The sequence below is a fragment of the Nothoprocta perdicaria genome, unplaced genomic scaffold (genome assembly GCF_003342845.1).
Source record: "Nothoprocta perdicaria isolate Ctin4 unplaced genomic scaffold, notPer1 scaffold_1, whole genome shotgun sequence".
Lineage (NCBI taxonomy): Eukaryota > Metazoa > Chordata > Aves > Tinamiformes > Tinamidae > Nothoprocta > Nothoprocta perdicaria.
The window spans coordinates 7607889-7749760 of record NW_020454093.1 but is presented as its reverse complement, the minus strand read 5'-3'; the positions used below and the strand labels follow the sequence as shown (position 1 = coordinate 7749760).

At 44.3% G+C, this 141872-nt stretch overlaps 1 protein-coding gene across 1 annotated transcript; it reads left to right on the top strand.

Moving 5' to 3' along the window:
* Window positions 1-20777: 20777 nt before the first annotated feature.
* On the top strand, window positions 20778-101051 carry ZSWIM6 (zinc finger SWIM-type containing 6). The gene is made up of 14 exons (XM_026037103.1): window positions 20778-20972; window positions 53237-53593; window positions 61759-61907; window positions 62398-62548; window positions 76054-76233; window positions 77826-78002; window positions 78293-78439; window positions 81405-81551; window positions 83168-83428; window positions 86558-86693; window positions 91896-92053; window positions 92583-92746; window positions 97058-97139; window positions 99558-101051. The coding sequence occupies exons 2-14, from the start codon at window positions 53272-53274 to the stop codon at window positions 100418-100420; spliced, it is 2937 nt and encodes a 978-aa protein (XP_025892888.1). The 5' UTR covers window positions 20778-20972; window positions 53237-53271; the 3' UTR covers window positions 100421-101051.
* Window positions 101052-141872: the final 40821 nt, after the last annotated feature.

The window sequence follows — 141872 nt, the reverse complement described above, 5'->3', positions numbered from 1 at the left end:
CGCCCCGGTTCGGCCCGGCCCGGCCCGGCCCGGCCCGCGGCTCCGGCCGTGCCCGCAACTTTGCCGCGAGTTCCCTCGCCGGGAAGGGGCGCGGGGCCGCGGCGCCCGCCCGGCCAGCGCTGCGGGCTGCTCTAGTAGTAGTAGTATTATTATTTTATTTTCCTTCCTCCCCCTCGCTCGCGCTGGAGCCTGTTCGCAAGCGATGAGGAATGACAGGAGCGCGCGCAGGGAGGGTTTCTTGGCCGATTGCGTCTGAGGCAGGAATTCGCTGTGAAAATACTGCCAAGGGGCGATAAATAAAAGATGCCGCCTCCTCCGGGAGGCAGGCGCCCGGCGCTGGGATCGGCCTCCCGGGGCGCCTCCGGGAGCACGAGGAACTTCCCGCAGCCCTCGGAGCAGGGGCGCCCAGTAACGTTGGTGGGGATCAATGTGAAGAATGATCGTAGGTGCTGATCCACGCGGAGCGCCCACGGCTGCTCCCGGAGCCTCGAGCGTGACCCGGGCGAGCGCTCCGTGCGCTGCCGAAAACACCCCAAGAGCCTCTCCTGGGAAGCTCTGCGGAAAGACGGAACCTGGGGACCCCCACGATGCCCGTGTCCGGACAGAGGCTCCCGGCGTGGCCGGAGGGAGCGATAGGATGAGTGCTCTGGGCGGGCCGGCTTCCCATAGGGAACTCGGGGGTCCCTGGGGCTTGGCTCCCAGTGGCTGTGTCCTGGCGGCTGTCGAGGGCTCTTGGCACCAAGCTGGATGTTCCGTGGGAAGCGGGAAGGTGCAAGAGTGGGAGCAGCCTTGGCTGCAGTGACCTGTGCAGGGTGGGGAGCGGAACTGGTGCCATATAATGCGGCTCCGTGCGGAGCGCGGCGGGAGCTGAGCGCCGAGTTCATGGAAGCGCGTGTTTAGCCATCATATAAATGTGAACTTATGTTATTTGCAGTGTGAGTAATGGAAACTCTGTCAATGTTTACTGTTGTGCTATGGAAAAGTGCAGTTATTGGACAAAGTACATTTCATTACATATCAATCCTAACAGCCTTACTTGTTACGCTGAGTATCACTATGAGCCAGGGATGGAGAGTTCGGTATCTGAGGGGGATGCATAAATTTCATTTTTAGAGCTGGTTAGTGGAACCATTTGCTTCTGGGTTTTATGTTTTGCAATCTAGCTGTGCAAAACTTCCCGTCGCATTTATCGCAGCAGCTCTTCTCAGGCAGCAGAGTTCCTAACACCCGGATTTCACACTCCTTTTCTAGAACTCTTGGTCTCGTGCTACTTCATGGCCCCTTTAACTTTGGTCTCCCATCTGAAATTAATAGGAAATCCTAAATACAAGGAAGATAGCGCATTAGTCATACACGCAAGCGTTAATGATGAGGCAGAGAAGCTGTCCGCTAGTGCATTTTGAAGTTAAATGATACCGCGCCAGCGTAATAATTAGTGTCACTTCATTTTGAAAGATTTTTCTCAAAAGATGTTGGTTTTAAAAACTCTATTCCCCTCAGATTTATTGATGGCCTTTTTTGCTTCTCTTCTTAAGTGGTATGTTTGAACCAGACAAAGGATGTTGTTTCTTGTAGCCTATTTAGAAAGCTTCAGAATTCGGGCTTCTTTAGCAACCCCTTTCCGATGCAGAGGCCAAGGCTTTTCCCCTCTGCCTGTTTTCCGCTCATTTCGCGCTCAGTGCTTCACGCTCAGGGAATTGCGGTGTAAAACAGGAGAGCACCTGGAGCGGGTGCACGAGGCCTGGCCTGTCTTATCCCATCCTGCCCGGCACAGGGCGGATTTGCTTGATCCCGAGCGAGGATGTGGAGCCACCGCCGTGCTGGGAAGAGGGGCCATGGATACTCCTCGGCCTATTTATAGGGGAGGATGGAGCAAGCCCTGCGCGCTGCCACGGCCCTGCACGAGGGACGGTGTCGGGCCCCAGCTCCGCCGCGCTCGCCGCGTCGTGTGGCCCTGCTTGAGGACGTGGGTGCCTCTCGTAAGGGCCGGCGGGGCCTCCTCTGCCGGGGGAGTCCCTGCCGCGTGGGCCTCGCTGGTGCCGCCCGCACGGAGCCCCGCGGGAGCTGCGTGGGGCCTGCAGCGCCGGTGCCGTGCCCCGCGGCTACGGAGGGCCAGGAGGTGCTCGGGAAGGAAAATAACGCGGAGAACCAGCAACGCCAGTGCTGGCCACAGCCGTAGGGCTTCATGGTGACTTTGGGAGCCGGGAGAAACCATGCCCTGCCTCTGAAGGGGGTTCAGCCGAGCAGGTCGGTCCCTGTGCAGCTGCGGGCCCGTTTTGCTCAGCCGGTAGGTGAGATGTGATCGGGGATGTAGCTAAAAGGAGAGATTCCTCGAGTGTTAAGTAATGGTTGGAACTCCCTGGATGTTTCCTTAGTTGATTCTTCAATGAAGCTAAAGGACTCATGACGTCTTAAAAATTTTCTCTTCATGAAAACTATTTATCTTCCCACTCAGATCTTTTTATCTTCTAGTGTTACAGCTAATTATTCCTTTTTTTTTTTCCTTCAAAAATGATCTAAAACTTGGTAACATCTTTCAGAATCAGGCTAGGCCCTTTGCTGCCTCCTCCTTTTTTCCTCTCTTTCCTCTCCCTCGTACCAGGAACAGGAACCTTTACAAGGCTGTGCTGGTCACTGCTCTCTCTTCTGTCTATTGTGATCAGCAACTTTCAGATCCTTTTCCAAGGCCATGGTTCTAGTAAATCTTTTTCTGTTCTTTATAGCCGTCCTTGCTCGCCTGAAACTGTAGAGCAGGCAGAGCAAATGGAATTTGTTTCACACATGTAACACTTAGTTGTTGCAGTGCCACCAGTATTGCATGAAACTCCTTTCTGTTGATGAATGACACTGTGTGTTAGCAGGGCTGGCCTGAACACCCGTGAGCTCCATGGGATGGAGATGCTCCTTTTGGTAGACATGACGTTCTGCAGTCAAGCATGCACCTGACTGCTAATGAAACATTATGCAGATTTAGTAAAGCAGATTTTTAAATATAAGTAGTGCTAAATGGCATGACTCAACTAAGGCTGCCATCGCTGGAGCTCCTCTGCGTTGGCTTCTTGGTGTCCTGTGGGTCTGAACTGTGGTGGAAAGGGGAGAGACTTTTGCAGGGGGAGGAGGTTGCGCTGACCTCCTTGTGCTCCTCACATAGGCCGGGCTGGCCGCGTCTGCTGCCTGGCTGGAGAAACAGCCAGGGTTTCTTGGGCAGTTGGCCTGATGTTGGGGTTTGGTTAGGAATGTATGACTAAAACAAGTAATCCAGAATTTGTTAATACAATATTGTGGTAGGGGAGTAAACAAACGATGTCTGACTTCTTGCTGGGTTTTTTTTGAGCAGCTTCCAGGACTATTACAGTCTTGTAAAAATGTCTGCAGTGATTCCAGTTTCAGTTCACTTTAAGAAATATCTCCCAGTATTTCTCAGTTCCGGAACAAACTGGTGAACTCGTTTTAAAATAAATCTCTTCCTGAAGGAGAGACATCTGAATGCATTCCAGTTTCCTTGTTAGATTTGGAATGCAATGCATTAATTACGGGACATGCAAGCTATTTTCAGTGTGTATGCATGTGTGCTCTGATGTACTATCCTTGACCTTGAATAATTTCTTTGGAAACCTTAAAAGTTTTCTTTCAAGACCAGGCTTCTTTACTTGGAGAACTTTAAAAAGCATGAACTGATTTATTAAGTCTTTCCTAAAGTATCAAACCTGAATTTCAAGAGTATTTTAGAGAGACTCCAAAAGGTAAAAATAAGGCCTTCTATTCTCTTTCTTTGTGATTATTAATGTGGACTGTTTCTTTAAAGGGACAGTGTTGTTTTTCCTTAGAAGTACCTCTAGGACAGAAGTAACAATGATCTGCAAATCATTTCCCATTAAAATATTTAAAACAGGCACCTTTCATAGAAACATTTTTATTGACATAAAAAAATTGTGTTTGTTCTTGTGTTTCTTACATTTTATATTCTCCTTCATTTCTTTTCTTCCAAGGCTTTCTTTTCTTCCAAGGAAACGTTTTTCCCTTTCAGAGCTCACTTTCTGTTCAGGGGAGTGATGCCTTCTCCGCACAGGCTCCCGTGTCCGGGTGTGCAGCGGCCTCAACGGGAGCCACTTGTCAGGCCGGCAGCTGAGGCTCTTCCTCCCTTCTCTCCTTCCTTCCTTCCTTGCTTCCCCCACCCCCTGGCTGGCTCCAATTAATTAAAGGCAAATCCCTATGTCAGGATAGCCTGAAAGCTCTTTGAAAGTCAACGCTGGACCAATTGGCTCCTTTAGAAATCCCTGCTTATTCCTGGGTGCCGTGGTTTGTCACAGTGCTTGCTATTTTTCTTATAAACCTGTTAAAATGAGTCTTTCTATTGGACTGGGTGACAGCTCTTAATGTAAAATTAATCTGTGGATTATGGGAGGAAGAGTGTGTTTACTGGGGAAAGGAGTAGAATGCGGAATTGCACAAAGCATCGCACATCTCTGTGGATTCAGCTTGAGTGTCATCTCCTATCTAGGTAATAGTTATGTCAAAAAAACAACCAAACAAAAAAAATACCCCATGTTCTTGGTAGCAAAATACTGCTGCTTATTCAGGAATGCAGTTGACACCCTTTAACTTTTCCTCTTTAGCAGATTTTTCACTGGGGACTAGGTGGGAGAATTCGATGCGGTTTAAAAACAAAAAATAAAAGCTATTTAACCTGACAAAAGCTATCCTGGTTTTTGAGCATGCTGTCAGTGACAGGAACTAATTTGAAATTTTGAAGAGCTTTCATCTGTAACAAGGGCACAGATTTAATGTGAATTCTGATTGCCTGGAATGCAGTCAGCCCGAGAGCATGTGAATACTTGAGCACTGTCCAACAGCTACACCGCTTGTCCTGGGGGATGCGTCTCCTCGAACCACCAGCTTGTCCTCTGGCTTTGCCACCTGAAGGACCTGTGGAGAGGCTGTTGTGTGCTGGAGGTGCAGGTGGCTCTGGAGGTGCTTTTGTCACCCCCAGTGCTGCTCTGCGCCCTTCTCTGCACCCCGTACAGTGACATCCGTGACGGCCTCAGAGGAGGCACCGAGCGGCTTTGACCGTGCACCGGGTCCCTCTGCCCTTGGCCCCACCACGAGGGGCCGGGACGCCTGGGGAAAGCGTCCTCCAAGTCGCTGTCTGGAAATAGCTTTTTCCTGAGTTAATTCTGCAGATGTGTAAGCAGAGTGGGGCCTGCTCCTAGGAACTGAGGAGCGGAGGATTCCTGTGCGCTGAAGTCAGGACTGATAAAAGGAGGAACTCGGTGCTTGCACTAAAGGCTTCTCTGATTCGACACAACTGCAGAGATTGAAGTGTCTCTTGCTGTAGACTTTTTACCTACATTTGATTAAACTCTTCTGAAAACTGGAAAAAACGCAAGGTGTGGAGGAGGAGGCTCTTCATCTGTGTTTCAGGTCCATTCAAAATAATCCCTGTGCTCTATCACCCATTCCAAAAAGGCAGGCTTTTTTCTTTTTTCCCTCTATTCCTTGTTGCAAGTGAGTGCGTATGACAATTTTTGAAGTATCTGGGAGACTTTTGCTTTGCAAACGCACGGGCAATGGCTGCGAAGGTCTGACGTTAATTGGAAGGATGCAGTAAGAGCTGTCAGGGAGCTTAAGTGCACTCTAGTAGAGCTAGCTGATCAGATGCATCGGAAGCTCATTTACTGAATTAACGCGCTCAAAATTCAGGTGACTTACCTTTTGTCCTGCTTTATTTAACAATCTCCCTGTTTACATAAGTCATCTTTCATTATTAATTGGTGTCAGACCTCTAATACGATATGGAAGCGTCTGAAAAATAAGGGGGGGAGAGCACATAATAGGAAAATGCACAGAAGTAGGCGCTAACATATCTTTATTGTGACTTTCTCTTTTTTTTGGGCCAAAAGTTAATTACATTCAAGCGATCATTTTCAAGGCTGAGCGAGTGAAATGCTGCGGCGCGGGGCGGCTCCTGGGAGAGGAGCCGCTGAGCTGTCCTCCGCGGCTGCGGAGAGGGCAGGAGCTGCGCGGGGACGGGGCCGCTGGCTGCAGCGCCTCGTTCAGACCCGCCAAGCACAGAGCGAGCACTTGGCCGTCGAGGCACTTAAAATCGGATAAGCACTTACAGCGTGAGGTGAATTTACACTTTTTAATATCCTAGATAGAGCAAGTTCGTGTGTATTCCAATAATGTTCTTATTTTTAATATTAAATGTGTATTAAAAGCGAGATGTTTGGTAAAGATTTTCATTGGCATTGGCTCTTTTGGATTTGCTTCCCTTCGCTTGAGCTTAGCTCTCCCTGTTTTATGCTGTTGGCTTGTCTTTCTGCATGCCGAGCATAGAGGCAGCACTAGCTCTCCTCAGATCAGCTTCTGCTTTGCCCTTGGGAGTCTTTTTGGTTTTTAATTTCTAGATTCAGGTTTTGACCAGTTTAAAGTTCATGGAGCATCAATCCATGCTTGGGGATTAGTGATGAGCTCGAGAGCATTTGTGGAGAGTGTGAGTGCAGGTAGCGTTGTTACCAGGATTTCATGTGCCTGGTCGTCTTTGCCAGCGTGGTTTTGGGCACAGCACAGTGGTGGATAAAACGCTTGTGTTGAGAAGTTAGGGCCGGTGTTGACAGGTTGGTGTTCCTGGTGTGCTCTGGAAAGCAGGAGGTGCAGGGGTGCTGCATGGGGGATCTCACGTGGAGCTGTTGGTGGCTTGTGCTGCAGTGGCCTCCGTGACGTGCTGCTTCTCCCCCTCTCTTTGCGGAATGCATGGAGCTGCTCTGGGTGCCGGAGAAGTCGCCCTGCAAAAAGTCTCCCTTGAGTCCGTGCCAAGTTGGCCTTGGTGGCCACGGTAAGTGTGACACGTGATGCTTCATGGCACTTCTGCTGCCCTCCAGCTTTACCAGTCAAAGAACAGGGCGGAATTGATGGTCAGGACATTAAACAATTCATTTCGACTAAGGAAGGAATCTTGGAATGCTTTTATTATGAGAGGCTCTGGTCTGACCAGTGACAACTGGGACAGCTGGCTGAGCTGCTGCTGCTGTGGATGCAAAATGAGACTCAGTCCCTCCATTGATTTAGGTTGTAAACTGAGACCTTGCAGACTACAATTAGTGTCTTGGGGATAAAATATCAAGTCCATTATATTCTGTATCTGTGTCTGGATTTACTGTAGCCGTATTACATAGAAGCTTGATGCTTCAATTTCGCTTCCTCTCGTGCAGAGGGATGAGGACAATATAAAATGTGTGAATATAAAATGTTTAACTGTGTTTTTAAGCTCTTTGTTCTTGTAAGATATGAGAGCGCCATTGTGCAGTTTTCCTGGTTGACTCGAAATGCAGGGATGAGCAGAGGGGACTTCACTTGATGGTGCTACTTGGGAACGGAGGACAGGGGCTGGAAATGGCACTAGATGCGGCAGATGCCTTGGTGGCCTCATGGGATAAGGAAGCCACAATAAGTTCATTAGTATTTTTGTCATAAGATTTACAACAATAAATTGATTAGTGCTAGATAGAGGTTTCAGAAGCAATGTAGTGCTTAGCTTTACGGGCACTTTTTTCATTGAGCCAACTTGACATTATTTGTCCTGTACCCTGGCAATAACTCACAGACATTAATTTCTAGTTATGTGGATGGTAAGTGTAAGTGACCGTTTGGCAGGAACGAGGAAGCATTGAGGAATAACAGAGTTTGCTCCATGTTTTTGGAGAGAAGAAAGCAACATTTCAGGCTGACCTTCATGGATGGAGGGCTGGGGGAAGTAGGGAAGTTAGGCTGCCTGCAGTAAGGGAGAGCTCCGTAGATCCTGGAAGAGGTGTGTTTAGTGAGGATGCTGGCCAGCGGCTGCTCTGTCTGGTCTCCTTGCGGGAGGTATTGGCAAAGGCTCGGGCGCTGATGGATTCTTTCCTGCAAAATGAAACAGAGCCTTCAAAATGGACAGCAAACAGGCGAGCTTGACTCGTGTAGCATTTGAAGCCATAAAAGATGCTTTGGGTTATGGATTGAGTTTTTTGGATGTTTTCTGCTTCCATTTTATTAATAAAGTGGGTTGGGATGTAGGGTGCCTGGCACTGAGGAAATACCCTTTCTTGGGAAGTGGCAGCTCTCGGTTCAGTCTGCAGGGCGCTGGTCAGGCACTGCTTCCAGTTCAGCAAGAGTGGAAGCTGCTTCTCCTGGGTCACAGAGGTCTCTCTGCAGTCACAACAGTAACACAGGGCTGTCGGCTCAGTTTTGTGAACTGCTTGAAACAGATTTATTTATAGGGTTACATATATATTGATAGGATCCCATATAGAATAAAACTAGTTTTGTTTTAGTTGAAAAATGTAGCTAAACTGTTCCTTAGTTCCACCTAAGCAATAAGTGCCTTAGGTTTAAGGCTTTCTTTGTTGGCAGTTCTTATTCTCTTTGCTTTAGGATTATATAGATTCCAAAAGTTTTAAAAGAAAGGCTTATATTTGCCCAGGAAAAAGGGGTCCGGGCAGGGTGCTGATGGCCAGAAAACTGAGCACTGCCAATATGGAGCAACCTCACAGAGAGCAAGAGGGAGGTCACATCCACGCTGCTATTTCCTGGTTACTCACATGAAACGATAGTGAAATGTTAGCCTGGATAAATGGAGAGACATGTGAATCATGGGCGAGCGCCTTAGTGAATCCCTGCTTGTAATGAGCCCTGGCTTCCTCCCCTTTCTTGAATAACAAGCGGAAGTTAAGAGGTAGGGACAAGTGTTGAGAAACTCTACTGAAAGGAGGAAGCTGAGGAGGGTGACTGTGCGGTGAGACATTAAGCTGTGATTTTTAGGAAGTACGAGGAGAACCACAAAAGCCAGTAAAAGTCAGACGTTCTCAGAACCTGTCTCATCAGTCTCTAGAAGCACTGAAAGGTGGAAGGGTCCAAATCCAGAGGGCGGTTCCCTTGCGCGGGACCGGGAGATGGTCCGTGGTGGAAGCTCGTCGCAGGCTCTCGGTGTCCTTGGCTGTCGGCTGTGCAGGGTGTTGTGAGGGGGCCGCTGCTGACGGGGTTACCTGGAGCACGGCGGGGTGGGCAGCAGCAGGGCGCAGAAAGGCTCTGCTGACAACAAATATGTGGCTTAATGGCAGGCAGCAGGACGTGCCTGTGTAAGTACAGGGAGATATCTGCAGTGTGGCCGGGAGGTGACAAGCCCGGAGCTGGGCTTGAGTGACTTAATCCTCAAGGAGTGGCGTGGGCGGCAGGAGCGCCGGTCCCCAGGAGGCTGCTGAGCAGGGGCTGGTGTCTCCAGCCCTGGGTGGTGACGGCCGCCCTGGCCCCGTGCAGGCCCGGGGGGCAGCAGCGGTGCACGCCTGGGCAGGGGTCCCTGGGGAAGGGGCCTCTGCAGCCCGGGGGCAGCGCCCGAGCTGCCGGCACCCCGCTGCTGTGGCCCGTGGGCATGGTGGTCTGATCAAAGGCCGAGAGCAGCGCCCTAAGCTTGCCAAAAGTACAGCTTTAAAGCTAAAATATAAGCCTGGTGTCTCTTTCCTTTCCAAGTGGGGTAGCCCTAGGTTGCCTTAGGAAGATTGTAAATGACAAAGGCTGTAAACCTTGCCTGTGAGCCGAGCTGCAAGCATATTTCCAGTCGCAGCTTAGCAGGGTTACCGGCCCCTGCTCCGTTTTGGGGGGATTGGGCGCATTGCTCCCGCGGGGGCTGCTCCTATGGGGGGGCCACGCAGCCGCAGCGCTTCCCCGGGAGCCGCCTCCGGCTGAACCCTTCCGAGGACGGGCTCCCAAACAGGCCCGTCCGAATCGACGCGTCCCATTGTGAAATACTCCAGTCATGAATATGGTAAATGAAATAACTGACTCATGTGCTGTGCTCTGACTCACCGCTCTGGGCCCCATTGTGTAACACTTGGAACAGCAGGGACATTGCTGTGTTTGTAAGCGTGTATTCCGAACAGGCTGCGTGATCCTCGCTTCACGCTCGGATTCCATGGCTTCTGTAGGCTGGCTCCGAGGCAGCTCCCATCAAAGGGACCTTGCCCGTGTCCAGCTCCGGCCGTGTTGCACGGTTCATGGAGCTGCATGGAGAGCCAGGGAGAACTGGCTGGTTGAGGGTTCGGGCTTCACCAGGTGAGTGGTACCCTGTAGATGGGCCATGGAAGCGCTGCTGTCGGCTCAGGGAGAGGAAATGGGAAGAGGGGGTGGGCAGGAAAGCCTGAGAGGATCCTGAAGCCCTGCCTGCTGCCTGGGAAGGAGCTGGCTGTCATGCTTGGGAATTTGCTCCTGGCAAAAGGTGACCTGATTGTTCCAGGGACTGGAATGGATGTGATGTGTGCTGGGCTTGTGAGAGTGGGGGTAATGGAGAACCATCCTCCACGCCTATTCTTTCACAGTGTTTTTTCCCTGTTAAACTTGAGAGCTGAACGTGTAGGTGTTTTTCCCCCTCTTCTCCCCTGCTTTTTTCCCCTTGCTTACCATAGTGGGTAAAAAAGCTAGACCAATGTTTACCTGAAGAGTGCAAGAAAAGGGAAATAAAATACCATTTTGCTCACTTGTTTCTGCATCTGCTTTTGTAACAGCTGCTGCCTTTTCCCCCCGTCCCTGCCTCCAAGTTCAAACGTTGCCTGCGCTGGTGAGGGAGAACTGAGCTTCAGCATAGCTGTCTTTGAGAGACTTTGAAAGCTATTTTACCCCCTCTGTTATTCCCCTGTTGTTTGAATGATGACCAGCTTGCATGGTTCTTATTTTTCATTGATAGCTGTTGACTCAAGTTGCTAAAATAGATGTTAACAGCTTTTTGTTCTGTTAGCCCTGCCAAGCCCACACAGCCCAGAGGGAGCTGGATCCTCCTCTTAGCTCCTTAGGGCACCTCTGCTGCCTCACCAAGACCTATAGGGGTAGCAGAGACGTTATCTGCTGTGCAGATTCCTCATTCCAGGTAGGAATGCCAGTAATGGAAGGAAATTATATGACTTGGGAATGACTTGGATCTCAAGCAGAGCTTGTAGGGCAGGTATTGGGGGTGATACTGCTTGTAAACTGAGATGCCTTGATATGGACCTTCTGGAGGATTATTTTTTGGGAGGGAGTTACTTTCCTTGTGACTTGCCATGTAAGCCAGCAGTTGATCAGAATCCTAGTTGAGCTCCATGCTAGGACAGAAAGCTGCTCCTAGGAGGGAGTCCTGTTCACAGACATTACCTGTTTTCAGGACGAAGGCAGATGTGGGATCTGTTCCAGATGGATCTAACGCAGGACTGAGCATCCCTGTGGCTGATGGAGGGAAGAAGGGCCCTGGAAGCCCTGGTGTACGTGGAGAGGAAGAGTGGAGCAGGAATGGCTTCCCTTGCCTGTGAAGGGGAGAGGTGAGGTGGAGCTGTGTGTGCCTGTGTGGGTGGCATGGGATGGGATGGGATGCTCTGGCTTTCCCAACTGCCTGGGCTGGGGGAGATGCAAGGAAATTACTGGCTCTGCCAGGGGAACAGACTGATCCAGGTCTTGGTTCCTAGAGCCCTCCTATATCCCTGCCTAGGGAATGGGGGCTCTGCCCAGGGTCAAAAGGCTGCTTGGATGAGAACCTGGTCCCTAAGCTGTGCAGCCTTGGAGTGCTCTGCCTTTCCCGGTTGCTGCTGCTGGAAAGCAGCCTGCGTGGCCTCCAATCCCGACTGAAGTGTCTAGTTCCCTTCCTAGCCTCTGCAGATGGTGTTTATTGTCATTAATGTATGTGTTTATCTAAGCTTCTAAACCCAATATATTCTCATTGGGGAATGGAGTTTATTCAGTCTTATCTTCCCTGCTCCATCACAGCACTGCTGACTTGCGTACTGAATCGGATGGTGATTCTCTAGCAAATCACTTTAGGCTGGTCACAGGTGTTTAATGTCTCACTGGTGAGACCACCAGGGTTTCTGCAAGGCAGCTTCCCTAAAGGAATGTTAGCTTGAACCTTCCTCCCCTCGGAGTGAAGAGCAGAGCCGTGTCCACCGAATGGGTGTCCCAGCTAGGCTGGTTTCACAACTGTCTCCTTCTGACCCCTCTTCTTCTACCCCCACTTCCCCTTTCTTGTTTTGAAGACTAACACAATGGGGGAAAACTGTTCACAGGAGAGCCCTGAACTGTGTCCGGAGCATCGCTGCTCGCATAACGCTGGCACAGGAGAAGGAGCAATCCTGTGGTAACGCAAGAAGTTCCAACACGATCAAGTGCAACAAAAATGTTCCATCTTAAAGCTTGGTTAAGGTGTAACCGATGTAAGAAATGCTATCCCGGGAGGGTAGATGGCTCTCGGGCTTGGTTGGAGGAGGAGAAGGATGTTTGTAGGATCCATTTCTTTTGGTGAAACTCTTAAATTTTCATTTGCTATGGATGAATTTGAATTTTTACTATATTTACCCAAATAAAAGATCTTTACAAAAGTCAGGGTGGTTTAAGGAAAGTATTTTAAGTCATTTTTTATACATAACTAAGAATATTTCATTCTTCATTTTGGGTACGTTTTTCCCAGTGAAAAACCATTATTTTGTTGGAAAAACATTTAAAAGAGTTGACCTGGAATTCTGGGTGCTAAAAATGACCAAGCCTCCCCACGTCTCCAAAGCTTAAAACTCAGTGGGTTTGACTTGGTGCAACAGACGTTGCTCCCAATGGATGTTCTCGTCAAAGCTTTGGACTGAGTGAAAAACTGTGGATCACTAAAAGAAAACCCAACATGAAAATGTATTTCTTTGTGCACAGATTTTCTCGGTGTTGAGGATTCTGCACAGCTGGCCCAGGAAGGGGGACGTGCCCGCAGTGCGGGTCCCGAAGGCGGTGGGAGCGCCGCATGGGCAGCCGTGTGCCGGCCGGAGCTGGGAGCGCTGCCTGTGGTGCAGGCTCCGGAGCCGCTCCAGGTCAGCTGCTCCCTGCAGTTTCCTGCCCTTGGAGCCTGAGCTCAGCTTCCCGGATAGGGGCTGACCCCTTGCAGCGAGGGCCCAGAGCCCTGCCCTAGTCTGCAGTCCGTGCTGGGACCGGTGTGCAGGGCAGTGATCCTGGAGCAGCCGCACCACTGCACTTTGTCCCTGTGGCCAGCGGGGAGTTGGGCAATATCCTAAAATCTCTCTGGTTTTAGAATCTGAAGATACAAGGAAGAGGTTCTCTTGGCTTTGGGTGACAAATGCTGCTGACTTTTTTCCTGTAGTTCTCTCCACTTTGGTGCTATTTGAATTCAGACCAGATGGTTGCTGTCACTTATGCTGTGCAGGTGGCAGGTCTGGTCTATCCAGCAGCCTCTTGAAATGTATCCATCTTTAAAGATAGTCATGCACAGACTAGGATCTGGGACTCATGAAATTGCTTTCACCACAGATTTTCTGTTAAATACATCCCAGAAGACTGTAAGAGCGTGTAAAATGGTTTGAAAGGCTTCCATCATGTTGAATTTGTTATGGATTCAGGATATGAATCCTGTTTCTGTTTAGCTTAATGCTTAAAATGAACTTAAAACTGACTAGCCTGGAACACTGAGATGTTCTTTGAGAGGTAGGGTCTTCCCAAGCACAAACTGAACCAGGTAATAAAGCAAATGATGTATTTTCTGTAAACTCATGGAAGTCTTGACTACTGGGGTGCTTCAGAACATCCTTCACTCAAATGAAGTATATGAAACTGACATTTAGATAGCAATGACTAGTCTTGATTTAAAACAGCTGAAGATGATTAGTAAATCAAGATTAAATCAAGACAATAAAAGCAGTGTGTCAGTTCTGGAAACAATAGATTTCTCCAAAGAAAGAAGATCAGTTTTAAATGATGACTTATGGTGAGTCTACAAGTCCACGCTGTACTTATCACGAGCTTCTGATAATCGGGCATCATGAGCTTCATGGTGCTTTCAGTTTAATTTCTTCTCTCTTTTCCCTCACCATATAGAAATGACAAGAGGAAGAGGCAAAGCTGAACAGCCCCATGCTGTTTTTATCATGATGACGCCACTGAGCACAGATGGTTCAGATCTAGACCTCCTGATTTGTGAGCAGAATGTGACATTGACCTCATTAGATGCAATAAAGTTGTGAATGTTGTGAGGTCCTTTAACTCTTAATTACTAAAGCCTGAAATACATTCCTGATGATTGCGAACTTTATATGTTGTGCTGTGGTTATTTTGAACGCAGTTTGGCACCTCTCGACAAGAGCTGCTGCAGGCTGATGCATGCAGATAGAATGAGCGGAACTCCAGGGACAAATCCGAGCTCTCCCAACTGGCAGTTGGAATAGCTGGGCTTCCCGCGGCCTGGTCACTCAGGAAAGAATGTTTCCTCAGAAAATGGAATAAAGTGTGCGTGTGCTGTGCCTTGGTCATCATTTGAAGCTTGGTGTTACGCCTAAAATAAATGGCAAAGCGGAAACTGTAGCATAATTGGCAGGTTCTTTTAGAGGGAAAATATAGCAAGCGAAAGGAGTCTGTGGCTTTGCTGAAAGTTGTGTATTTCTTGAGTGTGCCTGTAAAAGCAGGAAGGACTTTTTCTGCTGTTACAGGCTTGAGAGCTGATGTGCGTCTGCCCGGTGTTTAGGTTTGTATCAGCCCACCTAGCATTTTACATAAAACAGGAATGCGGCTGTAGGAAGGGCTTCATTAGCCCTATGGGCTGTTGACAACTCCCGTGCTTCCCTTGTTAATGTTTTTGCATTTCATGTTAGCACTTGGCAGGGGGACATCCTCCTCTTGGCGCTCTGAGGTTAATTAAGTTTATCATGCTGTTTGCATAGAGCTCCCACCAACAGATGTGGGAATGAAGGGGGCTGGGGAAAACACTTCAGAATGTATTGAAATGCTCATGTGTTTGGGAGACTTTTCTTCTGTTGTAAGAGTGGTAGCTGCTGGCAGCTTTTATTTTTCAGCCGGTAGTAATAGGTTTTCCATGCACCCGCAGCTGTTTGTTGGGTGAACAGCTGAGAAAAGCCCTGAGGGCTTTCAGGGGTAAGGTGAGCTGGCCTCCGGGCCCAACAGAGACCTTTGGGGAAGGGGGAAGGCCTTTCCCCTCAGGAAGCACAAGTGCAGAGGCAGCTGGCAGCGCGAGGGCGAGTCAGAAACATGGCTGGAAAATTAAGTCCCCCGAATAGAGTGTTGCTGCAATGCAAGGATTTATTTTTACGTTTTCCTTTGAAGGATGTTAATATTTAGCAAATAAAGTTGCCAGGCGCTGCTTTTTGGCTTCCCAAAAAATGTTGTAATGTGCAGAATGATTCTGTTGAAATAAAGGGAAGGAACAGGCGGCACGAACGGTGCCATTTGTGTTGTGGTGGGGAGCAGGGCAGGGAGGGGGTCACCAGGGTTGAAGGAGATTAAATAAATAAACCGTGTAGGTCTTGGAGCTGTTGGGTTTTCCTGAGTTTGGCATTACGTGGGAGTGTTTTGGAAATACTCATGCAAAAAAAAGCAACCCCTGATGTTTGTAAACCACAATCTTGATGTGCTTGCTTTTGTAATGCTCCTTCCCGCAGCCACGGTACCTCTTATTTTGCATAGATATCATTACTGAGATAACCTTAGAGGAATGCTGCTCCGCTCCCCCTATTTTTCCTACATATCTCAATCCTTCCCACCACCCCTTGATGTGCAGCGTGGCTGGTTTAACTCTCGGGCTGTTTGTTTTCCCTGCCTCGCCGCAGCAGGGCAGCCCTGCGCAGGGCAGCTACCTGGGGAGAAATGCAGGGGCCGCCTTGCAGGAAGGCGAGTGTGGGGCAGGAGAGGCCACACGGGAAAGAATTCCCATAGGGAGGAATCCCCACGGCCCCGCCGCGCTCTGTAACGCAGCCTGCCCCCTTCCTCAGCACAAATTGCTGGGTGGCCACGTTAAAAAATATATATAAAACCCTCACGATTATCAAACAGATATTTTTGTGTTATTTTTTATAAATTACGTCACCAACTCTGCCACTTTAAAACCAAAAGTACGGGCTACCTGTGTGATTTAAAGAGCAATTCTAACATGTCTTAGGACTTGCTTTTAAAATGTGAGCTGTTGAAGGGCTAGAGTTTGACTAGCAGAGTTGTAGGGTAAAATCTGAGTTTAATGTTTTGTTGGGAACTTAACAGATACTGAATATGGAATGTGAAAATATTTAACCAGCTAGAATCAGTCATTATAGTGTTACTTGTTGAAGTCAGTTTTTTTTCTAGTTGTATTCTGTCCCATATCCCTCTATTTTCCGGAGTACAGCACAGGTCTAAACTGCGTGTTCTGTAGGCTCTGAGCTCGAGCGCTCAGGCTGCTTTTACAGGGGATAAGCAGCACTGTGTTCATCGAACAACAGAAAGCAATTTAAAATGGGTTGCAGCCACCTTTTTTCCTCAGCTCTTTATGCTGCTTTTAGATTACTCCGCTTTGCAATTATTCAGCTATATTGTCCACGAACAGCGAGAGATCGTCACATTTTAGGATCCTTTTCTTAAAGGGCATAGTGCCGATTTGAAAAGCTGTCGAGTTAGACGAGTTCACTGACTTATTGGCTAGGGCTGTCGAAACGCAGCGTGCTCGGCAGCGAGGGGTACAGCGAGTTACCCGCTCAGAGTGCCCTGCCGCCCGTGTGGGGACGAGGCTGCGCCGACTGACACGGCAGGCACCACCGGCCCGCGTCACCCGCTCCTCACGGGGAGGCCACGCGCTCGGCCCGTCTTGCTGTGGCAAACTCTTTGGTGACTGAAGGCACCTTCTAGATCAGCGGGCAACGTTACCTGAGCTGAGAGAGCCGTTTGGGGATCCCCTTAGCTAGGTGGTGGTATCGGCGTGGGGCTGCCTCTCGAGTTCTCCTCTTAATTTTTCACTGCTGTGTTCATCAGTTTCAAAGGGACAGTGAGGTAAAGTCTGTTGCCGGTGACCCTCGCTAGTTTTCCCTCATGTCACCCACAAGCTTTTGTAGTTCATATCATGTGAGCAGAACAAATGATTGTTGACTGGAAAGAACCGACCCTGTACGTTGTGTCTCTGAAGTTCTGCCTTCTTCAAGTGCTACTTTCAGTTCTCGAAATGAGACATCCTGTGAAGAAATGCAAAGCTTAAGGTTAATTAAACGGGGCTTTTGCATTGCCAGTTTAGAATGTGGTTGCCTTTATTGAAAGATGGGGCTGTGCAGCACCAAGAAGCTGTCGGTCTTTGTGCACTGTGTCGCTGTCAGAAATGGCAGGAACGTGGGTTTAAGGTAGTCCTGGCTTTATCTGCGTCGGAAGAACATGGACTCTGGTGGTGTTGATGGGCCTTAGTTTGAATTTACATAGTTTACACGTGCTTTGAGGCCTATACTGCCTAGTAAACTTACTGAAATTTGATAAGTTATTGAAGAACTTGATACTACATTTCACTGAAAATGGAAACCCTTGTAGTCCTATGCTAAGAGTATTTTATGCCTAGATGTGTGGACAAGCTTGTAATTCGACAGTAGTTATGTAGCTAATCACTTGGTTCGTGTTTGTATTTGTTGGCACTAAAACCTCTTTAAAAAAGAACAGGCCCTCGCTGGTTTCTTTCATGAAATAACCGCTCCATGAAGAATGAGCTTTAACGAGAGATTTTTTAAATAAAAACAACTCTGCCCCGTTTCCTTTTGAACCTTTCAGATCTTTCAGCAGGCATTAACCACATTTGATGGCGTCTTTGCTGGCAGCTGAATTTAAGCTTTAGAAATTTTTTGGACAGTTATCAATATAGTTCAGGCCTATTGTCTCCTTAAAATAAAAAAAAAAAAAAAAAAAGAGCTTCCCTGAGAGTTGAAACTCTTGAGTCTGTTTTTTGGGCAGAGTTCATCCCGGGAGAGTCCTGGGAGAATCCGGGGCTGCCGGTTTGGTCCCAGAGATTTCGAACTCTCCGTGAAGACTGAAGAATATTGGCAGGAATGCGTGTCGAACTGATCAGACAATCCAGGCAAACTACTCAGGAATCAACTGTTTTATCAGACTCCTTCCTGAGACTTCCACTTAGTTTAAAGCCAGGGCCTGGAATGAATATATATATGTATGTGTGTATATTATATGTATGCATATATATATGTATATATGTATTTTTTTTTCTCTATGTTACTTACCTGTGTGTGGCAAGTAAGCAGGGTGTTGATCAGATAATGTTGTTCTTGCCCTTGAAAGCCCAAAGGAAAAGGAAAACAGAAGGAAAAACTGGGTCTAATGAAATGCTCAGCCTGTGTGAGGCCTGTACTGGAAGGGTTAGGTCATCTGAAGGACAGTCCTGGCTGCCACTGGCTCCAAATTTGGCTACAAATAAAGGAAGCACGAGTCAGGAATTTGACAAAAAAAAAAAAAAAAAAAGGAAAAGACAAAAGTTTTATGAGTAGTTATTAAAATAACACTTAAAAATACCTTGAAATACATTCCCCCATAAGCACAAAGCTGCTTTTAGTATAGGTGACCATGGAAAAGAGCATTGTTTTCTTTGCAGTGGCAAAAAGAGGGCTTTCCTTACAGCCCCGCTTAATGTCCCTGCCAGGAGGCCTGCAGAGCAGGCAGCACCCGGGAACCTGCGTTGGTTTATTCTTAGGCACAAGAGCTTTCTCCCGAGGAGGCCAACAGAGCAGATTCCTTAGGCCTGGCCCTAAGGTGACTGCCCGTCTGCTGCCTGTGAGCTCAGTATCGAGTTTATGGTCTTGGATCTCTTCAACACCCCCAGTGATCTGGCACAGTTTAGAGCAGACCTGGCTGCAGGGGCTGACAAATTGCCTTGCCCTGGGTACGGGCATCTGGTGAGCTGACCAAATCCCACGGTGGCTTTAAGAAACATTCTTGATATCTCAAGTATGTTTAGTTAGCAGAGCGCCTTATAAAACATCCTATATCCCTTTATTCCTCAAATGTATTTGGATTTTGCTTGAAAAGGAGGATAACTGTTAGAGCAGGAAGAAAAATCGTGTTTTTAAGCTGGGATGCAGATACCATGGAGATAGCTGTAAATAGAGACCATGTTTATTTTTTTTTTTTTGTGCTCTATTCTGGAGTGGGAGTCCTGCTCGCTGTGGATCTTGGTGGAGTACTGGCCTGTGCACGTAATCTGCCTTCTTCAGTCTGGAAGTCCAGAGTAGTTAATGGTGGCTCTGGCTGCAAATAGAATACAAATTATTTCCTTATAAGTACCTTGGGTGTCTTTTCAAAGTTATTCTAAGCTTGTTAATGAATGAGATTTTGGACTGGCGAGATTAGAGTTCCTCTTATTTTATTGGTTTTTTTGTGTGTGTGTGTTTTTTTTTTCCTAATACAAATGAAGCTTCTTTATAAGCTTCTGACTATTTTTCAACTATCAATCAAGAAACAAGCCTCAAAAGAGAGTTATTTAACCTTTTATTTTGCTTCACAGTTTCAAACTCCCTTTAACCCCAAAGAACACGGAAATAAAAACACTTGTGTTAATTACAAAAACAATAATAAGTCCTCGTTTACTCTGTGTAATTGGAACAATTTCATCCATAATTCTAAGAGAGGGACTAGTTTTAAAGCTTGAACTTACAATACCAGTATTAATACATATACAATATGTATATGTATACAATATACAATACCCGCCCAGCTCCTTTCTGACCCCCCAAAATTATCTCAAGGAGATCAAAACAGGAGTAAGGAGCAAGTAAGGACAGTCCCTTGGAGAAGTTTTCATTTGATGACATCTTTTCTTCTGCTTACAACAGTTAGCTACTACATTAAGTGGTCTAAAAGCACTCAGTTTTCAGTGTAAACATGCGACTTTTCTGTGTATAGTAAAGCTTATAGAAGAAGCATTTTCCATACAGGTATATGCACGACTATATATGACTGCTAAGCTGTATATACATATACACACACATATATACATTATACAATCTTGAGATGGATAATGTAGGAAGGACTTTCTTAATATAATAAGAAAAGACTAGCACATTTTAAAATGGGTTCTATTTTCCAAAACTTCCGCTAGAGCCCATTATTGTTTTTGTTGTCATTGTAACAAGCAACTTTAAATTACCCATGCTCGCTTTATTTTTGTATTACAGTTGAGAAGGACTCGTAGCTGTGGTTTAAAGAAAAGGCTGGCATATGAATGGATGACTTGAATGTAGATTGCGTGTGTGTATATATATTTATATATGTAATATATAGCCTTGCAATTGAAGTTTCAGCCTTCGTTTCTGCTCAGTGAAGTGTTTTTCCCCCCCATTTATGAATTTATTTCTTGTCATGTGGTTGAAGCAACTGTAGTATCATGGGCTCAGTCTTGTCTTGTGACCTTTAGTGTAATCAGTAGTTCAGACTGGGTGTAATGAAAAACTCTATCATCTTTGTTCACGCTGGCATGTTTCTTGAGTATGGTGTAGTTTAGCAAAACTGGAACCCAGTTAACTTTGCTGTGACTGCTTTAATGTCAAAGTATTTGCCAGGTAACAGCAGTTTCTTGGATGCTGGTGTCACCTGTCAGTTTTCAGCTGGGCACTGTTCAAAAACCAAAATAAAATTTTGCCAAAGTGTCTTTGACTTTTAACATTAGTTTAGTTTGTGCCTGGGCTTCTGTGCACACACAATTGTCACAGTGTTTTCTTGGCAAAAATCTCATGTTTCGGAATTTCCATCCTTTGGAGCAGTTTAAACAATTTCTGAAACCTCATTTTCACCTGTGAAAACGAGCCCATGTTTTTGAGCACTTAGTGGAAAACCAGCAATTTCAACCATTACCTCCAGCTGTGCCAGGAGGATGTTGTAGCTACAGCCCAACCACCAACACCTGCTGCTCGTTGGCCCTGTTGCTGTGGGTGGAGCTCAGCTGACCTGGGACCTTTTATACCTGTTCCTCAGTGCTCTTGAGGACGTGTAAGAGCACCAGCAGGGTATGAACATGCAGAATGAGTTCTTGGTAGAGATAATTTGGCCTTTTCAAAGCATTTTGTTTAGGATTCATCGCAGGAGTGTTACTGTTGTTGTTAAGTGGATGTTTGAAAAAAATTAAGCTGTGGACAGTTACATCTTCAAGTTGCATCTTGAGTGGAAGACAGAAGAGCTTACAGTAATTTAAGGTCAGTTCATATATTCTGTAATGGATTGTTGAACATGTAAGGCCTAGTAAAACCTCAGGTGTTAGAGGTCTTGCCAGGTACGGGAAACTCTCCCCGATGCAGCTAGAGATTTTGTAATTATTACATTAATGACAATGACTTACTAGGTGCTTGCTTGTTTGTATTCTGTCCGTGCCATGAACATATTTAGCACCTTGGTTAAACCTGTATTTTTTCCAGTGTCAAAAAAGTTACAGGAATGTTTTAGTTTGGCTGCAAGGGTGCTGTGTAAATTGGTCTTCTAAAAACACAAGGGAAGTAGGGAGGATTCTGGCACATTAGCTGCCCGTAGGGACTGAACAGCACGGTGACAGCTGGATCCGAGTAACTCGCTGAAGGAGGCAGATGGTTACTTTTATTCCAAAAAAAAAGAAAAGGCAAGGATATTTGGGTTTGAGCCGCCTGGTTTTGCAAGGCTGTTGGCATAAACCTGTGGATAATTTTTGTTGCCCTGATGGGGAAACCCGCGGTTAATCACGTTTGGCTCTTTCTGTTCGTTCCGTCCATGTCCTCTGTGCCCGTTCCCGGTCTCCCTCGTGGCAGGCAGCGTGTCCGAGGCGCTGGGGCCTCAGCAGAGTTTCCACACGGGACTTTCATTTCTCCGGCCTCTTCTGCCCAGGCAGCAGCGACTCGAGATTCCCCATCCACAGAGGATGTGGCACTCTGGAGCTCTGGATCCTTTGGCACAAATCAGTGTCCTGCCTAAAACATTTGCAGCACAAAGTGGAGCTTCGTGGGGTTTCGTGGTTTTAGATTAAGGAGTTACCACTTGCTCAGTGATGAGGCTGTTGATAGGCGTTGTGAGGGAACTGGGATGGAGCCGTGTTTCCTTCCCGGTTCTCTCATTCCTCACAGGGCCAGTGAGGCAAGAGCAGAAAATAACCTGCGGGTACCTCAGTAGAGCCTACGTAGGACTTGCTTTCTGCAAAGCAGGGACTTGCTCCAGTCCGTTTTATCAATTCACATCTCCTTTCCTTCCACCCGTTTCAGTCGGCAGCAAGAAAGTGTCACTCTATTTGCCAGTGCCATCCCAGAGGGAAAAAGTAACGTAACTTTGTGTTTCGGTTGGAGAAATATCTTCTCCCTCAGAAGCAGATGTTGCTGCAACCAGGACTGTGGCAGCAGTTAACCAAAGGTTTTCCTCTGTGGAGCATTAAGGTCTTCACCTTCTGCAGTGACTTCTGAGCTCCTCTGGCCTATCCAAAGGCAGCGACGCTTCCTCAGAGCTGGAGACCCACACGATTTCTCAGCGGGGTTTTGGCTCAGCTCTGCCTTGGGCATTGCCATGTGTGCCCTGCGCTGCGACCAAGTCGGGCACCAGCTTTTCAGATGAAATCTCCGGTAACCTCCACCAGTCAGCTGCCTAACTGGGGGACTTGCAAGGCTGTGTTTGAAAAGATAATTTGTAAAAGTTGAATTCCTCGAAATAACATCAATGAAGTAAAAGGGTTTGAATTGAAGGATTTTATTGATGATTTGGGCCTTGGGAAATAGGGTGGTACAGGAGCAACAAGGGAAAAAACCCCACATTTAGCTGTTTGTAGTTAGTTGTTGGTAAGCCCTTTGTATTCAGTCTTTGGGAGAGTTTAAATGGACCCTTCTGAGGAAACAGATGGCCTCGGGGACCATTTTTTCCTAAAGATCTTAGTAGGAATTCGCTACTGGAGCTAGGCTGGCTCCTGCGTCCCCGTGTTGCAAGGCCGGTTGCTGTAGTTGTGTCCGCTGGGAAGCGCCAGGAGCCTCCCAGGGGGCTGCTCCTCTGCCCTTCACCGTTGGCTTCCCGGAGACGCTGTCCCCTTCTCGAGGACACTGAACCCCGTCGTGAGTCTGCGTCGAGCAGGCCGGGACCGGCGCCGTTACCTGAGCGCCGACAGGCCTTTGGGCTCTGCATCCTGGCCCTGCTTGGGGCTGAAACCCCACGGAGCGACGGGAGACAAAAGCAGCCGTCTGTGCTTGGAGCGGGAGCCCGGGGCTCGCTGACTACCTGTTGGTACCGGCCCCATAGGCGGTGGGGTTCCCGGGGTCCTTAAACATCCTGCAAGGAGCGTGCCTGGCATTTTACTGCGCTCTCAACTTACTCTTTTTTTTTTTTTCTGTAAGAGTAGCTTTTCTTGGATGATAAATGTGATATTACCCATTTTTTGGCATTTCTTGGGGTAGCTTTGAGTCATTAATGCCTCTTAAATTTGCCCTTTAGCAGTCGCACTGTGATGTTTTAATGCACTTGGTAATCCTGTTTGTTCATTTAATTTTATATCTTGCCTCCGCAATATCACAGTTTTAGCAACTGGCTTTTTTGGTGCAAGACAGGATTTTTTTTTTCTGACCCATTAAGACGTCAGTAACAAGGGTGATTCCTCAGAAGAATCGTCCTTGAGCAGGTAACTGGCCAGGAGCTACGAACTTGCACCAGCTCTGCAGCTTGCATCCCTGCGTGGTGTTTTCTCTTGCCTGGGGTGCTGCTCTGTGCTGGAGCGCTCTGGGTGGCTGCCCTGGCTTCCTTACCTTGCTTTGTGCTCTGTGCTGACACTTTGAACCCACAGACGTGCAGTTCTGCCTCGGTGACGCTTTGCTGCTGCTGACACCACTTTATGATGTTTATGACAGTTAATACTGTAGGCAGGAAACACACCACAGCACCTAATTTGAACTAGAGCAGCGCTCTCCAAAGATTGGAAAATACCAGGGTAAACTCCAGGATGTTATGTAAGCAGGCTTAGCACTTGTTAAAAGTTTGCAGAACTGTTCTGAAGGAGAGAAGTGAGCAATATATTCCCGGAACGAAGCGGTGATGAAACACAGAAGTTGTGACTCCTGCGTCTTGGGCTCAGCCAGTTTTGTTTGGCCATGCACGTGTTAAACTGGTGAAAACCTATTCCAGTAATTCCTAAGGTAGGTTAAAGATTTGCAAGGCTGTTTTACCGTGTGCCGGGTGGGGAACTGGCTGTGTATTTCAGCAGGATTTGGGCCCTAGTTCCACACACGTTTCCTGCAGCATCAGTACGAGCTCAAGTTGCTCTAGAAGTGTGTGTGGCCTCGTGGAGATCTGTGTCGGGGAACTTGCACGCTGACAGATCACTTAGGTCCTGTTCTGTTTCTTTATTTTTCTCTCCTGGCTGGGTCCTCTATTTGATTTAGGTCAGAGCTTAGAACTGTAGCGGGGATCAGTGACCATCCCGTGTAACGCAAAACTAACACGAGGAGGAAAAATCCCTGACAACAAAGCATCCCTTTCCCCAAAGAGGTTCTTGCAGGGTTTGACTAATCCCATGTAGCTGTTCGGGTAGAACAGTCCATACAGTTTGGCCTTGATGGGCTGGTTGCTTCCTATTTCTCTCTCTGTTGGTTGGAAAAAGGGGATGTATGTAGCCCTGCTCTCTGCCATGTGCCCAGGTTGGCTGGGCAAATCCGAGGAGTGTTTTTCCGTGACTGTCAGCGTGGACTGTTTGCTCTGCACCGTCCAGACCTTCGTGGGTCTTTGCTGTAGGGCTCTCGGAACAGCCCGGCCCACGGCGCTCCGTTTCTAGCCCTATGGAAGCTGAAAGCTTCCGTCTGCCACGGCGCATCCTGGCGAAAACCGTTCGGGATGCGCAGGATCCGTATCCCTTGCAGTACAAAGTGTAGTGGTGCAGGCAAGAGGGGACAAATGAGGTCCCTGAAACTTCCTTTTTGTGTCCTCCTGCGAACGAAATATGGGATTGCAGAGATGAGCATTGACCAGGAACTGTGTGTAGAGAGTGCAGCCCTCGCATGAGAAATCCCTGCCTCGGTCTGCAAAAATGAAATGCAAGAGGTCGGTTTGTTCCTAAATAGAGCCTGTGAAGGGTTGCCAGCGTTGAAAGGTGCAGTTTAGCATTGAAGTTTGTCTTTAAATATAACTGCAAGACTAGTAATTTATATGCAGCTGCAATAAAAATGAAGGTGCATATTGGTTATAGGAACGACCTTAGCTTTTCTCTTGAAATGGAAATTTCAGCTGTATGATCTTCTTGCTGAACTGTCCTTTTGCTTCCCTCGCTTGCTTGTGCGTTTGTGAAGTTTTCCTCTCTGGGTTTTCTGGTTTGAAGTGTTGATGTTGCAGAGCTGATTTATTGCCCATTCATCCACTTTACCAGGTGTGATGCTTTGTTTAGCGTTTGTAGGGCTGTCCTTGGTTGATTTGGTGGAGGAGTTGGCCCTGCACGACTGCAGGAAGGATGGGAGCAGGGTCTGTTGATGCAGTTTCCCCAGAGCCTGCCCCTTGCCTCTGCCCGTTCCCCTGTATGCTCCTGCACACCAGGCATTATTTTATCCTGTTGGCTGTGCTAGATCCTGTACAAACTCCTCTTACTGGTCACTCTTAAAATAAAATGCAAGAAAGTATCGATCAGAAAAAGGGTATGAAAACAAACATATGAATGTGAGGTTTCGCAGCCTGAATAGGTACGTAATTACACAGTATTGCAGGATTGGCAACTGCGGGGTTCAGAAATCATGATTGATTTCCTCTGAAATCAAAGGATTTAGAAAAAACCTAGAAAAACCCCAGGAGATATTTTGGAAATTCCGTGGTTATTTGCCTTTTGTAATGCTTTATGGTTTGCAGCTTTCAAATTGTTCTTTGCTGCTAAAAAAAAGAATTAAAAAAAAAAGCCAAAGGCCGAAGAAAGGGGACACAAATAAAACTTAAATGAGAGAAGCTCAAAGGCAAATAGAAAACCCCGAGTAATTTAACACTGGCATTATTGTAGGAAAACTGTTGGGCAACAGTGGGAATTGCCTGTGCTGTTCCTGAGATGAGCAGCGTTTTCAAGTGGGAAGCCGGCAGTGAAGCATGAATTTGGTGGCACTAAATGCTGCTGGAACTGGGTGGTCTGCAGAGCATCAGTCGCTTCCCTGGTTTCACGTGGCCAAGGAAAGCCAGAACAGCACTTACTGCACTCGGCCTCTCTGCTGATGATCATTTTTCCCCACGTTTTCTCAGTAGTCGGGTAACTCCTGAGATAATTGTGATGGTGATACAGCAAAACCATCAAAATAATATTGTCTTCCATTGGATGGTGCCTGGGTTAGTTAGTCTTGAGGAAATATTATAATTAAGACATAAAGCTAAAGGCAAAATTAAAAATACCTTTCTGCTTCTACATCTGCTTCTACATCCTTGATTTGAGTTTTATAACTCTCTGAAGTGTCTAGAAATGAGATGTGCTAAATATCTCTAGTGTTGTATCCAAAAAAAAAGTGATTTAAGAGCATAGCTGGAACAAAAGGAAGAGGGAAGATGATGCAAGGGGAGTTACTTTTGATAGTTCATGCAAGTGCCACAAAAGAAAAACTGAAACTAGGAAAATGGAAACTCAGTAACTGAGATCCCCTTATACCACGGTCAGGTGCCCAGCAGAACCTGTAAGTTTGTCTGTGGAACTGGCATCTCTAGGGAATTGCAGGGAAGTTTTATTAGATCTGTGAATCCTGCTCTGTAATGGTAGGATAGATCAGATAAAGCAGCAGATCCCTTCCAACCCAATTATCTAGTAAATGCAAGATAAATACAGAGCTGGCATGTTTAAAGCGAAGACCAAATTTGTAAATGTCAAGAAAACTAAAAGTTATGGCCCTCACAGCAAATATTAAGTCATTCCCTAGTGTGCTCAAGGTTTTTTGTGTTGCTATATACACAGATAAAATCTTACTTTAAAATATGTATGTTATGGCAGTTACGGTAGCTATGGGGAACTTTTATTCAAGTAAGTGCCCCGGTGCTTGGAGAACCTTGCACTGATTCCTGCCAGGCGTTTGGATACTGGTGTCAGGTAGGCACTCCGGTAAAATGCTTTTGCTTGTAGTAGTTGACTCTTCAATTTGTCCCGTTTGCCAACAAATGCAATCAGTGCAAGATTTATGGAACTTCAGAGGGAAGGAGAAGTCGAAACGCTTGGTGTTTGTGAGTATCTGGAATCCTTTGTGCTGTCAGTGGCAGTAATACGTGGTGTGTGTGTGTGTGGTAGTCTTCTAATGTTGTAACCATCAACTCGGCGGAGTCGGGAGAGCCGGAGCTGCTGTGCTTGCTCAGCTGGGGTTGGAGGAGGATGAAGGGGGAATTCCTCTCAAAGCGCCTTGCGGGTTGCACATGCAGCGTGGAGGGAGCGTGACGAGCAGGGGGCCTTGTCCTGCCTCCCGCTGGCCGCTCCAGCGGCGGGAATGAGCCTGGAGCACCGGTGTGGGGAAGCTGTATTGGTGTCCTGTAACGTCCCTTCCAAATTTCAGTGTGGCTTGGAAATTGTGATTTGGAGGACACCGCTTTCATTGCGCTTTGACTGTCCCTGAGCACTGTCCAGTTCTGAGGGGTGCTGGATATTTTTTTTAGTGGGAAACTTACTTTCCGATTAAACCATGCACACCCATTTTAAAACAGCTAGCCTGTAACGTTAGGAGGCTTTGCCGGCGCTGCACTTGCACCTCTCCAGGAAGCACGCGGATGTTTTTTCCTTTGCGCCTGCGTCATCTGTTGTGGTTGCAGCAAGGTGTCTGGGGCTGTGCGCGAGCATTGCCACCAGCCCGCGTTCTAGCTGGGGTGAAGCTGCACCGCCGCGCTTCCGCTCGCGTTGCTCAGGGAGCATCTGCTCGAGGTCGCGGCGCCTGCCTGCTGCTAGGGATCAGCAGGGAAGCCTTTGATGGGAATTCTTGCTAGGGTGGCCGTTAGGGATACCAGCGCGTTGTCCCTGGTGCTGCCTGCAGAGCCGCGGGTGGGGGTTTGTCCATGTGGGTGTCCGGGAGCTCCTGGGCCGCAGCTCGGAGCAATCACTGGAGCGCAGCCCTGGGGGCTGCTCCGGCGGCTGTGCCATGCGAGCCGGGATCCTGGCACTGCCCTGTGCCGTCCTGGCAGCTTGGGAACGGGGAATGTGTGGTTCCGAGGACACACGGAACGTGGAAGTCCAGGTTACGTGGCCTTCGGAACGCTTCCTTTGGCTTCTCCGATTCCCAGAGCTTGTTGGGAGTCATCTGCGTGGTGTGAGTGTGTAGCAGACGGTCACGGCAGCTGCCCTCAGCATTGCCCTGGGTTTCAGATCTGCTTGTCAGGGCAGTGGCATCGCCTTCGTGATTCGGGAGGGTAAGCGTCATATTGTGTGTGCGTGTGTATATACACATGCATGCATATATATATATATGTCTGTGATTAAAACCGAAGGCACAGAACCGTGGTGTTTGCACCTGGCTGGATGTCCCTGTCCCGTGGTAGTTCCCTGTGCCTGGCACCCCTTCATCCGTGTGCGCTCCGGATTACTTCCCCTTTTCCCCTTCTGAGGCGTTTCCTTTGAGGAGCAAACGTGCGGCTCGCCCCCTGCTCCGGCTCCCGAGCCTCTCCATCCGTTTGTGTTCACTGTTCCTCTGGAAGCGGCCGGGCGCTCCGCGCGCAGCGGGAGCGAAAGCGGCGCCTTGTAAAGCGCCGCTCCGAGGTGGCAGGGCGCGAGGAAAGGGTTAAAGGTGGAACCGCGTGGCATTATGCAAGCTGTTAAGTAAAAAGGAAGTGCATGACAAAATGCTGAGCTCAGTAGGCTGGCTCGCGGCCAAGCCTGTGCTTTCTTCGCTACAGCTGAGGGCTTTCTAAGCTTCCCACCAGTGGGTTCGCCGGCTCTGTTCAGGAATGCGGCGGCCGCCGCCAGCTGACGTCAGCGCGGCGGTTCAGCCGCGGGCCAGCGGGATGACAGCGCCGCGGGGCCGCCGCCGCCGTGGGTGGCTGCGGGGCGCGCGCCCGGCCCCTCCGCGCTGCGGGCATCCCGGGGGGCTCCAGGGAATAGCAGCGCCCGCCGCCGCCCCCCGTGCCGCTGGAGGCAGCTGGTGACGGCGCCCGCCGCGCGGCTGCGCTTCCATCTTGCTGCCTCCGGCGCGTGGCGCTCCAAGGAGCCCGCGGATCGCTCCGGCCCGTGGGGCTCCGCGAGGCTCCGGGAGCGGGAGGCGGCGGCCGGTGCCCCGTGCGAGGAAGTGACGTGTCCGGTGCGGACGCAGCGGAGCCGCCGGCGCATCGCGGGGCCCGCGGCTGCGCCCGGCGGAAGCTGCCCTGGGCAGCGCTGCTCGCGGGGAATGGCACGAGGGTGTCTGTTCACGGAATAAACACGGCCGCTTTGGGTTTGGCTGTCTCCTGGCCTGTGTCCTCTTCACCTCCCTAGCGCAGATCCGTAGTTACGGATATTAGGAGGAGAAGAATATAAAGTATGTTTGTATTGGAATGGATCTGAGGTACTGAGAGTTTTAGGATGGAGAAGGGGAGACGGGAGAAACCAGGAGAAGCCCTGGGCTTCCTGCCCTTCCGCTTCCCATCCTGTGACTGACAAGGCAGATGTGGGCGGCATCGGTGCCAGTTACCTGTCCATAATAATAGAGAAGACAAATGAGAGAGCAGTCAGCAGAACAGAGATAACAACAAATTTTGAAACTAATAAAAGGAAGAACTTGTTTGTGCAGGGCAGGACTAGTCCATGAAATCCATTGTCAGATGGTATTGGGGCCAAGTTCCAAGCAGAGCCAAAAAAGACCAGATAGACTAGTATGGAAAACACCCTTTAAAACTTGTGTTTCAGACACAGCCGAGTTGGTGGCGGGGCTTTAAGAATCAGGAGAGATGAATTATTTTCTATACTAGTGTGAGTGAGTCACGCTGCTCATGTGTGTTGCTTTCTCCTCTGCCCTTTTCCCACCTGGTGTGTTGGGGAGCATCCCTAAGCTCTGTGCCTGCGCTGGGCAGCGGGGCCGCAAGGCCTCTCCAGGGCGGCGGGCAGGAGCGAGCCGGGAGCCTGGCTGCATGGCAGCCCCCGGGGTGCCCCGTGAGCCGGGACATCTCTGCACCTCTCCTTCCAGCGAGGGCACCCAGCCATTCCCTCTTCAGCTGGGAGGTGACTCAGGCCGGTTGAATGCAGTGCAGCACATGCGGAACAGAACTTGGGAGCTTTCAAGCAGCCTAGATGCTGCTGTGAAATTGTGTAGGAATTGGGTTTGAAGGGATGTGTTTCTGCAAAGAGCCACCTAAAGCTTAACATCTCATAACTACTGCTGAAATTTGCCTTTAGAAGTCTATTATGTGCAAATGGGCTAAATTTCATCGTTTTGGCTTTTACTAAGATGTCAACCCAAGTATGCGTTTTTCTTTCATTTGTTGTGTTTGCTAAATCTGTGAATTAAGGTGGCAGAAGCAATCTCTGTTGCGTTGTTGGGTTTCCTTGGTGTTACGGTGTACAGTGTTCCCCACAGTTGCTGTTTCACTTCTCTGTTTTGCAGCCGGGTTTGAAAGGTGCCACGGCCCTTGTGCTTGCGCCTTAAGTCCCACATCTTGGGACCTCGCAACAAAAGAAACCCAGAAGCAATGCAGGAGAGAAATACCCTTCCCCTGTGAACCAAAGGGAAGTGCATCCAGAAATGCATCCACTAAGAAATCCTGTGTGACATATTATTTATTGGGATTTTGGAAGGACTGCAAGTACGGATGGGTACTGCAGTGCTGGTACCAAGTGACACCCTGCTTTCCCTTGTGCGCTACCAGCCCGTGGTGCTGTCTCCGCAGGTCCTGCCTGTCCTGCTGCGGTGGTAGCGATTCAGTCGCGTGTCAGTACCTGGGAACAGCCCCCCTGAACGTAACTGCCCCTTGTAGTTTCAGGTGCTGTTTCCCTGTTAGCAGGCCGAGGGTAGCAGTCAGAAATGGCACCCAAGTTGTAGTAACCAAAGGAGTTTGGAGCAGAGCGTGTCATCATCTCGGTGGCTTTCTAGAGGCAGCAGCTAGAAGACAACCTCACGCACAGCTCTGCAGGAACCACCTGGCCCCGTAACCGCCTTCCCTTCTCCTGCTAGGACCCTCTTTGGGGCCTGCCTGTGAGGTGAGCTGCCTGCAGAGCTGAGGGCAGAGCTCTCCCTCTGAGCTGCCACCTAATCTAGGAAGAATAAATTAGGCAGCTCCTTGCAATGGTAAGAAGCTAATACTCAACAGAATGAGTTTTCTGAGTGTTGTGCGCAGCTCAGTGCAGCAAAAGGCATTTCTGGTCATTCTGAGCAGAACTGCTTTGCACAAAGACTTATGCAGTGCCACCCTCCCCTTTCCTTCCTAATGTGCTGTAGCAAGTAAAGGGCTCTGTGCTGCAGCCCTTAATTTTCATGGGATGTGGGGATGGAGCTGCCCCTCTGGCTACAGAGCACCATGTGGAGTCTATGTCCCTGCCTTGGGCTTCCTGAATGAGGAGGAAGAAAATCTCTCCTGCTGATGATCACTTGCCTCGCTGGGTTTCGGACACGGTGGTGGCTGTGACAAAAACAGCCAGACAACCTTTCTGTCCTGTCCCATTTACTGCACATCGCTTCCTTTTGCACCTCTCCCTCCCCAGACGCTTGGCAGCTCCTGCTCCGTGCCTGTCTGCCCCGCATCCCGTGTTCTTGGTGCGGCAGGAGGTCCCTGGGAGAGCAGGGCCGTGGGGGAGCAGCGGGGCTGGAGGAGGGAACGCGCTGTCCCTACGGAGCAGGGAGCTCAGGAGGGTGTTACGGCCGACGCAGACTCGACCATCATAATAGTAATTTAAACCTGCCCTTAATGCTTTTGATAATAAAATAACTGTATCCACAGGGGACTGTAGCTAAACAAGTGCGTGGAGCCTTTCCTAGAAACTATTAAGACATCTTTTTCAGTCCCTGAGAAAGTATTTTGTTAACTTTGAACTCAGTTGTCACCTTCTGCTTTGACCTCTTTGATGCCAACCGTATTCCATTTTCAACACCAAAAAAAAAAAAAAATATATATATGTAAACTCTATTTCACAGACTCTAGAATATAAATGGCATAGTTCATTGTGCTGACTCCATCTCTTGTTTGCCTCCTGAAGGAAAAACACTGGCTGGCTGGCATGCTCTGCCCCTGTTTATGTTTTTGCCTGTCTTAGTAGGAGGCCCAGAAATAGGCAAAACTGGTTCTCGCTCAGTTAAAATTTGCTGAGGAGATTTTTTTGAGTAGTCATCGCACTGGCTGCTTCTCATGGCTCAAATGTGTGTGAATAAGATGTGCAAAACGTGGAGTCCCCTGGCTCTGCTCTGGGAATGTGTCACAGACCCCTTGTGTGCTGGCTGCCGGGTTCTTGTAGCACAGGGTGGCACTTATGTCACCGCGGAGCCGGAGCAGCGCGCCGAGCCCGGCGCCGTGCACATCCCCAGTGCTCCGGGAGCCTCCGTGTCCGCGGGAGCACACACCAGCAATACAGCCTCATTTTTGGCCAAACTCATCATTTTGGTTTTTTTTCTTCTGAAATATTACTTCAAAATATGCTCCCTAAAGTCAGAGTTGCTGCCTGTCTCCTTTATGTTTCCATCTGTTGCTCCGTCCTGGCTGGAGTTACTTTGCTGTTTTAATAAGAGCTCACTGCAATTTATTGGTTGCAGGATGGATAATGTGCAAGTAGCTGGCTCTTCATGCTGATAACTGCACCCAACAAAAGAAGGGAAGGATAATTTTGCCCCGTTCGGAAGTAACGTCCGTGGGTAACTCTGTACTAATATTTTTTTCCTTTCCGTGCATTGAAGTTTCAACAAATAACACAAATAACAATTGCAGGAAAGTGACAAAGCAGCATTTTATAAGCAGATTTATGCAGCATTTATTTTTTTCCTCACTGCTTTTTTCCTCCTCATTTTGGCATGAAACAGTGAGATAATTTTCCCGTATCAACAGGTGGAAACATGAAGACGATTTTGACTTTGCTTGCCTCGTGTTAGAATCTGTTGTCTGACATTTTCTCTGTCTTCAAAATAACAGCTGTTTTTGTACCAGCAATTCACAATTGTATTTACTACAAACTAGCGCCTAGCAACATCTAGGCAGTGTTTTTGTTGGGGCAGACTGCTCTGTCACAGGGCTTAGGCTCAGTAGCTGATTTTTAGGTGAGCACTATCTGCTTAAAACATGGTGGAGCCCCAAGTTGGAGCACCTTGTCCTGACTAGAGCAGAGCCGTGAGCTTCCCTGGTGCTGCGCTGGGAGCATTTGTGCTTGCTAAGGCACATGGAGGATCTTGGGGAAAAAATCAAGGTAATTCTTAAACAGAAATTCCTTTTTTGACTGTGTAGGTGGCAAAGTCACGTGCCCTGAGAAACCCTTTAGCCAGCAGGACCTGTGCGTCGAAGGGAACTCGGATTGTACCATTTTGGAATAATTCATGTGGTCATCAATATGATTACTTTTGAAAATTACTTGGAAATGTTTTCTTAAGCTTGTGAGGCTTTCACTGGGATGCACTTTCTCATTGAGGTGATGCTGGCTGTGAAGCATAGCTGGAAACCTCAGGTGATTTTAGAGATGGGGAGCGCAGGCTCTGATATTTGGAGCACTGGCTCCCAAATATTTATGGTTATCTAGTTGAAAAGCGCATAGGCTTGTTTGCTTCTGAAAAAAAATAGCACTTATAAATAATTGTGTTTGTGTTATGAGTAGAGACTTGGTTTACTAACAGCAGGGCCAGCACGAGCAGCGTTGTGTCAAACTCTGCAAGTCGGTGCAAGGGAGCTGCGGCTCTGGGGGATCCCACGTCCGAGGCTTGGAGCTCATGCATGGGCAGGGAGCGGGGCATGGTATGCCAAAAAAGTACTTCTTTGGTAATTAAACACTATTTTTCTTTTTTTGGACACCATTTCAGCTACCTGTTTAATTTGTGAGGTTTAATTAAGATATAGTCAGCTTGTGCTGACAGGGATGTAAAATCAATGCCTAGTTTGCCTGAAGAAAAGGCTGTCTTTCCTTCTGGGGTCTGACCAAGTCTCTTTTCTTTTTCTTTCTTTTTTTTTTTTCCTTTTTTTTTTAAGCATTAGCAATTCAGAGAGCTGAAGCAAATAGCCGTTTTTAAAATTCATGTCCTCAAATGTTAATTTGATGCTTTGAGGCATAAATGACCTTTCTAACCAGCCCAAACTTGTCAAACAAAGGAACGATAGAAACAAGCTGCTTTGTTCTAATACAACAGGCTGCTTTTCAGGGAGAATTTCCAAACAATTCTGCCTCCCTCTTCTCAACAACATTAAATTAAACTTTGGCCTGCGCCGCTTTTGAATGTAGATGCGTGTGCATCATCGGAGAGATGGTGATGGAATCTAGACAACCTGTCCAGATGGAGCCCTAGACTTGGGCTGCTTCTGCAGCCCAGGGCAAGTGCCTGATGGTTCCAGCCAGGGCAGAACAGAGGACGGAATTAAAAGAGGATTTCTCCTCATCTCAGACCTTGGTGGAGGCGGAAAGGGTGTATAAGCTCCATGCTATGCAAGCAGGGAAGGTGCTCTGCACAGCGGTGCCCACTCCGTGGCATTGTAAGATTTGCCAGATAAAAACACGTAGCAAGTTGGGGTGGAAGATACAAGCCTACAGGAAAAATGAATATATGCTTTTTTTTTCTATCTCTTTTCAAAAAAAGAAGTTAAAATGAATTTACTTGAATATTCTTCTTTTGTGCCAGCTTTGCTCATAGAAATCTGAAAGTGTGATGTGTTTTTGAAGCATGCAATGCAGTAAACACCTCTGGAATATACTTTTATCTTCCAGAGGTAAGGAGTGGTAACCTGACACTGTAGCTTTTGTGCCTGGTAATGTTTTTTTGACTTGATGAGCCTTCACTCATTGATCCAAAGAAAAGGAATATCTAATTTTAGTTATTTTTTTTTAAATGAAAGTCTTCCAATTGTTCGTGTCTTTTTTCCCCCATTTACTCATCCGTTTAAAGATGTTCATGGCATTTTCTGCTGTGTGATGTGTTACTTTGTTTACTGAAAGTGCTGACCTTCCATAAGCTTCCTAACTGGATGGGAGGAGACACTCCTGTCATTCTTAAAAATCCAAAAATCCTCATTAGTGTATGATGAACTGAATTTTTAATATTATATTTTATTTGAAAGATGCAATGGGGTATGCCCTGAACATACTTGCAGCAAGCTAATGTGGTCTCACCAGCTTTTTTTTTCTAACAGATGTTTCACATGGTAAAACATCCAGTGCTTATTTTTCTGGTAATTCAGACTTTGTCTTTCATGAGATATTTTACACTAATAGACCTTTTGGTTCCCAAATTTATTGCATGATTTTCTTACATAATAGTGATTTTTTTTAGTTGTTCATGAATCAGATGTGTTCAGTTTTGTTTTAAAGCTTTCTTTTGATCACTTTTATTTGATCAAAACTCTTATAATTTCCTAGCAAAGAGCAACTGTCCTTAAACCTTAGATAAAGCCCTCCTGACCGCACAGACCTGGACTTGGCCAAATGCTCTACCGGTGTCGGTTGCGGTGCCCAGGACATGTGACTGGCTCCAAGGACAGGAGAAACAAAAGTAGAAACTGAATTCCTGCTGCCAAGAATGCTGAACCCTCTCTGAAACATCAACATGTGAACAAACTGTAGCCTACCAAATTCTGCTTTCTGCATGAGAACAAAGAGACTCTTCTTGTCTCCAACAGTGTCTGCAAAATCTGTCTGCAGAGCTGTTCTGGTCTGCAAGGTGCCTGATCAGTCTGGAGCCTTCCTTCGGATCCAGGAGCTGGCTGTGCCTGCTGCAAGGAATCCATATGCACGCACCAAACTTGTACCAAGTTGCTGATGTAGAACCCGGGCCAACAGCACATAGCTCAACATATTCACATAAGCATGAACTACACTTGTTAATTATCTCATAGCTTATTAAGTTTGCAGTTGATTCTGGTAGTTGATCCAAATTACTGTCAGACTGTATTTCATTACACACAAACACATGTGCTTTTGCCTTAAATTGCTACAACTAGTTTCAAACGTAGTTGTGCATATTTTAAGCAACTGTTTGATTCCTTTATATTTGGTTATTGGAGTACTGAAATGAATAGGGAGCTGAATGGAGCTTCAGATAAAGTTTAAACACCACAAAACTGTGTGTGTGTGTATACATATATATACGCATGCACACACATATATACACATACATATAGTCGATTGTAATTACATTGGTATTGGCCTTTATCCAGTAAAGAATGTCTGTCCTCTGAGACAGTGAACTTTAATCATCAGAATTTTTTTCTGTGCTGGATACCTGTAGGATATCCAAGGAATGAGCAGCTGAAAATGCTTCTTCACCTGTTTGGCCTTGAGAGTGCTTTGTGCTGCCATGACAACTTGGTCACAAAGAGCCTTGGGCTTGTGGTTTCCAGCCCTGATTAATACAATGAGCTGTAATTAGGAATAGGAAAAACCCCCACAGGCTTTTTTCCAATTTAAATATTCCCACTGCTCCCAAGACTTCCCCAGTTTTCATTGTGCATTGTTTCAGATTAGTCATAATTGAAATATTTATTTTGTTTCGTGTGGCCTGGACGTTGGGAAGAATCCCTGGAAATTATCAGGGCTTTCAGCATCAGAACAGCTCAGTGCTGAGGTCTCTGGGAGAGATTTGTATAATTTGTTAGGAACCCAAGTACAACTTGAGGCGCTCGTACTACAACATTTCTACCTTCCTAGCACCACCATTCATCCAGCAGGGAATTATGTGTAATATAAGCAAGACTGCCAGTTTAGCCCTTGACAAATCCTCCAGTTGCTGGTGCTTTGTTCCCGTGTCAGTATAGATGGGAAGTAAGTTGGCAAAGTCCATTAAAATGAACATTAAAGCACTGAAGTGGGAAAGAAAACAAAGCTGCAAAGCTATCTCTCATTTTCCTAGGTACAACGGTGACTGATTTGATAAAACATTTTTAGAGGAGTTTTTTTTTTTAATGTGAATTGTAACTTAACCAAATGGTATCACTTAAAATTTTTGACTGCAGCTGCTGCAGAAATGTGTGCACAGCTACTGTTTTGGTAAACAAAGCCTAGTTACCAGATGGCAGTAATATTTAAAAAGTTGAGCGATATGGTTTGGGAAGCATCCAACTGGAATACGCTGCGCTTTGCCTAGGTACCTTAGATTTAGTACACACTGGAAGACTTTAAATGTGTTATCACTGCAGTGACTTGAAAGAACAAATAGACTATTATGTAGAATACAAATAATGCTTATTAAGCTTGCAGTTGATTCTTTCTGATAGATGATCCAAATTGCTGTCAGCCTGTGTTTACTTACACTAAACAGATGTGCTCCTGCTCTAAATCAGGGTAACTCTTCCAAACCTAGTTATGCATATTTTAAACAACTGTTAAATACTGTGTTTCACATAATTCCTGGCTTCATGAAAACTTAATTTTTATAATAGGCCCTTTCCTCACCCCGGCTCCATCCCGTCCTCCTTCAGATGGTGAATCCTGGTGTGTCTGCTTGGCTGTTGGATGGTGGATCTTCACGGAGGGAGGAGGAGGGCGGTTGTTTTGTAGACAGTTTTGCGGCTCTCTGGAGCACACTGCTTGTTTGGCGCTGTTTTTACTCTGTCAGGTAATTGTTTCTCATGGCACTGGGAATAGTCAGCTCAGTTTTGATGCATGGAGGGCCTGTGGAGCAGATGTGTGGCCGTCTCAGCTGCCCCTTCCCCCTGCAGAGGCCTGGCTTGGCCCGGGTGCTGCTCTGCTCCACTTTGCGCTCTCCTCTCCCTCCTCCTCCGCTTCACCGCCTCCTGCGGGAGCACCCGTGTTCCCCTGGATGCCTTTAGGGATGCTCGTGCTTCCTGCAGTGGCTGCAACGGGAGGCAGCGCTGGGCGGAGAGCGCGTCCCTCATGGCTGCCCTGCCAGAGCTGCTGCGGCGCAGGCCGCGCCGCCTCGTACCCTCAGCGCAGACCCAGCAACGGGCTGGGGGAAACGCGTCCCCCCAGCACGCCCGGCACGGCCAGGGGCCTGGACACGTTAGCGGCGTAAATGGGCAGCTGCCCCCCGTGTTTCTGAGGGGGTTCCCGGCCGTGGGAAGTGGTTGTGGAGCGGAGCTCCAGGGGCTGCAGTGAGCGGCTTCCCCACAGCAAGTTCTGGGTCCTGCGTGGGGGAACTTCATTAGGGGATGGAGACAGGCACGTGGGAAGGTTGTTGTCATTTTCTCTCTGTTCACCACCCTTAAAGAGCACTGAGAAGGGAGGTCTACCACTTGGAAGAAAGGAGATTTCTTTCTGGAGACTACTATTCTCTGAATCCAAGCAAATTCTCCCATCCTTTTATTGCAACTTTTTTTTTTCCTTTCGTTTAGAAGTATCATTAAGAAAAAGTAGTTTCTGTAAGTTTTACTTCTGAATGAAGAATTAATTCTGCAAAGAATAAATACAAGTGGTAGTTGTTTTGATCTGGTCAGAATCCAGAAACATTAAGGTAGTTGCTCCTTCTCCCACCATGCCCTTGCTGCCGTGCTACCAGTGTCCTCAGAAAAACTTGCTGACTTTGACTATAAAAACTCAATCCTGTAAAAATTTCTCTTCGGAGTGTGGTAAATGCTAGGTTTTTAGGGGACAAGTAGGCTAAAAACAAGATGCTTGAAACTCACTAAAAATAGAAATAATTCTTGTGGCTTTTGGAGAAAATATCAGGGCGACTTCTCTCATTATCTAGGATGACTCTCTTGCTTTTTTCAGAGAAAAGAATTATCATGCTTTTAATGAACAGTTTCTTCAGCTATCTTTTGTCCTTTATAGTCTAGAAGGTTTGGGATTTGCATTGCCCCCTCATGCAAAAAGCAAACATCATTTTTCAAAACAAAATGTTTGAACCGTGACATCCCTACCCTTAAAAAGAAAATAAATGCTTTTTTTCTGGAGCTTTTTTTTATCTTTGGCAGGAATATATTACAAGCCTACTAAATTTGCAAAACCTGAAGGTAGTAGTCCCATTTTCTGCTTCATGAATTTTATATACAGATCATGAATTAAAAAAAAAGTAACCTTTTTTACAAGAGAGTTGATTCAGCTCCATGATTCGGGTGTTGGGGTGGTTTCTGCGCAGGAACTGATGCTGATTTTTCTTGTTAAATGTGCCCGTGGTGGAAGGAAGAATTGAATTCTGTTCTGATCCTGGCGGGGTTCACAGGAGCCAGTGGCTCCAGCTGAACCTTCTCTGCGTCACAGATTTCAGTAGCTGTGTCCATCTTTGCTCATAGCTTGGATCACCATTGCTCTGATGTGTTCTCTAGGCAGTGTTCTCATCAGGAGAGAGATTTTGTTGATTGACCAGCTTGCTGCTTTAAAAAGAAAGCCCTTGCATAGCCCAGTAGCAGCACAAAAGAGGATTAAGATATCCTTGTTGTTCCTTAATAGATTGCCTTAACCAGGCCCAGGGTGGAAGAGTAACTGATAATTTCATGTTGTTCTTGCTGCGCGCAGATTGTGCCAGTGTGTGTGCATGGGGTGGTGGTGGCACCGAGTGTTTCCTTTAGGAGTGCTCCATGGCGCAGGCATCTCCGTGTGCGCAATCCCTGCTGCGGCTGGTGCTTCCCGGCAGGCAGCAGCCTCTTCCCGCCCACTCCTGGCGCTCGGTTCTGCCTCACCTCGACCTCCGGGCAGCCTTGGGGTCGTGCGTCTGTGCTTCGGAAAGGGAAAGGCCTCATCCACTGGAATCTTCAGGAATGAGGCCTATCTGCTGCATGGATAAAAGAAGGGAGGGATAGTATAGCCTTGGGCATCCTTTCATATCAAACAAAGGGCTGTTTCACGGTCACATGCTAATGCCAGATAAGAGGAGCCTGGGTGGAAGATCTGTCTGTCCAACAAGTGGTGACTCTGTTTCGGGTCTTTCCTGTTGGTTTGCAGTTTGGGACAAGAGGAATGCAGCTGTTGGAATTTTATTTGCAGTATCTTAAAGTAGCCTGTGGGGGTACTTCAATTTTGCAGTAGTTTCCAAGTCTTTATTTCAAAATGATCCAAAAACTAATGAGGAAGCAAATGTAGATAAAGCTTTTCTAAGCGAAGTAGAGTTGGAATCTGTTGCCTTACATCACACTGACCCTCCAACAGGGAGCAGATTAGCAGATTATGGCTTGCTCCAAAGCGAGTTGAAATGAGGGCATCGCTTTAGTAATGCAGAGTAGATTCATCACGCTGCCTTGGGCTGCTCTGGAGGCGTGTGATTAAGGGCCAAAGCTGCAGTGGGAACCATGCATACCAGTGCCTAGACCAAATGGCCAGTCATTGTCCCCTGGATTAAACATACTCATAATTTGATTTCCTTGATTTAAAAAAAATAGTTGGCTTTCTGGCATGAGATTGATTAGTGACACTGCCTTAAAAGGAGGACATTTGTTTTGGGGGCATGTTGAGGTCTTCCTTGAAAGATATAAAACATTTTATGTGCAGCGGCTCAAGACTAGTCTCCAAAACCGCGTTCCTCTAGTTTAAAACTCCCCTTTCCTTCTCCTTGTTGTTTACTATTGTGAATAAAATGATAAATAAATGAATATAATAGACTTTAATATTTTGAGTTGAGTAGAGAAAATCTCTTGCAAAGATTGCTGCTGTTAGCATTGATATTTGCAGAGCAAGAATGACTTGGAGCACGTTTGCCGCCCGTTGTGGAGATACGATTCCCTTCCTGCTTCCCCCAGCAATACACTGGGGAGAGAGACTCACAATATAAATGGAATTACATCAGTAGTTGCTGTCCAGAAGCTTGTCACGTTCAGTTATCTCACCTGGAGTCACATTTTTTCTGGGTGTCGAACGGGCCCCAAGCCCCTCATTTGGGAATCCCTTGCGCAGAACACTGGGGAGAAGGCCTAATAAAAAGTACAGTGTTTCTCAAAAGGAATAATGCTCCTTAAGAGTACATAATATCTGAACAAACAGGCAATGAACAGCATATAATTCTGCACATTATGGAACAGCATTAAATATACATATTAGTAAGGTAGCAGATGCTGTAGCGCTGAAATTGCCATGTAAAGTAGCAGCCTTTCGCAGCGGGGGGCTGCTCCATGCGAGGCTCCTTCACATGTAATGAATAGCTAATTTGGGCTCTATAGGCCATGAGAGAGCGGAGGGGAGCGGGGAGGGGGAGAGCATTCCAGCAGCCGGGCCCAGCAGGATGTGCCGAGATGTGCTTTTAATGGAGCGACGTTTCCGAGCTCTTGGGGGTGGATTCATGAAGAGGGCTGCTCATCTGGTCCTTTGCCTTCGAGCCGAGGAGTGGTTATTGCAGAGGGACGAGCAGGCCTGTGGGGTGCCCGCGCACAGGGAGCCTGAGGTGATGGGCTTCTGTGCCCGCTCTCGCCTGATGGGGCCCTCGCTGTTGTTTTGTTTCCTTTTTTAAGCAACCGAAAGGTGAAATAAAAGCCAACAAAAAGCATCCGCCAGAGCTGGCACTGAAAAGGTGAGCCATGCTTTCCCTCATCCCTCTTTCAGAGCCTGTGAGGGCGCTTGTTGATCCAGTTAATTTATAGCGGAAGACCCAGCTAGTGATCAAATCTGGCACCCACGCATCTCATGGGCACCCTCTTGCTCAAGGTGAGAAATAGAGTTTCCTTGCTGAGTAAGCTAGAGGTCAACAAGCTTTGGGTGTTCCAGACTTACTACTGGTGCTTTCTAGGAGTTTGGAAAACAGCTGGTCTAATGTTCAAATATTTGTGTAGGAAAGTGACTGCATTTTACTTTTAAAAGAGCGTTTTTGCTGGTTAGGAGTAGGCTAGGTCCGTGAATCTGAACTTCTGAGACTTACGTGGAGAGGGAAAGAAGGGTGACAGCTGTCAGATGGACATCTGTCGCAGCTCTGACCCAGCAACTCAGACAGGAGAGAAGCAGATTTTTAAGGAAATGGCTGATGGTGTTTGCTGATCCTTATATCTGTCTCCTTATCAGAGGAGGAAGCCTCCTGTTTGGTTAAGTAAACAGGAAAAAACGAATGTAGGGAGTAGTAATCTTTACTTGCATAGTCTAATCTACCTTGCTAGAGTGAATGGTCTGTTTAATCCCTCTATCAATAGATTAAAAAAAAAAAAAACACTAATCATAGAGTAATCAACCTTTTGGAAGCCTAATGCTATTTAAGCAGCTCCTTTCCTTCCCAGTTGACTGAGGAAGATAGGAGGTTGATTTATGGGCAGGGAGTTCCTTTGATGTAGAAAGTGGGCAACTGTGGTGTAGTCCCCAACTGCTTCCTTTGAGTTGCTGTGCCCAAGTGTGAGACGGCAGGGGACACGTGAAGAGTATTGGTAGGGATGTTGTAGGGTGCAAGGCTGGTGGTGCCTTTTCTAGATATTTCAAATTTCTTGTGAACTATTTAAAATATGAAGCCAATCAAGAAGATTCTCCTTATTCAGGGACCTCACTTTGAAATTTTTCCACTTATTTTGATGAGAGACGAGATATTGGCAGTGCTAAAAGTGAAATGCCTGGTTTTTACTGATCTTCAGCCTCAGAATAGAGGCTGTAGATACAGAATTGAACTCTCTCTGTGTCTGCCTTTCTCACTGCAATGTAGAGAAATACTTGAAATACTAGCAAATCTTGAACAACACTTAAAACTAATTAATGTGCAATCTTCTCTCAATCTGGTAAGCGCACTGTGAGAAAATGTTAGGCAAGTGATGGTTTAATGTAATTCCAGTGTGATAATTCCAGTATCTTAAGGAGTTCTGTTCTAATTTAATCTGACCCAGGCAACAAGTTTTAACCAACAGTAATAATATCAACAACGGAGATGATAGGGAATGGTTCCCATTTAGTTTTCCTGCAAGAGGAGCGATTTCCGTTTTCCCTTTCCCTGCAAATGTTTCAAAGGTCATATAAATATCTGCATGGGTATTTTTCCTTTAAGAACTTATATCTGTTCCTCCCCTCCTCTAGTTCTTATTAAGGCAGGCTATGATGGAAGGTAAGAGAATATGAAAGAGAACCTCTTCCTCTAACAACAGATGGACCTGTAGACCCAAGACTTGCATTGTTTTGATACAGGAGGTTAGTACAAGAAGTGTGTGTAGCGTGAGATAAGTCAAACAGACCAACAGTGTTGACTCACAAAATTAGTCAGCTTGGTCTTGTGGGTTGGGTTTCGTGTTCATCAAGCCTAACCCTCAACTGTTTCAGTACGTAACCAAAGCTAACAAAATGAAATCTTAACCGCATTCCCACCAGAACAACGTGTAACAACTTACCATGAAGGCTAATAGTCATAAAAAAAGACAGATTATCAAAAGCCAAAACCCCAAAACTAAATGGCAAGGGAATAGAAGAATCTAAAAAGGAGAGAACATGTTTCTGGTGTGGAGATGAGTTATTCACTGCTGCTCAGACAAAGCCCTGTGGCCGGCGGCTGCCAGCTGGAGAGAACTGCTGGCCTTGGTTTCTGTCTTCTGCCTCCCTGCTTCGGGTCTCCCTGCAGTGGGTAAAGTGGGATCTTGGACTAGACCTTCTCCAGGGGTCCCCTCCAACCTCAGTTGTTCTGGGGTTCTATAAGATAAGGGATGGTGTCTTTCCAGTTCATATGATGTAAAACCTGGTCTGGAGACATAACCACAATGTGCTGTTCTCCAGTAACTGGAAAAACTGATAAAAATATAAATGAAAAAATAGATCATGTTTAGTTGCAGTGCATGTGCACTTGATAGTAAAGTTCTTTATTTTGTGTTTTTTTTTTCCTATTTCCCCCCACCTTCCCAAACTATTTTACTGTCCTTCACCACATTGTTGTCTGAGAAATTTTGATTTTTTTGGATAAGGCACTGCTTTAAAAAAGTATTTTAGAAAGAATACCCGTAGCACATTTTATTTTTCAATGCCAATAGCGAGATAGCATTTTAAGATCCTAAAATGTTGTCTAGAATCTGATTAGCTGTGAGAGCGCCTACAGTTTGTTAAACTTTAGGGCGCTGCAGGATAGAAGTAAATATTCCAAAGAATTCCCTGGCTCTGGCGCCTGGGAGTGGATTTGCTCTCGTCCTTGAATGAGTGATTTGCTCATTGCAGGGCAGCGAGTGTGTGACTGCAGAGGAGGGAGGGCCACTCGGCCACCTCCGTAAGTTAAGCGCGTGTGGACGGTAGGCAGTGCAGGGGCTCCGGGCGGCCACGAGGCAGAGAGGCCGAGGAATGAGGGCTGGACAGGCACACGTGCTGTGGAATTGCACCGACAGGTACTCTTCTGTTGTAGACACAAGAAGGTAAGCAAATGACGCTCCGAATTTCCAGCCGCTTTGGAGCAGACGTTTGCTCTGTGCAGCCTCTTCCCGTGTTGGTGTTTGTATCTGCCTGGAGGAGCAAGCGTGTGCAGGTCACACCAGCCTGTTGGGACCAAGGGGTGCACTAGCCAGGACCTCTAACTTGATTTGGTGGAAAAATAACCCGAGTGCTGTGCAGTGACTTGGTCTCCAGCCTAGCAACAGTGTGGAAAAGCTGTGAGCAGCAAGAACCTGTTCCATACAATGCGTCCGCTTGTTGCCATTGTGTGGGTTCAGGCTGCGTGCCAGTGTCATCAAGGATATTCTGAGTTATGATACAGGCGACCTTTGCGTGCACCCTTCTTTTCCCCTTTCTTTCCTTCTTTCCCCGTGCTTCTATTTTCATTGCAGTAGTGCTCCAATATTCCAGTGGGAATTTGGGGCCGCGTGGAGAAGGAAGGATGCTTTGCCCCACGGCTGGCGTGGGGCTGACTCATCTGCCATGCCGGTGTTTTTATAGACTTTCGTCCTGGAACTCTTTCAGCACGAGGGTTTCTGTGGCCTTTTCCGTGCTGCTTTGTCAGGAAATCCGACGTCGTACTTCATTATTTTTGCTGGAGTCCCTTGTAATGCTCTGGTGATCAGAGGAAGTTACTGAAAACATTCATGCCGTGAAATCTGCAGCCCAGCCTGAGCCTCTCCTGCAGCCCTACATGATGACTGTGCTTTTTCACTTAACAGCCTCTTTTCCTTCTTCTTTGTCCCTGTCGATTGTGAATAAACAGGAATTAGTCCAGTTGCAGTAATATGTTACACACAAGTACTTGTTTAAATAGAATAATTTTGTAAATATGCAAGTTAGAGTGAGAATGTAGCCAGAAGGAAAAATCCCTGACTTTCTGCCAATCTGAATGCTATTTTTCATTTGCTATGAATGCACCATTGGTCTCTCTTTTTTTTTTTTCCTCCTTATTTTTAAACAAAAGAGAATGATTTACTCCACTACTAGCAATGGGAATGGGAGGGGCAGTTTCCTCTTTTAGGCCAAATATAACATTTCCTGCTGGAAGGTCAGTGGAGCAGGTTGGAGATTGTATTAGCTTGTACTTTTCCATGGTTTTAGCTGGCGCTTTTTTGAGTGCAGTCTTGCATTGCTCTATCAGTTAGATGGTTTCTGTTGTTGGAATGGCCTAAATAACTTTATATAACACCTAAATACCTGCAGGATGCCTGTGCTTCAAATATCCTGTGCTAGTGCTAGATTTTCTTAAACTTTTAAGTATCCCCGTGGAAATCCAGACACGCGTTTTTCAGGAAGTAGTCATTTTCGAATCGTGTTTAAAATCTCTTCTGAGGTTTATATCAGTGATTACTGTCATCTGCCTTTTTCAGGTTTGATCCGTTTCCCACTAACTATAGTGAGAATTTGACCAAGTCTTATCAGGAGGATGAAAAGCCATTTCTTTTTCCTGATGAACCAGTGCTGTGTGTCAAGCAGGATGTAATTTTTAAAGCATTTTACTTCTTGGTCTATCTGTCTCTGAAAAAACATGCAGAAAGTTGCTCTCCAATTCAGATTTTGAGCTTTGAAGGAATAGCTGCTAAATGATGATTTTTATTATAAGCCTTACTGCTGTTAATCACTCATTTTGTAAGAGTCAGGGAGTGCTGGGTTCTTATGGCAGCACTGTACAAATTATATCAAAAGATGAGCCCTAAATTATGGTAATCAAGTTATGTTGATACAGCCTGTATATGCCATAAGCAAAAGAAGTGTGGTAACAGCAAACATTAATAAAATAAGTGCTGATATGGGGGGAGATAAGGAGTGGGAAAGCATGTGAGCAGTGCGTGTCTGAGCCAAGCCAAGGTGAAGAGAGCAGGGATGAGGTCGGACTGGTAGGGGGAGTTTGCAAAGCAAATTCAGTTGCAGCTGGAATCTTCCCCTCTCCCCTCCCTTCAAAACAAGCAGATCTTGTTGGAGGGTTTCTGCAGTCACAGAGGAATTAATTTCTTTTATTTCCTTTTGGTGGAGGGAGAAATGATTCTTAGATGAGGGCAAGCCGTGAAGTGTAGGCACATAATATGGAAAATTTCTTCTCTTAGCAGTGAGAATGTAAATAGCGACGCTAAAAAATGATCATATTATGTCTGTTTGACAGGCAAGGCATCTTCTGAGTTCCTTAAAGCAACTGATGATCTCTAAATATTTACTTTCATGAATGTAAGAGCAGCCTATTTCTTGTTCTATTGCTTTAAGGCTAATTTATTGAAAGCAGGAGGTTTAATCTGAGTTTGTTTGGCTTTGTTACTCCTCATTTGCAGTCAGTTTCCCATTTGCGATATTTATACTTGTGCTGTAGCAACCGAACGTAATTTCTCTCTGCAAATTGTCGTGATGTGAAAACTAAGTGGCAGTAAAAGCTAAAATGGCATCATCTTGGGAGCTACCCTGGGCTTGTGGGATGAATCCTGCCTCCTGCAGCAGGGATGCCAGCCCCTGCCCACTGCAGTAGAGCAAATTCCTCCTCCAGAGCCGGCAGCAAATGTCCTCACAGCGATCCTCTGAAGACAGGGAGTACTCAGCCCTCGTCCATGGGGCTCCCAAAGCGTATTCCCGGGATGGTGATCCTTGCAGGCTATTTGCACGCCTTGCTGTCCCAATCTGTTCCCTTTGCAGAACAACCGGGCCCGCTAAGTTCACCAGCTTGATTCCCGTTTGCTTGGATCCCTCCAAACTGCAGGGGCTTGGAAAAAGCAAAATCTTACTGGAGATTGCTTGCCTGTCTTAACCTTTTGTTTCCAGCCTTTGTTATGATCAAATTTAAACTTGAGCCTGATGCTTTGCCTGTATTTATATTCCATACTACTCGCCCATAAACATTTACGTGCATATTAGCTGGTAGAACTAGCCGGCCGGCTTGGTTAAAAGCTCAGTTATTTTGGAGTGGCTCCACGGAGCTTTCCTGAGCGCTAATTACCCTTCTTTTCTCTTGCTCTTCCTTCTGAAGGGACTTGCAGTTTTTCTTGGGTGCTGGGAGCAGTTCTGATGGCTCTGGGGCAGGCGTCTGCTCCTGCAGCGCCGTTCCCGGCTCATACAGCCCCTTACAGCCCCGCCAAAGCCTGGGCCTGACCGTATTCCGTGCATCCTAAATCATAATTTACGCCAATCCTCACACGTTCTGTGAAGCTTGTGATTTCTTGGGCATCCTTAATTTCTAAGAGCTGTCGCATGTTTTCTGGGGTGGTATTTTATTAGGAAGATTGTAGATATGTTGATGAATCTCCGCTCTGCTCATATCTTGCAGCAAACTGCTTTCCTGCCCATCAGCCTCAGGGTTTCCAGGGTCACACTGAGGGTTTGGGGTTTGCTTTCTTTTGCTCCCATGCTGAGAAAAGATGCTAAACTCTTAGCGGAGAGAAGCGTTTTTTGTTTTGAAATGATACCCTTTTTAGAAAAGGCTTGATCTACCGATGTGATGTGGCCTGCAGCCCCGGCTTGCCTTCATCTGCAAGACCGCTGTCAGCATCACGCTCCTGGGAGCATCCTGCCCCGTTCTGAACCTTCACTGGAGAGGCGTTCGCTGCCTCTGCTCTGCTCGTGCACCCTCTGTCACAGCGCCTAGGCCACAGGCTGAGCCCTGCTGAGCCAGAGCTCCGCTACTGCGGTCAAGAGCTGGGCTTTATGTTTTTTTAAGGTATCTCTTGCCTGTGCCAACACCTTGCTGCTGCACTCTGCCTGCTAAGCTAGTGCCTGCAACCGCTAAAACAGGCTGGATTGTATACGTATTAAACGGCTGGAGTGCAGAGTCTTTTTGAGTGCCTGGGAGATGTGATGTGAGGACGAGCCGTGTGGACAGGAGCATCGTTCTGCAGCGTGGCGGCCCCTGTGCCACATAGACAGCTCGGCCCTTCCTGGCCTTGGTGGTTTGGGCAGCCGGGGCAAGTTCTGCTCCCAGCACTGGCGCCAAATCCCGGTCCCACCAGCGTGGCCGGGACCCATGGGAGCCACCATGCGCTGTAAGGTCAATTATTGGAGGCACCCGGGCTTTGCGAGCGCGCGCAGTGCTGTCGTCCTCCGGGCACCGCTGCCCACAGCAAACACCTCCCGCGCCACCCCGGAGATGTTTTCCACTCTCTTTTCCACTCCTCGCTGCCTTTTGTGGCAGCGTGTTTAGGGTGCCGCGCGTGGGTGCGTTCCATATTGCCTCGCTGTTTTCCCTGGTTTATAAATAGGCTCTTAGCATTAGCTGCAGGCTGAGCGGTGGCATGCAAAGTTTTGACTTAAAAATAATATCAAAGTGTATTGTTGATCTGTTCTTGGAGCGTTCCAGAGTTCAGACAGCATTGAATTTAGGATGCTGCTTTGCCGTCTGAAAGGAAAACCACTTCTTAAAAAGCAGGAATTTAAATGAGGTAAACATGGGTTAGACTTTTGCTTGTCTTGGGAAAAAAAAATGCAACCACCGATCTCAGTTATGAAAAAATAGCTAATGGGCACGGTTGGGAACTACTTTCCATAAGGGTTTCTTGTTGTTGTTTGGTAGGCAAGATGAAGCAAAGTGGGGTTTTTGTTGTTGTTGTCTTTTTTTAATATAAAGAGTGATTATACGTTTGCCAAGTAATATTGTAGTCTGAATAAATTTTAGCTGGCAGGCCTGTGAGTGAATTTGAATGACTGCTGAGGTAGAGGGTATGATGCTGCTGTTAACACACATAGAAGGAGGTCGTCCTTCCCGGGACACTCTCCAGCGCCCACACCGACTGCCTCAGGTTTTTTGCATTTCACTTTGGTATTAGGAAGGAAAGGTGTTCTGTAAGTAAACCTCATCTATTGATCTATTCCACACTCTGTGAATATAAACAGCCTGGTTTGTCTGCATAGGAGTATAAAGATGGATCTCATGAACTGCTTGAAAAAAATTAAGGGTTAGTGGGTGAGTAATCAAGGAAATCTGATTTCCAGCTTCAGTTGGTAGCAGATTTCCTAATTTTAAGCTCATCTCTGTCTAGTGGCTGAGGCACTTTGTGTTCTCACAGGGCATGTGACGACAGCAAGCTTTCCAAAGTCACTATTTAAACTTTAGAGTATTTCTGTAAGCCAGTTTGGACATTTTGTATTTTTCATAAATAATAAACTGAAGCCAGTGGTGACATGGTTGATTTTCAATCACAGCTTTAAACTGAAGATGCAAAGCCTAGAGCTTGTTTTGTTGTGTTGTTTTATCACCAGAAATCTCAACAGAGTTCTGTTGTTGTTTGTGTTTTTAATATTTGCAGTCTGTGTTTGGATTTTTTTTTGTATGAATTACACTAAAGAAGTACTCTCATGTCTTCATAAGAAAAGGCTGCTGTGTTTTTAATGTTAGTGTACTTTGATGTCATGTTACTGGTGTTTTTAAATAGGGGCTAAAAAGTTTAGCAAAGTGAAATCTCAGCATAAACTTCAAAGTATCTCTCTTTAGCATTTTGCATACCCTGCTGTTCTGATTCTTGTGTGTTGGTAAAATACATCTTTGGACTTTGGTTGTTGGAACTTTTTTTGACTTGAGTTTGCTTGACTGGATTAGCTGAAAACCAGCTTGTTGATGCTTCTCCACATGTCACCATCCATCATCTCCTTCCTTAATTCTTGTAATTTAAAGTATCTTTTATATCTGTTTTGTTCTGAAGTCTTTATTTTCTGTGATAAAACTGCAAAATACATCTGAAGAATATATGTGGCTGTTTTAGGAAGGCGTGCACTGTAGTAATGCGAATGTACATTTATTAAACTGTTTTACAGTCCCAGAACGCTTTAAGGTAACGCGTAGGATGCTGTCAGACAGGTTGTGACAAAAATTACTTTGTAAAATTCAGTGACTTCCTCACATTTTCCTCCTGAGGGCACTTTGGCACGGTCCGCTTTAGGAAGCACAGCAGCCGAACACCCCACTATTTTTCAGCTGTTAAGTAGTTTTTGCAGTGCTTTTGTCTCGGGCGAGCGTTCAGCAGCACAAGCAAAGAGGGAGCTTCATTTGATACGGTGTCTCACTGCTCTGACTGCTTTTCCAAATACATTTTTCCGGAATGCAAACCCTCTGCACCTTGAAAATGTCAGTGGAGCTTGAGTTACTGGTCACATGCTGTTTTGAAAATATTAAAATGTTTAGAAATGCAGCAGCTGAAGGGAAAAGGTGAAACAGGCTCGCTCCATAAATAGCTTCAGGAGTGAACACCCACTTTGCTGCTTGCAACCCTTTTGTTGTCTTTAGATAAAAATGAATGAGCTATTTATTTTAAAGGTGAAACGCTAGAGGTCTGGGGGATTTTCTTGGGATAAATGCTTTTGGTAAATGTTTATAACTCGGGGGAGCAGATGAATTTTCTCCTTGAAGGGAAGTGCCTATGAGGAGGGAAGGTTTAGGGCTTTCGGCAAATGAGACTTCGGGTTCCTTTGGGTCTGCTGATGAAATGTCGCTGTCCTCGCGTCCCAGTGTGTTATGTCTCTCCTGTTGTTGCACTGTGGTGAATTCACTGCTGCTTTTTAGTGAAGTGCAATGAGTCTGGGTTTGGGGGTCGCTCTCTTTTTTTTTTTTTTTTTTTTTTTTGCTACAAAATTCTACTACTTTTAGCTTAGAGAATATTGGATGGTCAGAAAATAAAAAAAAAAAAAAAAGGACATGTCTACACAAGGGGAACTGTCTTCCGTGCGCAGTTTTCTGTGTGTCTGTAGGGTAGTGCAAGAGGTGGTGTTTGCTGCCTACTAGATCATGTTCTAACAGCCTTGCCAGGACCCTCTTAAGGGTCACAGTTGTGAACAACGGGCTATTTCATTAAACAGAGCCAGAAAAAAAGGCCAGGAAAATAATGTGTAGTAATTACGGGGCATAGTGTATCACTGCAGCGTGGCTAATGAAGAGCTGCTGCTTTTTAGGCTGCAGGGGCAGCTGATCTTTTTGTTTAAATCCCCTGTCACCTAAGAAGGGCGGCTTAGGTAACGCGTTGTTGTTCAGAGCAGGGCCTGGCTTTGTAGATGCTGCTGCTGTAACGTGAACTGCCCAAAATCCGCACGCAGAGCAGCGGGAGCAGGGAGCTTGACTTCTGAGCTGACAGATTAAAAATGATAATGGGATTGGAGTAGCTGGTTGGCCACAATTTTCTTTCTTTTTTTTTTTTTTTCCCTCCTCAATCCATTTTATGGAAAATCTTCAGTTGTGCCTTTTTGTATGGGAATTACAGAGGGTGACAGAGCAGTGGCACAGGCTGCCCAGGGAGGTTGTGGAGTCTCCTTCTCTGGAGGTCTTCAAAACCCTCCTGGATGCAGCCCTGTGCCACATGCTCTAGGTGTGCCTGCCTGAGCAGGAAGGTTGGACTAGATGGTCTCTAGAGGTCCCTTCCAACCTTGAATATTCTGTGATTCTGTGATTAATGGGGCTTTATCCCGTTACTGAGGCGGTGTCAGCGTGGCCATGGCAGCGCGGGCTGTCCCTCAGCGCGCGGGCAGAGGCCGCCCCGCGGCCGCTCCCAGGCGGGCTTCTGGGAGACCACCAATCCAGCTCTCGTTTACTGGGAAGCGGCCCGAAATGAACAGAGCTGGCTCAGTTCTAACAAAGCCCCTGGTTTGGGCTTGGTGGCTTTGGAGAGAGCCCTCCTAGGGACATGTCACCGCAGCTAAACAAAGAGAGGGGCCATCAAGTTGATCACTTGAAGGGCATCCCGCTCCCCTTCAGTGCTTGAGCGCTGAGTGAATCCCAGAGCAACCACCAAATGCTCTGGGCTGGATGCTCTTGAGTTTGAACCCAAACCAAGTGGTAAACATCCTCCTGCCGGGGCTTTGCGTGCGCCTCTGACCTTCTCCAGGAGAGCATATCAGATACTGCAGTTGAGCGTGGTCCAAACAGCGCTGCTGACTGCAGAGCCTGCTCTGAAATGCACCGTGTCAACACACGGAAAAAATGAGGCGCTTTCCTCCTGGCTTCCTGTAACTGAGCAGGCTTTTTTTGAAACAGTTGGGGGTATAGCATAGATACAGATATATATGTGTGTGTGTGTGTATGTTTCCTTTTGTCCATCTAGTTCTCATGTAACGCCTGTTCTTAAAACATTTTTCTTGTGTTTTAAGAACACTGAATCAGTTTGTGACTTTAAGGGAGTGTGGTTTTATGTTATTTCCAGTATAAATAGTTAACGTCTTTCTTGTTAGTCTGTTCCAGGTTATTTCTGGTTTGTATGTACTGTTTACTGATACAGCATATGAACTTTGGTTGCTGCTCTGTATTTATGTGTCTGACTCAGTGGCTGAGTCAAATTCAGTGTCATGCTTGCGTAAAATCTGAAAGAACCCAAATATTGCTGTTCTGAGATAAAGTGTTGAGAGCACAAGTTGGGTCTTTATGTTGGGAAAACAGGTAGATTTAGGTCTGAACTTTGGAGCCCAGTGCTTGAGACCCCAATTTGAGGCTCCCCTTTGGGTCTTGAAGACATGGCTGAGGTTGCATAGCTTTTTTGCTATCTAACTTTTTACAATATAAGAAAGCCTTGCTCTTCTGCCAGGTCCTTTACCATGCTGACTGGGAAGGAAGCTCATAGTGCAGACTTCTCAGGCACGTGTGCCTGATTTGGGGCTGTAAATCTGGTTTCCTGTAAGGCAGCAGTCGCAGCAGTTTCCATTTCCAGAGAGCTTCACAAACAGAGCTCTCAGTGCCCTGCTTGTGTGAGGGTGCGCGCACTGGTGGGGAGGTGAAAGCCAAGAGGTTCAGTGACTTGTGCAAGTGAATCAGTGGCAGAGTGGATATCAATCAGGGCCTGGGTTCGTGCCACTAGAGTGCACTACTTCCCTCTTGCAGGAATGTTTAAATTTGTTCCTAGGTGTGCTCCTTGTGGTGGGGGGGTTGGAAAGTGCTGCAAACCTGCCCAGCTACTGGGAGTTTCACTTTGGCTTTATGGAGAGAAACTCTGCTTCTGCAGGCTGCTTTTGCCAAATACTAACTGCCAGGCTCTTACGTGTGTTAGGGAATGGCAAAAAGGGCTCATAAACCTGCTTTTTACCTCTAACAGTAATTATTGGAGATGAAAGGGGTACTTGGGAAAGAAAGGGTGCCTTGTAGGTGAGTGTAATTAAAGCAAATGCCTTAAAATATTATCATAAAGACATGAGCTTCACTCTCTTAAAGAGAGGTAATTGATAGTGAGATTATAGTATTTTACCCAATAATGAAAGCATTTTTGGTTTATTTTTTTTTCTGCACAGGTTTCCACTTGAGTGGCACAGTGACAGAGCCTGCAATGCAATCGGAGCCAGAAACTGTTTGCAATGTAGCTATCAGCTTTGATCGTTGCAAGATTACCTCAGTGACCTGCAGCTGTGGAAACAAGGACATATTTTACTGTGCCCACGTTGTGGCACTGTCTTTATACCGGATCCGCAAGCCAGATCAGGTCAAACTGCATCTTCCCATTTCAGAGACACTCTTTCAAATGAACAGAGACCAACTACAAAAATTTGTACAGTATTTGATCACAGTGCACCACACAGAAGTTTTGCCAACTGCTCAAAAATTAGCAGATGAAATTCTTTCTCAGAATTCAGAAATCAATCAAGTCCATGGTAAGTTTGATACCTGCTCTTCGCTTTTCCTTATTCTTTGGTTTTGATGTTCTGTGGCGTTCGCCAAGTGTGTGACCTCCGGAGGGCCCTTCCAGCCCGAACTGCTCTGCAATTGTGTGGTATTTTCGAACGAGGAATCAGTTGTTGAAAGTTTCTTTAAGATGGGCTGGAAAAGAGAAAAAAACTAATAAGCAGTGAGATCAATGCCTGCGTTTCTGTTAGTATGTCGTCTGATCTGCGTTGCAGTTGTGTTTTCCTGACATGAAAGCCGAGTGTTCGTCATTGTGTAGCCACGTAGCTCAAAGAAACTATCTTGCAGTCAACTTACCAAGTGCATCTTTTTGTTGTCTTGTTCATTTTAAGCTAATCTTTTGACAATTTGATTGTGTAATTTTGCTTGATGGCAAAGTATAAAAGCAAGTGGGTGTTACTTTTTTTAATTCATTAAATATGCATTTATTATCCTTTGGGGTTTCTTTTCTATATGAAGTCAGGAGAAATGTAAATCCTGAATTTCAATATTGTTTTCCTGTTACTTCTGCAGCAGTCTTATAGTATCAGCCAAGGTCTTGATCTTTCTGCTCTTTTTCTGCAGCATGTAGGTTTGATGGCTTTCAGTTTCTTGTGCTGAACATCTTGTGTCTGTTAAAGGTGCTGACTGATTTGAGGCTTCTGAGGTGGCGTTCATGTTGCACTAAAAGTGGGTAATGGAGGGTTTGAGTTGGTCCAACCAGTTTCTTTGAGTCCTGTGTTCTGAAATGTCAGCTGATAAAAATGTCCCCTAATGTCACCAGTGCTGTAAGTAGAGGGAAAGAATGAGGAATCTAAATGCAACCTTTGGTTTGTTTGCTCATTTACAGCAAGGGTTGTTACGTGTTAGACTTGTGAGAGAGATGACCACTATTCCACGGAGTTTGCAATAGAAATGCAGGTAATCTGCCTAACATTAGCATAAGAAAAATATACATGTTCATGAGATACAGTGTGAATAGGACAAAAAAAGCAAGCCTTTCCCACAGCAGGGCTCGTGAGCAAGCTAGCACATCTTCCTGTGGTCCAGGGACCTACAGGAGTGGTCCTTGATGATAGTAGGGAGAGGACAGTGGTGTTGCAAAGCCTTGTCGTGGTGACAGGAAACTGTGTTGGAGCGTGCCTGGGTAGGAAGCTGATCAAGGGCATAAAAATAACAACTGTAGGATGGAATTTGGGTCAGGAGGAAGCCAAGAAGCTGAGGCTCAGGAGCTCAGGAGTCTTTCACCAGCTCCGGAGGGTGGCCCGAGGGAGGGCCGTGCCTTGACTTGTTGCAGACCATAATGAGAAGGTGGCTGCCGAGCCGCCTGGGAGCGGAAGGAAAGAGAAGATCAATCGGATGGAGGCCGTGAAGCGACAGAGGAAGGTGCTTCAATGAGAAAGCTGAAGGGATGTGGAGCGTGGGAATTGCAATGGCCTGGACATCAGGAATTAAGGGGAAGGAAGAGCAGTTACGGGGTGTGTGAGTGGCACAGGGAAGGGGGTAGTTGGGAGTGATGTGAAAAAGTGACAGGGGGAGAAGGGAAGGCAAATGTGGGAGAGGAAAGGCTGATGGTTATACACATATATGATATTTTGTTATATGCATATGATACTTCATTATTGTCAAAATAAGGAAAAAAACCCTTTAGTCATTAGTATATATGTATTTGAAAGATATTTAATGCGTGTAACCTAACCTGAATAGCATAAAGAGTAAGGAAACAAAAATTGTTGATGGTTAATTATGAACTTTCATGGTATGTTTGAGTGGGCTGGTGTAAAATTCCGCACAATTTAAGCTTTTGTCTCATGCTTCATGATGCTTTCCTAGTAAAATGAGATGATTCTGTGTCTTTGTTGGCTGTTTCTGAATAAAATACCAAAACTGAACTAGAAAATCTAGGAAGCATAAAAATAAGCTGTTATTACAAAAAAAAAAAAAANAAAAAAAAAAAAAAAAAAAAAAAAAAAAAAAAAAAAAAAAAAAAAAAAAAAAACCCTGAGGTACACAAAGAGGTCTGTGGCTTTCTGTTCCTCCTCTTGAACTCACATAAAACTATTGTTTTATTGTTAAGTATGTTTCCTGTGCTAAAAATGCTGGATTCTTTTAAGGGAAAAGTAAGCTCCTCTGATTGCATAACAAGTAAGTGTTCTTTGGGGATTCATACTGTAATTAATTATTTTGATCTGTCGTCAAATTTCTTGAATAATAATGATAGTTTTTAAAAAAAAAAAAACCTACCAAAAATATCTGCTTGTGGTTCCAGTAGCATATATTGATAAACAGCAGATCCCCATTCATTTTGTCCTGTCTCTTGTACTGCATGTGTCTGTCTGTAATACAAAGCTGTCGTGGAGACCTCTCTTCCTTTGAACAGCTTAACCTCAATAAACCATTGATTGGAGAAAAATGATATTGAACTCTGCTTGAAGGCACAGGTAAGTAAGAGGAAAGGCTTATGTAGAAAACCGTACTTGTGATAGAAAGAGGAGACCTAGCCCTGAAATGCCAAAACCAGCTTTAATCAAAGGGAAGTCCTGAGTTGGTAGTTGTATGAGAAAATCGTCTTCAGTGTTGCCGAGAGGTTTTTGTGATTCTTCTTCTTTGTTGTATATAACTTCTGGGTTTTTTTGCATTTGTGGTGAATGTACTAGTTTTTTATAATTCCAATAATAAGCAAAAGAAATGAGGTCTCTTGAATATTTTGCTGTTGTTTGAGTGATCCTTGGCTTTCAAGAGCTTTGACCACAGCATTTTTGACTTGCTTATGAACTGGCCAGGGAGCTGGAATAACTCTGCAAGGCCTTTCCTTTCACAGAAGGTATGTTGCATAATGGTTCATTTTCTCCAACTTTTGTCTTACACAGTGTTCAATGACTGGTTTTGGCCACCTCACTGTGAAAGAGGTTCCTGGGGGAGCTAGGGAAGTGTGACTTAGCCTGATGACACAGGTTTTGAGATGACAGATCCCTTTGAGTTCCGTGGTGGATGCACGTGGTGCAATATCCATCCGTTCTTGTTTCCTGACCGAGACCCGCGCCAGGAAAAAACAAGGGGATGCTGCTAGAAGCACAGGAATTACGTGGTCTGCTCCCAAACTCCTTCAGAGAAGCTGAGCGTCATGTCGAATGAGCGAAACCCTCCTCTGGCTTTGCCGTGCACGTTTGCACTTACTCCTCATTGCCTTGCAAGTGTCTTATCCACAGAATATTTAAATTTTGGAATCAAGCATTTTTGAATGCCTTTAGCACGTAAAAGCACTTTTTGGGGAAGAAATGTTGTGTCTGATTTACTTGTGTGACACTGTGGATGCTACAAATGGCCTTGCTCCTGATGGTCTCGAGGGGGGAGAGCTGTTGTCCCCTTGAAGACCCCCCAGCTCTGAGCGTCTGCGTCACCCACAGGTGAACGCGACTTGTTCTAGACTAGTGTCCTTTAGTTGAAGGGACGGGGCTTTTCATGGGAGATTGTAGCAAAAGAAAACTGAGCGGTAGATAACTGTATTTGTAATTCTTCAACGGTGAAAAAGGGAGTTGATTGCCATCGAATCATTTAAATTATATAAAGGATTGGTAGTCTTTCTTATGGCCCTGCTTAAAGCAGCAAAATTGATTGAGAAGCAAGGTGCCAGGGGTGAATGGGAGACGTGGCAGGCGGTTTTCCTTTCGAGAGGGTCCACGTTACGTGCTGCAACACTTGGCGTTAGGTGTGTTTGAGCTGGGTTTGGGAAGGAAGGAAGGGACAACGGGTAAATTTGCAGATGAGAGCGAAAACTAGTCAAAACTAGAAATATTTCAGAAATTCAAGTAGAGGTGAATTAGCAAAATGTAAAATGAAGTTAAAGATTGATAATCACAAGATAATACTGAAAAAAATAGATTATACTTGTAGGACAGGATTTCAGATACATTAAGCATTAAAATTAACTTGTTTTATTGAATATAAATCAAGATATTTTGTTTTGAGACATGCAGCATGAGATAGGGGTCCCACTGAAAATGCTGCTTTGTACTGACAAAGAGATTTTTCTGCCCACCACACAGGGATGAACTTTGAAACTTAATGCTGGTAACTTTTGTGAGACTAGGATTTCAGCAGGAGAGGTTAGATGCTTTCCAGAGAGAAATGTGTGCATGTGGGCGCAGTGCAGCCCGTCCTGCCTCTACACGTTCTGTATTAAAAGCATTAAAAGCGGCTGCTTCCCAGCACTGGCTGCTGCTCTCCAGTGCTGTGCATGGGGCTGGAGGTGCCCTGTTCCACCCAAGAGTTCTGAAACGAAGTGCAAGATGAAGCGACTTACGTGTCAGCTTTGAAGCATTTGGGGAATCGAAGGCATGATAATATTTTTGAGTCATTAATTTTATGATCTTTGTTTTTATTTGATTATTGTTTAGAGAATTCTGAGTACACCGGGTTTATAGAATCAATTATCACTCTGTTGTGAGTCGGTGCAGCAGCAGCCTTGCTCTCTAGCTAGGACCGCTTGGTCTTTGCATGGCACGCAGGAAGTCCTGCTTTCCCTGTAATCTTTTTCCGCGTTTTCTCCTTAATACTGATATAGGATGACATTTAATAGAACTGAGGTGATCTACAGTTCATTTGGATACTTAAGCTCACATTTTTTTCATAAAATGAAGTTAAAAACATAGTATTTCGATGAGTAAGTAATTTGATGCGGTTTCATTTGAAGATGAAAACAAGTGTTGGGATACTTCAGAAGTGGGGATCAGGGAAGCAGTTTGTCTTAAAGATTCTGCGTTCCAGAGAGATTTTATCCAAATCACACTGTAGATCTGCTCCATAGTAGATCACAGCTTAGGCTTTTTTAGGCCATATTCTGTTCATTCTTGACCTGTGCTTTGCTTCTGTTTACTTTTCTTTTAGAAGTTTTCCATATATGACACAGCTTACTGAGTGCAATTACTTATCTTAAAGGAATTGCTCTTAGAATTGCTATGTAAATGATGGAAGTGTCTTTTATTTAATACCTGTGTAGCTTAGAACTTGGTAATGGGTTCGTTTTTATGTGTAAAAAGTTAGGACCATTAATATAAAGGTCTTTTTAAAAATGATATTCAGGTATAGGTTTTTATAAACAATTACGCAACTCAGTGTTCTGCTTTGATTGCTAAGAGTGTGTGGATATTTTAATTTTCCATAATCAAGCATGAGTGAAAATGTACGGCCATGTCTATAGACTGAGAATAAAGATTTTATTTAATGTATTTGCCTATCTGTAGGTTCATAATATACAACCTATTTCAGAGACCTGTCATGATGGGAGCGAACAAAGCCAGAGGTTGGGGGGATGGAGAATAATATGCGAGTGTCTATAAACTGACACCGTTTAATTACAGGTTTTAATATTTGGTGTAATTATACACTGCTTTTCACTTGCATAGTTCAAATGTGAACTAATCATCCTCACAAAGCTTATAAGTAAAACTTATACCCAGTTTACATGGGGAGAAAGGGAGTTGGTCTCGGCACCAAGCAGGGCTGTAGAGACTCATTTCACACATGCCGAAGCCAAGTCCAGTTGGATGTCACTGAAACTTCCTGATGCATCTGGATTTTTCCTGATGAACAAATTTGGTGATACAGGTTAAAGCTCATGTACAATCTTGTGGAAAAAAAATGACTTGGAATGAGGGCTATCTGTGGACTAGGCTGAGCAGCCCCTCAAAGTTCAGCTCCTTGGCTTGGTGGCCTCAGACCTTTGGCTTGGTACCTCCTTCCACCGGCACGAGGGTCGTACTGGTGCTAGTGCAGTGATGCTGAGCCCCTGGCCATGGGGCATTTGGCAGCACGGCAGCAACGTTAAAGGCAACTTTTGGGTTTTTTTTAACAAAAAAATATAAATAAGTCTGGGGAGGGTGGCAAGGGGGGCAAAGCAACTGGCCCGGGGTGATGGGCACCCTTGTTGCAGCCAGGAAAGGCTGCTGCTGGAGGCTATGGGAGCTGGGTGGAAACTGAGCCTTGCAGCACAGGCTGGCCAGCAAACTCCTGATAAAATGTAAACGCTTATGGAAGGAATTCTATTTTTTTCCCTAAATAGGGAAGCTTAGCAGAGGAATCTTGGGCTATTTTTAATACAATTTAGAAGTAGCCGTGCTGACGTGACTTAAAGGTAAATCTCCCTTTAAGTAAGGAATAACATAGATTAGGTTTATCTTTTGTGTGAATATATATATATATACACATATTTAAATAATTCATTTTCACAAGTCTTTTCTATGTGTTTTGGAGCAATGAAATATTTAAGCTATTTGCAAGGTGATACCACAGACCTGGGGCTGGGCGACAGCTGCACTGCTCGTGCCCGTGCGGCCTGAGCTCCCTTTTTATCTTGCTCCCTGCAACTGAAGCCTTCTCCGCAGGTGTCCGTGGGGCCGCCCGAGCTGAGAGCCCCCCAAACCAGCGTGGTGACAGGGGAAGCACTCGCACAACAAGGAGGTTTTTCATTCCGTAGGTTTTGTGCTGTCTGGGGCTTGTGTCCTGCCTTAAGAGACCCTCTAATGGTTCCTGTGGAAGGCAGGAGAGCTCTTTCGCATCAGCAAAGGCACAAGTTCTTATTAATCAAAAAATATATGTAAGGACAGCACCAGCGCAGCATTCCCAGTTGGAGGCTCTTAAGTTGGAGGCAGCTTAGGAAGTTGCTGAGCTCTATGCTTTTTTTTTGACTTTCTCAGCAACAAGCTGCATACAAGATATACCTCCTTCACCCTTTAAATCTTCCAGTTGTATTTTCACGGAATGAAGGTTCCGTCATTCCCTGCAAAACCCTTACGGGCAGAGCTGCAATTGTAAAATGAACAATTAAATCAGTAGAATCAATGTTTAATTCCTATAAAGCTGAAAAGTTGCAGGTGTCTCTTTGGATTCTCAGGATTTGTTTGGATGCAAGGTTTTGCAAACCCGTCTATGTAGTTTCTTTCCCCAGCAGGAGCTTTCTTTATTACTGGTTATAGGGTAACGTGGCCTGGGATTTAAAGGTGATATGTTGTGTTAATGTGGTTCTGTTTCTAACATCTAGAAACCTGTTGGAGGGAGAGATTATATCTTAGAAGGAGCTCAAATGATTCAGCAAAAGCAGATGCTTTGTCCTGATCAGGATTCTGGGAAGATTGTGTTGATTGCATTTAATTTATACACCAAAAAAATTTCAGGCTTAACAAAAGTTCCATAAAGTGCAATTGTGACAAGCCCCAAATGCCAAGTTAACTTGAGTCTGTGGCATTCTTAACATACCTTCCGCCTGCTACACTGGTGCATTAACTTCAGTTTCTCTGGCAGTCTAGGGAAGAACTTGTCAACCACTTCAGTTTGATCTGTAAATTTTGCCAAAAAAATGTACAAAAAGATAAATAAACAATTGGTTAAAAAAAAAAACCCAGGGGAAGTGCTGGCTACTTCAGGAATATGTAGATTGCTGGATGGTGCCAAGACTTGTCTTAGTTATTTTTAGCCCCTTTTAGAAGAGAGCCTTTAAGTTTGTACTGGACCAGTAATCAAGGAAGAGTTCAGTAGAATTAACTCACTAGAAATAAGATCACCTGTGCAAGAAACTTCCACGCTCTTGCACAGCTGGGATTTTTATTTATGGTGGGAGATGCCTTTAGTGCTTTAAAGTGCTTTAGTGCTTTAAATGGGATTTGTTTGGGGAGTTTTTAAACTGCTTGCTCAGCTTGGCAGAGCTTCCGGAGCTCGGAGGCTGCGAGGCCGTGGGTTTCCTCGGGCTCATCGGTCGTGATGCCCACGGTCTGTCATGCAGCCCGAGCAAGGTGCCCGAAGGAACAGCAATGGCACAGGAACTCATGTGGGAGAGTGCCTTTAATGTCACAGTTACAGAAACGGAAAATGCATTGTAAAATTTTCTTCCCTCAGCAGCTATATTAGAAAATACTTTTTAAAATTTTAATATTATTATTGTAAAAAGATGTTTGTTTAAATGCTATTTCCTAGCTTGTCATTTCTTTATAGCCTACTGTAAAGAAATTTATTATAAAGACTGTTTATATCAAAGCCAGGAGATTCAAAATGAGACTGACCGCAAATCCAAAAAGCTCTTCATTGCTTCTCTCCCTTGGACCCCTGAACTGCTAATCTTTATATAGAAAATAATGTTGTTTCCTTTTCTTCCTCTTTGCAGGTGCTCCAGATCCAACAGCAGGTGCTAGCATAGATGATGAAAACTGCTGGCATTTAGATGAAGAACAGGTCCAAGAACAGGTTAAACTCTTCCTCTCCCAAGGTGGATACCATGGATCAGGGAAACAGCTCAATTTGCTTTTTGCAAAGGTTTGTTGAGTATTCTAAACCTTTTATACTTGTTAGCCATATTTAGTTAGTCTTGGGAGCATGAAAGCAAGTTAATGAGTTGTGCTACAGCAATGGAACATGGTCTGATGTGTTTTGAGATCAGTTTAAGGAGATGAAGCAACATTTCAACCATCTTCAGCTTTGCCATTTTCTTCTTCCTCGCCCCCAAAACATGGGAGAAAGAAGCCTGATAATCTTGCAGCAGCTTGCATAACACACAAATCACAAACGGGCTGCTTGGGGGAGCAGTATGTTTGAAGAGTTGCAACGACATACTGAAATCCAAAGTCATTGTTAAATTGGGAGGCAGACTACTCGACTACTGCTTCTTCTATTTCAAACATTCACTTCAGTTATATTACTTGCACTTACTTAGGAGAGGGGTAGAATGCTTAATGCTGTAGCAGATTATTTATACTATGTGGGTTGTTTTTTCCTCCAAGTTTGTATTAAAAGCCTCCTTTTCTAGGTGCGAGAGATGCTAAAGATGAGAGATTCCAACGGAGCTCGCATGTTGACTTTGATAACAGAACAGTTCATGGCTGACCCTCGCCTGTCGCTTTGGAGGCAACAAGGAACTGCAATGACTGACAAGTATAGGCAGCTCTGGGATGAACTGGGTAAATGCACAGACTTCACAATCATCTAGAGGTTCATGTGTATAGTGCAGAAATAATTAACTGTTTGGGGGAGGGGGTAAAGCTTTATTGTGCTACTAGATTAAAGAGATTGGGGGCGTTGCACGAGAAGGTAGCAGGGGAAGGAGAAGACGCGTGGTAAGAAAAACGTTCAGTTGCAGCAGGTTGTAAATCACTTGGGGGACTAAAACTAATAAAACAAAATGCAGAACATATCCATACTACTGAGGGTAAGTACATAGACAAGAAAAAACAAGAAAGATTAAAGAAGTCTGTTCACCACTAGAGAGGGATAGAAGATACAGAGAATATTTGTTAAAAGTATGAGAAGATACTCCTCACAGAAGAAGATGTATCAAAGGAGAGAAGTCCATTATTGAGCAGGGAATGAGCTCAAATAAGAGGGCTAAAACAATTCTCGATTTCCAGCAAATGCTGACTATTATAGGATGCACAATTAAGTTGTAGAAGACTGAGAGGAACACAGGCAGTAATGGGAAAAGACTATTTAAACTGGTAGAGTCTGGTAGTTGCTCCGAAGTATCCAGAAACTAGCTGACACAGTTTGAACTATTTCCAAGTGCTTCAGAAGTTCTGAAAAATCTATGAGAATTTGGGGCAGTGTGAGGAAGCTGAAAACTGCTGACAGGTAAATATTGATCTTTAGAGATGGGTGAGTGGGTGGCAGTAGGTATCGATAGACCACCAGCATTGCTTTCATAGAGTGTCTGGTACTGCAACAAACTACTAACCTGCTGGTGTGTGAGCATGTAGAAGATAACAGTGATAAAAGACAGCCTGAGTTATTGAAAATATAATGGTAAATCTGATTTGTTTCTCTAAAAGAAAATTCATTAAGTGTATAAGGGAAGAGATTAATGTGAGATGTGTTAATTGTAGTAAGATTTCGGTTGCTGTTGTGGAGACTCTCAAAGCAAATTGAAGATGAGCTGCCCAAGCAGAATTGTCTTGTGGTTCGTGGAACTTGGAGTAGTTAACCGTGTTCCTACTCAGTTTGGAAACATGCTTCAAGTCTAGTCTTACAGCAGTTTATGTTGAACTGTGTTCTGGTCAATGATATGTGTAATGAAAAATGTATATAAAATGTGTAAGTAGTGGCCAATGGGTAAGTTGTAAACACCGGAAGAGCCAAAAATCAAAATGAGCCTGATAAATTTTAAAAGGTTCAGAATAAAGCTAAATGAAATTAAATAAAAACTAGAGTAAAAAGCTTCTTTGAGAACAGAGAAGTGAAAAGCAGGACTTGCGTTTTCCACTAGCAGAGGATAAGGATGACCCTGAGTTTATTCCCTGCTGTCTGCTGGGCCTAAGACTGAATGGAGTCTGTTTAGCATAAGCTATGCTTACTCATAGGGAAGCGTTAGGTCAGTAAAGCACTGGTTACATGGCTGAAGTTGTAGACTTCAGTGGAGGAAGATTTCAAATCAGAGCAGACAAAACTGTCAGCCTAGACATTCTATTTGAAATTTAATAACCCTTTTAGCATGTCATTTTTCTGATCTTGCCTTGGCTTGAAGCAGGATAGGGGGAGAGGGGAATTTGCACCCATGGCTCATGCTTAGATGGACATGCATACAGCAAAATCTTATTGTTCTGAAAACTGGAGGGTCTCATGCTTCGTTGCTTATGTGAGTTGAGCTGGTAGGTGGTGGGAGAGACAGAAATGTGTTCTCCATCTGTTACCTGTAGCAGTCTTAACACATGCTGCCAATAAACATAAAAGGTTTTGATAAATTGTCTTAGTGGCTCCTCTTCTTGTTTCATCAGTTTCATATTAACATCATCTCCTTGACAGCATCAACCTGAAGGTGGAGGAATTGGAATCTCGCTGCCTGCAGCATCAAATAACCAATATTTCACATTAATTGAATTGAGTAGTTTACCTTGTTTCATCGGAATTGTATTTGCCACCCCCAAAGAGCTGCAGTGCAAATTTCCAGCCTCGCTGCTACCTCAGCCATTGTATTTGTAATCTTAAATTCCTACTAGAGCAGTCCTGAACTGCTCTATCTATTGAAACACTATCACAGTATTTTGATCCCATACCACAATTTCTGTTACAAATACATTTCAACCCACTTCAAGCGTGCACTGGAGTAAAGGCAGAACAACAGCTGGATAACATAACTTCTAGCTGTAGGTCTTGTTTACACTGCTTTCCTGTCCACTTCCTTCCCACATTGGTGGGATTCCTCCCACTGGCGCTTAGCAAGTTCTGTAAAAACTGCAGTTAACTGGATGAGTCTTTCTGGGTTGATTCCCACCTTGTGTGAGAAGTACAAGCTGCTGCCATGTTTTTGCTGTGGTTTCATCATGTATTTTACTCGAGGTAAAAACTAATCTTTTCTGAGGTGAGCGTGCTTCTCTAAGTCAACATGAATGTTAGAGGGCCAAGGTGTTAGGGCAAACCAGAGTTGTGGTAACAAACTGCAGAGGTGGGAGCAGAGTGTCCCTGCAGACGTGAGACCTGCACCCGCAGTGGCAGAGACAGCTCAGACGTGGCCTGAGGGGGTGATGGTATCAGCGTGTTCTTAAAACGCCTAGTTCCTGCCTTGTTGTCATCCCCTAGGACGGGACTAAAATGTCAACACAGGGATTGGGACAGGCCTTGGCATACTTGCTTCTTTGTATTGTTCAGAGTAACCTGAGACTGGCATTTATCTATGTCCTTTAAAAAAAGAGTCTTAGCTCTAATCTCATTTATTTCGCAGGTAGGTAGGAATCTTGCATTGCAACTATGAAGGATTTTAGCACACAAAGCAATATGTAAGTCTGGAATTCCCTTAACAAAGGCCTGTTTGCTCGCTCTGGGGTGCTGCCTGCCAACCGTTAGGCCTACAGCTGCTCTGTCAGGTTTGGGCTGGCTTCGGATTTTCGGCATGCTTGGATACTTTCAGCTTGGCTCCTCCATTGGGGCACTTGAGCCGTTCTTTAGAGCTCAACTGACACCTCCTCTCTGTTCCCATGTGTTGGCAGGGGCGCGCTGGGCTCTGACAGGATTCCTGCTGAAGTTCTGGTAACTTAGGTTAGCTTCAGGAAAAGTCACATTGAGCATTGAATGTTTGAAGGTGCTGACTTAAATTAAAAAAGAAGAAGAAAAAAACCATCTCCCTCCCTCCCCCAAAAGCTTCCCAACTAGTGTGAGCCTCACCATTTTCTTAGGAAGTCAATACAAAATCCAAATTCCTTAACCAATTTTCAGCTGAAGGGCCTCAAATTAGGTGACTAAGTTAAGGTGGTGGTGGTTGTTGTTGTTAAAGGTTTTAGATCACAAAAATACTATAATTATGTTGATTCCTCTACCTCTAAGAATAGATCGAGCTAAAAGCTACTTGCTAGATTCCAGTTACGTTTTACTGGCAAGATCAGGACTGCAGGTTGCAGCTATAAGACTAGCTTATTTATTTCTCAAGCCAGAAGCGTTTAGGGGTGACTTTGGTGATGCGTTGGTGATCTCTTCCAACCTGCAGCAGAAACATGTGATATGTAATGTTCATTTTGCAGTTTGTCGTTGAGCAGGCATTCTCCACGTTGTTGCTGCTTAAGTGGTATCTCAGTAGGTAAATTTCACATGCTGATCTTTAGATGTTAACTCTATAGATGGCTCAGCACTTAAATGATTAATTAAATGAAGCCCCTTGGTCTGCCTATTTAATTAAATTGCATTGATAAGATGGAGGAATATGGAAATGCACAGTAAATATCTGCCGATGGCTGATGATCAGAGATCCCTGATTTCAAGAAAAGGTCAGCTAACCTTCTTTATGCTCTTGAGGAAAGAAGTCCATACAGTCTTAGTTCAGCAATAATTTTTCAGTATTCCCCCATCAAAAATTAAGCAAAAATTGCTTGTGGTCTACAAAAGTGGGGGGAAAAAGTCCTTAATAAAAGGGGAGAATTTGACTTTGTGCCCCTGCACAGGGATCATGATGGCTGCAAGGCTCTGCTTTGGAATTAAATGTTGAGAACTGCCAGATGCCAGACATGGAGAAGAGGCCGAGTTTTGTCGGCAAATGGGATCTGCAAGTTAATTGGTGTTTTCTGCAGGCTTCTGGCTGTGAAATGAAATTGGAAGCCCTTTAGCCACATGGATAATACAGGACCTGAATACAAATGTCACATGTCACCATCAGGGCCCACTGTGAAACAATAGTGTTCCCACTCGAACGCTGCGCCATTACAGATCATTTAAATATGGGGATTACATTTAAACTAAAAGCCCCATTTGCCTTTTACTGCAATTTAAATGTCCTCTTAGCAAAAGCTAAGTGACAAATTAAATGAAAAAAGTGCCCACATTTTTAAAGCTGTAATGCAAAACAACCTTTTATTGCTTCTCATGTGCCACGAATGAATCATTATACTTGTCAACCCTAAACCAAGCCATAATTGGAGCAGCTACTGTTATCAAAGCGGGGCCGCTCTTGTGACAGCTTAATAAAGCTGAAACTGTTAAATTAAATCCCAGATGCTTAATCTGATGAAAGCAGTCAAGTAGAAGAATCTAAGACAAGTATCTACTGCTTGGTGGAGTGATGGAGCCCAACAGCTTGTCAACACGTAGATTACAGGATCAGATATATTTTTCGTGAACTACCATTTTCAGTATCTTTGTATCCTCTCGCCTGCCTTTGCGGTGGAGCAACTTCACACAATTTGCATGTTTCAAAACAAACATTTCTAATAGGTTTCCTCCATTTTGATATTTAAGAGTCATTTAACGGGGAGGGGAGCTGGTTTTTAATTTGAGGAATATCTTCTTACGGCACGAAAATCAGATGGCTGCATCCCCGGGAAGCGGGAATTCCAGGTGTATCCGGAAAGCTCTTGCAAGGCAGGGCAGTGGATAACTGGCCAACATATTCTGGGCTTTGCTCGTTCTCATCCTGATCTCTGATTCTTGTATTTCACAGAGTTGAGGAGAACTTAAAGATAATCTGTACTTCCAGGTGGGTACTCTCTACATCTTAATGCATCAGCTTTTTCCATCTTCCTCAGCCACTTGTAGGTGTCTGTTTTTAAGTGTAGGAGCCTCCTGTGATGCTGCTGTGAGCCTTATTCATGGCAGGAAGCTTTCATGGGTGGCACTTTGAAAATCCTTTGTTCTGCACGCTAAATGAGTTGTTCTTGTAAAGGCATTTCTTGAGGGGAATAACATGTCTTTGCTTAATGCATTATCTTAGTAGTTTTTCTACTACCAGTATGCTTTACTGCAGGTGGCTTTGCTTTTTCGGTGTAGAAATATTTGGGTGGTCTAATTAGAGTTCTTATTTGCTGCTTTTTTTTTTTTTTTTTTTTTTTAATGCATCAGAGTGATATATCTGTATGTTGGCATTCCATTTAGAAGGTCGTGATCTGTACAGAAGTAATGTATTTCTTCTTCTCCTGGATGATCATGCTTAAACTCTTTGTTCCTCATCTAAACTTAAAATGTTGAATTTAAGCAAGGAATTAGAATAGAATACTTGAGAAAGATTTAGTTAATATTTTGTGCTTGTGTGTCAAATAACGTGGGGATTTTGGTTCAAAAAACATTCAGTTTTTCTCCCAGATGCTTGCGTTCATTTTTTAGAAAATAATGTGTTAGATTCTTTTAGCCTTAGCTAAATGAAGCTCTTCTCCATCTATATTTCTGTAATCTCAGGCATTCCTTCCCTTTGCAGTTAGAGAGACAAACTTGTATGAATGGGACGTGCCAGCTGTCCTGACCAGATTATCTCTGCTTAGTACTTAAGGGAAGGGAAAAAAGGACAAAAGCAGCTCGGCTTGTGGCTGCTCTGCTCCTACAGAAACTCTTTCCTGATGCCAGATGTGGTGACTACTTCAAGTGTTGCCATGAAAAACTATCATGGAAGTTGAGCATTCCTTACTCTAATACCATTTTTTTTTTCTGGAGCTGCATAAAACAGTATAATCCTTTTTCAGAATCCTTTCTGCAATAGAAGCATTTACTTTTTCCTGTGTTTGCTTTTTTTTTTTTTTCTAAAATGGTGCAGTGGGGCTCTAATTCTCAAATCTGAGTGCCAAACTTACATCCACATTTAGATAATCTCTTTGGGTACCTGAGGTTCTATTGAATCACGTTCTACCTTAGTATTGATGAGAGTGCAAATGTCCTCCACCTTCAGAAAATGAATTTACTTGAAATTTGCTTTCTTAGCTTAGATTAATCAATTGCACTATAATATCTTAAATTCTTGGTCTTGAGGTGAAAGCTATAGGAACATCTGTGTTCCAGAGAGGTGGATGCGGCATGCTTTGTGACCCCTTGGTCTTTCATCACGGGTCTTCTAGGTAGAGTGGCATCCTATACATATTTGTGGATGCAACTGCATGATTTCCTGTAGGCTACCCTTGCTTAAGAGATAATCCTTTCCTTTACATTAGCTTGTTGAGTCTTTGATGTGTGGTTGCTATACAGTTATGAAATATGTATGTCTTTGGTTCACTCGTATACCATTCCATCTCCTTTTTCACTGAATATGCTCTTAATATATGTCAGTGTATGAATGACTAATGCCGTTGGAGGCACTAAATTAGCAGTGTATTTGAGTTAGCATCACAGGACAGTTTTGCTGCTCTAAGGGCTGAGTTATGGGTGACAACTTAGAGAAATTGCTGTCATGGCCCCACAGCGTCTCAGTTGTTGCTGTCACCTTCGTTTCCCCTGGGCCTGGGGCCGGCCGCGGTGCTGCACAAATGGGTTCTGTCCATCTTCCCTGCGGATCGTTTCCTGCCCCTTTCACTGGGAACAGCGGCAGGATTATTGGCATGTGTCATAATGGTACCTGAACGGGGGGTACACGTGGCTGTCGTGTGAGAGTCAGGGGGTGCTCGGTTCAAAGGGGATAGTCTTTCCTGTGGAAAAACTGCATTTACAAGGTTTGAAGCATAATGGGGGGAATAATTGCCTTTAATCTATAAGCAGTCTTCAATCTTTAATCTTTATTTTATCTTTAATCTATAATCTTAGGGTCTGTTTTTGTCGCTGTACAGAAAACTTTCATCCATTTGAATGGGAAGTACTGTGACAGTAGGAGCCAAATTTCTTCAAGAATGTGTTTTAAGACCTTTTTTTTACAGTTTCTATTTGTAAGCTGTTCAAATGCTTTTCTTACGAATGCTCTGAAAAAAATCTTTTTGTTTTAGAGCTGGCAGATCAGACTTTTAATGTGAGCTCAAATTAGTACTTATCATCATTTTTTAAATGTTCTTCTACAAAAGTAGGAGAAAAAAATACAGTTTTAATTCGTCAGGAAGATTAAACTTAATTTTGTGATACCACTTCTAGTAAATATCAGAGGTAAGGAGAAGCAATGAGTTTTACTACAGCTGACCAGTCTATCCTTGTGATATTTTCCAGTTTGCTTTCTTGAATGGATAGTGGGAAAATAACTGAAAAATCAGAGAAGTAATTGAAAGTGAAAGGTGCAAGAATGCCAGTGTGCTTGTTCCCAGCAAATGAGGTGGAGGAGGAGGGTCTCCTTCATGATTTAAAAAAAGCCACATGGAAAAATAACTTAGTAGTGAAGACTTTTGTACCATGCAAACAAAAGGATGGTGAAAATGGAAATTGAAGATAGATAAATTTAACCAGAAATAGGCTTAGAATTTGGAGCTATGGAAACCAGACAGTGGAAAGGCCTACCAAAACCTGTTTTTTTTTTAAAACGGAAATTTAAAAAATTGAAATCTAACCTTTTTTTTTCTTTTTAAAAGCTTAATCATCACTTCTGGAATTGAAGCAACAGTTGATTTTAGGGAATCTTGGACTGTGAACGAAGTCAAAATAGATATCAGAATATGTTCTTCTGGACAATTACAGTGCTTTTTGTTGTTGTTCCTTATCTTTTTAAGGTTCTGAGAGTGTAATAGTGGCAATCATTAATTTTTCTGTCTTTTCCCTCTATGTATTGTGTAGTAGAGTGTTTGAACTTGCCATACTTTTCTGTAAAATGAGAGCCATTTTCCTTGTGTTCTTTTATGAGAATCTTGTTTCTTTGAACTTCTCAAACTTTCCAACTCTGCATCTTCCTGAGAAAGTCAAAGGAGAGGAATTATTTCTTCTCTGTAGAAAAAAAATATGAATAGAAGTTTGGTTATTATTTGTAGTTAATGATCATGATAACTTTTCTCTGAAAACAGATGATTCTTGAATATATATTTGTAGCAGTTAAAATATTTGGTAAAACGTCTAGATTGCGTCTTGGTCAAGAGCACACGTGGAGCTCACCACCTGCCTTGGTGCTGCTTGGAAAGCTTGTGGAGAATCATCTGAAGACACTCAGGAAGGAGTATTTTTGTGCTGTTTGTAACAGTACTAGCAGTGCTTTTATTTATTAGAAATGAGGGAATGACCAGGGTTGTGGATGTTGGGGAAGTGCATCAGGGAGTTTCATGGCAGCTGCTCCATACATTGCTCTGTGTCTGTGGACAAGCCCTTGCCCTGCTACAAAGAGGGTTCAGTGAGGGAGAGGGGCAACTGATGGGCTTGTGACAGAGCCCTTGGTGCTCCTGAGGAGCCCCGGTAGTCCCTGGGGATGATGCTGGAGATTGTACCTTGGGAGTCTGTTTCTGTGCCTGTGGTCAAATGGCAGTGAGGGTGTGTGAAGGTCCAGCACTTTGTAAAGCCAAATAAGATGGGCTTAACCTGGAATAAAGGACACACGCAGAATGGCAGAAGTACTTGGTTAGTCGCTGTTTCCATTGTGCTAAAAGGTGGCAATATGGGAAAAGTCAAGCTGTAGTTTTTGGTACCCGATTCATGTAGTTCAGAGCATGCAGTTGATAACAGCTTAAAGCAAAAGCTCAGGATGCAAATACCCCTTTCCTTTCAGCAGAAGCCACGTATGCCCTTAGCCCTTGGAGCAGAGATATGCATGGAGAGAGAAGGGGAAGCTTAAGAAACTCATTCTTTTTGTCCCTGTGTTACACCTACGCTCCCTCTAACGCACACTCAGAGTTCACTGTGCAGAAGGGCAATGATTCCCTCTTGCCATCAGAGCTGCAGGTAATCTATTGCATTAATCAGCCAGCTAGTGTGAAATGCATGGGGAGTGATTATACTATCATACACAATACAATCAGCATGAAGCACTTGTCAAGACCAATACATCAAAGTTTAATTCAGTAATAGAATGAATTAGAGCAAAATGAAACATTCTGTTCTCCAAGAAACACAGCACCCATAGCAGGCCTTTTTTTTCCCCTTTCTTTCTTTTTTTTTTTCTTCTTAAGGCTGCATAGAGAAACCAGAGTGCATTAAGGAATTGTTTTTATGAATAAAATTGCAACCTAGATCCAACTGAATACCGAGAGTACTTTTCCTTGGGGTTCTTATCGAGGAGAGAACAGCACTGAAGTGCTTTGCCTATCTTCCCTGTTCCATAAAAGCAACTGTTTAATTGGCACGTTCTCCAGGGGGACTTCTGATTATGCTTTGTTCTAATGGAGATCTCGTGGTGCCTGGAGGAGGGAGGTGGTTTTGCCAGTCATTCTGAAGGCACTTGTCCTTCTTCTTGAGAAGCAATAAATATCATAGACTGCCTTCTTTGAGGCTTCCGAGTGGCTGTCCCAATGAAAGTGAGGCTGCATTTAAATAACAGATGTAAAGCACTTTAAAATCCTTTGCTGACACTTCTGTTTTAAAGGGGTCATAGTTTCCATCTCCTGTTGTTGTTTCTATTCTGGCACTTCCAATGCTGTAAAACGATGCTTTTGTAATACAATTGATTAGGCTCAAATGGGGCACGGTGGCAAGTGTGCAGCAGCACTAAAGCTGATTTGTCTGCTGCACAAAGGGAATGATCTTCATTACCTGGCTCCATCTTCTTTGAATGGGTAGCACGCTACAAATTTGGTGGTTTATGGGATTTTATTTTGTAAATAGCAGAGTTGGATTAATGGGAAGAGCAAAGAAATATCGAAGTAGAGGTGCCTCTATAACTTTAATTTTGCAAATCAAATGGACATATTGATCTTAAGTATATAAAATGTAGAATTCCAAGGTGAAGGCTGAGTTTAAGCCCATGATTGCTCTGGTGCTGTAAATGAGGATATGCAGACCCCAACTAAACTACATAGCAGCCCTGACAATGTATCATGATATTTCTAGGAAGAGCAGATTTCTTGGGAGGGCTCTAACCAAGCAGATGTGTAGGCTGAATCTACACGTAGCTCAGTGTCCTAGTGTTAAAGTTAGTGGTTTGGGACTGTTTTTCTTCTTCTTCTCCTCCACATTTACTGAGGCAAGAAGAAAATATAATAGGATTTATAGAAACTGAGCAATGCTTAGTCTCTAAGGACAGTCTGTATACATTCACTGCACTTCCTTTAGGTTCATGAATACATGCATACCCTGAATGTGTAATTATTACTACCCCTATCTGCATGTTTAAATTTTGATCAGTATAAAGGCATGCTGTCTGCTGCATGAATCCAGAGGTATGGATGCCTGCTGAGAAATGCAAACGTACTGATGTCCGCCTGCACACACTGTAGAGAGCTATAAGAGAACCTATTTTTTGTGGTATGAGGTGAGCTGAAGATGAATTACAGCTGTGCATTTTCTAAAAGAGGGCTGTTGTAACCAAAGGCCTGTTTTGGCAGAGCTGGCTTTTCCTAGGTCAAGAGGATTATTGTTGAACCAAAATAGGCAATTCCTCACTGCAATGTGGCAGTTTTAATATTCATTCCCTTGTGAAATTAATATCAAATTGCAGTGGCAGCGTGACTTATCTTCCAATTACCTCGTGAGTAAAAAAATTTTGCACATGGGTTGGTGATATTTTGCTGCTCTGCTGTGAAGGGCTGGTACTGGGTCACGCTCAAAGGATCCAAATGAAAACGTTGCTTTTGTTTTGGTAGTATTTAGTTGTGTGGGGGGGAGTGTTTCCATCTTCTTGGGTTCTGCTATGAAAGGATCTCTGATGCCTGCAGGGAAGCGGAGACAGGAGAAAGAGAGAAAACTGTCTGAGAGCTAAAAATAAAATATGTAAACACAAACATATTCATACTATGTTTTCTCCTTTAATGAGATGGTTGCTCATACTGTGAGAGGCCTTGGTGAAATCATTAAATCTAGACAGACAAGTCAACTTGTTTGAGAATACCAGGAATGTATTTTGGGGAGCTTCTGTGAATTTAGTTTCTTGTGATCAGCAATATACAGGCTGAAGTCCCTAGAAATTGTTTTAAATGTGTTTCCCTATAAATTGCAAGCAGGTGCCCTTGTTTTTTTCCATGACCCTTATCTGTAATAAGGGATAAGCATGTTCAGCAGTTTCCCCGTATAGGAGCCATTAGGCAGAAAGAGAATCTCTGGTCTGAGGCCAGTGAAAGCCTTCAGGTCAGTGGTGACATTTAAGGGACAGCTCAAGGGGGCTTCCAGCATCGGAGTTAAATAGAAAGATATCCTCCAGGCTCCTTCCAGTTGGCATGTGGCAAAATCTGGGCACAAGTGAGCATTTTCCTCAGACTTTTCAGTGCTAGAAGCAGGACAGGAACCAGTGAATTGAAAGAGCCAGAATGGAGCAGATGTCAGGGCTGAGGAGAGACGCTCGGGGAGCAGGAGGCAAGAAATATGAATACAGATGAATACACATAAAAAGAAAGGGGAAAAAACACAGAACAGCAACCCAAAGAGGCCGAGGAGTGTGGAGTCACTGGCATCAAGCTTCTCCTCCCAGATGGCTGCCTTTGGAGCGCTATGGAGCGAAGCCCCGGGCTCTTTCTGTTCCCCTCTCTCCTAGACCGGGAGTTTTGCCTGGCCTGCCCTTCCTGTGGGAATGGGGAGCCCACGAAGCTCCATAAGGGCCTCCTGGAGCCCGTTGCCACTGGAGGCACCAGGAGCAGGAGGTGGTTGGCCTCTATTGAGCTCCTAAGTGGTTGGCATGAGGTTTGTTAGAAATAGATTTGTCCCCGTGCTTCAATTATATCAAAATAGCCGGGGTTTCTGAGACAGTAGCCGCTAGTAGCATGCTCATCCTCGACGGAGCTTTCCTATGGAAAGGAAAACAGTGCTCACAGGGTTGGGATGTGTTGGGGTGTCTCTTCCCCTTGCTGCCCTTTCAGTGGGCCTGCTGGAGACAGCAAGGGAAGCCCGTGGCCTCTGCGAGAGGCCAGGAAGTGAAAGAGGAGGCACTGTGTGATCAGGAGAGCGTGCGCTGCCTTGCTCAAACAGTCTGAAATCCTTCTGTGTTTGAAATACTCCACTTTTCCTTCACTTCCATCCGGAAACACTGAACCTGGGATAGTGCAGTGTCCCTCTCTGGTATTCCACGTGACTTATGTTGAGGCGGTTTTCAGATTTCTTTGGTGCTGCTTCCTCATTTTATGTCACACTGAGTATCTGGAGACTTCTAACCTTAAGGATCAGGCTCAGTTTCCCCTGGCTCCGGTGCTGTGGCATGCCGACACGCCGAGGTACTCAAGGAATGAGTGCAATGTGATGGCCTGGGCTGGGGGTATCCGCTTCACATTCTTACTGAGCAAAACGATATTTGAATGGGAGAATTTTACTGTCTTGTATGAACCAGCTGCATTCTCATTTTATTTTATTTAGCTTGTCATGAAGATTGCATATTTTAGGCATATTCTCTAAATCTCTTGTAGTGTATAAAGTACATTCTTAATGAGCAAATGAACTGTTGCTAAATAGCACTTTGAGATGTCTTCTTGCTTCTGTCAAAGTTCACGCCGATCAAGAGACAGCTGATTTAGAGAAAAATCTTTCCATTTGAAAATTGTTGCTAGAGACCCTGATGTATTTATGCTTGCCCTGTTATGCAGTGTCAGGGAGCAGGTTTCTAAAGTGATGGTATGTGTGAAATGTCAGCACAAATTAGCTTTCCCTTAGAGCTCGGTAAAGAGAAAATGTAAAACAAATTTTCCAGTGTAACCAAATTATTGAAGTAATTGCAGTAAAAATGTCTGTTAGACCTCACAGAAACGGTGGAACCCAGATGTGATTGAAGATGTATTATATGATGAGCAGTGTTGCTGTGGGATTTTGAGCATGTATATGTACAAAATACATGTTTTACTAATGCAGTTATTTGGGGTCTGTAATGCAAAGCTGGGAAATACTTAGTTCTTTCTCTTAGAAAACAACATTTACTTTGGGTGCAGAGCTGGAAGAAAAGCTAGGGTAATTTCCTGCTCTAACTATGTGCAAGTTCTTGTTTACTGTTGACTGATATTCCTCTCTGATGAGCCACACACTGCGAAGACCTACTGGATGCCTTTTGGTTAAGAACTTTGGCTTGGTACAGTCTTCCAACTGGCTACCACATTGTCTCCACCATTCAGAGTCAGGAATTCAGTCTGTCTGCTCTCAGGTTTATCTGGGGAAGCAAACAGTGTAGCTTTTGAGGGAAGAAAACATATTAGCGTAGAAGTTTGAAATTAGTCATTGGCTGCTGCATTTTTTAATAGAAAACATAATTTAGCAATTTTTTTAAAATCAGGTGCTCTGTGGATGTGTATAGTCTTAAATCCTCACTGCAAGTTGGAGCAGAAGGCCAGTTGGCTAAAACAGCTGAAAAAATGGAACAGTGTGGATGTTTGTCCCTGGGAAGATGGAAACCATGGAAACGAGCTGCCCAATTTAACCAATGCTTTGCCTCAGGGTGCAAATGCTAACCAAGGTGAGCCTAAACATATGCACTGACTGCAACGTATACTGTAACCTCTATCTTATGTACTCTAGCCTTGCAGAATTCAACGCACTTTCCTGGGATGAGTAACTTTCTCATTGAAGATTGACCAGCCAAGTGTCAATTTATTTTCACTAATACTGCCCTTGCAGAAAGAATAAATAGATTTTTTGTGCTGGGGCTGCAGTGTTTTCACAGCAACTATTTGTGCTTAGTTAGGTCTTCTAACTTTGCATTAGTCTTTCTAAATATTTGTTGCATGAATATCAGATGTCCTTCAAGTATGTCATTTAAAAGCCTGTTGTTTCTTTGCTTGAGCTACAATCTTATATCCCATCCGGTGTCGGGGTTGTCATTGTTTGCAGTCACAAAGCCTTTGACACTTATTTAAAGAGAAATCTTGTGCAACTGAATTAAATTGGGTATGCGAGAAACCGAAGCAGCTGTTTGTGGGCTGCAGCCTGTGGTTTGCAGCCTGCACTGCCAGGTGAGTGTGGTGCATGCGGAGGCAGCACCCGGCCTTCGTGGAGGAGGAGATGTCTCTTTTTACTCAATATCAGGCTCTTTCCAGTCTAAAATGCAGTTACCAAATCTGACAGAAGCCCTGCCCACAACTCTTCAAGCAACAGCTGCTGCTTTGCTAGCTGGGCAAGAAGCAGCGTATTTAACTAGGAGGAAAAAAAACTTCTTATAGCAATAATATTTTGGTACATATTTCATACAATTATGATAAAGTTAAAAATTAAATGCTTGTTTTATATGGTGAATTTGGGCTTACAAGGGTTTTTCATTGTTTTGTTTTTCTTGGAAAATTACTGTGGAAGGGCATAGTTAGATTTAGTTCCTTTTTAAGCCTCAGAGCTAGTTGGGGACAGAGTTCCTTCAGCAAGTATCTCCCTGCAGAGGTGCTTGTCTGCCTGGATCTCTTGCTGGTCTGCCCAAAGTGGGCAGCCTAACAGCAGCTCCGACATGAGGTCCCAACACTCGTGGACAGGGCCGTGTCAAGACACTCCTTTTGCCATAGGAGTATGTCCAATGGGCACTACACTAGCTCCATGGCTTCAGAGCATCCTTTTCTTCACAGTATTACATATGTTTATGATGCAAAATTATACGCATGGTGATACAAAAGTTGATGTCACCTTTCAAAGAGAGCAAGTAGAAGTCCCTTGAGTGATGTTTGTCCATCCCTCATTCCAGCAGCTGTGGGAGAAGGAGAGAGGTTGGGAGTTTACACTGCTGTGTGCCCTACCCCTCCTAGTTTATGTTTAGGGGCATTCCATACACGCTGTTGAATGCCCTCCATCTTTAGCCATTCCCTCTGCAAGGTCCCATTTAGTGCCAGCCTTGCTGTGTCGTAGCCACGTCTTGCGGAGCGGCTGGCGCGGCCTGCGCCCGCTCCGCTCTGCCATGGGGTGCGAAATGTCACCCGCGGCCTGCGCCTTGCAGCGAGGCGCGGGGCCGGGCCGGCCACCCCGGGCTGGGGGTGGCGGACGGGCAGGCCGCAGGGATACCGTGACTGCCTTGTTCCCGTGTGAATGAGCAAGCGCTGATGCAGCTTTCTGAACTTGTGCCAACGGCAGATTCATCGAACAGGCCGCACCGGACGGTGTTCACTCGAGCCATCGAGGCGTGCGATCTGCACTGGCAGGACAGCCACTTGCAGCACATCATCAGCAGCGACCTGTACACCAACTACTGTTACCATGACAACGCAGAAAACTCGCTCTTTGACTCTCACGGGTGGCCCCTCTGGCATGGTAAGTGGCGAAACCGGAAAGACGTTTCCATGACTTGCTGCTTTGTTCTGTTTCTATGGTATTATTTTGGGGGGGATGGTGGTGAGATGAATGAAAAGCCTGGCAAAAAGAACAGAGGATCCCTTCAACTGCTGCTTCAGAAGTAGTCTTTTAAGTCTCTTTTGCATAGTTTTAAAAACAACAACAACAACAAAAAAAAACCTAAAAAAAGCCCTTTTGAGTAACCCAGCAAAACAGGCTACTGCAGACATGGAAGCCTTACTATTCCCCAATTATTTCTTCCATTTTAGAACATGTTCCTACAGCCTGCGCGAGGGTGGATGCATTACGATCCCATGGATACCCAAGAGAAGCACTGAGGCTCGCAATAGCTATTGTGAACACGCTAAGGAGGCAGCAGCAGAAACAGCTGGAAATGTTCCGGGCGCAGAAGAAAGGTAAATGCGAGCGGGAGGCGCAGGCAGAGCACGGCGCACGCGTCCGGACGCTCGAGCAGACCTTGGCATGGGAAAACTGGTTTGGAAACGAAAGGAAAAGAGTTGATTCGAACACTTCTTTGCAAACAGTCGTGGTGGTGACGTAACTTTCTGGTTGTCGGGTTGTGTGTGAGCTCTCCGGGGCGAGGACGGTGTTCTGCTGCTTGTAGTACATCCAGCGTGATTAGACCTTTATCCCAATCAGGGTATTTTGTTACACAGTGTAAATATGCCTCTGTGTAATTTGTAAGCTGTTAAATGGAGCCTTGTATTGAGTGTGTCAGGTATTTTAAGTCATTTTTTGCCTCCTCATCGTAATACAGCTGAGCTGTGTGTTTCTGAAATGGAAGCATAGGCTGACAGGGTGGTACCGAGGCAAAGTCTGTGCTACTTTGCACAGAAATGCATCAAATTTGGCAGTTTGTTCCAAAAGAGTCTCTTACGATATTAAGAATTTTACTGCTTCTGAATAGTTTGGATTGATGCCACTGAAAAGGAGATTTGGAACGACTGTTGTTTTATACAATCCCCTGTGTTCTTCCTTTGGATATCGTTTCTATGCCATGTGGCCCTTCCTGTCCAAAATAATCCCACGTTGAGCTTTGTTGTAAATTTGAGATAGCAGAGGGAGAAAGAGTTGGAGAAAGGTTGAGAAGGGTTTTGAGAAAGAGGTGGAGAAAGACTGAGAAAGGTTCTCAACTATTGTAAGAACATGTTTAATTTTATTTTCGCTTCTGGTTGCTACTCTTAACTTTGAATATCCTTGTACAGTGTGCATCATGTGTGTAATTTTTTTAAAAGCAAGTGCAGGTACTTACATAGGAAAAAGACACCTGGAAGTATGAGTGAAGACAAGGTAGGCACCTGATGAAATAGAAAGTAGCTGGCAGTTCCTCTACGCTTCAGTTTTTGTTTGCCAGCACCCAAAGTGCAGGTAGAAATATTGTGCTTTACTGTGTTTCCCAGATTTAAGCAAAACTTAAAAGCAGTTGTGAGGACTTTTCCGTATGACTTCGTCACACAACGTGTCCTCCCTTAGCACCTGTCAGCTCTGCCCCTTTGGAGCTGATCAGTGTGGGGTCCCGGGGAAGGAGGCTGTGTGTGTGTGTGTGTGTGTGTGTGTGTCTGCTCAGCCTGTGCACACACACAGGCACCCGCGGGCAGGCGCCGCTCACGCGTGTGAGGGGCTGCTGGTGTCCACGGGAAGTGTCCCAGTGACAGGGCTGCTCCTCTCGCAGCCTGTCCCAGTAACTGCCCAGCATCTGGGCATTTAGTAGTTGTGTTAAATTCCTTTTCCGTATGAACAATTTCCATAACTATCAAATCATGTTCCCATATTGCAAATAAAAATGGAGTGTGTAAAATGCGTCGTCCAACCTACCTTGAAACAAAAAGGTTTGTTATTTTTTATGTTGTCAGTCTGCTTTTTTTTTCTGCTTTTTTTTCCTCTCTCATTTTTGGAATTTTTCAATATTCTTTTAGAAGTGTGTTGGTCATCGCAAAGCAGATGATCTCCACAGATCATTGCAGCCTGGCTTTAGGTTTCAGTTCATGCTGAACCTAAACCAGAACCACATACTTCTACTTGGCTTTTACTTGTGTGGCTAATTTGATGTCCATGGAACCACTTGGACTATTTGAAACCAAACGTGTACGTGTGACTGGGGGACTGAAGCCTGCCTTTGGCATGACACAAGTGAAGCTCATGAGCCAGCACAATAGATGAAACAGACTATAAGGGAGTTAGTAACAAGGCAGTGTGATTAATTCTTTGTATTAATATTACTTGCTTCTGCCTGTAAGCTTTACCACATGCTACTTATTAGTAAGATGATGATTCACTTGTTTGTTTTTCTTATTCCATATCAATTGATTCTCAATAACACACAAAAAAGAGAACCCCCCATCAACTCTCAGTTCAACAGCCACCCATTTAAATAGAGTTGAAGCAGACTTTCTAGTGTCTTAAAACTTTGTAGTATTAAACATCAGCAAGATGAATAAGAGAGCAGAGGCAGATACATGTTAGCCTGTGGTAGGTAGAGAAACGTGACATCCATAAGGGCTTGTCCATGGTTTCTAAATGGTTGTCCTTAATGCATCTGCTCTGTCATAATTCCATAGTGAATAGGGGAAACAAAAATTGGAATTAAAGGGAAGTTACAGTCAAAAGGGTGCTCGTAGTAAAAGGATTTGGGAGACCTCTTACTTCTGTTACCACCGTCATACTTCCTTCAATTCATGAAGCTGAACTGTAACTTTTTTATGTTCTCAGTGATTGGTGAAGGCTACAAAACCACGTATTTTGGGAGGGGGTTTTTGACTGAAATTTCAGATTGTCAAAAATGCATTTGATCAATTTAAAGGGCAAATTCTTGTATACCTAATTTAAACTTCTTATCTTTTTTTGTAAAGGAGCTGTCATTCTGAATTTATTGCCTCAATAAATACTTAAATTCAAGATAAGCTTGTATGTTATTTATGGAAATAGAACATATTTTAAAGTATTTTTATTTTTTTCTCTCAGGGCCATCCGATTCACTGCAAATGTATAAATGGTACTGTAACTTTTGAGTGAGGAGATAGTGGAGGAGTTGTACATAAATATAAAATAGATTTTTTTAGCAGACATTTTCAGAAATCTTAATAGCATCTCGTAAAAGATGACTTTACAGTTGGAATTTTTGACCCATAGTGGACTTTGATAATGCTTAAATGATGTCTGGCCTTCATTCGTTTTTTAACATAATCACAAAAGGCAAGGTATTTAACCTAAAACATATTGTTTTCTCCTTTGAAGCAGATGCTACTGAGAATACTTGGGATGTTGTACTGAAGCATGTTAATAAGTTTGACTTTTATATTGTTCTGAATGGCTGAAATTCACTCTCTCCTCACGCCCCCTCCTTTCTTTTCCCAAATACAGAACTCCTGCACAAAGGAGTAACCTCAATAACGAACCTCGAAGGCTGGGTGGGACACCCCCTGGACCCGATCGGCACCCTCTTCAGCAGCCTCATGGAAGCCTGCCGGGTGGACGACGAGAGCTTCCACGGGTTCGCAGACCTCGCGGGTAAGGCTGTGCCCAGGGCACCTGTAGCTGTCGAGTAACCAAGGCCTTCTTACTTCTCCATTCAAAATCAGCTTTGAAAACAGTGTTTTTGCAGTTTAGGAACTCAAAGCTCACTCCCTAAGGAAGCATGAAGGACAGAAAGTGTTTGAAGTAGATTTTTGTTTTAAAATGCATGAAAACACTTCAGAAATCACCAGTAATTCATTCTTGAACAATTCTCTATTTCACACTTGAAATAAAACCAAATAAACCTCGTAGCAGCCACTCTTGCCACGTGCATTACTCTGTTACCTTTCTTAGAAATTACAGAAAATATTTAAAGTTGATGATCTATTTGGTCGTTAAAAGAATATGAATTGGGAGTGCTTCAGAATTAGAACATGATTTAGGATGTGTATGCCCATTTTAATATCTCTGTTTGCCTCCCAGGAGCCTACCTGATTCATACATTATCCTCCATCTCTCTTTCCATCCCTGCAGTAGTTTCATTGCATTCTGTGTGGACAGAAATGGGATTCAGCCGTCTCCCTACAGCTCTTCTAAATGAGTATCCCACTCTTTAGGCTTTGCTTCCGATTTCATTTTATTCAGTTAGGTTCCCTTCAGTTAGATTTTCTTCACTAAGCTTCTGCTTTTCATCTGCACCACTTTTGGAAGAGCTTTTAAGTAAAGTATCAGAAATCAGATTGCTTGCAATTAGGAAAAAACGCATGAAAATAAAATAGTGTATGTTGAAAAGTAACCTCCCTCTGCACACACAAGCTAGCAAGTGCAGGATGTCTTTTCATTTGCTGCACGTGCCCATTTCCTTCCATCTGTCTGTAATAACTCTTTTGTTCCCAAATTAGACTGTAAACTGCTAGAGTTGGAATAAAGTTTTGTCATGTGGTAGATCTGTAAAATGTCAACTGAAGCGACAATACTCCTTAAAATAATTTATGTCTTGATCTGTATGCAATTTGCAAGTAATCTTTATTAAAGGATTTTTATTGTAAATAACATTAAGAAACAAATATGTTTATCGTAAATATACCTGTAACATTAAAAAAAAAACAAAAACCCCACTTAACAGAGCTCTGATGCACTTAAAGGTCATGGAATTCCAAGGCCTATTGTATCTGTGCAATCCTAATAACTTCAGAGGAAATCTGTGCAGATGTATGAGCAACCATCCCTGTCCACTTTATGACACATCGAAGCCTTAAGTACATACAAAAATGAGTGGAGAGAAAAAAAAAATGGATTTTCTAAATTTGGCCTCATTAACACAGAGCTAAGAAAACTGCCTTTTTCTAAATGATGCACCTTAATTATGAAAGCTTTTATTTTGGTGTCCCTGCTTGAGCAGGAGAGTTGGACTAGATGATTTCTACAGGTCCCCTCCAACCTCAACCATTCCGTGATTCTGTGTGATTTTTTTTTTTATTCTTATTTTGCATGTTTCTTCCTTGTAGAATTGAATTGGGCAGTTTACATTGGATCATTGGATTTTCGGATTTATATAGTTAATTATAAAAAATACTGACAAAGAAAGCATTTGTAAATGTGGGATTATAGACAGATTATGGATTAGAGGCATTTTTAATGTGTTTTTCTTTTTGTGTCACCCTTTACAGAGAACATGGGGCAATGCAAATCTCTGGAGTACCAGCACCTGCCTGCACATAAGTTCTTAGAAGAAGGGGAATCTTATTTAACGCTGGCTGTGGAAGTAGCACTGATAGGGCTGGGACAGCAACGAATAATGCCAGATGGCTTGTATGCACAAGAGAAGGTTTGTCGAAATGAGGAGCAGCTCATTTCTAAGCTACAGGAAATTGAATTGGATGATACTCTGGTGAAGATTTTTCGAAAACAAGCAGTCTTCCTATTAGAAGGTAGCTCAATATAGATGCTAACTGCTTCTTTAAACTGTCTTCAATTACAATTTCAAAATTTTCAATTTAAATTTTCAATTTAAACTGTCTTCCTCTGGAAGATGACTTCCGAATAAGTTGTTTTTCCAGCAAAATTTCCATCCCAGTCAATACATTTCAGATATCACATGACTGTAGAGATAAAGCATTTACTAAAGGCCCTTAATTTTTGTCGTATTTTTTTCTTTAGATTTGCTGCTTGTTATGAACTCAGTGTCCTAATTATACAACCCAGGCCCACAGTTAGATAATAAAGCCATTTGATTGTCATCAATAATTCTCATGTAGCAAAATTATTCATTCATTTTTAGTCTGGAAAAGGACTGGCAACTTTGTAAAAGATGAAGATTTTTATCTCAACTAAATTTACAACTGATGGGAGCAAAAACAGCATTTTTTTTTTGGTAGGACTCAAAAAATGCGTGTCATACATAAAAATTTCAATACGTGGTAAAATATTGAGGTTTACATCCTGACTTGGTGACTAAATTTTGGTCAAGGCAAACAATTCATGTTTTGGAATCATCATAATGGACTGCTGTAAAAGGAGTGGAAAAAATGCTTATTTTACCTTAGCTTTAAAAAGGTCTTAATATGTGGTACTTGAATCCTATTTTCAGAGGGTTCTGAGGTTCTCTTTTTTTTTTGTTCTCTCTCTCTCTGTTTTTTTTTTTTTTTTTCTTTTTAAATAGAAGCAAATACTTAAAGCAGTCAGATAGTCAGATAGTCCAAGGCATAGTCCAAATTTTTGATTGCTTGCTCAAGAGAGAATGCACTGGTGCTCTAGCTAGTTATGAACAGTTATACAGGTCAGAGAGTTTTTGATTGCCTTCTGTAAGAAATATGCCTTTTAAGACTTCTTTTTTATTATAAATGATGCAGTATGTTGGTTAGGCCTCTCAGCTTTCAGTCTATTATTGCTCAGGTCCTTAAAGACTTTGGTACCTGCTGACGGTGCCGTCTGTGGAGAAGCTGCAGCAGGCTGAGAGCTCCCGTTGTGGTGCAGGTCTGCTGCAGTTCCATGGCTTTTGGACAAGGGCAGCTACTCTCTGGATTCAGCTATTACCAGCCACCGTATCCTACAGTTTACTGAATTGATCTGCTGCATTTATTTACTGACAAGGCTGTTTCACAGGGGAAGAGCAAGGTTTATCTCAAGTGTTCCCTGATACGTCCAGTTCACTGTTTTGATCACTGATACTGTTTTCATGATTGCCAAGAGTAGTGAACGAGTGATCGTAGCGGGGAGCCTGCTGAAGTAACTGCCTAGGAAATTGCTGTAGTGAGAAACAGGGGACAGGGGTTCAAGTATTGCTTGACTGTGTGCTAGGAAATGTGACTTTCCTGCAGTAGCTTCGGTTTGCTCCAGCTTAGACAGAAACTGCCAGCTCTCATGGAGGAAAAACTATGCAGCGATTTAAGATCCTAATCATATCAATTGTATTTTTATCGTTAAAGACCTGTAGATGTAATAAAGAGGGCGTAATCCAATATTAAGCTGATTTCTAGACTGTTAATATAGATTAATGCCTACTGTGTGTAGCTACCATCTGAAGATAGACTGTATTGCAAGAACTGCTCTGTTTTAGTTTTTGCCTGACTGCTACGTTAATGATGGCACATCTTTCCATATAGATGCTTTGTCATGCAATGCTCAGGTCCTAACTTACCTCTCTTGACTGGACCACCAATTGGCACACATGCATGGGAAGGCTTCCTTCACTGAGCCATGCAAGATGGTTTTGAATGGCTTTGGACTTCATTTCCAATGACTATATGAGACTTGAAAATCTTCAGTGACATTTCTTTTGTAATCTGCCCCAGTCTTCAGACACATCCACCTGCAGAGTTGAGATTTTTTCATGCTTGGTGCTTTTTACCTTTATGTGCTAAGGCACCAGGAAGAATTGCTGAAGCTGCTGTGCTGGTCTAGGTTGTTACTGGCTCTCATGAAGCTCCCTGACCTGTGCAGCAGGAGAGGCTGATGGAGCTCAGTTCTCCCCATCTGCCTCAGTGCAGGGTTGTGCACATCAGTTTGAATGCCCACTGCAGCCTGTTCAAAAGGTCCCTGTGAGAAGAGGAAATTCTCTTCCTGTAGTAAATTTTGTAGCTCCTGACTGCTATCTGTGCAATAATTATTCTGTAATGCTTAGCTTAAGATTCTTATCCTCTATCTTGCAACATGTAATGCCTCAACCTCTAACTGTTGACATAAAAAAAACCTTCATGACACAATTCTCCTATTAACAGAAACAACAGCCTTAAGGTTTCAGGAAAAATATGAAAATGGGATTCATAGGCATCATGAAGCTCAGAATTCAATAAGGCAATAGCTGGTTTTACTTCTTTTAAAAATCATCTCATCCTTTGCTAGTCCTGGAATTACTATTAGGAAGCTGTAGTAGTGCACTGACTGCGAGCAAAATCGGTAGCCCCAACCATGGGGATACAATGGGTTTTCTCAAGAGCAAATATAAATTCAAGACAATGTGCCTGTGAGAGACCAACAAAACTGGCTTCAGTGCAAGATCTGACCCACTCTTCTCTGGGGACAAAGCCACAGAATTATTTAAATGCCTAATATCAGATTAAATTAATAGGAATTAGGTGCTGCAGTAGTGATTGGTTACATAATTACTACCGAAGATCTGTGTTTTTCCAGTGTAAACACATTCTGGCAGATCTGTGATCAACTATTCATGTACCACTGGACAGTACACAGGGATTTATGCACACAATAAAACTGTGCAGGGGCAAAGCAGGGATTATCACCTTCCACTTGTGCATGCCATAAACCTGTTGAACAAACCCCACGGAGCACTAGAACCATTCAGTCATTTGTACTTGCACCAGTTGTGCGCTGCTACTGTGCAGTTTGCAGCCTGTTTCCTTATCTCATAGAATATACAGCATGTAATATATGTAAGCATTTCCCCCAAAATACCAATATAGCTTTAACTCTTGTACAGCAGTCTCTGTCTCTTAGTACCAATTACAAATCCAAGAGATAGACAGTGTTTTTAAAGATCTAGAAGTTTTGAGGGGGAATTAACACTCTGTAAAGATTGTCATTCTCTCTCTTTCACACAGCTGGACCATATAGTGGTTTGGGTGAAGTCATCCATCGAGAGAGCGTTCCAATGCACACATTTGCCAAGTATCTCTTCACCTCTCTCCTACCTCATGATGCTGAATTGGCATACAAAACTGCACTGAGAGCCATGCGGTACGTATCCACAGCTTGTGTAGGCAGGGCAAGAAGAAAACTGCTGGGAGAGGGTATGGAAATCAAATTGAGACTTTTGTTCTAAAAGAAGCATTCTTCCAATTAAGAAGAAATTACTTTGGTTCTGTCACCTATAAAAGCAAGTGACGTGTGTAGTAAGTACAGTATAATCATTTATAAATGTACAACTTTTTATTTCCTATTGTAGAACAGAATTCTGTTCTAAATCTTTCCTTCTAGGACTGTACTGTCACGAATGCAACTTTGTGTTAAACAGCGACAGCTTTAGCACACATGTTCTCACGTGTGTGTGTAGTGGTAATAGAGGGCAAATGAGGAAAGAGGTATCTCACCAGGAGCATGACTCTTCTTTAGTGATGGAGATGTCAGGTCTCAGGATCTCCTGCTGCATCGCCTGTTCTGCGGGACTGTCTGTGCCACCAGCTTCCTGTATAAATTAACTCTAGATAGTAAACCACACCATATCATGTAGTGTGAACCAGTAAATTTTTGTGTGCTTCATCACTAAGCATTCTTGCACAGTCCTAGGGGAACACTGGATTTCAAATGGAATATATCATATGACAGCAAAATGTCTGACTTATCTCATTTGTCTTTGGTAGTTGGGAAAAAGTTGCTTCTCAGGGACAGATCTGTGACTGCTGGCTTTATCTCTGGGAAGGCTGAATTGTTATTGGTGACTAAGAAGGTCCTTCTGAAGGAAGTTTCAGCAACTTAAATGATAAATGGTAAATCTGTGCTGTACACAGTGAGGGAAGTAACTAGTCCCAACTGGATTGCCTTGGATTTGGTTGCTGTCAAGAATTCAGAGTAAATAGTGGTTGACAAAGAGGAGCCACAACTGATTACTAGGATCATATCAAGTTCCAGAATAAAAACATGAGTATTGGGTTTTCCAGGTCATCATTATCAGGAGTGATTGCACTGTGGTTGAAGGACATGCTATCAACATAAGTACTACTGAAATTACATGCATATTAATCAGATAGATTATATCTCGGTGGTTTGTAGATGCATAGTTTCTCCAGAAAGCAAAACAGAAGGATGTAAGATCAGAAAGTTGACTAGGCCACTTAAGTACAAGTAAATGTATCCATAGCCCTGGTCATATCAGATCAGCAAGACTGTACAAAATGTGCATTAGAAAAAAAAAAAGGACAGATCCATTTTCTGTGTGTGAGATTATGTGTGTCGGGAGACTAAGATGCTAAACCATGCTGAAGAGCTGCAGTAGACTTCCCACAAGAGTTTCACACAGTGCACTGAACGCCTCAGTGAAGGTGAAGGCAACGTGCCATTCCTCGGCAACAAGGACTTGGGATTTTCCCAGAAACTAATCATCACGGAAAAGAAATTTTTCTGGCAAAACAACTGAAAAGAAAAAAAAAGTAGGATCCTGAAAGATTCAAGATGATGAAATCTCCAGTAAGTCTTGGGGAGTTCCAGCCATCTTTTGGTATGAGGGTGCCATCTCAAACAGACCGGAATGAGAAGAAGACATCTGTTCTGTCTGCTAGAATCACAGGACACACCAGCATAATTGGGGCTATTCTTCTTAACCCCCTTTGCCATCACTTTGTAAAGCAGATGAGACGTACGCTCTAGACAGTAATCAGTCTCTACAGTTTGGTATTTTGCACTCTTCAGATATGAGGACTTGCTACCTTGAATTGTGGCGATGTGGACACTTGCTAATCCATCTCAGTACTGCTCAAAAATTCTCTTAAGATTATACTTTCCATTAACATCTGTCAGATAGCTCAGAAGTTCAAAGGAAAAAAAGTCTGATATAAACAAATAAGAAGCTAATTTAATGTTGCTTGAGTGGGAAAGAAGACAAACATGAAGACTGAGTATCTGTCTGATGGTTGTGAGGTGGGACTGCTCGTAAGAATGAAATTAACTCTGCACTTCTTCCCTGGCAGGAAGGAAATAGCCACAGCATGGATGAAAACCTTCTCTGGAAGTTTTACACCTAAATCTTTTTGCACAGCTGCTTGCTTTTAGGAATATTGCATCTTCCTTCCTTCCTTTAACGTATTTCAAAAAAGTTAACTTCCCAGGACCACATCATACCTAGCTGCTCTTAACGTATAAAAGTTGGTCTAAATTTGAGAGAGGTCAGCTCTGGTTTTTTTGTCTCTCTGCAATAAAATCTTCTACTTCATCTTTTGGAGTCATTTTCTTTGTGTTTGGAAAATCCAGTATGATGTGCATGGAAGCTGAGACCTTAGTGCCCCCTGCCTCGACCTCAGGTCAAGCAGGACGGTATGTGCAGTCCTTGGTGGTCGCTTCTATCTAGAACTGTCTGCTTGCAGCATTGAAACATACGGAGTGGAGATTTGGAGAATGTGGATCTGCTGTGACCTAGTTGACTGCTCACTTGGAATCTGAACTTGAATATACTTAGATTGACTGATGCCGTGTGAAACCTGAATTTCATCTGGGCTTTACGAGCCAGGCTTTAATGACAATGTTTAATCATGAGGTAGCTTTGCTAACTCCTAGCTGAATAATTGATGTTTGAAAGAAAAAGAAAGTGAAGAATGTTACATTCCCTGCAGCCTGTGCTTGTTCTGATGCTCCCTAATCTTGCCAAAATTGCATGAAAGACACCAATTCACAGCAGCATTTCTTTTCACAGCAAAGGAACATAGAAGCTGGCAGTGGAATTCAAACTGACAAAAGATTTCCCCAAAACAGCCTCTTCCTTTCATGCTCTTTGTGTATTTAGTGTTACTCATAACCTAATAATCCCTTTTGCTCTGTTTATTGAAACCATTTAATAATACTTTTTTTCCCCCTTTCTCTCTGTGCTTGGAACATATCAACTAAAGAATTTGCATGTATTTTATTTTTACCTATGCAAAGCTAAAGACGTTTCTTTGTGGTACTAAGGAACTGATTTGACTTCTAATACAAATCGAAAGTGAAGTTAGTTGAGTTTTTATCCTATTACCATGCTTCATATGTTTCAGAAAATGTTAGTACAACTTGCTGATGGTTATTTACAAGATGTGTTATATTTATGTATGCCTGCTAGATTCCTGAGCTTATGTTCAAGATGACATTTCTCTGCAGATTCTTAAGGGTATGCTTGTATGCCTCAGGAACCTATGCAAAACTGATGGACTTTCTTCTGCATTTTAAAACTGTCTTAAAGGTCTCCATTCTTGCTGTGAAAAAAACCTCATGCCATTCCAGTTCCTTAAAGATCTTAGGTATTTATTTAAGTGAAAAAAATAGTAATATATATTGAAATTAGCCTGTTTCATAAGGAAAATATTATCACAAAGCATCACAATGAATTTGATTTTTAATATTATTCAGTATTTTTGATATTGTTGACAAATAGATCCGGCTTCCTTTGTCCTCCTAGATGACTTCTGGTAAAAAGTCACTTGGAGATGAAAAATGGTAGAAATAGAAGCTTGGATCACAATTAGATTTTTGTATGTTCAGAGCTGGTGCATCCATCAGGCAATGCGACTGCATCGAGTTTGCCCACGTGGACTTTTGAGATAGAGTACAGGCATGTGAGAGCATTTGGTGGGATGAGTGTGAGGGAGTTATATTGAGTATACATAGACTGAGACAAACTTACAGTATATCTGTTGTGAAGATGCACCTTTACCTGCAGCTCCTGTAGAAGCAAGCTAGCTCTGCTCCTGGTCATGTTACAGCAGTCTCAGCTGAGAGGATCAGAATGGTCTTCAGAAAACTTCTGAGAATTCAAACACATCAGTCATTCACTTGCACTAGCTTTGAGCTAGTTACTTTAGATCTAGCCTGGGTTGTGTCCACATGAGCGGTATTGTGGATATATCTTGAGATAGGATCATGTTACTGCTGCGTGTGACCTTCTACAGCATCTCCCTGGTGTCTGATGAAGTAGGATGTGTGTTCCAGCTGGGGGTACCAGTCGTGGTGCAGCAGCTGGGAGAATTTCCCCCCGTTACGGAGGATGTTGCACTGGCAGTCAGCACACACACAAGCACACAACACTTCCAGGCTTCTGTTGTTATCTGGTAGCAAGCAAGAGGACTCTCTGACAGGGAACAGTCAGCAAGTTACAGGAGTGAATCATTAGAGATTGTTCAGTGTAGGAGCACACCAGCAGATAACACTCTTTCCCTTTGCTGTAACTTGTCAGACCCTTGTGACTGCTCGGGAAGCTAAGACATTAATGCTAATCAAGGAACCAACCATTAGAAAGGTTTTGCTTCAGGACATTGTCTGTTATCATCATCTGACATCTTGTTAACCTTTCATATCCTGAACCTAAGCTTTATTGTTTTGAATAAAACAATTTTCCTTCACCCACTTTTACTTTTTGTGTTAGCATTTATCTTATTTAATGCATTGCCTTTGGGTGGAAGTGAGGCCATTAGATGAGTTTCTGCTATGGACCATCAGTTCTGTTGTAGTTGTCAAAAACACATGTAGTGATTTTGAGTTTTCTACATAGGAATTCTGTTCTATACATAAGACTGTGTTACACTGGAGCATATACAGAGAAATCAATGTTTCAGGATGAGAATCTGAAAAGTAACTTTAAATAAAAGTTCCTCTGTCAATGTTGTTTGAGACCTTAACCTTGAATTACATTACATTATATATTTGGAAGGCAGGAATTTAAGGGCTTTGAATGTAGTTCATAGTTGTAGAATAAAATGTACTATTTGTGTCTGAATATATTGCAAAATCAAAATCCAAACAGCTTGTTGAATAATCCTGCTCATTTTCTTCTGCTGCATAATTTTAAAGTGAAGAAAGTTACACTTGCATATGGAATAATACTGGAAAATGTTTACGTGTTCTCAGTATGAATGAGAACATCTCCACTTCCCTGGCAGGGTTGTGATTCAGCACTGAAACAACAGCAACAAAAAGGCAATAGCACTATGGATTATGAGAAAGTCTTTGCTGCCTTGGCTAATGAATAGCTTAATTGTCCAGTCAGTTCCTATAGCTGCCCACTTCTATAGTCAAGTTTGGATAATGGACTTTGAAGCTTCCTCCCCAAAAGTAGTAATTGTGCAATATCCCTTTTTGTACCTTAAAAAAAAAAAAAAAAAGGCATGTTTGTGTTTTTTTTAAGAGTATTTTTGTGACTTTAGTTTTGCTCATGGGTAACCAGATGCAGTGATGATTGAAGAGAGTTTCTGCCTTTTCTTTCAGTTTGCTAGTATTGGAATCTACGGCTCCGTCGGGAGACATGTCCCGCCCACACCACATTGCGTCAGTCGTTCCAAACCGGTATCCCCGCTGGTTCACCCTAAGTCACATTGAATCCCAGCAGTGTGAGCTGGCATCAACCATGCTAACAGCAGCCAAAGGTACGGTGCTGTCAGCTACGTACTCAACTAAATGCATGTTTTTAATATTACATAGAGTAAACAGATTTTAAAACCTGTGGTGAGGAATCCGAGTTATAGGCTGACAGTAGTGTGAAATAGCAACAACAGACTGAACTGACTTAAGCCTGTCACTTCATTTCCTAGCAAAGGAGTTAACGTAGCTGGGTGGAAGCCAGATGGGCTTGATCTGAGGCTGATGAGACAGCTCTTTGTTCTTCTGACACCGTGTAGACTCTGAGACCCAGGAGTGGACAAATCACTTCCAGAATTCAGAAACCAAGATGACTTTCTGGCATGTACTGAACTAGCACCACCAGGCTTTAGTGCAATTTGTGCTGTCTTGTGTCTTTTGTTCATATATGATTTAATTACAGAGGGTTCATAAAAACAAAATGTATGTAACTGAAACACCATATTATTGCTGTAGCACTGACAGGCTCGGTTTTAATGCAGCTCTGGATGTTTTGGAAGGTTGTTGCATTTTGGTGAATGTGTTTACACCTTGCAGGTGATGTTCGGAGGCTGGAAACAGTGTTAGAATCCATCCAGAAAAATATCCACTCCTCATCACACATCTTCAAACTCGCGCAGGATGCATTTAAAATAGCAACACTCATGGACAGCTTGCCGGACATCACTCTTCTGAAAGTTTCTCTGGAGCTGGGCCTTCAGGTATTTCCCTTGCTCGGTATTGCTATAGCAGAAGACAGGAGTTCGACCCTGCCTTGGTGGGTCAGCTCTTCTGAAATCCCTGAGGACCATACGTGCTTGGGCTGTGTCTGGAGCGTTTGGGTTCTGTTTGCTGGTGCTCAGGGCAGCTGGCTGGTGAGCACAGAGCGAGGGCGCCTTGGCCCTGCCGGGTGAGGCTGGCCTGGCAGCGGCGGCTCCGGGGCGTCTGCCCCTTTGGTGGTGACACAGGAACACCACAAACGCCCTCAGGAGCCTTTTCAGGACAGCTAGGGGGCAAAAGTACTGTGCGTGCCGGAAAAGAGAATAAGCAGAATTGCACCTGATCATTTTCAGGTCTGGGAGGGGGTTTCCTAGCTTTCCTTTCTTTTTTCCCCCCTTAACTTCCTGGCTTTGCCTTCCCCCCCAACTCCCCAGACAAAATTTGGAAGGTGCTTGCTGAATTACTAAAGAAAGTCAAGATTAGGCATAACGTCCTGTTTCTAAAGGAGAGACTGTGTTAGCAGTAGCCCCCTTCTTCCCTCATCAGAGGAGAATCAAATCATAAGCTCTACAGGCTCTGGGATGGTCATCCACATCAGACTGCTTGAAGGGTGCAAGAACTTGAGATGAGTTTTAAGCCTCTTAGTTACAAGCCAATAGGAGATAGCTAAGTTTTAGATACCTTCAGTAATATTGCCTTACACTGATGAATCTTGGAGTTTACACAGTTCTTTTCAACAAAAATAAATCTCTTCATCCCTCCTCAGGGAGTTCTTCAAAAAAAACATGCAAAGATCAGAAAACCATTTATTACTTTACTTCAGTAAACAAAGCTCCAAAGACTTCTGGGGAAAGGATGTTATCCCAGTTCCTTCTCATGCCAAAGAGAAAGGTACTATTTGCCTATTTTAGACTTTTAGAACCTAAAAACTTCAAATCAGAAAGCTGAGATTCTCTGTGCTTTGCTAGCCTTTCTCATTCCCAAAGTTGCCGTGGAAATCTGCATCTTTTTTTTCGCGTCTCAGTACATTTCTGCCTTAAATGTTTGCTTTCTTGAGAAAGCTCCGTATATTTAACCTGTGTGTCATCTCGAGTATTCACCAAATGTCATTCAATGCTATCAGCACATTTTGAACATCCCTGTATTGATACACACTCATGATGGGCTCATGAGAACGTCCTCAGTGAGCTCCAACGAAAGAAACGCCGTAAGCCCTTTCCTTCTCCCAAACTCTAGTCGTTGGAATGAACTGGTAGCACTTGTCCACTGTTTTCCCCAAGCTTACTAAGGTAATTTGTAAAGGTGTGTAACACTTTGCTGATAGGAAATTCCTTATTGTTGTGTACTTCTGTATACTCTGTATTGTTGTGTACTTCTCTGCAGTTACATTCTTCCCACAAAGGCACCATCCTTAATGGCCCCTGGATGCTTCCCCCAACAAATTTAATGGCAGTTAGATTGTCTTTATTCATGGTCTAGTATCTGACCACCTGTGACATTTTTGTGCCCCAGGAAGCTCTGTTTAATGCCTCCCAACGTAAAGGGAGCAGCAGTGGCCTTGCAGGTGCTCTGCATTGCCTCTGACCTGTGACACTGCCAAGTTTGCCCACTTGGGCAGAGGAGATAAATGCCATCATTTTCACAGCGCAGTCACTGCGATTTCTGTGACAGAAAAAGCCCTTCCATGATTTCAGATTTGGGAGTAGGGTATGGACTCCTGTGTCCTTTCTCCCTCTTCCTGGTGCCTGAGGGCTATTAGCATAGTTTAAGTGAATGAGCCAAGGGAAGACATTTAAGTTGGCTGCAGAAAGAGATCATCAGCGTGGCAAGGAGGCATAGAGCATCTCAGGTGTATTCTGCCTGTAGTACCTTGCAGTCATGGAAGTTGTACCATCATCAGGCACAGGCAGGGCTTCCATTCCTCCTCCTGGGGTGTGCTACATCTGTGTTACATCTCTGTACACATGTGGAGTTGTACAGAACTGCTGAGCACATTAGTGAAGGTGATCAATTAATATGCATTTGGCAAATAGTGTACTTTTCCTGAGAGCATATTAAAAAAATTCTCATCCTAATGTGCATGATTTTGCATTGGTTAGTTGTCTGTTGCTGTATTTCTTGCATTGTGAGATCTCCTGTTCTTCTAAACAAGAAAATATTTTAAAAAATCCAGCACAACAGATTATTCTCTGTGGGGGAGAGCTTGGCTTTCACATAAGCTGCATAATTCACAGGGCTGTGTCCGTCTCTGCATTTTCAGACTTACTGACCTATTCAGAAGTTCTCTTCACTTGACGGCATGGATCTTGGATAGGTCAGTTCTTTGCCTGCATGGTTAAGCTGTAAATTCACTTGGTTCCTTCTTGGTCCAGATGTCAATACATGCTTTATATTAAATCATTAGAGCTCTTTTTTTTTTAATCATCAAGAAAGGCCTCTTTTTTAGTATGCTCAGTTTTTCACAGTTTAATGAACTCAAAGAATATATAATACTGTGCAAAAGACTTTATTCTAGAACAGTTTGAGTCATGAAATTTCTTGAAACCAGGTTTGCTGGTGCTTTGCTCTTAAGCTAGTACAGCCATTATAGCCACTATGTTTGCTGAAGGCTTTTGTGACAGATCATTGTTTTACAGCCACCACAGGGAGGAAAATCATCACTTGCAGAGAAGTCGTTATTCACACAATTTTTTTTTCTGTTTCCTTCCACCATCAGTAGCAGAATTCCATCTTTATCAGTCTCTAACCTTTTTGTACATTCTCTTGCATTTATTCCCTCTCAGGTGGAGCTAAAAAATTGATCTTAGATCCTATGAGAGTTTTAGCCTTTGGTTTGCATGCCTAGACTCCTCAAGTCTCCATCAAAGGACAGAGTGAGTCAGTTGTGCTCCAAAGCATTTTAACTGGAGGATTTCTGCTTTTCTTCCAGAAGGGCTTCAAGAAAAAAACTGATTCTATATTCTGCCTCAGACATATTTCCATAATTTAAAAGGTGTCGGGTTGCTCCTTAGAAACCAGTGGCTTTCTTTGGAATTTCTCTTCCTGATCTGGTACTTCAATTACTGTTTAGTAGGAATGATACCATCATCACTGAAGCCCACAAGACCAATGGATTTCTTGCCCTGATATTTTGAGTGGAGAACAGCCACTTACCAAGCTCCCCAGTGTGCAGTCCCTGATGTTTGCCCACAATACGACTTCTGAAAGACCCTCTGTGCACTCAAACTCCACAGCAGTTGTTCAGTCTTCTCAATTACCCTATCTACAGCATATGACTAAATGAGGCAACAGTATGACAAAGAGGGTCACTTTGAAGTCACCTTAAAATTGGAAAGGGCTTGGGGGTAAGAACCTTCATACAAGTGCTGGTAAACCCAAGGTGTTTTATGAATGAATTTCATGAGTTTGACATAGAGAGAGCTCTGTGACTGACCTGTAGTAATGACTAAACAGTCATGTGTAGCACGGTCACTAATACTGTGAGGGGAAAACTGCTTGCTTCCTTCATTGAGGTGTCTGTGGCATCTTTCCAGTTAGCTGAACCAAGCTTTCCATGCAGTTTCAGATACTGAAACCACGTGCTTGTTGTTTGCTCGCATTTTGAGAAATAACAGTGATATAAACTAAGTAATGAGTAGTAACTGTGATATAAAATGGACATTACAATCAAAGCTTAAAAACAAAAGAATCCTGTTCTAGCATTCTTATGGTCTTAAGATAGGACTTCTTTGCATAGAGTTGTTTTAAAATGAGGGAAGCTATTGCTGTGGGCTTTTCAGTAATATCTGGGTCTGTCTAGAAGTGTGTACGCATATCTCTGCAGAATAAACAGCCAGTCAAATTGCAGTGCACAGTAGCTGCTGTCAGTATTGTTGAAGTCAGTGAAAAGATGTACAGATGTGGGGAAAAAGTGAACGAGCTGGTTTGCTCAACATGAATGGACACATTTCCACTTTAGAGACTGCCATTCATGGAGGGAGGAGTCACAATATAATTTAATTTGAATAGTTGGCTGTTGGGTTGGGTTGGTGGCTTTGTTCTGTGTTTTGTTTTGTTTCTTGAGAAAACAGTCTCTCCTCTGGCCTTGAAAGATTTGCAGTTGAAATTAGTCTCTGTGTGCTCCTCTGAGATAACTGAGCCATGTTCTTCAAGCCTTTTGACATGTCAGCTAAACTGAGGTGACAGAATGGAGACAGCAAGAGACTGCCATTGGAGTCTCACTGTATCAGAATAACTTGAAACCTTTATTGTTTGTATATTGCCTGGGTTTTGCAATTACTGGATTGATTTGTATTTTGTGTTGTTTTAAATAGGTGATGCGCATGACGCTGTCAACGCTGAACTGGCGGCGGCGAGAAATGGTGAGGTGGTTGGTAACATGTGCAACAGAAGTAGGTATGTTCTGGGATAGTGCTCGGGAACCCCGTCCTTTCATCAGCTAATCTTAAAGAGTTTTGTCAATGCCCAGACTTGCGAGTATCATATGCTTGCTGTTGTAAAAGTGTTGTAAAATTCCTTTGATTAGAAGACATTAATTATGATAATGACATAAGATTTTCTTGAGCATGTAATAAAATAAGCACAGGTCAGGTGAGACTTAGTTGAGCAACACAGTGTTGCTTATTTTTCCCCCACAAGGTAGGGGGTGAGCATGACCTCAGTAAGCTGGGGGGAGTGTTGTTCTTTCACATGACTCTTGTGATGTGGGGTATCCCAGTAAACTTTCCCTCTGCACTCCCTGTGGGGTCTGGGTTTGATGCTGCAGCAGAGTAAAGGCATGTTCTGCACCTTTGCCCACGTTCAGGTAGAGGTGCAACAGCAGTTGTGTCAGCTCTGTGCCGCTGGGAGTAGGAGGAACCAGAACGTGGCTGATGAGAATGCCTGAGTTGCCAGCACTGGTGCTGGAGACAGGATCTTGTAGGAGGCACTCTCGTTGTTTTTTAAGTCACGGGGTAAATCCAGGCTTAGAATGTAGTTCATCTTTGCAATGTGGCTGTGACATTGTGTAGGCTACTCCTCAGCAGCTGAAATGCAGACCAAATCCTAATGTACCCATCGTTAAGCCACCAGGGAAGAAGAATAAGGTGGGAGCGGACTCCAACCTCCTTCTTAGAGGACAGAAGTGGGAGGATAGTGTGTTTAGCAGGGCATCCTCTGGCAAAGTATAGACATGAACAGATGTCCTGCGTGTCCTGGGAGGAGACCTTTGGCTTGTGTACTCCAGTATCTACCTTGCAAGATGAGGATGGAGTATCTGAAAGTGAAGGGCATTAAAAACTGTGTAACTAACCATTCAGCAGCTGTAGTAGTGGGGGCAATAAAAGTACTATGATAAGGGAGCAAGTTTAATTGTCACTAGAGGTATTTCTGGAAAAAATGCCGTTCTCTGCATTTATTCTTTTCTCTTTCATATCTTTTGAGTTGGATTGAGTCTCAGTGATGGTTCTTGAGTTTCAGAACTTCAGAAAATTGCTGGTGCTTATTCTCTGGATCATTTTATCCTTTGCTTTGTGCTTAACTGGGAAATTAATGTTGTCAGTAGCTTGGGAAAATACAGCTTGCCTTTGAATGCCCTCAGCCGGAAAGTGGTTTGTCTGCAAATTTTCAAGCAATGTTCTTGTTTTATTGCTTTTATATCTTTTCTAAGATAATTATTACTGAGGCTATCTTACAGATATTAGTGCCTGGGTATTATTTTTTGCAGTTGCATATTGGCAAATAAAATGCAGGTTTTAATACCGCTTCAAATTAGTTTACATATTCTAATAGAAGTAGCCCATAAAGAACCTATAATGTCATGCAAAGTACTCTTGAGACTTAATCAAGTTGGTAAAGCAAGAAATCTGTTTATTTAAATGAAGACCTGGTGTTCTCTGGCCACGCTGGATTTTTGAACATGACTGAAGGGGTGCACGGGAAGCATCAAGAGTCCTACAGAGAAAATGAGGACCTTTGGGTGTGGTTTAGGCGGGCTCACAGATGTGGGTAAACTGCCTCGAGCAATAACAAGGCACTCTAGTTGCCTATAATGGCAATTTATGGAAGCCATCCGTCAGCCTTTCCCCCTTCCTCCCCCTGCCGTGCACACACTCACCAACAATAAGGTGATGCCAAGGAAAAATCCGCATTTCAAATACAAGCGAGTAGTGTATATTGCTTAGCACATTTCCATAATAAGGAGCTTGGTGTTCAGGTGCATATCGGTTTAGTGCAAGACCTGTGTGAAAACCTCTGCTCGGGCAGTGCGTGTGTGGAGAGGCAGGAGGGTTAAAGCTTTTTGTACCCCCATTTTTTTTAAGATGTGCTTATTATTAAATGGGATAATGTTTTATTGAGTCATTTAGAGTGCTTTAATGCTCTTTTGTGTGTGTGCACTGTACTTTGAGATGCACATGGAAAAAAATGTCTTTTTTAAAATGTCAAATGTGAGGGCTGCTTTTGAGTAATGCGATGAGATGTCAATTTTTTGAGCTCTGTAACTCCGCCCAAATGGGTCAGAACTCATTATCAAAATTACCTTAAATAACAAGTAGAACAACTTGGTTATCAAACCAGAAGACTAAAGCAGATTCTTACAGACCTTTCTGTTGTTGTTACTGTTCTCAGTGTCTTCACAGTTGCTGTAGAGGTTGCACAGTGGCCTGTATTTTCATATCCCTTTCCAGCCACGTTATCTGCTTTAGCCTTTCCTGCCGAGGTGGCTCCCCCTTCGTGGCACCGCCAACCTCTTAGCCTTTGTTCTGCTCTCTTGCTGAACACCTCTATCTGGTCGGTCTTATCGGTTGTGGCTAATGCTTTCTCTCTCTCTCGCAGGTGTTTATGCACTGGACAGCATCATGCAAAGCTGGTTTACACTTTTCACTCCAACAGAAGCCACTAGTATTGTTGCTACAACAGTGATGTCCAACAGCACCATTGTCCGCCTGCATCTGGACTGCCATCAGCAGGAGAAGCTGGCCGGCAGTGCAAGGACGCTTGCTCTACAGTGTGCCATGAAGGATCCTCAAAACTGTGCTCTCTCCGCACTGACCTTATGTGAAAAGGATCACATAGCTTTTGAGACCGCCTACCAAATCGTTCTCGATGCTGCTACGACGGGCATGAGCTACTCGCAGCTTTTCACTATCGCACGATACATGGAGCACCGCGGTTACCCCATGCGGGCCTACAAGCTGGCCACCTTGGCCATGACGCATCTCAACCTGAGCTACAATCAGGACACGCACCCTGCCATTAACGACGTTCTCTGGGCCTGCGCGCTCAGCCACTCCCTCGGGAAGAATGAGCTAGCAGCTATTATACCTCTGGTGGTCAAGAGTGTCAAGTGTGCAACAGTACTGTCGGACATCCTGCGCCGGTGCACTCTGACCACGCCGGGCATGGTGGGGCTTCACGGAAGGAGGAACTCTGGTAAGCTCATGTCACTGGACAAAGCGCCTTTGAGGCAACTCTTGGACGCCACGATCGGGGCCTACATTAACACGACGCATTCGCGCCTCACTCACATCAGCCCGCGGCACTATAGCGAGTTCATAGAGTTCCTCAGCAAGGCCCGAGAGACCTTCTTAATGGCTCACGATGGACACATCCAGTTTACACAGTTCATTGACAACCTAAAACAAATCTACAAAGGCAAAAAGAAACTGATGATGTTGGTTCGCGAGCGGTTTGGTTGACGAAAATGTGTGAATGGGGGGGGCGGGTGGGGGGCGGGAGGGGTGGTTTGTTTTTACTTGAGCCTGCCTTTGTATCCTTTTTAACTTAAAAAACAGAGCCACACCGGTATTATATGTGTATAGTTATATTGAGTTTGCAAACTAAACTGTCATGTTGTGAAAGTTTGTGTGTTTAATTTTTTTTTCCTTTTGTTTTTGTTTTTTTTTCTGTTTTGTATGAGAGAGAGGTTAAAAAAGGTTTGGTTTACACTGAGTATATGTTGTCAAGTGGCAAAAGCCCACATTGCTCTCCTGTTCTTTCTGTATACGTTCACAGCCTCAAAAAAACAAAACATATATTGCAATGGCTTTAAAAAACCAAACAAAACACCTCCATCCTGTGATAAGTACCTCGAATGGATTCAGCTTTACTCCTTTGTAACTCATCCTTACATTTCAGCATATTTAAACAAACCAACAAATGAAATACTAATAGTTAAAAGGCTGACCACGTGGCTTTGCAGTGCTGTTCATCCAGAAGCATGGCACACAATGCTTGTGCATGTGGAAACTTAGCGACTGTCAACATACATTCTCAGGGATTTATCAAAAAAAATTAAAAAAAGAATGAGAGCATTTATTGTACTGTATATATATTATAGTATATGTCTGAATATTGAAAAATATAACATTAACTAATTTATAAAAAAATCTATGTAATGCAAAATACTTGAAGCTGCAGTAGCTTGGTTTTAAACAAAAAAGAAAACCTATCAGAAGGACTAAAGTGCGCCTTGCTTCAGGGTTGGCTCAGGTGGTGAACTATATGCTGGGCATCTATGCAGAGCCACCTTTTGGATTGCATGGTTGGACTGATACCTATTGGGGGAAATTTTATATATATATATTTATACAACCTGTGTATACATATATATGTATACACACATACACACATGCTTGTAACAGGCACTATAGTAAAGAGGGACAACAAAAAAAAAAATACACAGCCAGAGCAGCAAGCCTTAGCATTAAGAATACAGTATGCCAGAATCGGGGTTTGTGCCTCCTAGCCTAGAAAACTTAAAGAAATATCCTTTTTGACACAAAACGCAAATTGTTTTCCAAAATGATTGACATGATACATTACGCCTTTGCAGTGAGCTAATAATAAGCTAACCTTTGTGCACAAATAACATATATATATATTATATATATATATTCTGCATAGGTATTTTGACTTTGTGCAGGACAGAAAGTTGTGTAGGTATGACTGTTCTACTTTTCAGTTTGTTTTTTTAATATATTTTATTTTCTCTAGAATTACTCAAACAAAAGCAGCCTTCTATCTTGCCTTGTCTTAATGCTTTAAAATAACCAAACTGGAGATCTAACTACCAAACTGTTCATTATATTATTAAATACCAACTTTGGTTACAGTATAGTGTCTTTACTTTAGCTGATGGTTCTGTATCCTTGTGCTTTTTAAAGCAGTTTTTATGTTTTGGTGCAAAAGTTGTCCAGTGTCTCTTGTTCCCTTCATTAGAGAACATGCTAGAGGTATGTTTGTAGGTATTTTTGTTTAGAAAAAACTATTTCATGCTCTCCATTTTATTTATTATAATAGATAAAAAGGTTGTACTTCATCACCCATGTAAACATGCTCATGAAGTTGAAAGTAATTAAGATTTGATACACTGATATCAATTTATTTATGTAACTAAATCACTGTTTTATAAACTTGTTAATGATCAACAATTTTTTTGTTTTGATTAAAATTAGTTTTTTGAAAGTTGATTCTGCCTCCTTTATGGTGTCTGTTACTGGAATGGAATTGTGCATGGATATTTCATAGACTTTAAACAGCAGCTTTGCACTTTGTATGTTCTGACAGCAAATAACATGACCACCAAGACCAGGAAAGAAATGCCATTGTGTGTTTGTTTGCTTTCTCAGGAAGCTGCTGAAGACTGACAGTGTTGCCACTCCTCTGCCAAAGATGGAAGACCCAGCACTTAAGAGGAAGGACCAAATGCTGCTTGTGGCTGAAGACACCTGGTCAGTACCGTGAACTGTAAGCCTTGCCCTGCTGCCCTGGTGCACAGCAGAGTGTGTGGAGGCACTGCTGTGACTCGAGTGGTTAGTTGGCTACAGATGGGAGTCGAGATGTCCTGCTTGCCTAAGTAAGCAATAAGTAGGTCTTGCTCTGGCAGTTCTTTGGCTTTTTATAGTATTCTGCAGCCCAGTCCACCTGGTCTGGAGTTCTTGCTGACCTGCTGACACCCAACATATCTGCTTCTGCTTTTCGGAGAGCTTTTCCCCTGTAGGAACTGTGACAATTTTTCCAGCCTTCAGTGAATACTGGGATATGGCATGGCTGCAAATTGTAGAGGAGCTCTCCTGTGTCTCGAGGAACTTTGTCCTCTAAGGAATGTTACTTGATGCCTGTTTGACCACATGATCTCAACATCTTCCCTTTCGTTTTCAGTAGGGCCAGCTGAAAGGAGACCCAGCATTCAGCACTTGGCAAGCAACTGTCAGAGCTGCCAGCGTAGCCCTCATTTCTGACAGGGAGGCTTGTGTTACCAGAAGATTTAGGAGGAGGTCTGAGCCTCTGTTCAACTTGTAGTGTAAACGTGAACCATTTCTGAGCCCTGCTAATGGATGAGGTGTCATGACTTGGTAGTGCTAAGGTTCTGCAGCCTCTGCAATTTCTCTCCCTTTCAATATTGTCTTGCTCATATTCTCCTAGATGAGTGACCTACTACAGGCAATAAGGAACAAGAGGGAGACCATAGGATATAATAGGGATTGCCTCCCGTTTTCACATTTTGTAGCACACTATGATGATAGTTCAGATTGCACTGAAACGTGTTTTAAAAACAAGGCTTTGAATCAGAGAGTCCTGATGGCTGTCCCTTGCTTTTAATGAGCATGATGGCCTGCTTTTTCTCCAGAACTGCTGGAAGTTTGGCTTGTTTCTGTGACTGATTTAAGTCTTTTATGTGTCCTCAATGACACTGCACAGTGCAATTCCCACCATTTAAAAAGTCTTCATGGACCAACATGTGTTTGATTAATGTCTAGCAAACATGTCCACATGTGTTCTGCTTGTGCTTTGTAGAGGCAGAAAGAGTCCAGGAAAAAAGAGTCCGGAAAAAAATCTGGAGTCTTTTTGGTGAAAGCTCCCAATTGGCTGTGATTGAATAGTGTGAATGTAATTTCTACATCTACACTTCGGGATGAATTTTGGGACCTGGTAAGCTTACAGAAACTTTGTTGAAAATATAATGGCTTCAAATTCCCTTGTCTCTTCAGTGCAACATATTTGAGATATCTCTCAAATATTGACTACGACTGTCATCACTGTCTCAAAACGTTACAGTGCTTTGCAGCTCTCCTTGAAATGAAAACTTTTGTGGTTTGTCTTTGGTTTGTTTTTAATCCAGGATGTCTCAGGCTATTTGGTAGAGAAGTGAACTGAGCATGGCCCTCCCATATCATAAACCACCACTGAATCCACTGAATCTTCACTTTTTTTTGGTCAGTTAAGTGAAATCCTAAAGCACATGGCTTTCCCTTCCATGTGATAAGATTGTCTTGCGGCCAAAAAAAAAAAAAAAAAAAAAAAAAAGACTTTTGCCCATGAATTTGTTTTCAGATTTTCTCTGTAGTTTACTAATTTTTCCAGAAAAAAAAAAAACAGCAGGTTTTTCCTACCCACTTTGTATTGCTTTTATTTAGCCTTTTAGTGGTTCAACACTTAATTTCCATATCCATTTTTTTCTTTAGAAAGAGGCTCATATTTTCTTTATTGAGAAATTAATATTGCAGATTAATGGATAAAAGGAATAACTTTTTTTTTAAGCTTTTGCACAACTTTTTGTCATGGAAAAAGAAAGAAGGACACAGAGCCTCAGAATCTGGATATCAGGCTGCAAATGAAATCCAAGATAGTTTTCCTCTGAGTACTTGCTGTCCTTTTCTCTGAATCTTCTGCTTTTAATGCTGTGGTGATGGATCTGAGCATAGATTGCATGTACAGGATACAGAATTTACTAGATTGTCTGAGGGAAATTGTAGGTAATAATCCGAGGCCAGATGAGCAGGTAGAAGGCTGGGGGTGCAGATTGCCATGGGTCTCCCGTAGAACAGATGGAACTTGTTCAGGACCATGAAGCTGCCAGTCGGCGCAATCAGTGCTTTGGATGACTGATCAGCAACTTTTGCAGTGCAGATGAAATTCTGAAGGACGTTTTTCCTCAAAATCAACAAGGAAGAATGGCTTCCTAGTATATTTAGGCATGGGAGATACTCTTAAGCGCTTTGCGTTATCACATTTTCCATTCTGTAGACCCATATACCATCATTTGCTTTGTATCCGTCGGCGCTCTTGATTCCACTGCTAATGCAAGTCTGATGCAAGGCTTTCAAAAATCTCTGTGAAAGTCACTTTTCAGTAATGTTTTAGTGTTCTGTCAAATCTGTTGGAGCTATAATTTTCTTTTAAAGTTTGTCTAGTAGCAATTAAGTTTTCATATAAGTGGGTATAAGTAACATAAGTGCATCAAAACTGGGGGTGCACTTCACACGCAGGGAAACTTTGCTATATGAGTTGTACCAATTTAGACTTGTAGTTGCTTAGAGTGGATTTGCACCAAAAGTAAATTTATTTTACAGAGACACCTTCAATTTGGATTAAAATATCATAGTTTTTCACTGAACAATCATCCAGCCTTCCAATTCTGATTTAAAAACAAAAGCTCTGATAATTCACTTTTAATGCAGATTATAACTTGAAAAATAGCTGTATAGATGGTATCTTTACAAGAATGGGAAATGTAATACTCTCTTGTTCTGCACTTATGGCTAAGGATGAGATATATTTTGTTCACAGGTAAACACTGGCCTCTCCTTTTAATTGCCCATCCCTTGAAAGTCTGCGTTCTGCAAGGGCGAGCAGAAAGGATGAAGCACAAACCGTAGTCTTATGTCTAAGCTTTACCTTGTGACAAAGCAACAGGTAGATTTAGGGGATATGTCAGCACGCTAGGAGCTAGTAATATGTTTAACTGGAGTAATGACAGTTTTCTGGAGTGACTTTGCTAAGGAAAGAGGCTGCTGGGATTGGCCTCACCTCGCTGGGGTGTCTGCTGCACATCGTGCACAGTAAGACACGAGTGTTGCCTCCACTAGCACCCTGGGCTATCAACATCCAGTAGCACCCGAACATTCATCTGAAAAGTTTTTCAAATGTGTGATCAGTCTCTAAAGATAGCCCTAAAAGGAGTAAAAGTAGAGCATTATAGACTCTGAAGAGAAGAGCCTGTCTTAACAAGAAAATTATGTCAAGTGTTATATTTGCAGACATCTGCAAGGTCATAGGATCAAAGGTGTCTCAACATACATTGACTACAAAGTTATTTTTAAAAACTTTTCTTATCTGGTCCAACCATTTAATGCTTTTGTACTCGTGATCTTGTTTTCTCTCTTTTGTTGTTTGCTGTTAAACCTGGAATTCTGAAGACTGAAAAGCGAAAGTCACTCATAAATAGTACAATCCCTGATTCAGATCTTCCATATTATAGGTGGGCTCTAGTGTGTCAAAATCAAATCAAAAGGTAGAGGAAGAAAGGTTGATGGTGCAGCCTTTATTTAACTGCCTGGGTCACAACCTCTTAAGCTTTGAGCTGTCTCCTCAGCCCAGGAGCCATCTCGTGAGTAGAGTCCTACTGAGCTCTGTACCAATTGCATTTCTTTTCTATAACTTCCATTGTCTTTTTCTTTAGCCTTTGTCATCTCATGTAATTTTAAGAGCTTTCTCTCAGGAAAGATGATTACTGACAGATGAAGTTTGTGGTATTTCCCACTTGGGATCTGATGACACAAAAACAGAGCTGGAGCTATTCCTTGATCGTGGCAGTCCACGGACAAGTTCTGCTTGGTCTGTTCTGGAGGTATCCACAGAGCAGTGAATGAGAAGGGTGAACTGTTCAGTCACTTATTTTAGGGACCCAGTGAACTGAGACCTCAGCATCAGACACAAATAGCACATAGAATGAGCACTGTCTGCCCTTCTAACCCACCACTTTGACAGCAGAATTGCTTGTCTGACCACAAGCCTCAATTTGCTGTCCTAGGAAGCAGAGGTGAATCACTGTTCAGAAAAGGATTCTGAAAAGTTAAAAAAAAAAATGGTGACAGATTAAGGATAGAGCTAAATATCCCTCTGGTGAAGGTGCTGGAATTACATCAAGGCTCAGCTTGGCACACACATGTTTGAGAGGTCTGTTAGTTGTAGGAGCAACAGTGGCGAGAGAAGTAGTGCCAAATTCTGCCCAGTCAGTGGGCAGGCAAAATCGTTTGGGGTTTGCAGCCTCCAATTCCAGATGACCTGACTATAGTTAAACAGCAGAATGACTTTCTGTAATGCTTTTGTTACTGCTTGGCTGTTCCCATGTGCAAGGAAACAAGTCAGATAGACCGCAAGCCATCTCTTAAATGTGCTGCATCTGGAACAACCAGAGCCCCCTCTCACTGCTGAAAATGAGAGGTCTGGGACAAACAATGGCCTCGCTTAGGCCACCTGGCCCGGGTGTGAGGGCACCTTTAACAGCACAACCAAACCCATTCAACAGGCTACAGGTACAGCAGGGAAACTTGGATGAAAGGTTTTCCCAGCAGGATCCTATTTGTATAATACTAGACAGCAGTTGCTCACTTAAATGATTGGAAATCGTGATTTGTGATGAAAACGTGATTTCTTTTGTGCATGTAATTGACATTTGAAGTATGTTTAATAGATTAGTGTGGTAACTAAAAATATCCCAAATAAGCACCAAAGTGAAGGCATCATTGTCCCATTAACTTGTTGCTGAAAGGAACAAACGTACTTGAAGAAGAATTTCTTCACAGCCATCCTCTGCCACCTCTCCTTAAAGAAGGAGCTGTGAAAGACAGCTGCTCTCCACAGTGCTATCAGCATTAGTCCCCTCTGGCTGCATTTTGGAAGGGGGAAGGAAAGGAGATAATTTTGAAAGGTATTTTGTTTCCTACATTTAAATGTCTTTTTCCTCTAGATATGACTGGCTTCTATGGCTCTGTTTCAGGATATTAGCCAACTAATATGTTCTAGATATAGCAGTAGCCGTGGGAATGCTCTGGCTGATTATTCAGCACGTCTTTACTGTCCGGCTCCTCTGTATCAATGCAGATGCTGACACAATGTGGGCTTGAGCTTCTCGGTACATTGGAGTTGGTACCTCCTTGTGGAGGCTGTCTCCTTTTCCTACTGTATTATGAGGTCTGGAGGCTTTTGAAAGCTGAGTTTTCCCAATTATTTTCAAGAATAGAGGGTCCCAAATAAAAAGATTTAGCATCACAATACTGTGTGATAAATCCCTACAAGTAGTATCTCTAAAGAGAGAGGGAAACAAACAGGCATTACATGATCTGAGAAAAGTCAGTAAAAGCAAGTAATCTTGCTTACTTGCTTGCTACCTGCTCTTTGGGGAGGGCTTTCATATTTCACATCTAAATTATAAAATGGGTAACTAAGAAGTGTACTTGGTATGTTGGGAATCTTAGTACGAGATGGTACCTAGATGCTGAATAAGAAACTTAAGCAATGACTGAAGACAAGATGATTGGAGAGGGAGACCGTATTCTTGCCTTTCAAGCCCTTCTAAAACCTTCTGCTTTTGAAGAGAAGGTTGTTCCTTTATGAAAATCAGTAGGTGTTGCACTAGCACAGTATCTTCTTTTTAATAGATTGCATCTTCCTAGGTGCCATCAAGAATGACCTAGGACTTTTGCATACCTTAGCAATTCTCTTTTTCTCTCTGTATTTCACTACTTGGAAATCTTACTATTCAGTATCATTCCGTGTTCTTCATGTTGGACTACATATATGGCAATTATAGTGTCACTGGTTTTGTTTTGGTTGGTCTTTTATCCCTGCTGGAAACCCTGGGCTTTTACACTGTTTGGTTCTTGTCTCTCTAGGATGATTAAGGACCATATACATTGTGGAAGAAGTAGCGATGGCTCCTGGGAAAGCTCCATGTCATTCATTTTGTGAGCATTTTGACTTCCTCAAACAGCAAATGAAAGCTGGAAAGCTAATGGCATTTTTTTAAAAAAGAGCATTTTGTTGTTTTTGTAAAAGATTATTTTCAACTTTTGCTCTTTCATCACAAAAGGAATCCAGTCAGGAGAAGAGTAGTTATTTATAAGAGTTTACACTGTCAAGGTACAAGTGGCCCATTCTCAGGAAAGTCCAAACAAACCAGATGATTTACTTTTTTAGCTGTCTGTTCTTCAGTACCCAGATGGTCTGTTTAGTTTGTATTTGTGTGTGTAGCGGGGATGATCTAATGGGATGCACTTAAATGGCACCAACTCTACTAAGTCCAGCGTAAAAACACTGGTTCATGCAGCTGTTTGTCCTGCTGAATTGGAGAAGAGCAACTTGTATCTGTGCTGTGCTTGCTGCATTGGCACTCCCCTGTGCTATCGCACTGCTCACTCTGTGTTGCTTACAATACATCCAGGTTATCTGGTACCAGCAGCAATCCCAGGGCTCTGTTTTCTAGTGATGGGGAATAAAATGAAAGACATTTCTCGCATGTGGGCTGACGCTTGAGAAGTGCAGCGGAATCGAGAGCCTGGGCGTTGGGAATGGCTGAGCCCAGGGCCTGCATTTGCCAGTAATTTGCAGGGGGGTTGTGCTTACTGCTAGTCAGGTATGTGCCATTGATGTCACTTGTAGGTGAGCGTGTGCGATGGGAGCCCACGCCCAAACGCAGCCTTTAAGCACGGCCCAAACTTGGTCTTTCCTAGCAGTATGTGCAGCCCGTGAGGACCTGCTGTAGCAGGGACAAAGGACAGCAAGGGCTGGCTGTAAAACAAGCAGGAAGTGCGTTTATTTTTGTGTCCACAACTACACATCTTGATACACCATGGCTGTAGGTAGTCCTGGGGAAACTGCTTGTTTCGTCTTTCCCAAATACAGACTGCTCCTTCACTGGATAAATGAAACTGAGGTTTATGGCAACAGGGTGAGGCCTGTGCACGGCAGGTCATGAGAGACTGCAGAGACCTTCTGTGTAGCCTCTCTGTGCTGGTTCTCCCCATCCCATAGGTGAGCCTGGGTGACCACTGCCCCTTTGCTTGGAGTGAACCCCTTCTTGTGCAGCTCTTGGCTTTCTGCAGATGTTTTAACTTGCTAGGAATTCTGGTGATGTTCTGTAGTTGAGAACTGTGAGGAATTTCTGATTAAACTCAGCAATGATAGTTTTGGAAAACAGTTATAAAATCTTCCTTGTCTTGTTTGGTGGATCCTTGATGTCTGGGTTTTCCAAACAGTGCTGACTTTTAGCATGTAGTACGTTCCATCAGCAGCACAACTGCAGAACCCTCTCAGCATTGCGGAACGCAAATACAAGACACCGCTCTCCCAAAGCCACCATTTCCAAAAGACTAAACACGTCTGGCTTTTGTGTTTTTTTTTTTTTTTTCCGCAAATTCTTGTGCTATGTCCTAGGCCCATGGCAGCCCTCTGAAATCCCTGATGTGAAGACCAGACATAAATCTGGGACAGTCTTACTGATCTAGGCCGCTGAATTGGCACAGTGTGGGAGCACACAGGTGAGTTCCTGCTTGTGAACAGTTCTTCGGAGGTCAGTGGTACTTCTCTCTTCTTTGAAGTACTTTACTAAACTGAGGATAGTCTAGTGAAGTCTTCCCCCTGAGAAGTACTTGGAAGTGATGCCTTCTGCACAAAGTACATGGTCCTTGGTGGAGATTTGCCAAGTGCTCTCTGGGAATGGCTCCCATGTCCAAGGCAGCTCCTGAAGGAAGCCTCTCCTGTCCTGTCTGGCAAGACCTGCAGCCTTCATTGCAGGAGACACAGGGCTCCCTGGAGATTCAGAATTGGGCATGAGGTGTAGGCTAGGGAGGCTGGAGAGGGAACAGACAGGTTCTCCTAAATGGAGAGGCTCTGCATTTAATTTCATTTGTTTTCTTTTAACAGTTAAAAATAAGCAGCAGGACAAGAGTGAAAGAGACAACTTAAATCACTTCCTGGCAGCTGTGTTTCACTCACTGGTATTCTGCGAATGTATCAAAGCTCTTTGCAGCCTAGCATTTAAAAAACCCACCTATTTACAGGTAAAGGTGGTACCCAGACTGCAACCTGTTTACCAAATAGCTCACTTTAGGGCTACTGCTGCAGAAATGTGCCTGGGGAGGATGAGGGAGGCCAAAAAACTCCCATTGCAGTAACACTGTAACCCTCAAGAGAAGTGGGTACTGCAGAAGGGCAGTTACTTTTAAGGTTTGAAAAACAGGTTATAACTGTCCACAACAGGAGAGCATTGAAAGTAAAGGGCTATGTCACAAACTAAAGACTATTTTTTTTTATTTAGTGCCTTGTATGCTACACAAGTGCATTAAAGACTAAGATCTCACTTTTTTTTTGTATATGCATGTGTGTGTGCCTGTGTGCACACGCTTTTTAAAGTCCTTGTATAGAAATGAGTGAATTGAGTCTGTCTATACCAAGGGCCAATATGTTTACAGCTGAGTTAGAAAACACTTTAAAATAGGGGTCTATAATGGAAACACTGACACATCCTTACATATGTTGATGCTAATGGGCACCACTATAATAAATCCCATAGAGGTTTTAAAAGATAGATCTGTTATTCTGGAAGAGAATATACTGGCTTCTGGCCGAAGTGGAGCTTGTCCTTTCTGTTCTTCAAACCATTTGAATCTTCAATGGCATGTAAGTAGCCCTGGATTATATCTAACATTTCAGATGGTGCCAGTAAGTAGCAAAATAATGTGTTTGATATCTAAAAGCTTTCCCAATTGCAGTAAGGGAACCACAGTGCTTTTCAGAATGTGTAATTTCACCTGCATATTTCTGACACAGTACAAGAAGGCATTCCAGCTTTTTCCCTGTTTTTTATTTCCTGAAATAGGCCCTGCTATTGAACAACTCTATTTCTTTTGTATACTCACTGAAATAACCAAATTCCTGCTCTTATTAGAATTCATCCCAGGAGAAACCTACATTCTTCATGTTAACTTTATTCTTATGTTTTTAATGGACTTTGGTCTTTCCTAAATGCAGCAGTAGAGAAGCACACTCTAGCATTTATATGTGCTAATATCTTTCACGTAAGCTCCAGTGAGTGCTCTAAGAGGAGGTTTTGCTCCCGCCGTGGTGGGGAAAAGGCAGCTCTGGGCCAGCTCCAGCAGCTGTGCAGCACAGTGTATAACACTGTACTCCAGCTCAAGGGCAGGGAGCTGCATTGCCACATGGACAACTGCAAGGGAAGGGAAGGAAAATCAGTGCAATGATAGGATTTGGAATTCAGCTGGGCTACCTGGGATAACATCCTTGTTCTTAAAAGCAGTCCAAGCAAGAAGCAAGGAAATACCCTTTTAAGAAGGCTAGTTTTAAGAACTAGAATTCTGCTGTTTTGGTGAAAATCATCCTTCCTCTGTCTCTTTTTAAACACAGCCTCTTCTATGTAGTTAACAGAAAGATCTTGATTTGGTTTTATCAAGAGATGCCCTCTCATCCTTTGCTTCTCCCCACATACACATTGCCTTTCCAAAAATTGCATTGGGGATTGGCAGGTGCAGCCACATACTGAAGACAGAGTGGGGGAGTTGCTGGGGATTTAGATATTTAAGTGACTGCTATCACCAGGACGCTTGAGCATCTATTTAGATGCATGGGCTGTGAGCAGAAAACCAAAAATAGTGCTTTCCATGCCACTCTTGCCATAGAATGTAATCTTAGCTCGGGAGGAGTGTGCTGGGCTTTGGGATTGCTGCCTCGTGTTGCATCCCTACTCCTTGCAGCAAAGCCTGACTCCTGGGGTCCCGCTCAGAGCACAGCTTGGTGGGCCATGGTGAGCAACCCAGCTTGCTGCTCACACGGCGATGGGCAAGGCCTGGGCAGCCGTGGCCTCTTAGGCTCAGGCTTTCCAGCGGGCAAGGCTGAAGCCAAGACGGGGAATTGCTGCCCCACCAAGTTAGCTACTGCCATACGACGAAGGTTGGCAGTGGTGCGAGCTCTGTGTCTTGTCACAAAACCTTGGCTGGTGTGCTTACATCCACCGCTCCTGCAGGGAGGTAGTATTCTAGGAGCCATGGGTTACCTTGGGGGGAAGAGCAAGTCTTGTGGCTGGTGGAGCTGGCCACCTCCCCGATCTTGCAATAGGCAACCAAAGAGCAATGGTGCCAGGGAGCTTTCCTGGGGGAGAATGACAGAAGGCTCCTCCAGCGTCCTGCTCCGTGTGTGGGGATGGGCTCCGGATCGGGCTCCTTGCTTCCTCTCCCCTCACAGCCAGGCGGTCGTGTTGCCCAGCACTTCCCAGGCCGGCCCTGTCCCACCGCCCATCCGGCTCTGTGGCACATCGGCATCGTCCCCTGGGGAAGCTGAGAAACAGGGAAGCGACCCCCCCTGAAGCTTGTTAAAGCTTCAGAAGACCCTCAGAGATGCCAAATCCTGTGTTTTCTAAAACGTGGTGATGCTTTGGGGTTGTTTCGGATCAGTAGCCCTGACCGTTGGCGAGTGCCAGGAGCCGGCAGCGCTGCAGGCGGCACCGAGGCCCTCACAGCTCGGCCTGGTGCCGCCATGTGGCCTGGAGCCCGCGGCTTGGCGCTGACGAGCCGCTGGCCTCGGCACAGGGCTCTGGCCGGTACACCACGCGCTTGCCACGCCAGCCCCTTCGCCCTGGGATTATTTCAGGGCTCAGATTTCTCCGGCGCGGGGCTGAGTTTTTGGCCGCGGTCACGGCGCAGTCACAAGACCTGCATGGGAGCGTGCGAGGCCACGCTGGGGGAGGCCCCGCGTCATCGCTGCCCGTACGGATGGTCCCACCAGAGAGCCGGGAGTGCCTGCAGTTACTGGCTCTGAACCTCCCCTTTGGCTGCTGGAGAGCTTCAGCCTGCCTTGGGATCCATGCACGTGCTTCTCAGGACATATTCTGGCCCAAGGATCAGTCTTTGCTAAACTAAATCTTTGCTGAAACTAAAACAAATGCCCCCACAGTGGCAAACAAGAGACGGCAGAGCTCAGCCCTTCAGTTGGCTCCATGGTGTCCTAGTTTCTCCTCAAATATCTTTGAGAGAAGGTGGTAGCAGAGCACGGTAGCAGAAATGGAGGCAGGGGAATCCCTCAACATCTAACTGCAGCACGTCTCTGTCTGCCTTTTGCTCATAGACAGCCACACAACGGGAAGTCCTTTTTCCTTCTCTGCCATCTTGAAAATTAGCAGCACAAAAAACATTGCCCTCTGCCTGGCTCAGTCCGCAACAATGGCTAAACTTTATCCCATTAACTTGGTCCAAACCTAAGCTAGTTTGGCCTTTTCCCCTTCAGTGTGGCTCTTAGGGAGCATGTGTTGGGGACCAAGTCCTGCTCCTTCAGTGAAACTTAAATCCTCGTTTTGCCTTCATAGAAGCAGCAGCAAGGCCTGAGTTTGCAGAGTCGCCATCAGAAAAGCCCAGAGGTCGCTGCCATGATCTTCCCATTTTCTTCATCCAGGTTTAGTGACAGCACACTTGGTCTTTTTTTTGTTGCTGCTATATTTCCTTGCTGTTCATCATGGAACAAAATGTTCCCTGGCCAGTGGCTTTCCTGGTATGTGCCAGGAGCCTGCTTCCCTTGGAGAAAAGCCTCGTGCCCGAGTGAACTATGTGGGAAGAAACTATGTTGATCGTAGGGTGAAAAATTGTGCAGTATGTCTGAGGAGGCTTAAAGACAAGGCCGAGAGTGTTGCAAGGTCAGGCTTCAGAGCTGCGCAAAGAGGAGCTTTCAGGGGAAAATGGGAAGGGGGTCAGGTTGCTTTGGGGTGAAACACTGAGCTGTGTGCTGATGGAAGGGAAAAATGGAAAAAATTGCCAGAAAATCTCAGTGAAACAAAACAGACTTTGAGAGCGGGCCTAGGAACATCCTTGCTGTTCTCTGAGCTGTGGTGGCTGGCGGTTATTGTAAGTAGGAGTGACAGAAAACAGGCAGTTTGATAGAAACAGATGATTGACTGCTGTCCCCTGGTATTGTGCCATAGGCACAATAGCATATAATTCCTCTTGTATACTGAGCGAGGTCCTCCTGGAAGCGTCCTAAAAGCCTCCTTATTCCCAGCGTGCAGGAGGAGGCCCAGAGAGAAAGCATTTATTCAACGGGAGCAGTGGGGGTGAGACCCTGCTGTGCAAAGCCCCAGGCCCCAGGTGGGAGCAGGCAGCGAGGAGCACAGAGCTGCAGGCGCGTTCCTGGCCCTCACGGTTCGGTGGGTGCCTGGGGGAGGCAGCAGAGCGACCCGGCGACTCCGCTTGTGCGTGTGTGCAGCTCCGCATGTGTGGAAACTCCATCCCTGCAGGAAGCCCAGCAGGCACCAGCTGGGTGCAGGAGGCCCAAAAGGCACCAGCTGGGTGCTACATTGCCAGGTAAGAGTCATGCACAGCGGAAAACCTGGTGAAATTTAGTCTTCCGAACAGCTTATACAGCCCTCAGAAAGACACCAGCTTCCTGAAAGCTTAGCGTTCCCATAAATGGATTTAATGTAGTTTCTTCTGCAAAAGACTAACAAAACCCTTAAAATATTTGAATTTCCATGTTTTTTTTTTTTTTTTTTTTTTTTTTTACCTTTTAGTCCTGCCTTTCCTCTGAATCAATCCCAGAGATTTGGCTTTCTTGAGTTAAGGTCCCACACTTAAGTAAAACGATATCCATTACATGTTACCAGGTGGTCACACATCATGTGACAACGGATAGGAAACCTGAGCAGGCAACTGAGTGTTTGAGCAAGGGTGAGCTTACTGCAAATAATGAATAGAAACTATCACTTGTATTAGATGATTCACATTTACAGTAGTGGCTTTGTTACCTGAATAAATCACTCATTGTGAGCATGTTTTCATGCTTCCTGCGCTAATTAACAATTCCTGAATTGAAATTGTAAGACAGCAGTAAATGTTTATATTATTGTAGTGTCTAAAGACCCCAGCATGGGTCCATCTCTCTTGTACAGACTGTGCTTCGAGCAGAGGCGTGAGAATCATGAGACAGACAGAATCCTTCCATTCAAACCATATGGCATTTCCCTGGCAGTTCCCTCCACCCCTATTCTGGGGCCCTTCCAAGAAAGGAGAATGGCTACTGCTGTGCATCGTCTTCTGACTAATCAATCTGTCTTCACCACTCAAATAATATCAATGTGGTAGCATATGAACCTCAGATATAAATCACAATAACTTAATTTATGCAGTAATCAGGAGGAAAATTAAGCTACAAGTTGGTAATACTTTGGGGATTGTTTACAGTTTCCATCAAGCAGAACAAAATTTGAGGGATCGGGATCAGCAGGCTGCCTAGCTTTCCGACACAGCTGGCTAAGAACAGCTTTATCAGAGTAGCACTGCCAGCCGGAGTAGGCTTTTCCTCTGTGCATTTTGGTTCCCCAACAATGGAGCTGTGGATGAGTTCGATCCTGTTATTAACTTGTCTCAAAGTACCCTGTGAAATTAATAAGCACAAGGAAGGAGTGCTTTCATATCTTGAGCAAATTGAGAATGTCAGAGAGAACATGGACTTAAATATGTATTGGGAAGCTGCAGAGATTTCTGTAGTAAAGAACAACCTTGAATGCAAGAGGATCAATGAACTCTTGTCTTGATCCTATCTGCTCTGTAAGAACTACCTTAATACAGGATCTAATTAGAAACCTCTACTATCCCATTACATTCGTACCATGCTTTAGGTGGTTTGGGTGTCTGTGCATTAACCATGTTCTCAGACTATGTTGTTTGGGAGTCAGGTGCAGGCACAATTTGGACTCAGCGGATCTGAGTGATACTTAGGTGAAGCCATGCTCAATAACTAGAGGCTCTTCTCAATAGTTCCATTGGTTTACATTAAAATCAGTTGCTTCAGATGTGGGTTACTTAGGTAAGTTAATCTCTTCAGCCACTCTAGACCAGTCTTTCCTCTGTACCTTTTCAGAAACACTAAGTTTCATCTCACTTCCTATAGCATGGCGAGTTGTACGTTCCTCTTGTCTCATACGAGAGCTTTTCACTGCAACAGAGCAGTTGAAACTGAGCATCGTCTGCAAATGATGTTAAGCAAAAGCTATGGCTTGCACAACAGGGTCAGTTTAATGAGCAAAAGGTGATAAGGTGAGCGCAAGAGCCAGTGCAGGGACCTGGTCAGGTTTAAACTGGGAGAAGTTCTCAGGCTGCTGGCACGAAGTTTGCAGCATGCGAGGGAAGTATCTCAACACGGCTCCTCAACAGATTTGCTGGCAAGGATTGTTTCCTTCATTGTAGGATCACTTGGCAGATTTATAACAAGTAAAGCAGAAGGATCTTGTTTTGATTCAGTACTTAATATGACATTCCGAATAAGAAATCAAAGATGAGGTGAGGAAGCCTAGACATTGGCTAAAAATGTTTTAAAGCTATTATTGTTAAATATGTTGTCTTTTCCTATAGAAAAGTCTAACTGGTTAAAAAAAGGTCACACACACACAAAGTTGTTTCCAGTAGTTATCCTTGCAGGTGCCTTCACTCTTCACCAAAGAGCCCTTGAAGGATTGTGCTGCAGGTGCCTCCACTACCATGGGTTTTAATAATACCTAGATGTCAAAAGCCTAAACTTTAATTCAGCTCCAACTTGTCATTCATTGTGACTTGTCATTTTTCCATTAAAACCTTACCTCCGTAGCCCCCATTTTTTAAAATCTTACTTCAGTGATGTTGAAATTTGGTCATTTTATATTGGATAGCAGAAAGCCAAGCATCTGAATTTGTGAATGCAAAGCAGTGGAAGACACTGGTGACCTGTAATGTCTTTTGTGCCATCCTTCTTATGCAAGATAGTAGATGTTTGGAAGAGCCAAGGTAACAGGTAAGAAGGCAACTTGCCATCGTGGTCTGAGCACAGGGCTGCACTGAGAGCTTGTGGCACAAGGAAGTAGGTACAAAAAGCCTTGTGCCAGGGTAGTGGGAGGATCTGGAATTTCAGTCCTTGCTTAAATTTCAGTCTATCATGTCAAGAATTTTTCACATTTATGAGCAAGACAATTTTGAGATTTTTGTTGAGTCTCGTGTCTTTCTTTACTGGCCTCCTGTCAAAGTCTTTCTTCTGAAGTTTGGAGCAACCATCTTCTCTTACAGTGTTCTGCAAAGAGCTGTTCCCTGATATTCCCAAAGTCACTCGACTGAAAACCCCACAACATTCCACTCAGTAATTTTTGATTTTCTCCCCACACACTCATTAAAATAGCTAGAATATTCTTTTTTTTCTCTTCTTTTTTTCTTTTTTTTTTTACTTTTTTTCTTTTTTCTTTTTTTAAAAAGTTTTTTACTTAAAGAGCTTTTCATCAGGAGAGCTTTCTGTCTGCTTCTGCAAAGCATTACCTCAGTATTGCCAGTATTTTCTAGACTACCATGGCTCAGTACGTCTGGGCTGAACACATTTGCTTTGTGGAAGCTGTAGCTATGGCTGTAGGCATCAGCAGCAGAACTGGATGTCAGCATGGTTCACTTACATTCCCTGGATTGCACTGGATCCCTCTTTGCTCCTAGAATGAATTAATAGAGAAAGACACATCTGAGCTTAAGAGCTAGCTGCTCCTGAGAGCCCACCAAAAAGGAATGCCTGGCAGCAACGATGTGTCTAGGAAGAGTCAGCATGAAGTGAGCTCAGTTACTGCACGAGCCCTGCAGAGCCTTCATGAGCGCTGGCCAACCACCGTCCAGATCTCACTGTGTTCAGGTGGGTGTGTATATATACATATATATATATATATGTGCGTATATATATATATATATAGGCCAAACATTCGGCCATCTTCCAAAGCTTCACAACACCTTCTGAAGAACAATGCCATTCTGAAGAATGACGCCTTGTCCTGTCAGAGTGTGTCTGTGAGTTATATTATGCTTTTACTTTTTTTTTTTTCCTGAATTGTGCTTAATTATTGGGTGATATTTTAGAAATAGATATTGTAAAATAGAGATTCATTGCTGTGACATTCAGGTCATACACTCAGTGCAGCTGAGTGTATAACTCATGTCTGGTTCTACTGATGCTTTTGTCTGCTGTTATTCTGGCCAATCCTCCACAAAATATGAGTTCCTCTTCCATTTTTATTCTTTTACTATGGGGATTGTGCAAAAACATTCAATTTACAACTAACGCTAACCTAAGTTAGAGCTTCTGTGGAATGTGTGACCGCAGCTTTTTAAGGCATATTTGCCTAAATATGCCAAGTATTTGACTTTCAGCTAGCTTGGATAGCAAGAGTGAAGTCATGCTCTTCAGCAAAGATTGCACGAGGTTGGCTTGTTATATGCTTACTTGGAGGATTATTTTGGTGCCTCAGCTCAGCAAAACAGTAATTCTTTCCAGGACCCTATATAGTCAAGTGGAAAGGGGGAGCCACTCAATTCACACTTACAATAAATTAGTTGGACACAGTACATATATATGTGTAGCAACTAATCGCACTGCAAGAGAATGATCTTTATATGTGAAATCTGAGAAATTCATAGCCAATATGTGTGACGCATCTACAAAAACACAGTCTAAACACCACAGTTGGAGTCACTGGAGAGCTAGACAGGAATTTTGTGGGGGGAGTCAGCAATGTGTGTTATTCATCATTTGTCATTTGCAGTTGAGGAAATGGAATGCCCTCTGACACATCTGAAGAAGTTCATGATTTATTGGAAGTAGTGAAAGAAGTATAAAGCCAAATAGTAATAAAATCCCCTGGGCATAGCTTGCTACAGCCTTTTACATAGCGTTAGAGCCACTGTAAATAGTTGGACTCAGATAAAAATCCTGGCAAACATTCAGCATGAAATGTTTGAGATGTGAAACTATTCATTCTTTGAAGTCAAGAGGTTTTAGCCTTGTCCAGCACCGTAATACTAAAACCCCATTATATTTGTTGAAAAGTCATTCAAGCTCTCAGAAATCAAACACATTAAGATGAGACTTCTGCCCTTTCTCATCCTACACCAATCCTCCTGTTACAGCTGCAGAGCCTTGGCTTGTTGGACCTGTTGTTGCAGCAGCAGAACCCTGTTAATTCACGGTGAGCAGAGCAGGCATTATAGGAGGTTTGCTTTTGATCTGGGAGTGATATACCGTCATCTATTTTCAATAGCTGGTATAAATAGAATCATTCCATAGGAAATGGACGGATGGAAGAAAATACTCATTGCCTTAAAAGGTGGCTATATAGTCATTATGGAAATTTAATGAGCTAATATGAGTGAACTTTTCCAAGTATTACCTATAAACATCATTTCTGCACACATGCCCAAATGAAAAGGCAGTACAACATCACAAACTGGAAATCAGTATGTACTCCCAAGGAGCAGCATTGTTTTAATAAATGATATATATGCAGCCTTTCATGCCTGGGCTTAATCCTGCACAACCTGACATTTGTGGCATGACCACACACTGATTTCTTCCTGTTGTTGCATTGCAGGTTGCTTAAGTTGCTTTGTGGACCAAGAATTCCATGCATTAGAGTGTGGATTGAAACAAGAGGAAGAGGATATAGACGAAACTAAATCAAGAATTCACCTGTCATGAGGCCAAGCAGGAGAAAACACATGCTGTTGAGGTATGCTTGCTATGGTCTCTTAAATAGCACTCAGGCCACTGTAAATAGTAGCACTCGGGCAAAAATAAATGGTGCTGGAGTTGGTTTGTGACTGTAGGTTATATAACAGCTCCAAAGTTCACCTGTATTCTTGAGTTTTGTCCTTGGCCGTTTCTCTAAATTACCACCAGTGTGACTTGGTCATGGAATAGTTAGCAATATGTACTCAGCAGATCCAAATTTGTGAGGGTGACCAGGGGAAAAATCAGAAGTTACCAGTGCAAGCACAAGTTAGTTCAGTGATTCATATGTCAACAAAGTTCACATAGCAAATCATACAGAATAGTGCTGTAAGTGGTATCCTAAGGCAGGAGAACAAGAACCACATGTCAGTGTCAAATAGCTCCATGCAGTTATAAAATGGTTGTGTCAAACAGAGCAGTGTTAAACTCAGCTTTTGTGAGTTGCGGTTGCAACTCTTGCTGTTTAAAAAGCCACAGTTCCTTTTTCTTGCTCTTTTTCATTTTCGCATGGGCAAGAAGGTATTAATAACATGAGACCTTACCATCACCCCCATCACTATTTCCCTGCTTTCCCCTCCCTATATCAGATAATTTTAGCAGCCAGTTTCACAAATGAAACTGCGCTATAACTTTGGATACAAATGCTCCAAATTCATAGCCCGTGTTTGGTAGCGAGTTCACGCTCTGGCAGTTTGGCCATTGAAATTGTCAGCCATTTAAACAGAGCTCAAACACAGCTTGGAAATAGTGCTTATAGCCTAGAGTAGGCACAGCTGAAGATGCAGAAATGCCTAGTGAGATTTTCCTCAGCGTGCTGCAGGGCAGACACATCTGTGTTTCACAATATGTACAGCTGACTAGCACAGCCATTTGACAAAATGTTCCCCTTTTGTCCGTCGCCATTGAAGTCTCTGGCACCCCTCGTAGGTACCTCAGCACGTACTGACATCTCTTTTCCGAGAGAATGTCATAATGATTTGGCCTGCCTTGTGTAGTCTCATTTTCATCTATGTTTTTTTTTTCTCCCCAAATTATGGGCACTTGTGGTGCATCACGATGGCTTCCCAGCTGCACGTTGCATTTGGATGGTCTCTTGCCCAGTCTACGTGAAGCTCTGTTGTCCATTAGAGTCTTCACAGTCCCTGAATAGTCAAGGTCCCTTTCATTCTGTGTTGCTGTCAGCTCGGCCAGCCCTCAGCCTTCATATGAGAAGAGATAATGTTCCTAAACAAGCCCAGGCTTTCTCCTTCCTGCCCAGCTGGTTTTCCTACTGATGAGCTGACCGAGTCAGCAATTGTGAGGCAGTTGCCCACAGACTCCATTATCCTGGTCCCTCACAGGGCTATGTGCCATGTACATTGTGTTTCAGTGTGTGTGTGCTAAAGATTTCCTAGGACAGAAAAGCACTCGAAGGGTTCTGCAAACTCTGTAAGTGGATATACAGATGGAAGGGCAAAAGCAACATTGAAAGCACTGGTTTAATCTCATGGAAATAAACATTTACAGCTTTTCTGACCTTTTTCTGTAGATCATGTCAAGCCCTTCATCAAGTTCTGTGTGATTTAAAATTTAGAGCAACACTCCCTTTAGGCTGTTACATTAAAGTCCAGATGCAAGTGAATGTTCAGGCTCAATCTGAAATTTTCCACCAATTTCCAAATTCATAACCTGCAGGCAATTGCAGGAAGGTTGGCTGCCCATGCCTATTCATTGATCCCAAACAGGGACGCTTTGTACGTAATGGCAGAGGGATGATGTAGTTTCCCCCTTACTGCTTTGAAATAAAAATAATTTACTAAGATGGCATTTTTGTTGAGAACTTGCATTTAGCACAATTTGTTCTCATCTTTAGCTCACAGGCTATTTTCTTATTTACTCTACTGAAGTATTGTCAACATCTAGGATAAAGAAATATTTCTTATTACCTAAAATTTATCCTTATTCTACAATATCAAATGTTCTGCAGCTGCTCTAGCCTTCACTTAAGGCCATAGATCCATATCATGTTAAGAAGATGATGACGTGCGTGGAATCTCCTAACCAGACTGATGCAAATAGGATTCTGGGAAACCAGCTTTGACTTTGGTCAAGGAGGTAGGTCAGAATTAAGGAATATGTTTTGGAGAAATAGCTCATATCGCTGCAGGCCCAGGGACAGGAGCTAACACGTTGCAGCCACCTACCTGCCACACTCCTGCTGCTTAGAGCTGGCAGGGAAGGCGTCTCCTCCAGCCTGGGTTGCAGTTGCCTGGCCCTGGACACAGCCCTGCTTAGCATTGCTACATTGCAGCTCCAACTGCATCCACCAGAACACTGGCGATCCTAACTGAGACCAGACCCTTATCCTGGGCTCAGAGGACACTTCTTGCTTGCTCAGGATTGGCCTTTTCCAGCCACCTTGTGTTGCTAAAGCAGTTTTTTGAAGGACTGGAAGATAGAAACACTCTCTACCTAGATGCAGCTCTTCAGCCCTTTGCTAAAATTTTGCCCAAGTGCTGGCATTAGTCACACACCATGGTGTAATTCTTGTCTTTATAGTGTCATTTATAGCTTAGACAGTGCGTCCTCACTGCTGGCGAGGCAGCCTCAGGTGTGTTTGTCACCTCTGCTGTTTGTCTGAGCAGGTGAACCCAAGTCACTGCTGCTGCTGCTCCTAACTTGCGTCCAGGTGAGAGGCAAGCAGGGCTGCATCCTATATTTGTTTCCCTTTTGGATATGCCAATGAAAGGAATGCAATAATGCGGTGCTTTGATTGTTGTTAATCTCTGCTGTGACAGGTTTAGTTTTTTTTAGCCTAATGCTATCTTTATGATGGTCTAGGACACCTAAGATAGAAGATCTCTCCTTAAAAGGGGAGGAGTAAGGCTGTTCAGGACAGCAAGGCAAGACAGAAAGTGCAGGGACTGCTCAGAAGTGGCTCAAGGTGAGCAGCAGACTCGGTCTCTTGGTTGAGTCTCATCACCCCTCCCCTGCCTTGAGGCTTACAGGAGATCGGTGTTTGCATGTGGGTGTTGCAACTTGGCCCCTCCTGTAATTTCACGGGTGCTGGAAAATCACACTGATTCACACTGCTGGGGCCCCTTATTCTTCCTGTGTTTCTTGAGACTTCCCCATTCTCTCTTCTTCCTTTTCTGTGTCCCAACCTCTCTCCAGGGTTGCCCTCCCTCTGCACTTTCTCTTCTCTTCCCTCTCTCTTCCATCTGTTCCTTTCTCTCTTCCCTCTCTCCCCATGGTCAGAGACCTTTGTAGGAATTGGGGTTTCTTACTGAATACCTTTCCTAATCTATAAAGCTAGCTAGGAATATAGGAATCTGTCCAAAATCAGGCACATTTTTAAACCCTATGAATTTCATGTGAGAATGAATCATAAAAAGAGTCATTTTCTTCTCATGCTGAATAAGGAACTGTATTAAAATTGGGAAACAAAATGTTTTGTAAAGCAACCTTCTTTGTTCCACATTGAGATATCTCCCCTATGCTCTCAACTCTCCTCCCCTTTTTTCCCTAGATTCGATTTAGAGAAAAAGATACAGTTCTCCTCACCACCCAAAAAATAAAACAAAACATCTTGTTTTGTGTCAAACTCAGGATTTTAACCTGCAATGAATCTTGCCCTGCGAAAAAAGTAGATAAACTCCTTGTGTTTGACTCACAACAGAAAACAAGGGTTTTGGTGTCACTACCAAAGCAAATAAATCCATTATTCACAGGGCTTGAGGGAAAGGTCTGCTTTGAGTCGAGTGCTGGAAGATGACCTCAGTGCTGCACTTGACCTCGCTGGTGCTCGGGAAGGGAAGCCGCAGGGTCAGCTGCGGAGCAGGAGGTCCTGAAGCCCCAGCGAGGCAGGGCCGGCGCGGGAGGCGACGGGCGGCGTGCGACGGCGCTGGGACTCGCCGGCCGAAGCGCCTCCTCGTGCTGCTGTCCTCGCACGGCTGACGTGCCTCTTGGTGCTGCTGTCCTCGCGCGGCTGACGTGCCTCTTGGTGCTGCTGACCCCCAGGCTGCCCCAGCAACCTCCGCTTTGGGGACACGAGTGCGTGGGAGGCCTGCGGTTGTCTGTGTAGCCTGGTCATGATATTTGCATTAGGCTGGAGAGAGAGAGAGAGAGAGAGAGAGAGGGAGAGAAAGGGGGAAAGGAAAAGGGAAGGAAAGAGAGAGAGGAGGGAAAGAAAGAAAAGAGAAAAGGGAAGGGAAGGGAAAACAGAGGAAGAAAGGGAAAGAAAGAGAGGGGAAAGAGAGAAAGAGAAAGAAAGAGAGAGAGAGAGAGAGGAAGGAAGGAGGAAGGAAGGAAGGAAGGAAGGAAGGGTGGGTGGGTGGGTGTGAGTGTAGTGAGCTGCTTGCCTGCCTAATAGTGATTCGCCCTAAACTCAGGTGTGCCCGGATGTGCCAGGAGGACATCCTAGGAGATCCGAGCTGCTGCGTGTGCAGCGCGTCCCGGCGCAGCCGCCCCTTTGCGCCCCGGCTCGGCGGGGCCGCGCTCGGCGTGTCGCCTGCACTGGGCTGCCGAGGCACCGCCTGCAGCCCCAGCCGGGGCGCAAAGCCCTCGGCCTCGGCAGTGCTTCCAGCTCCGCTGCTTCCTGCAGCAAATGAGCCAAGGTGGCTAATCTGAACCGAGCCTACCATTTGACAGCGCGCTGCATCCGGTCATTAGGCTGGAGCCTGCTGCTTTGCTTTCCAAGTTTTATTAATTTCAGTGTGTATTGCTGTTGGCTGTGCTTCCCAATAGCTAGTGTTTTTTCTGCTACAGATGGAAAATAGGCACATCCAAGGAGCTGTCTTCAAATTCAAACCTTGTGGGGCCTGAGCTTGAGAACATTGGTGCACATTTGTGATGTGCCACCAAGTGCGGGCAGTAATTTAAAAGCATCTGCACTTGTGTGTGCATGAGCTGTGTTCAAGGGCTTTCCTAAGTGATGTGAAACAAAGGAGAAATGGCAGGGAGAGGTGCTGCTGGAGCAGCTCCTCTGCCTCTGTGTCCCGCTCTGAGCATCCAGGCCCTCTAATTGCCTTGGTGCAACTTGCATCTTCATGCTGACACACAGGACGTGTCACTGCCAGCGTGTTCAAACATCCTGGGAGGCCAGGAGCTGGCTGGGGTCTCTCCAGCTGAAAGGAGATCGGGGCAGTGTCTTCTCTGTATATTTCCCCTCAAGTTAAAAGGGCTTGGAATACATTGCACCACTCACTGCAATTTAACTAGCGGAAGTTGTAACTCTGCTGTGTGTAGCCAGTGGGGAAGGGATTCCTTCCTGCCGTCCCCAGCACGTAGTGAGGAGCATCCACAGGTGCCTCTGGCTGAGCACGTCCCAGTTTAGCAGGGAAATGTTCCAGGCTGAGGCTTTGGCCCCACAGGTGGCTCTCAGGTGGCTCTTCCCACTGCTACCTCAGGCACCAGTGGAGAAAAGGATCAGCTGTTCCCACCCTCCATGACACAGCTGGAGAACAACAAGAGAAATGAAACTGAAAGGCCATGAGGAAGGTGTGAAACAAGGGGAAGCAGGAAAACAGGGAAGTAAGAAAGACCGTCAGAAAGAAAAACAATGTCTTAGTGCAAAGATGTGGCTGTGAAAACAAACCTACCAAATGGTACAGAGAAATACCCCGAGACACCTCTGTGGAGATGGATTCACTCTTAACCTAAACTTAAACACCAGCTCCTGAAGCAAGAAAGAGGGAGAGCTCACAGCTGAGAGATCTCAGCTGCAATAATATTAGATCTTACCTGTAACAGTAGCAGATAAAAAGCACCACACAATTTAAGTTGCTGGTGTCTCTCTGAGTTCTCTGCAGCTGCAGCTTGGCTATCACAACAGCAAGGGGGGCTCACTGCAGAGCTCTGCTCCTCCCACAGCATCTTCTGCTGCAGAGCACAGTGCTCATGTTTAACACTTTTTCATTCAGTTGACACTGCAGGTGTGTGCAAGAAATGGAAAATGTGTGTGAGTTTAGTATTCAGGACACAAAATCTTATACCATGTTGTACCTTATAATTTGTGTGAGCAGAGCATAGTGAGTGAAAATATGCGAACAGGTTTTTCAGTCTCTCTCTCTCTCTCCCCCCTTGTTGCTGTCTCTTATAGTTGGCCGTTTTGGATAACAAAACACTGGAGATATTACAGAAACCACCATATTTTTCTGATGCTAGCACTCTGGCACCTACAAAATCAATAACATTTATTAGAAACACAAGGTCTTGTACGGGGCTTGCTTTTTGACCTATTTCACTGGTTTGTTGCTTCTATATTAAAAATATGCCCATCAAATATTGTTTACACTTTTTTCTCCCCATAAAACTTCCACCTTCACAGCTTCTCCCTGGCCTTTCTTCACCTCTGGCATTTTGTTTCTACTGCAGCTCCAGAAGCCTTCCCCTTTTGGAAAAAGTATCTTTTAAAAAGTTAACCTTCCTTTTTCGTTTGAAATATTGAGGACTGTTTCATGACTTCCCGTAGTAGTGCTAAGGAGAGGGACAAGCAGACCCAGAAGTCATGGCTGAAGAACATGATGAGCTGTTGGAATGAAGGGAGGTGTTTGCCTCTGTTCCCACTCCTCCCTGGTGCCTAAATCCGCACTGTGCCTCGGGTGCTCTCTGTCCCCTCAGCCCCAGAGTGCAGAGACCATCTTGATGCTGCTCAGCTAGATGGGTGGGAAGGCCTTGCTTCTTTGGAGATGTTTTCTGTCATGATGGTGTTGCTCTTTGTCATTGCTAATGCCACTAATGTTTAGAGGGTTTGTCCAGAAAAGGGCCTCAGGGCAGGGCTACCTTCTTCCACAGACTTCCTAGGCCACTAGGTTACAAAACCGGGTCCTCTTGATATGTGTTCTCTCACCCTGGCTTCACTCATCGTGTGGCAGCACTCATGGAGCAGGGAAGTTTCAGCAAGGCTGAGGGGCATCCACCTCTGGAGGGCTCTGAGCTGGGTAAGGATGGCCTTGCAGGAACAAAGAGGATTGCACAGGCATTCTGGCTGGGAAGGAAGCTGAACATACCCATTTTTGAGGTAAATACTCTCTCCACCATGCTGAAGGCTTTTTCTGTTTATTCATTTATATTTGTAGTTATTCTTCCCACATATTATTGACTGCACATGTGGACACACAAAATTTATTCTCTTAGGAATGTGCAAAAGAACTGAAAATGTTGTAGGCATTGGTGAAAAAAATGTATTTAATTGTTCTCGTTTTTAAAACATGCAATTTGAAAATGCTTCTTGGACTGGTAAGTTACAAGAACAGAAGAAATACTGGGAGACTTCTGTGACCAATCACACTAGTCCAGCTAGTGAGCACTCAATAACTGTAGCACAGCATTCACAAGTAAGTACAGAGTCTGCAAGATGTTCCAATGCATTATTCAGTGAATAATTCTAAATAATGAAAACACTGAAATCTGTGTGTAAATGTAATACAAGGGACCAAATTAAATGCATTGTTCAATAGGAGAAGCTGACCCAGCTCTCATGATGAACAGCAGCAATTCTTTAGAAAAACTGTAAGACTATGTAGTAAGAATTTATCGTGTGTTAGCAACGGCAACCCAAGTCCAGCAGTCTGCAGTGGCTGGTAGGCATCATTGAAAGTGATGAACCTGTTGCCAGGCTCTGTAAGCCTCAGTCAAGAGGCTGGAGCTTCACTGCAAAGTCGCTAATTCCCTTTTGTTTTCTGCCTTGGTCCCTCTGGAAATGACCGTGGTCAGAGGAGAACAAGAGCAGTGCTGGATTGTACCCCCATGGCACAGTCCAGCCCTTCGCAGCCTGCAGGGATCTCAGGAGCAACTCACAAGCTGCCCACAAGCTGTTGTGCAGATTGCAGCCCAAATCTTCAGCACATCAGCCATGTCTCATTACAGGCAAGTTAAGAGAGCTTTGTATAGAGATTAGCCCTGAACTAATGACAGCATGCACGTTATGAGTTAATTCTTACAAGGGACAATAGACATTTGTTTTTGTCAACTTGGTGATATTACAACTTTTTGATATGTTTGATTGTTTTATTTTGAGCTCTAGTACTTATTAAAATACCTCAGACCGAGAGCATTTTCCTACATAAGCTCATCAAAACTAGCATAAACATAAAGAACCCAAACTCTAACCTTGAAGCAAAACTGGTGAATGACCAACATCTTCTTGGTGGTGGTGATCATAACTGATTTCCTTAGCTGTGATCCAGGGACAAAGGCTAAAGCTCATAGGTAATTTCTCCTTTGTTTTCAAAATGTTCCCACCTGATGCAAGAAAAAATCTTTGGAAATTTACTGAATGGCAATGGGGAATAACAGAGGCTATAGATTTAAACAAGAAAACTAGATTAAGGTAAGATATTTTGTATCCTGCTTGTCATAAAGCCGGATATGGTTGAGTAAATTCTAGTAAAAAGTTGTACATGCTTTTATTGATTTTTGATTGCATTTTTAATTTTGTCTGCACAAGGAATGTGCTGCTCCTATGCAATTAAGACCTGACACTTGGAGAACGAATAGTAACAAGAAATTGTATCAGTCATTTGTTTGAAACAAAGCCAAAAACAACAATATGGAGGGAAAGGAAGGAACTTGTGAAACATCTACTTACTGTTATATTTCCAACATTCAACTCTTCAGCTTTAATAGTGCTTAAAATACCAGTCACAATTTGTGGTTGTGAAGGGAAATATATAGTGTTTTGTGATGATTGAATGGTTTATTCTAAAGGCACCACGGGAGAAGAATGTCTTGGGGCTTCGGCAGACTTTTAAATGTTGTACAAGGAGTCAGAAAGAAATTGATCTAAAAGATGCAGTAAATGGATTTACAAGTCTTATTGACTAGCATGCTGAGTTACTGCTTCCAAAAAAGCTCTGAAGACCAGGTCTATAGTAAAAGCTTTTCCTTTCAGGAGTTCAGTCTGCACAGGCTGCTGGTATTCAGCATTGATACACGCTTTCATTTTTGCAGGAGAAATACAAGAGGCAGGCTGATGTTTTTGTTTTGTTCGGGCTTTAGCCATCAGAAAATGATAAGCACTCTGACATATCTGAATTTATTTTTATCTAAACTGTGAAAGATCGGGGATTTTGTAATAGAGCATGAGCCAACCTTTATTTTATTTTAGTTGGTGCAGAGTCCAAGTAGTGCAGCTGTAAGGAGGTTGCCAGCCTAGATTTTTTTGTGTTTTTTTTTTTTCACCAGAACCATAAAGTTGGATGTCTGACTGTTATATGTGGCGAGCTGAGCGGGTCTGGCACTGCGTGCTTGGAGTGGTTCTTCCTGGCACTGAACAAAAATACACTAACAGCAATCTCCAAGAAAGCTGTGGCAAACCAGAGACTGCCCATGAGGACCTTTTAGAAATGCCAACCCAAATGCTGTGTTCTGCAAAACCTCAACATTAAGCTCCTTTTTTCGATGAGGTGAGTGGTTGTATGCTTTGGAAAAAGGTAAATTAAAGGTTTTTCCTGGTTAGCTGAGGAAAGTTAAGAAGGCACGGGCTATCCTTCAGTTTACACCTTCACTGCAGAGAGGAATTGGCACAGTTCAAGGCTAAGAACTTTATCTGCATTCGAGCTTGTTTAAAGACACTCATTAATGAAACTTGAAAGTAATTCTGTCTGTGTCAACAACCAAGGAAATGTCGGACTTGATATGGAATCCTCAGTGTTATCCCTCCAAAGTCTACTTTCACTTGGAAACACTCTTTGTTAATCAAACACACATCAAAACGAGATGTGTAAAGAACTTTCTTTTTTTTTTTTTTTTTTTTGCCTGTGTTGTTTCAGGTTGCCCTGAGATGCTGCTGGCCATACCTAAGTGAAGCTACCACGGCCGTGTGTGTCTGCTCGAGCAGCTGCTCTCAGCACTGCTTGCAATGCTCGTGCACCCACTGTGCTGCTGCACAATGAAGGTAGGATCTTTCCATCATCATGCTCCAGACCTGCAGTCTGGAGAGGGAAACCTGTGAAGCAGCTATCACATAGTCCTGGTTTCCAAAGATTTCTTATCAGTAGTGTGGGAACAGCAGCTTGAGTAAATTTAGATGAAGATTAGAAAAATATTTCCTGCCTGTGAAAGTAGAGCAATATGCCAAGAATGCATATGAAGCCTCATAACTCACTACATTTAAGCTCTAAGCAGCAACCCTACAATGGCAGGGAAGAGGGTGACAATTCTAGGTGATTTTTCTTCATCTCTACTCTTTAAAATTCTATATTTACCTTAGGAACTTAGGGATATGCAGTGTTAATCTAACTCGGTATGTGACAGGATGGTGAAGGCATGTGCATTAAATGATGCCAGCACGCTGTGTTTTGAATGATATAATTGGGGCACCTTTGCATGACGTGTGATGCGAGGGGAAAGGCTGGTGGCAGACTTGGTTGGCAGGAGGAGGCAGCAGCACCCTCACTTCCCATCGCTCCCCTTCCCTGCAGCTCCTTCTGCACCTTGTGAGGAGTTGGGGCGTTGGAAAGGAGACAGTCTCACAGCTGAAACACCAGTGCGTGGATGGAGGAAGAGGGAAGGAGACTTAGCAGGCAGGGAACATGCAAAGAAATTAAATCCCTTGTGACACCAAAGTAGGTCTCTGCCTGGAATAGAGTTCCACTAGCATGTTCTTATGAAATTCACAAGTAATTTGGGGCTTGCAGGTGGACCCCCTCTGCAGTTTCTTGGCTACTGATTAGGAGGAGCAGGCTCTCACCCACGGTTATCTGTGGAGAACCTTTTCTCTGAGGGAAGAGGGAGGCTCTGGGGTACGTCTGCCCTGGAGTGAGAGCATCTCCGTGCATGGCTACCCTGAGCAGCCAGCATCCTGGTCACTCTGCTTAGCTTGTGGTAAGTTGTTGTGGGCATGGATGTAAAGATTTTAAGGAGAAAATAGGCTTTTTAAGACCTAAATACCACCTTCCTTTTGCTAAAGAAGAGAGGGTTTCCTGGCACATTTTATTATGGAATTTGTTTATACTATTTACATATGAATTTAGGAAAAAGTTATCAACACTGAAAATGAAAAGCTCAGTAGCTGTACAGTAGTGTCACAAACGATGCCAGCAGGGCATACGGCATCACGTGCTATGATTAATATGAAATTCTCTGCTGCAGCAGTAAATCACTTCAGTGTTTAACATCTTTTTCTCAATGGATGCTGAAGGTGAGCAGAGGTATTTTATGCTAGGAGACAATTCATTATTCCAGGCACAAAATCCTCTGCTATGAACCACAATGCACTATCATTCAAATGAGCCACGCACAATAGGAGGAAAATATCGAGGCAGATCTTTTCCTCTGTCCTCTGCAGTCTTTTTTTTCCAGTCACTGTAATTACAAGCAGGCAGATAGTTTGGATATTGGAGCATATGGGATACAGGGGTATCCTCTATATCATTTTGTACACAACTTCTATTATAATAGAAATGGGAGCTCCAGTGAGGCCTTTGCTTCATAATGACATGTTTTTATCATGCATTTCTTCAGGTTTTCATGTTAAAAAATATATTAAGGGGATAAAGTTTGGCTGCATTTTTGTAGGCTTTTACTTTCAGAATTTTGTTTTGGCTAGTATTGGTCCCTGACATTTTGTGCGCTGAGCTCAGCAGGCTCCTTTTTGTTCATTTTTCTTTTCTGTGCCATTATCTTTCATTTCACTCCAAGTACCATGGGAATACATTTTCCTCTAGTATTTTCAGTGGCACATGTAATGGAATACACTGTGCTTCATGTCCTTTTTGTCAAGCCATTTGTTGTGCCTGTGTATGTGTGGATATGGAGATAATATATACATTTTAGTGGTTAATTATAGACTAAGCCATTTTTGTCGGATGGAAATCTAATCTATTCTATGAAGATAACCATTGTGTAACAGGAGAAAATAGTATGGGCTCTGGACAAAGAACTCTAAACAATTAAACCTTGATTGTACCAATCTCATTACTAGATTCCTTTTGTGTTGGACCTGTTATATTCCCTTTTACTGTCAGCGGCTGGGGTTCCCACTGATCCGGCTAGCACATAATTATGAAAAACAGGACACGCACAACAATACCTACAAGGGCCCGGAAAGGAAATCGCAGCGTCACGACCATTTGCCGTGTACACAAAGGCTTGCCCCGAGATGACAGATGTGCAGCCGGCGGAGGAGAGGCCAGCGCCGCAGCGAGACGGGGAGGATTTCATCCGGTGCCTCCCAAGGCTGGCCCACAGGCTTAGGTTCGCCCCTGATTGCAGGGTTTAGAGGAAAAATGTGCTCGGTGGAGAGCCTGGAATGTGGCTCTTGAGCAGGGAGCAGCTCCGTGCAGCAGCTGCTGGGCACAGCTGCTCCCAGGTCTGGCCTGTTTGCAGAGGTGATCCCCACAAACCATGGAGAGCCCCGTTCCAAGGTGGGGCTGCCGCACATGGCGGGATGCAGCTACACAGAGAGCCCCGCGCGCTGCCCCGGGGCTGTCCCCTCCGCAGCAGCAAGGGCGCAGCCGCCGTGGCCCCCGGGGCTGGCCTTTGGTGAACAGGCAGCTGGCATCGCTCACCCCCTCCATCCGCAGGGAGAAGGAGATCCCGCGGGAGGAGCAAGGCGAGCCCAGGTGTGTGCGGAGGGCTGAGGCCGCTGCACAGGCTGTGGGTGCACAGGAAGCCTCGGCTCTTTGCGCCTCAGCTCTCCCATGCCAGGGACTTGGTCGTGTGGTCTCACGTGGTGGCCTGTGGGGAGCACCTGTGTCCCTAGGGCATGCGGGTGAGACATCAGGCCGTGCCGGCAGGGCCCTGCAGGCTGAAAGGCACAAACCCAAACTCTGGAGACTCCCTGTTTGGCTCATGGGGCTGTCATGGCCTCAGGAGGGCTGGGGTCTCCTGGCAGAGGCAGGACATGCAGGCAGGAGCAGGCACCACCAGGGTCTGCCAGCAGGTAATGACATCCCAGGCTGTGCCAACAAGGAGAAGGGCTGCCCAGAAGAAGGCCCTGGGAGGCTGCTCCTGGGATTACTTTTATGCTACCCATAAAAGTTCTCAGTGTCCATCTCCCTGACCCTCACCTCTGTTTTTCCATAGAAAGGAGCTCGGTCCCTCTCTTCTCTGTGGTGCTCTGACTGGTTGGGATTGCTGTGGTGGTCCAGGCAGGGAGGAGAAATGTTGGCCCCTGTAAGGGAGATCCTAACCTTGCCTTTTCCACGGTGCTTCATTCTTATGGGGCTCACAACCTTTTGGGAACTTGACTTCATGGCTGAGTGTGTCTCAATGTCTTTAGCTGCAAGCTTGCTTTTTTTTTTTTTTTTTTTAAGTACATATTTAAAATACAAATCTGAGGAGGCAGAAAGCCTGGGTATAGATTTTTGGCATTTTTCTTTCCACTGAATAGGAGCAGGATATTTTTTCCCTACATCTTGTATATGCTAAATGGTTTCTGTGAGATTGCTTATGGACTTTGATTACACAGTAAAAATATAAATTCCAAGCTGTGATAATAGCCGTCACTTTGGTGACAAAAGTCTGCTCGGCTGGGGGACGTGGGGAGGAAAGGAATGCATGCTAATATGGCAGAGGAGGGATACGGCAGCTCTGTGATTGTGGAAATGCTTGAAACAGGAATAAAAAGGAGTGCAGAAATGCAATCAGCCATCTAGGCTTCCTCATTGCCATTTTGTGAAGACATTCTTTGTCCAAATGAGGAATGACAAATTGCAGTGGGCTGGGGGGTGCCTGCTGGAAGGGGCACTGCATTGGCACAGAAGGGGGTCGGAGTATCTCAGGGGAAAGAGCAGACAAAATAGCAGGTGAGACTAGCAAATGTGCTGGGGCATTTGCTCCTGTGTGCACAGGGTCACCCACTCACTGTGCAACCAACATTTCTGCCATAAGGTTGTCAGCTGGAAACAGAAGAGAAAGACCTGAGACAATCCGCTGAACATAAGGTACCAAAAATACAGTGGACCTATGTAAAAATGACACAAGATGGCATAATTAGAGAGAGGGTAGGTAGAATTAGAAATACCTCAATATTATTTCTGCTAGAGAGGGCAATAGTGAAGAGAGCCCAGCTGGAAATGTGTACGTAGGTCTGCTCTCCTGGGTAGAGCACATGCATTAGGATGGGAATTGGTGGGAGAGAGGCTCCTAAGGCACCACGGTAGCAGGAGCCGGTCCCGCAAGAGAGGGTCTCACGTGCCCACCTTCTGCCCCCTGGAAAGGCCACTCCTTGTAATGGTTTGGGAGGCAGAAAGGTTTAACTGGCAAGAAGAAAAAAAGATATTTACAGCTAAGAGAAAATATTGTCAGTAAAGCAACTGGATAATAACTGTCCATGAAAAAATATGGGCTCGAAATTAGCTGCAAATTTTTATTGACCAGAGGAGTGAGATGTTTTAACAGCCTCTTGGTTGGGCTGCTGGGGACATAAACTTATTTTTATGTTTAGCTTAATGCATTTATGAAACAGTGTATTTTGATGCCGTTGCCTGGGGCACCAGTTCTGTCCTCCATCTCCCTTCTAGCCCTGTGCTCCACGGGAGCTGGATTCACAGGAAACTGCAGTGGTTGAGGTAATGCTTAGAGTAGGCCTGGCATGAGGACAGTTTCTGTAAGGGCTGATGCCAGAACCTTCAGCCAGTTCCTAGAAACTGTGGAATATGTATTCATCTGATCGAGTAAGAGGCAACCCTGGTCAGTGCCAGAGAGAGCATCAGTCATGCCAGAGGACTGGCAGTGGAAGCAGACATCAAGGCAAATCTCTTGTTCAGGATGGTGGCAGAGCCCTTCTTGGAGGAAATGCAAAGGGACAGGGCAGAGCCTGTGCAGGAGGAGGGAATGGCAGGTATTTCAAGGCCCTATATGCCAGTTATGTGAAGATCTGGTGCTAATGTGCAGCCTTAACTCACGAGAGAGATGAAGCATTTGGGAAACCTCTGAGAAAAATCCAAATGTGACTCAAATATAGTGACCAAGAGAGCTGGTACTATCAGAACGCACCTTAATGTCCAAGAATTTTCCTTTTGCCACAGATTATGTACTTGAAATTTTTTTAGGTCGCAAGTCCAAATGTGACTCAGATCCTTCGCAAACTGACCTGACAATTTGATCTCTCTTCAATATTTATAAGAGAAATGGCCTGCTGTTTCAACCTACTTATTAATAGCCGATATCTTGAAAGATCTAGCACTGCATTTAAAACCTCAGTGACTGTTCCTGGAAAGGTATAATGTGCTGAAAGACTTCCCACATTTTCCTAAGTGGTGGAAAGACTACAATCACCAGCACAAAATATTTTGAAAATTTTTATAAAAGCATGTTCTTCCATACCACTTACATGGCCTCCTTCAAAATATTTTTCTATGGTATTTAAAAAAAATATCAGCAAGCACATGCAATCCTGCAAGGAGCAGCAGTTTCTCCTGAAAATTTAGATGCGACTTGCCCTAAAGCTGTTGTAAATGGTTATAGGCTTTGTCTTATTGCACTCATTCCTCTGGAAGAGAGGGGGTAGGAGCTGCAATCTGATGTTTTGTGTCACACATGAAAGAGAAATCTTTTTTATAGTGTGTATTAGGGTAAGGTTAGTGTCCCACAGTGTTGGCAAATAAAACAAAGTCCAGCTCAGCTGAACCTCCGAAGGTTCACAATAGCTCCAGAAACAATGCAGGTTGTGGAGGGAAGCTCTTCAGGGTCTCTCCCAACAGCTCCCTCCTGCTGTCCTACAGATAAACACAAAAAATGGCACTTTCCCTTCACAGCCTGCGGCTGCTGCTCTGCCTGCAGGAGAGGAGCCCTTCTGGCCCCATCCCCAGGCAGGGCCATCTCGGCGCCCTTCCCTGCGGGCAATGCCAGCCTTGTATCCGTCTCCTGCTCCTGCAGTCCTTGCTTTGGAAGTGACAGAACAGGATAACGATAAAGGCAGCCCCACGGGCGACTGTAACCGTGTCAGGGAACCGAGTGACCATTCCTTGTAGAGGGAAAGGTGCCCTCAGGCAGCCTGGCTCAACTGGGCAATAGCCAAAGCTTTGCTCCACTGTATGGCTGGTAGGGATAGTCAATATTCAGGGACCCTCCACCGCTGATTTTGGACCACCACTTGTCCAAGGGTCATGTCTGAGGAGATAAATAAAGAAGGCAGGCAGCCAAGCTACATATTTTTCAAATTGATAAAAATATATGTAGATGATCACACCAAATCAAGTGGAATTAATATATATTCAGATTCTCCTATTGCTGTTACCAAGTTATTACTTTGTAGTGCCCTTCTGAGGAATACGTACAGAAAAGTGCTTTAGCATTAAATAGACAATGATAACCTTTCCACAGAATTTTTTCTAACCATTGTAGAGAATGTAATAGGAATATGTAGTATTACTGCAGAATTATCATAGGATAGTTACAATACAGAGAGATTACTCTTTATGAAAGCTATTGGTTTTGAAATAATATCAGTCCTGTTACGTACGTGGAACTTCTTCAGCACAGAAGCAGATTTTGCATCTTCCACAGGCCCATAGCAGTGGTCTGCTGTAAAGCTGCTGCTTAACCAGTCTTGACATGTTTTTGGATGTTTCATTGGTTCACCACTGGGTAACTGGTAAAAAGGCAAAAAAGGTGCATTTTACAGCACCTTTTGCTGTAATTGCTAAAAAAAAAAGAAAGACCATTAAATTTAATGTAACATTCTTAATGCAGTAAGGCTTAGTACTTCATAGTACTTCATTCCTTCAGCACCATTCATTAGTTGGTCCTCGGAGGTTGTGAAGAAGATAATATTTCCATAATATAGTGGAAGAAACTTAAGAAAGGGCCATGAGAGTTATATTTGGAAAAGGAAGAGGTTCCCAGTTCTTCTTTAATAGACTATTCTTCACCCCAAAGGGAAGTGCCTAGACCTCAGATTGCCTATGAGGTGAGAAGGGCCCAGATCAATCTGCCTTGGAAGTTCATACAAAATTAGAAAATGTGCAGTGTTGCCCAAGCACATCTGCATTTGATGTGGTTTAGAAAAGCTCTATTTGTCTTCAAAGCAATAATAGTTTGCTTTCTCATTTCTCACTAATGAGCCCTTCAGAAATGCAAAATACTTCCGGAGGGACCTGGCTTTGGGAAATCTGTGTTCTCCCCGCACTGGCCGCTTGCACCGGTGGAGGCAGCGTCGTCGTTCCCCACCTGTGGTGCTGGAGTCTGGATGTAGCTACTGACATACTGCAAAGCAGCGACGGGCCCGTGCTAATGTGCAGTGCCTCTCATTTAGTGCAGGTCAGGCAGTACCCATGCAGTGCCTCGTGAGGGACGTGGAGCTTCTAGAGAGCGTCCAGCGGAGGGCAACCAAGATAATTAAGGGACTGGAGCATCTATTGTAGGAGAAGACTGAGTGAGTTGGGCCTGTTTTCTCTGGAGAAGACTGAGAGTGGATCTGACTAATATATATAAGTACCTGAAGGGTACCTCCTGAAGGGAGAATGTAGGGAAGAAGGGGCCAAGCTCTTCTAAGTGGTGGCCAGTGACAGGACAAGGGGTAATGGGTGTAAGTTGCAACACAGGAAGTTCCATCTCTGTGTGAGGAAGAGCTTCTTTCCTGTGAGGGTGACAGCAGTGGAACAGGCTTCCCAGGGAGGTTATGGAGTCTCCTTCTCTGGAGATCTTCCAAACCCACCTGGATGCCGCCCTGTGCCCCATATTCTGGGTATCCCTGCTGGAGCAGGGGAGTTGGACTAGATGAGCTCTAGAGGTCCCTTCCAACCTTAAACATTGTGTGAGTCTGTGATTTAGTGCAACTGGATCACGCAGTACCCATGCAGTGCCAGGTGCTGGAAGCGGGGAGGGAGGCGGCCACCACCGTGCCCGGCTCGCGTGGGGCTCCCGGCCACGCACAGGCCTGCGCTGCTGTCTTTGGTGTCACGGGTTCCACAGCTGGTGTGGGGCTCCTGCCCCAGCAGGGTGCAGCTCCCCCGGGCCCTGCTTTGTAACGTGCTCCATGTCTTCAGGGACAGCCTGGGGTGGCAAGGGATGCAAGTTTTAATAAATATAGGCTGCGAAGAATTTTGCCATCTTTACTGCAGTGTATTAGGCAAGACTGTGCTGTAATGTAGCTGCTGCAAGTGTGGGAAGTCAGTCTGTGGTTTTGCAGTGAGCGGTGGTGTTTAGCTCACTTAATTCCTTTTTCCTACATAATGAGAAAGAGGATGGGGGAACTAATTTAAAAGTTTATTCTGATTTAATTACACCATTTCTTATTATCAGACCTACTCTGAGATTTTGTTGCTGCATTTGATCCCTTATATTCAATGTAGGCTTGATCTGAGATTGCTGGTGAAATGCCCTTTGGCATCATAAAAAAAGAGGATCAGACCATGGGCTCGGACTGCTGCTGTTAAGGCCTGAGTCTCTGGCAAGGAGTGCACAGGTGAGGTCGGTCTCATAACATGTACACGGATGCAGATACAACATGCATTGGGGAGCAGGGTGGATACCGTGGCCTCACAGCTCTCATGTCATGTCAGGGCACATAGACAAGCCTTAGCATCAGCTTCCCAGGCCCACATTAAAACCCCTCCTGCTAAGGCAGGTTTATCATAACCAATGTTTTAATCCCCCTTTTCCCAGGTTTTTCTTGCCCTGATGTTTTCTATTCCTGGGCAGATGCCTTCGCCAGGGTGCCACTGTGCACTTGCAGAGCTTTGCTCTATGTTTTCGTCTGATCTGGCAGTACATCAAGTCGCACGCCGCAGAACGCACTGATATGGAAAGGAGCAGAGGCTTCAGATTCATCTTGGTGAGCTGATGCAACCCCCCACCTCCCTTCTCTGTGCGAGTTCAGGGAGCGGGGAGCAAACTCAATAAATGCATAGAAAAATATAATGTAAAAGCGAAACCAACGCCATGCAACGAAATACATATGTATAAAAAGCTCACCATATATTCTCACATGATAGCAGGATGATATTTAATATCAGCAAGCTATCAGAGCAGTCAGAGGCTCAGGAACCTGTGGTTATATGGCTTTTCTTTTTCATTCTCTTGTCCAGCTTTCAGACAGCACTCTGCTTTCACAGCGTAAGTAAAAATCAAACCAGGCAAAATCTGTAGAAGTGCAAAGCTCGGTGGAGTAACGGCTGTTATGTCACTTTAGCTTGTGGCAATATATGCTCTCAGTGAAGGGTGAGATATGGACTGCCTCTCGGAGCCAGCAGGTGCGTGTGCAGTGGAGTAAGGAGCACAGTGGGGCGTGCAGTGTGTGGGTGCTGCCCCGGACAGGCACCCGTGTGCCCTCTACGTGTGGCTTCTGAGCCTTGGGCCCACGTTTACAAACGTTTGCCAGCTGGCTGCTTTTAAGAAAGGGTTCACTTTCTCAAAAGGGGTTCACTAGGTAAAATCTGGAAAATGCAAAAGCATTAATGAGAGATACTGAAATGGTCCATTTCCCTAGGCTTGAATGTGCAGAGTGAATCCGCTGCTATAAGTGCTCCATAGGTCAACTATTGATGTAAGCTGTTCATGTCCCAGCCATGACAGAAGGCCTGTGTTCACTGGTATTTGAATGGTTTCTACTCTCCTTCTCAAGCTCTTGAGATCAGATCTCTCTGGTGAAGTTAATGAGCCCTGGTTAACGTAAACTTTAGAGTGGTTACAGAAAAGCAGGTTTGGCTTGGTTTTAAGTCCAGATGTGGTTCCATCACTCATCTGAACAAAAGTGTAGTACTTGAGAGACCACAGTGGCTCCTGCTGCAGCTTTTTTGGAGCATTCCAGATTTTGCTTTCATCCTCCCATGCCCATGAAAATCAAGCTTAAACACATCAAAGTAGGTACTAACAAATGAAAAGGAATAACATATACTTTCATATGCAATTACATGCCTTGTACATGAGGCATTGCTCCCCAGTACAATTTTAAAACCATGGAAGCTCGCCAAATTCCAGTGTATACTGAAATGTTTTCTGGAACTGGAGAGCTAATTAGAATTTTTAGATTAGCCATCAGTGAGGATACATCAAGCTCAGGAAAGGTATAATTTATTTGTCTGTATAAAATTTTCTCCTATTATAATTAAGGCTGATCTGATAACATAAACTCATAGGCACCCAGGATTGGGAGGTAGTTTCTATGTCATCACGTCCAGTTCTCTAGTTTAGAAGTAACCATCACACGTAGTGCCTGCTGTAACCCATTGAAGCTGCACCTTAAAGTGCTCTGTTTTCTTTTTTCTTTCTCTTCCCTGTAGTGTTGGAAGACATAGACTGGGGACAAAACAAACTTTGTTAGTGAATGTTTCACAAAAAGCAAAACAAGGCTAGACTTGTTAAGCATCCAATTGTTGTAGCTAATTTGAGAACATCTCCTAATGATGCTGATGAAATGCTATGTGGACAATCGCTGTACTTCTGAAGAAAACAGCAGTCTGAAGACTTGCTGCTCAGAAATACAGATCCCCCACAAATGTGGTGTTTTCCCACTTTGAAGTTCTAAATCACTGAGCCGCTCTAATTGGGAGTGCTATCAAAGTAAGGCACAGAGCAAACCCTTGGACATGTATATATATTGCATTTGTTTTTTCCCTGTTCTGTGCAATCCTCCAAACTTGTGATGCTCTATAAGAAAGAAAGCTGTATTGTGGTTGAGACAAACAGTAACTGCATTTTTCTGACCCACAGAACTCCGCTAATAGAGACTACTAGATTGTTTTTTTGGTGTTGCTTATAACCTATGTAAGTATAGTAACTATCTTAATGATTATTCAAGTTTTTCACCAAACACTGTTGACTGGGCACGATTCACAAAGGCTAGTTGAGCTCTTAAGGATTCCTTCCTTAGCCGATAGAGCCCCGTGGGTTTCACCAAGCAGCATTCAGTGGTGCTCACTGCTGGAGTAACCCACCACAGGAGCCTCTCTCTTCCAGAATCAGCCAGGTTGACCTTAGTGACTACCCACAGTTGACTCTTGCCATGGGCTATTGCTATTGTTTTAACACTGGAGAATACAGCAGCTGTTGTCACTATTGTCATAGGCAATGTGCTTCCTCTGCGACGACAGCCTAGTCTGAGGTTTGCTGTGAAGTAAAGAAATTCTCTAGCTACTGCAGAATGGAAGGATCAAGCCCCATGCCCTGATATTCCTTAGTCATAAGCCCTTTCATTAGCTGGTCAGGAATATGATAGAGATTAAGTTGCTGTCCACTGAGAAGAAAGAAGAAGCACCATGTCTTGAGGAAACACCTCCCTGAGCAGGTAGGCTTCTTACACAGAAAGCCACATGACAGTAAGGGAAATTTCAAGAAATGCCTTGTCTGCAAAGAACCTATACAGCTCTGAACCACTTCTACTCCTTTGGGTGCACTTCGAAGCCCTGAAGGGTGTTTGGGGCTCAGTAGAGCACACCCAAGTCCTCATATGACCTCATTTCTGCTGCCCACACTGAATTAATGTGAACTTGTCCAAAAAGGAATCAGCATATTGCAGAAGACAAGGAGTTTTGCTAGGGAAGTGCAGAGGTTCATTCTGAAAAGGCAGAGGGACATCCCAGCCCAGGTGGTGTCAGAAGGACACACGGACTCCTCTCCTCTTGCTCTTCCCCCTCCTGGGCGCGCTGGGCCCTGCTTTCATTCCCCAAGAAGGGCAGGACCGGAGGGAGCCGAGTCCCGGGAGAGCAGCCGGATTCGTGGCAGGTGAATCCGATGGTCCGGCCCGAACTCTGAGCCCTGTGGAGGCTGCTGTCAGAGGCTGCCATGCATGGCCACTGGGAACCCCAAGAAGGTCAGTTCTGCAATAAAACAGTTAACAGTGAGCATCTTATCCTGCTTTACTAGGCTCAGTAGAGGATTTAAACAATGCTAAAAGCACCACAAAATCAGCCAATATATAGCTTATGAACCACACAG

Bases quoted from the DNA above. Each gene is read 5' to 3' on its own strand.
- ZSWIM6 (XM_026037103.1), top strand. From the start codon at position 53,272: ATGCAATCGGAGCCAGAAACTGTTTGCAATGTAGCTATCAGCTTTGAT. The intron at 61,908-62,397 runs GTTTGTTGAGTA...CTCCTTTTCTAG, and splicing joins TCAATTTGCTTTTTGCAAAG to GTGCGAGAGATGCTAAAGAT. The intron at 83,429-86,557 runs GTAGCTCAATAT...TCTTTCACACAG, and splicing joins AGCAGTCTTCCTATTAGAAG to CTGGACCATATAGTGGTTTG.